The sequence below is a fragment of the Triticum aestivum genome, chromosome 5A (genome assembly GCF_018294505.1).
Source record: "Triticum aestivum cultivar Chinese Spring chromosome 5A, IWGSC CS RefSeq v2.1, whole genome shotgun sequence".
Classification (NCBI taxonomy): Eukaryota; Viridiplantae; Streptophyta; class Magnoliopsida; order Poales; family Poaceae; genus Triticum; species Triticum aestivum.
In genome coordinates, this window is record NC_057806.1 from 286,700,668 (window position 1) to 286,844,846 (window position 144,179).

The following is a 144,179-nucleotide window of genomic DNA, read 5'->3' on the forward strand; positions in this document are numbered from 1 at the left end:
TTTTACTACTACACGCCTTCTCCCTCGCCCATGCGCGCGGTGGCTATCCCTCTCGCACGCAGTGGACGGACATGCAGCAGTGGATTCGATACAGTAGAAGCAGCAGTAGTAACATCATTGTTCGTCTTCTCGAAGAGGCGAAGAGCCAAGCGGAACCCGAACATGGCAGTTTTGAACCTTGGAGCACGCATATAGCCAGGCTCTTGCATGGGACAAAATTGCTATATGAGCCCACTATTACTTGCCAGTATAGCCCTGTAAACCAAAAATGAGTATTTGCCTTTCTAGAGATTTCAACAAGTGACTTAGACTACACCGAGAAGGAGTACATATGGAGCAAAATGAGTGAATCTGCACCGTAAATAAATACATAGTTCTCTCATTTTCCTCTCCGCCTTGGTCGCGGTGCACAATAGGCACCATAGGCACCTCGTAGTCGACGGGAACGTCTCCTGACACGCGATAGATGCGAGTGGAAGTCGCCTCCATAGGTGCTTGAGGCCATGTTTGGTTCATAAGTCCTAGGACTTTTTCTAGTTCCAACTAAAAAGTCCCTAGTCCATAGTTTTTTAGCTGGGTTAGAGCAAACTAGATCAAACTAACCCCTCCTGTTTGGATAATTTGAGGCTATTTCAACCCAAACTAGCTCTAACTCAGGGATCCAAACAAAGAGGAGTAGTATTGTACATGCTACAGTCTGGACCGTAGCACATTGTTTTTTATGGCCATATCAGCACATTGTTTTCTACTGCTGATTCACTGGGCTACCGTGGTTCGCACTCCTCTGCCGTGGTTCGCACTCCTCCTACGTACTTCACTAACATATGGGAGAGCCAGCATCCGGGACGATGTGTCATGCACCAGATTAGAGTGCGGAACGGAAGGGGGGCATCACCCCGGTTGTACCACCAGTAATTCATGACTATAGTGAGTAGTCATATCACAAGTCTTTCCAGCAGTAACGCACCGTCAAATCGGACAGCCCGACCTTTCCAGCAGTAAGTAAGTTGAATCTGCTACTCCCTCACCCTCCTCGCCTCTCTGTCAAACCACCTACGCGAAAACTACTGCGCGTACTGCCCGGGAAAAGCCCCGCCCTCAACTTTTAACTACGTGAAAATAGTTCGAGCTTGTTCGTTCTATATAAATACTAGTACTGTATGTTTATTCACCCGTGGGGTTGGTCAATGAATGGAGATCCGGGGAGCACAAGTGAACAATAATACTACTACCTCCGTCCTAGTTTATTAGTCCCCATTGTATATTGTGTCAAATTTTGACTATAGATTGATCTAACAAAATGTTCATGCATGTTACCAAAAATTATATCATTGATAACTATGTTGAAATATGAATCCAATGATATAATTTTTGTTGACATGCATTAACATTTTGTTAGCTAAATATTTGGTCAAAATTTGGCACGAACTACAAAGGTGACCTATAAACCAGGACGGAGGTAGTAGTAGTAGTAAGTAGGAATCGTAAAGTTACTCACTGTCGGTGTCAAAACCGGTGGATCTCGGGTAGGGGGTCCCGAACTGTGCGTCTAGGAAGATGGTAATAGGAGGCAGGGGACACAATGTTTTACCTAGGTTCGGGCCCTCTTGATGGAGGTAATACCCTACGTCCTGCTTGATTGTTCTTGATAATATGAGTAGTACAAGAGTTGATCTACCACGAGATCGAAGAGGCTAAACCCTAGAAGCTAGCCTATGGTATGATTGCATGTTGTCCTACAGACTAAAACCCTTCGGTTTATATAGACACCGGAGGGGGCTAGGGTTACACAGAGTCGGTTACAAGGGAGGAGATATACATATCCGTATTGCCTAGCTTGCCTTCTATGCCAAGCAGAGTTCCATATGGACACGAGACGAAGTCTTCAATCTTGTATCTCCATAGTCCAGCAGTCCGGCCAAAGGATATAATCTGGCTGTCCGGATACCCCCTAATCCAGGACTCCCTCAGTAGCCCCTGAACCAGGCTTCAATGACGATGAGTCCGGCGTGTAGATTGTGTTCGGCATTGCAAGGCGGGTTCCTCCTCCGAATACTTCATAGAAGATTTTGGACACGAGGATCATGTACGGCTCTGCAAAACAAGTTCCACATACAACCGTAGAGAGAATAACATTTCCATAAATCTAATCTGCTGACGTACCCCATAGTGTGATATCACACCACAACCAGGTCTTTATTCAAATCATTTTTTACAACCAATCTCAGCATGTTTCGCGAGGAGGTTTCCTTGGCACGTCTTGTCGAAGCAGAGATCGTGTCCCCTTTATTACGGGATTCTCATCAATACAGACGTGGGTAACCCTACCGCGCCATCAATTACGGTGCTTGGGGGATAAACGAGTTTTACTAGGCTGGCGCGGGCGCATAGTTTCGTCCGCCTTTATAAAGGGATAAGGTTTCACCTTTTTCTACCCACGCCTTCTTCCTCCTTGCTCATCCATTCTTGCGCACTCGAGCTCCAGCACCCATGTCCACATCCTTCTCCTCAACTCTCTCCAAACATGTCCGGAGCGGCAGGCAAGTGGATGGTCTCCTCCGTCATGGAGGGACACATCAAAAAACTACGTGGGGCCGGATACTTAGCCGCAGATATCGCACACCGGCTGCCAGCCGCGGGGCAGATCGTCCCTACCCCAGAACCTTATGAAAGGGTGGTTTTCCTCCCCCACTTCGTCCGCGGATTGGGGTTTCCCCTCCATCCATTCGTCCGCGGCCTTATGTTCTATTATGGGTTGGACTTTCATGATCTGGCCCCGAATTTCATCCTCAAGATCTCGGCGTTCATCGTCGTGTGCGAGGCTTTCCTCCGCATCTGGCCCCGCTTCGGCCTGTGGCTGAAGACCTTAAATGTCAAGCCGAAGGTAGTAGGTGGCCAACAAGCGGAATGCGGCGGAGCCATGGTGGGCAAAATGCCCAACGTTACATGGCTCGAGGGCTCCTTCATGGAGACCATAAAGGGGTGGCAATCGGGGTGGTTCTACATCACCGAGTCGCGCGACACCAACTGGGTGGCGGCCCCCGAGTTTCGATCCGGAATCCCCATTCGGCTTACTTCCTGGAAGGAGAAGGGCCTGTCATGGGGCTCATCGGTGGAGCTGGACGGACTCCAGAAGTGTATCCGGAACATGATAAGCAAGAAACTCAAGTTTGTCAACATAGTCCAGGTCATGCTCTTCTGCCGGATCCTCCCGTGTCAACAACGGGCTTTCAACTTATGGGAGTTCGACCCGGCCCAGCACCAGACTCTACGCGAGCTCTTCGACATGACACATCAGGACGTCTGGAAGGTGCTGTTCAAGGGCGCCGAGGTCCCCCCCCCCCCACCTTACCGAGGACCGCGGGCTAAGCGTGACGCGCCCTGCGAATCCGGTAAGTTCTGTACATTTTGTAGGGTATTTATTTTCCATAGTTTAACCATGGGTGGGATCTGAGCTCCCATGCCTTTGACAGGACTGGGTGGAGACATCGGAGCAGATTGACTGCCTGGCCCCTCTGCCCGAAGACCCTGCAGACGCTCTCCTGGCGGAGATGCAGACTCCGGCTCCTTATGAGGTGTCAGAGAAGAATATCAAGAAGAAGGCCACGGGAACCCGAAAGAGTTCCTGGCGCCAGGTGGTATCGGACTCATCGTTGGATAACTCCAAGACGCACTCCTCCCGTGAAAACGAGGGGGAGGAAGATGAAGATTCTCCCCCTCCAGCTGGGGGAGACAAGAAAAGGAAGGCTGCCACAACCGGGGAGGCCGAAGGGTCCAAGAAGGGAAGGACTCTCCTTCCGGACTGTTCCACCACCACCGCCGACGGCGAAGACGAGTGGTTACTCAGGTCCAAGCCCCTAGCGAAGTTGTAAGTATTCGGATACCAGAGTAACTCATAGCATACTTTTATTGCACTACTTCTCCTAACGTCGAATATGATCATGGAGTCCGCCCCAAGCCTGTATCGACGTACCTTCGTCGGACGGTTCCTTGGACTCATCGGATATGAATAGTGAGTCACTTCCAACTGCCTCCTCTCCTCGCCCTACGGACAATGTCGAGGTATTGTCTCATGGGGCACCGAGCCGGGGGGAGATAGTCCTAGAGGTGCCTCAAGGCGACTTTCCGGACTCCAGGCGCGAAGGGAGCAAGACTCCCAAGGGCTCTAAGTTTGGCCCTCAGCTGAACTCCGCGCCGGAACCTCTAGTGGTTCCGGACTCCAGCAGGCGGCCCCCTTCCAAGAGGGGCAAGCCACCCGTGCCGGTGACCTCTGTCCATCCAGAGGCACCGGACAACCTGCTGGGAGTGCTTCGCGGCGCTTCCATCGACGAAGAGCACCACACTATTATGAGTCCGGTTATCAAGAAGGTTCAGTCCGCCAAGAGCGGACTGACTGAAGCCTGTGCCAGCCTTCTAACAGGCTTTGAGGTAAGTATTTAAAATATAGGAAAATATTACCGCATAGACAGTAGCCCCTAATGCTCTGTTTGGTGTTCACAAAGAAAAGCCAAATAGAGTGTAACATCCCACATTTCCAATTTGGAATGTTATACATTAGATCATCTATGCATATCATATTTTATTTTGCATTTTGGTTGATCCTAGAAATTCTACGCAACTCAATGACCCACGGAGAGAGTTGGGGATTTCGTTATTTTCATATTTGAGTTTTCTCAAATTTTGAGAATAGGATCAGTTGATTTTAATTATTTTATCATCAATTATTTCTATTACAAAAATATGAGAGAGGGAATAAAATGACTTTCCCAAAATAAAGAAATATTGAGGATTTAATAATAAAATCAAATAAGATTTTATTTCGGAGTTTTTTGGTGTTTTATTTGAGTTTAGGAAAAATGTGCGTTTTTCAAAATTGCATTTAGGTCCCAAATAAATGTTCACCTTGTGCGGCTTGATTTTCGAAGCCCGTGAAAATTTATTTCGGAATTTTTGGAGTCTGTTTAGTATTTCTTTTTATTTTTCTTCCGAGCGAAATAATTAAAAAAATTACGAACCGACCTACGGGCCGTGTCCGACTAGGACTCCGGCCCGAGGTGGCCTTTATAAGCCGGGGAGAGGCCCAGCCCCAGCCCCAGCAAACCCTAGCCGCCCCGTGGCCCACGCGGCGCCACCGCCGCCCGCCGCAGCCGGATTCCGTCGCCCGAGGTTCGCCGCGCCTCGACTTCCGTGCCATCAGTTTTTTTAAAAAAATAGATCAGTTTTCATCGGTTTTTCCGTCGGTTTTTTTAGATTTGGTTTTTTTAAATAGATCGGTTTTTCCGGTTTATTTAAATAGCGAGCGTTCATCCGTTCGTTCGTTCTAGCGAATGTTCGTCGTTTTTCTTTTTCTCGGATTAAATCCGCGATTTTTCTGATCGTGATTCCTGATCCGATTTTCGTTTTAGTATAACTTTTCGCTCGTTTATCGGAATCAGGCGATTCAAGCGCCTAGAGTTTCGTCTCGAAACCCTCTATCCGTTTAGTCAACTTAAACAAGATTTTGCTACTGTAAAATTTTCCCTAGATCCAGATTACTAGAACAAAGTTGTTTTCTTTCGCCGTTTGACTTTCGTTGCTTCGTTCGATTTGATTCTTTTTGCCAACCGGAGTTCTTAAGTTGAACCTTCTGGTTAGATCTCTTATTTGAGTTTTACCTGTGCATTAGATGAGTACTTATTGTATGCTTGTTTGTTTGTCTACCATAGAATACCCAGAGTGCGCCGCCTGTTACTTCGAATCGTTACGTTTCGCGGATCATCGGCAAGGCAAGTAACACTTTGATCATACCGTTTCTACTACCCAGTTTTATTGCATTAGATCAATCCTCACACATTGCATGATTAGGATTTAATCAAATTGTGGGATGGGAAGTAGTTGAGGTAGTACCTATTACCTATTTATTTTCAAACCTTTGGGAGTTACTTCTATGTTTGCTTATTATGCCATGCTATGCTAGTAGACGTGGATTGGGTGAGTGATATCCATGACATATGTGAGTTTTGTTAATTAATGGTTTATATAAGGTGGCAACTTAAACACACATCCGGGTGGATTGAGGCACCTGGGTATTCCAGGACTTGCCTGTTTTCTTTTGGACCGCCACCCAGGCTCAAAGGGATCATGAGACTGTTCATACTAGAAACTTCCGTGTGCAGCCACAAGCTATTATGGGCTCTAGCATAGTTGACTAAGTCGTGCGAACTCTTACAGTGGTAGACTAGCAGATGTAGGGGATGTAGGTGGTACGGTCTACCCGATCGTAAGGTGCTAGCGCTTCTGAAAGACTATGTCTCGGTCATCCGTCTTCTCAAACACCATGTAGTGCGAGAAACCAAACGGAGGCGATTGAGTCTTGTGGGGAAAAGTGCGCAAACCTCTACAGAGTGTAATAAACTAATCATGGTTAGCCGTGTCCCCGGTTATGGACATCTTGAGTATCTAGTACTTGGATTATCATGTGAATCTCAACATGTTACTCTAAATTAATTTTGTTGGGTTATGTTTAATGATGATGCTTAATTGGGATTGAGAATGCTGTCAACCATTCTCAATGTTTAACAACTACCATGATAGTTAAATGAAATTATTCCTTTGAAGTAGGGAAAAATTGTCTTTACGCAAAACTGTAACCATAGAGCTTTCCACTAGCCAAATATGCATGTAGTATAGCTGTTTCATTCCATTACTCTCTATGTGTTACCTTGCCAGCATATTCCATGTGCTGACCCATTTCGGGCTGCAACGTTAATGTTGCAGACTTTTCAGACGATGATTAAGGAGTTTTTAGGTCGTGGTTCTATACTCAGTGATGCCGTTGGAGTTGATGGACTCACTTATCTTCCAAGCCTTCCGCTGTTATCGTTATTAGATGGCCTTAAGCCATATTTATTGTAATAAGTTCTCTTTTGAGACACTTGATGTAATAAGTGTGTGATTGCTACTCTGCTATAAATCCTCCAAGTACTGTGTGGTGTCAGCATTACTGATCCAGGGATGACACCGGAGCATAGAGATCAGACTATTTGAGGTCTGGTTGCTACATAGAGGATCAAATAATATCTGCAGGAGTCTAATACAAGTATGTCTATATGCGTATGCAGGCTTCGCTGCTGACATCTGCCGCACTGACTGCGGAGGTCGCCGCACTGAAGTAGAACCTCGAGCGGTCCGAGAAAGAACTCGTCCTTGCCAAGAGGCAGCTTGAGGAGAACAAAGGTAAGTAATACCTTGTCTATATATATAAGATGTGGTTGCAAAATGACAGGATCATCATGGATGTGTCAGGGGCCACAACCGAAGTGGCGACCCTGAAGCGAGCGCTGTCTGAGGCCGAAAACAAAGCGGTCGAGGAGCGCACCGAGCGGGAGAAACAAGAGGCACGGGTGGGCGAGGTGCAGCAAGAGCTCCAGGCTCTCGTGAAGAAGCACGAGACTTTGGAGCTTGACTCGAAGACGCGAGAGTCCGAGCTTGCCGCGGCCCTCGAGAGCACAAAGCATGCCAAGGCTGAAGCCCAAAAGGCCCTCCAGGAAATTGAGGCGATGAGGAAGATAGCGGCGGGTAAGGCATTCAATATGCAAAGCAAGCATGTGAAAGTAAATTACTTGTTACTTACCCGAGTCCGGAGCTCTCCAGGAGCATTCACAGATTTGCCCCGTAGCATGTAGGATGTCGCGAAGTATTATCGGGCCAAGGAGGGAAGCTCGACGGAGAAGTTGTTCTGGTCTCAGTATACTGGGACCGAACACCCGATGCCTGTGAGCGACCAGCTGAAGCAACTGGTCGAGCTGCACAAGGCGGCCGAACAGGCCATGAGGGGCCTTATAGTCCGGATGTGGCCTGGTGACTCCCTTCCCAGCAGCTACTTCGGCCTGGTGAGGCGGCTTGTGGATGCCTGCCCACGGCTGGAAGTCATAAAGCGGTCCGTCTGCATCGAAGGTGCACGCCAGGCTTTTTCCCGTGCGAAGGTGCACTGAGCCAAGATGGACGCCGATAAGCTGGTGAAGGAGGGGCCGCCGCAGGGCAAGGAGCATCGCCACCCCAAAATGTATTATGAGGGTGTCCTGAAGGGTGTCCGTCTTGTGGTGGACGAGTGTGTGAAGGATGTAAATTTTGAATGAACTTGCTCGTGTGATCCTGTATTATGAAAACTTGTTCATATGCTCTATGCAACGCTTGTTTGAATTTAAAATATTACCTTCTCTGCGGCTGTTTATTAAATCTGAGAGATGGCCAGTCGTCGGCTTCTGCCCCCATGCCACGAGTGCTGGGGTGTCCGGGATAAATTTGAGCACTCTTTTTCCCATTGTTGGGTCCTTCGAGGGAGGTGCTCAGCACAACGAACAAGGCAATCAGACTATAATGCTTTATCACTCTCACTTAGCCATAGAAGTCTACAATTTTAAATGTTGGCAAAGCACCTAGTATTCGGAAGGCCGAATTCGGGGCGTTATACAAGCCTTAAGCCGGACAAAGCCGACTCCTCGCTCTAAGCGGCATAAGTCTTTAGGGACTCGAGACCTCTCGAACAGCGACCAGCTCTCGCCTTATCATGATAGTCAGTTTTAGCTTTCTCTAATGAGGTGCTTGCCCAGATGAACCGGGGCACAATCGCAGTAGTTCTCCCAGTGCTACCTTAGCCGATATAGCGGAACGTAAGGTACCAAAACATGGGAGCCGGGCAAACCCAACTATTGACCCAAGACATGATTCGAAGCTGATGCATATAATGCTATAAGTTCGGGGTGTCGCACTATCGAAAGTGCTCGGACTTCCCACATCGTATTATGGGGCACGCTTAAGCCCCTAGCGTATTGGCCGTACCAGAGTGTACGGGTGCTGAATGTCATGAATGAACATATATATATATATATATAAGAATAGATGAATGCGGTAATAGTCTAGTGCTATGCATTATTTATTCAAAAAGGTGCATCAAAGCAGAATGATACAAGTAGTGCGATAAGCAAAAAGCAGGACTATTTGACATGTCCCCTCCAAGGGCAAGCTGAGGAATGGTATTTAAAGCAAGTATTTCACTCGTTATCAGAGACCACATGGGAGTTCCATGGTGCGATGTAGCTTTCTGCCTCCTTGGTTGTTGTATCGTGTGTCCGGCAATCGTACTGCCGGACGGGGTTTCCGGAGAGTAAAGTCCTAAAAGAGAGAAAAGAGTAACAAAGCAGGGTTTCAATGCGTAATTATGTATGCGTGGCACGGATTTTGGGGCGTGCCGTACTCATGCCCCCCACCTATGCCCATGGTATTTTCAATGCGTAATTATGTATGCGTGGCACGGATTTTGCTGTTTGGCTGGGACTGGGGTGGGGGCCGCATTGCTATGCGAGCTCGAAACGTGCCAGGCGGTATTGTTGCAGATTACTCCGGGCGCGCTTGACGGTGTCCGGGTGTTTAATCACCGAACTGGTGGATTGCCTGAAGAGGCTGCTTTGTACTTCTGCTGCGAGGGCCGCAGAGTGCTCCTCCGTGCGGAGAGAGCGCTATGTGTTTCCATTGACTGTGATGACCCCCCGAGGTCCTGGCATCTTGAGCTTGAGGTAAGCATAATGCGGTACCGCATTGAATCTCGCAAATGTGGTTCGCCCGAGCAATGCATGATAGCCACTGCGGAACGGGACTATATCAAAGATTAACTCCTCGCTTCGGAAGTTATCTGGGGATCCGAAGACCACTTCCAGTGTGACTGAGCCTGTGCAATGGGCCTCTACACCTGGTATGACGCCTTTGAAGGTCGTTTTTGTGGGTTTGATCCTTGAGGGGTCTATACCCATTTTGCGCACTCTGTCCTGATAAAGCAGGTTCAGGCTGCTGCCGCCGTCCATAAGGACTTGAGTGAGGTTAAATCTGTCGATGATTGGGTCTAGGACCAGTGCGGCGAATCCGCCATGACAGATACTAGTGGGGTGGTCCTTGCGATCGAAGGTGATCGGATAGGAGGACCATGGGTTGAACTTTGGGGCGAATGGCTCCAACGCATATACGTCCCTTAGCGCACGCTTCCGCTCCCTCTTTGGGATGTGGGTTGCGTATATCATGTTCATCGTCCGCACTTGTGGGGGGAACCTCTTCTGTCCTCCGGTGTTCGGCAGCCGGGGCTCCTCTCGTCATCGCTATGTAACCCCTTATCTTTGTTTTCGGCATTTAACTTGCCGGCCTGCTTGAACACCCAACATTCCTTGTTGGTGTGGTTGGCTGGCTTGTCGGGGGTGCCGTGTATTTGACACGGGCGATCGAGTATACGGTCCAAACTGGACGGGCCCGGAGTGCTTCTTTTGAATAGCTTTTTCCACTGACCGGGTTTAGAGCCTCTGAATCCGGCATTGGCTGCCGTATCCTTGGTATTGTCGCTGTGGACGCGGCGCTTATGTTTGTTGCGACATGACCTGCCATTGCTATCCTTGGTATCTGAAGTACCATGGTTCTTTGATATGTTATTGCTGCGAGCCAGCAAGTTTTCCTCTCCCACACAAAAGCGGGTCATGAGTGTCGTGAGGGCTGCCATAGATTTCGGCTTTTCCTGGCCAAGGTGCCAGGTGAGCCACTCGTCACGGATGTTGTGCTTAAAAGCTGGTAGGGCCTCTGCATCCGGACAGTCGGCGATTTGATTTTTCTTTGTCAGGAACCGTGTCCAGAATTGCCTGGCCGATTCCTCTGGCTACTGAATTATGTGGCTTAAGTCATCGGCATCTGGTGGTCGCACATAAGTGCCCTGGAAGTTGTCGAGGAATGCGGCTTCCAGATCTTCCCAACAGCCAATGGATTCTGCTGGCAGGCTGTTGAGCCAATGCCGAGCTGGTCCTTTAAGTTTGAGTGGGAGGTATTTGATGGCGTGTAGATCGTCACCACGGGCCATATGGATGTGCAGGAGGAAGTCCTCGATCCATACCGTAGGATCTGTTGTACCGTTGTATGATTCGATATTTACGGGTTTGAAACCCTTTGGGATTTGGTGATCCATTACTTCGTCTGTGAAGCATAGGGGGTGTGCGGCGCCTCTGTACTGGGCTATATCGCGACGCATCTCAAATGAGTCTTGTCCGCTGTGTTCGGCCCGGACGGATTTGCTTTTACTGTGTCCGGCGTGACGGTTATCGTCTCGCGTAGTGGCGCGCCATCATGATCCGTAGATCGATCTTGTGTGTTTTGCTTTGTCCTCCAATACGTCTCACAGGTCTAGCGTGTTTCCCCGTGCCTTGACATTTTTATTTGAGTGGCGTCGGGGTGCGGGCTGAGCTTTTGCCTGAAATGCCTCTCCGTCGTGGCCATGAAGTGGCCAATCAGCCGCGTCATACACTGGAGATGTAGGTTTTAATGCTTCCTCCTCCTGTCGGGGTAGCAACCTGCACTTTGGGTAACTCTTGGAGGGGCGATCGAGTTCATATTCCTCGGCCGCAAGGACTTCAGTCCATCTGTCAGCTAGCTAGTCTTTATCAGCTTGAAGCTGTTGTTGCTTTTTCTTAAGGTTATTTGTCGTGGCTATAAGTCGGCGCTTGAAGCGCTCTTGCTCGACGGGATCCTCAGGCACGACAAATTCTTCATCGTCGAGGCTTTCCTCGTCTTCGGAGGGAGGCATGTAATTATCATCCTCCGCCTCTCCATCTGCCGCTCTCTCGGAAGGGCTGGCTTCTCCGTCCTCCTACTCTAAATCTTGCTGCAGGGGATTGTCGTTAACTTCGGCACTGTCCGGAGTGCTATTATCTCCTGTGCCGGTATCACCGCTTTTGCTTTGGCGAGACTTAGAGTGGCGCCGCTGTCGTCGGCGCTTGGGTTGCTTCTTGGAGGGGTCATCCTCCGCTGTCCCGTCGCCATTGCCTTCTTTGGGTGTATCCACCATGTATATATCATATGATGAGGTGGTTGTCCAGTGCCCTGTGGGCAGTGGTTCCTGTTTGTCTCCTGCATCGTCGTCCATACCGTCGATGTCTTCAAAGTCGAAGTCGAGCGTGTCGGTCAAATCTTCGACAGTGGCTACTAAGTGGGTGGTGGGTGGGTGGCGAATTTCTTTGTCATCCACATCCCAATCCTGCTGGACATAGTTCGGCCAGGACTCTCCTAACAAGCAGAGAGACCTTAATGAGTTCAGTATGTCGCCAAAGGGCGAGTGCTGAAAGATATCCACGGACATGAACTCCATGATAGGCGCCCAGTCGGATTCGATTGGCACAGGCGCATGCGGTTCAGAGTCCGTGGCCGGGGAAGAATCCGGCAGTTCGGCGTCACGGCTCCCGTGAAGGGTAAGGTCGATACTCGGCTCGATTGCCGCTGAGGATGCGACCTCCATGGCGGGGTCTATCCACCCGTCCATGGATGGCCCGATTGGCTCCGAATTGAGGGTCGGAGCGGTTGCCAGTGCGATCTCCTGAACACAGTCCGATGGTAGAGCTAAATCATGCTCATCGTGACTGTGTGGCGCACTCGGCAGGGGCTCGAATCCGTCGAAGATCAAGTCTCCGCGGATATCGGCCGTGTAGTTTAAGCTTCCAAACCTGACCTAGTGGCCAGGGGCGTAACTCTCGATCTTCTCCAGATGGCCAAGTGAGTTGGCCCGCAGTGCGAAGCCGCCGAATACAAAGATCTGTCAGGGGAGAAAAGTCTCACCCTGGACTGCATCACTATCGATGATTCAAGGAGTAATCAAGCCTAATGATGACGACACAGAGGAACTCTCAATGAAAGCACCAATGTCGGTGTCAAAACCGGCGGATCTCGAGTAGGGTATTACCTCCATCAAGAGGGCCCGAACCTGGGTAAAACATCGTGTCCCCTGCCTCCTGTTACCGTCCGCCTAGACACACAGTTCAGGACCCCCTACCTGAGATCCGCCGGTTTTGACACCGACACTCACCTTAAATAGAGAGTTTCTTTTCTTTAATGCCACGTACACAAATTGAAACGCTTGTTGTGGAGAGAAAAAGATAATCACTCCACTATATATGTACGCTGGGGCCTGAGCGCTTGCTTTACTAGGGTTCCTCTCTTTATTCTCTCATCCTCTCCAGATCTAAACAAGACAGTGGTAGCGACATTTTCTCTCTGCTCACCGCTGGTCACAGATCCAGCCAGATCCCTTTGGCTGGTGTGTGTAGAGGACTAGGTGCATCGTTCACGCGGTCATCGCCAGCGAGGGAGGAAACCCACAGTTGCCGGAGGGGCCTGATCCTCTGCCTGTGTCATTCTCTCCGACACAGTGCCGACTCGGGAGGTCCTCCGACCCTTCTTCCTCCCTGCCGTATTGTGCGTAGATCCGACATGCCGCTGCTGACATCCCGACAACCCTCAGGTATAAGTTCTTCGAAAGTGGCCTTGCTCTACTGCCCCAGCTCCCCAAGTGTCTGCATGTGCATCTTTTTCTACTCCCATCAGCTCTTCCAAAGCCACCTAAATTTTTAGTATCATTAGAGGTAAAGCTACTTCATGCATTCGAATCTAGGACTTGGTTCAAACAACAAAGAAAAGGGGGAAAGTTGTAGCATGAATCTAGGACTTGATTCAAAGAGGAAATAATATGGTGAAAGTAGTAGAGACCGGATACCCAACCTATCTCTTGGTTGAAAAGGGAAATAATAGGAAAATGCAGTAGATATGGAACATATCTATTATTGGTTGAAAAAAGGATAGAAAGTGGCGGCTGGTGGACAAGTCAACAGAGTATGTCCAGGATTAGATTTGTTGCCCTCACATAGTAAAAGGTCTCCAGGATTAGAATTGCTGCCCTCACATAGTAAAAGGTCTCCAGGATTATATTTGCTGCCCTCACATAGTAAAAGGTCTCTCGGATTAGAATTGATGCCCTCACATTGTAAAAGGTCTCCAAGATTAGATTTGCTACCCTCACATAGTAAAAGGTCTCTAGGATTAGATTTGCTGCCCTCACATTGTAAAAGGTCTCCAGGATTAGATTTGCTACCCTCACATAGTAAAAGGTCTCCAGGATTAGATTTGCTGCCCTCACATAGTAAAAGGTCTCCAGGATTAGTTTGCTGCCCTCACAGAGCATGAACAAACTTGGCATCACCACTTTATGTCTCCTTGTAGGTATATTGTGCTGATGCGTCCACTGTCGCATGTCCTTATACCAACCTTTTGCTGTTGTTAATGTAAGGGCGCATGTAAAATGAAGCGATCGCACTGTTACCTTAGGGACATGTCTAACCAGTGTTATTGTTAATCTAATGCCTCCAGTGATATGATGCAATTAAACTGTGTTAAAAATGGTACTCCTGCTGTTTTCCCTAGTATGATAAGTAAGTTGCCCCTTTACGCTGCTGAGTGTCCTGGTGTCCCCACGGTCCCATGCCCTTAAACCAACTCTTTAGCTGCTGTTGATTTACTGTATCTGATAAACAAGCAATGCCACCATTAAAGTAATCCCATATTTGACGAATGTCATTGTTGATCATAATGCTCCCGGTAACATGAAGCATTGCTAATGTTTTAAAATTTCTATTATCCTTGCGTGATTGCCATGAACATAATTAAGATGCTTCTTTTCATTTCATGTATGTTTCGTATATTCTTATTGACCAGCAACTGTTTACTTTCTATCTTTTTGTGCAGATAGGGATATCCATTTCACCTTATTGCTATTGTGACCTTTTGGTGAACTGCACAAAACACTCTTTTTTGGAATGAGTGTCTTGTGCAGTTCAACTAAAATGTCACGTGGGCAACATCTCTCAATTTTGGTTGAACTGCACAAAATGGTGATTGGAGTTTCCAATATCTTCGTCAAATTCTGTTGGTAATCTCGTGCCACATTTTATTATCCTTTGCAAGATGAGCTGTCACTGTCACCACAATGGCACTTTATTTTAGTGGGACTGCACAAAAGGATTAGCAAATTATAGTTGCACCTTACATGAGCAGGACAACCAACCTTAATGTTCCTCAATTTTAGTGCAACTACTAAAGAACCTGCCAGCTCATGAGAGCAAGTACTTCTTGCTAGCTGAATGATGCAATCTTTGCTTTATTTCAGGTGAACTGCAGAAAAAGTTGCATGAGTTGAATCATGGAAGTCCAGGCAGGCTTCATCCGAGTGGAGCTGCAGGTTGAGTTCAAGGAGTGCACAATTATAGTAATCAGACTCTTCTTATTTGTGTTGTGCAAACAGTAATACTCAACTACAGATGTTGTTACGGTCAAGAGCATTCACCAAGTTCTTCGGCTGTATGACACGGCTAGCCAAGATGGATTTAATCCCGATATTCACTTTATCAAAAGGCTCTAATGGGTTGGTTCTGAATCTTGCAAGCTGGGTATCAATGAGATGTGTAGGCATATTTGTTGTACTTATGATTTGAATCTTATTTGTTGGTTATGAATTTTGCAAGCTGGGAATCAATGAGATGTGCAGGCATCTTTGTTGTACTTATTATTTGGATCTTATTTGTTCGTTCTGAATCTTGCAAGCTGGGAAACACTGCATGATATGCAGAGGACAACAACCATAACAAATAGTTCAAACTTGGTAGTATTATCTGTGTGGAAGTGCAAATATAGAACCGCTCGTGAACCAACATGTGGCCGGAGTAGGTTTCTTAATGGAGACATTTGAATGCGCCGAGGGTGCATCTTCTGCCGGGCGTGCAACATGCGAGGGATGGGTAGTAATCGCCTATACACACTCAGTTTACTATTGAATCCAGTTCCCCAAGAGCTGAAAAACGAACTGCTGTCGCCGCCTAGTCACTCGTTCACTTGAAGAGACTCCAATGGCGATCTGAGGGGTGAGCCTGCTGGATATGGACTTCAGCAAGGAGTTCCCCTTTGAGTTCGCCATTCAGTCCTATGGCTGCACCAAGTTGAATGTGATGTACACCAACGAGCTGGACTCTATGAAGCTCTGCCTTAACGAGTTCAAGCAGTACCTACAGGATGAGAAAGCACAAGGTCGCAAGACTTAGACCTTGTGCCCATCCATTTGTCACCTGACAGGGACCATCGGATCGCCGTCACCCAAGTATGTGTGTGGGACGAGGTTCTCGTCTACCATTGCTATAGGGCCATCAGAGGTTCTGGAGCAGTCGCCTGTTTCATCGGCAACGCTGACTGCACCTTCACTACGGTGGAGAGAAGGAAGAACGCGATGATTCGGCCATCTAGTGCAACAAGCTTGTCAAGATCCAGAAGCAATACAAGATCATCGGCAATGGGCAGGAGAAGGACTCCGTGGGTGACCTTGCCGAGACCATCATCAACCCCTAATACACCAACATGAAAGAAAATGATACCAAGGACCTAAACACGTAGGAGGTACCTCGGAATCTAGCCTACATAACCTACGCGCCCAAGGACGCATACGCATGCTACGACATGTACATGCAGATCTTGGACACGAGGGCGTGTCTGCTTCCCGTAACCAACGAGTACATGGAAAGCCACATCGTCATCATGATCAAGCATGCAAGGAAGGTCTAGATGTTGTACTTTATTTGTTTATAAGCACCTTTATCATCTGAGTGTTTCATGCATTAGTCTATGTGTCGTAATTATCTATTTTGTCCGAAATATTTCTTTTAAGAACACATTAACATGTTTGCTTTTTTAGTGCCTATTTGCTTATGTATGTAACTAGTTCACTTGTCCATTTAAAAAAAACTATTTCACTCGGCTGCCGTGCTTTGAATCTCCTTGCTGCCAACATATCCCCCTTCTTAGTTGGACCCAGCAGGTCTCGTACACAGACATATGGGACGAACCACCTATCCATTTGTAGTTCTTTATTTTGTTCAATCTTTCGTCCTCTTCCTATACAGCGGCTGGCCATCCCTCTACTCCCACACATTGTCCGGTGGCGGCAGCTCCACCGGCCCACCCTGCACCCGAACAAGTCAGCCCTCATACTCCCCTCCGCCTGCGTCTTCCCCCGCTCCGGTTCGTTCAGTCCGAGGTCTCGACGTTGTCCTCCGCCTTGGTGCTCTCGCCGCGACGCCGCTATCTGTCGTTCCCAACATGGTCAGCAAAACAAGAGGAATCGGGAGACAACTGTTCATCGAGAGGCTAACAGTCCCGGGCCCACCAGGTCCATGGCCTAGGTATTGTTGTTTAACATGGGCAGCCCATGACATGTTTCAACATTTTTTGGATCCAACAGGTATCAAGCGGCCTCTAGGCCTCCCAACCTAGCTTGTCTATAACATCAGCAGCCCAAGTTATGTTTGTTTTTTCAAGACAACGCACAGCTCAGTTCTATTTTTCTATAAGAATGCAAAACTGAACCAATGTTTTCTATAAGAATGCAAAACTGAACCTATATTTATACCTTATTTTATTACACACATATATATATATATATATAATAGAAACAACATAAGGTTCCGTTAAACCTGTCATTCGTGCAACCATTTTATAGACCTTCCCACTTCTTTTATTTTTTGTTTTCATTAATCCTATATCTGAATTTTCTCCCACTTTATTTTTCGATGTAAACTGAGTTTTCTCCTAGTGCTTTTCCCTAAACCAACTCAACTATCCCACGTCTAGCCTAAAAATAATAATAATACACGTCCTATTAACTCATCAAATTAAAATGATATTTTCGTAAGTTGAAAATTCTTATAAAATAATAATAATAATAATTGTTTATATATAACTTGGCAAGTTAACTCCTAGTGATGTGTACATAAGCTTGCAAAGATTTTACAGACCAATGCAGTAATAGACGTGCAATCATGTGTTTATGTTTTTATAACATTTCTCCGTCCATCCCAGCATGATATTTTCACCCAGCCCAGCAAGTCCACGGATTTCGAGAAAAATGCAAATGGGCTTTAAATTCTACCATATATATAAACGGGCTGCATAGATGCTACATCATTGTTTCACCTAGCCCACTAAATGGACTAAAAAACAAATGGACTAGCTGACATGTGGGCCAGTAGGTCGAAGCCTAACAAGGTGTTGGATTTACATCCAATGGCCGGCATTCTTCTTCAATCTCTCGCCTTCTTCCCCTAGCGCTGCCAGGACCGCCTACTCCAGCCTCCGGCGTCCAGCGGCGTTGTTTTGCGCGCCTCAGCGAAACACTACCCCGCCGACGGCCAGGCCATCCCTCCACTCCGCACCTCCTGTTATCCTCTGCCGAGTGTAGGCCCACCCCGCACCCGAACCAGTCAAGTTTCCCACTCCTCTCTGTCTGCGACTCCACTGTCGCGTCTTCCCCATCTCCGGGTCGTTCTAGTCTGGGGCCTCGCCGTCGTCCATCGCCTCGCTGCGCTCGGCACGGCGTGGTGAACAAACGAGAGTCATCGGAAGAGGACTGTACTTGGATAGCATGATGGCTGGGACCCGCGAGGTCCATGGTCGCACACAAGGAAAGTTCCTCCTTATTAAGATGTTTCCTCCCCCTGACAGCTAGGACCCACCGGCTGTATCTCCGCATGGAATGAAGTGCCTCCTTGCTATGTGAAAACAATATTCCTCCCGTTGACAGCTGGGACCCGTCAGATTTGGTGGCTGACTTGTGGGCCTACTAAGCGGACGTGTACGAAGGGCTTTGTTAATGTAATCAACAAATGATTCTAGCAGCAGGACCGTTGGATGTTAATCCAACGGCCGTGCTCCTTCTGCAACCTCTGTTCTTGCTCCTGTCTCCCGTGGGCGGCATCGCGGCAGTGCTGCCGCGCACTCAGACCAGTCAAGTTTCCCACTCCTCTCCATCTGTGACTCCACTGCCGCGTCTTCCCCATCTCCGGGTCGTTCCAGTCTGGGGCCTCGCCGTCGTCCATCGGCCTTGGTGCGCTTGGCATGGTGTGGTCAACATGGTCAACAACCGAGAGTCATTGGAAGATGACTGTACGTGAGAGGCTGACAGTGAGGACGCACCACGCCCATGGACGCATGCATGCAACTGCATCCTTTTTACCCTGAAAAATAATGTTTTCTCCCCCTGACTGCAGGTACCCACCAGCTACATCTTCACACGCAAGGAAGTGCGTCCATATTACGGGAAAAAAATGATTCGCCCCCTGACTGCTGGGACCCACCAGCTACATCTCCGCACGCTAGGAAGTGCCTGACAGTTGGGACCCACCTGGTCAAAGCATACGTAGCGTTGTCATTCCAGTCACAAACGTGTACGTACATACGATCGACCTGTCTGTAGGCTGCAGCGATGAACCGTGGCCGTGCAAGGAAGGGCATGTGTCGTAGCAGAGGCGCGCACGTAGTATGTACACGTACGTACATCGGCCAGGGTGCAAGAAAGTAAATACGACCACGTATGTACATACGGGCGGGGTCTCGAACGCCTACTCGCGCATACGTACGGTCAGATCTCGTGTACATGGCTGTGGCTAGGTCAAAACGAAGAAACTGCGTCGTCGTTGTGTTCATGGGGAGGCAACAGAATGTGTCGTGTTCATCGGGAGGCAACGGAACGCGTGCTGTTCATCGGGAGCCAACCTGTGACACCCCAAGACCGGAGCTTCAGATGCCTTCCATGGTTTCCGAGATTCGTGGAGTGATTTGTTTTTTTTTTGCTTGTTGCTTTCATCATTGCATCATGTGCATTGCATCATGTCATCATGCCATCATTTTCTCAAAGCCAACTAAAACTCACTTAAATAAATTGCATGGGTCTTCGGTCCATTTAAACCGAGGGAAGGGTGACTTCTCTTTATAACATATCCTCTCGATATTAGGGAGCTATTATATAGTATTCCATGGATGTGGAATTACCGTGACACACTTGCAATTTAAACTCTCAAGTCTTTTCTGCTTCGAGTTGCTCCTCAAACTTTGCCATATATTTTTTCATCATTTTCTGGAGCTCCACCAAAAATCTGAACATTTTTGGACCTTCCTAACCCTCACTTCCTATTCGAACCATTTGATTTTAAATCAAATGATTTTGAATTTAAACTTTGAAAAATGCCCACTCCATTTTTCTTGGATCCTACACATTTTTTTGCGAGTCCGGGAATATTATTTGCGTGCGCTAATTCTTTCCCTAACCCCTCCCTCTTTCTTTTCTTCTCCACTTTTGTTCTCTGCTATAGAAATAAGAAGAGAGAGAGAGCTTGCGTCGCCGGCCTCCAGGGCCTTCCAACCTCCCGCGATGGCCCACCTAAGGCCATCCAGCCCCGCAGGCCCAACCATCCATCCTAACCCTTCTAACCCTAGCCCATCGATCCCCCTCCTCCTCCCGTCAGCGCCGCCAGGGAGAGCCTAGGCTCGATCCCATCCTTTTTCCCCGCACTCGTCCCCCATCTCTCATTCCCTCCTCCTGTTCGTTTTCCTCACGCGCCACCACCCACAGGAAGTCCATCCTGCGCTTGGTCCCTCCACAGCTCCGCCTCCCCTACCTCAGACCAAGGACGCCGCCGACAACGCCGTCGCCATCATCGTCACGCGCCTGCAGTGCTCGGCCTCCTGCCCGAGTCCAGGCTGCCGCTGCGCCTCCGCCCCTGCCATGGGCACCGCGAGTTCGTCCCCGCCACCTTGCACCCGCCTTGGTCGCGCCTCCCTCTCCTACCACCCAAGCCCCTCGCCTCATGCCTCTTCTTCTCCTCACGTTGCCCGAAGCACTCCCGCGCCTCAGTGGAGGCCAACTCCGGAGACTCCGCTGCTGCACCTCCAGTCGCTGCCGTCCAGGACGACCCCAAGCTCCAGCTGCAGTCGCTGCCCGAGCCATCCTCTCCGGCCAACTCTGCCGCGCCTCTCCCCCTTCCTCTGCTCCCTTTCGGCCTCCTCCTCGTCGCTTCCATAGCCACAAGCCGAGGCTTGCCTCGCCACCCCATCAACCGTCATGTGCCCGCGGTCGCGCAACACTATCTTTGCTACCTCTATGCGCCTGTGGCTCTTGTTGGACCGAACGCCTCCGGCCCCAATCCGTCAAGTACCCCGGAGCTCACTTGGACACCAAGTACAACGATGATCCGCGAAGACCCTAGCTACGCCAAGTTCCTCTTCGATGAACGTACAACTACCGGTGCATTCCTCAAGTCCGACTACAACGTGAACAACTACCGTCTCCGAAGAACCGTGTAACGGAACCGTCAAGTTCGACTATGACTCGTGTACGACTACGCGGGATTCCTCGGACGCTAAGTTCAACGATGCATCAAGTTCCTCGCCGTGACCCCGAACATCTATGGAAACTTGTGCAACAATAAACCTGTACTACTACCGTCGCTGAGATTGCGAGAACCTCTACCGTTGATCCTAGAGCATGCGAGAACGACTACTTCCACTACGAAAGTCGCGAGAACGTCTACTTCCCCTACACCGCATCGAACTTGATCCGTTCCGATAATGCACGCTCCGAAAGGTATAACCATCGAGACGACCCTTCGTGGACCGAATGCATGCGTGATGTATAAGATGCTCATGCTTGCACCGTGCTCGAATTATCGTTGCACGTTGCCCCTCTTTTGCCTTGTCACCGACATGTGGAAACCCGGTTACTGGGATCACCCCACCATCTTGCATGACACGCTCACGTCACTTTTCCTTTTGCACCGGTATTTCCATGAGCTACCGGAACCGATATGTTGCCCTGTCACCATTTTCGGATTCGTTGTTGTGGCACCCCTTTCGTTTCCGCCACGATGACTAATGCTTCATAAAATGCTCTTATCAACATTTTCATAAAAAATGCTTAAAACTTGCATATGGCATCTGCATCATGTTAACAACGTCAAGAATGGTTTAAATTGTTGTTTGCAGTAATTTGCTAAATGCATACAGGGATTTACCGGAATCGTTGCTTGTTCCGGCCTCATTTAAACTTGTTTAGATAGATGTTTTACTCATGCCTCACCTCTTGCCATGTTAATCAACATTGAATATTGTTGGGTACATAAACGAGTTCGAACTAAATAACTTGAATGTGGTGTTCTGTCAATATGCAACGGAGTTGCATATTGAGCTCCACTTAACTTGTAGTATTGCTTGTGCACTTTGCCATGCCATGCATAATTAAATCGGACATGCATCATACTTGGTTGTGCATCGTGCCATGTTTATGTGGTGGTTGTTTACCATGTTGTTTGCTTCTCTCCGGTGTTGCTTCTTTGGGTTAGTTCCGATAACGTCGCGTTTGTGAGGATCCGTTCGACTTCGTCCGTTTGTCTTCTTCATGGACTCGTTCTTCTTCCTTGCGGGATTTCAGGCAAGATGACCATACCCTCGAAATCACTTCTATCTTTGCTTGCTAGTTGTTCGCTCTATTGCTATGCTGCGATACCTACCACTTGCTATATCATGCCTCCCATATTGCCATGTCAAGCCTCTAACCCACCTTTCCTAGCAAACCATTGTTTGACTATGTTACCGCTTTGCTCAGCCCCTTTTATAGCATTGTTAGTTGCAGGTGAAGATGGAGTTTGTTCCTTGTTGGAACATGATTATTGTAGGGATATCATTATTATATCTTATTTACTTTAATGCATCTATATACTTGGTAAAGGGTGGAAGGCTCGGCCTTATGCCTGGTGTTTTGTTTAACTCTTGCCGCCCTAGTTTCTGTCATACCGGTGTTATGTTCCTTGATTTTGCGTTCCTTATGCGGTTGGGTTATAATGGGAACCCTTGACAGTTCGCTTTGAATAAAACTCCTCCAGCAAGGCCCAACCTTGGTTTTACCATTTGCCACCTAAGCCTTTTTCCCTTGGGTTCTGCAGACTCAAGGGTCATCTTTATTTTAAACCCCCAGGCCAGTGCTCCTCTGAGTGTTGGTCCAAACTAGAGTCCTTTGCAGCGCCACCTCGGGGAAACTCGAGGTTTGGTTTTAGTTGTACGGAACGCTCATCCGGTGTGCCCTGAGAACGAGATACGTGCGACTCCTATCGGGATTTGTCGGCACATCGGGCGGCTTTGGTGGTCTTGTTTTACCATTGTCGAAATGTCTTGTAACCGGGATTCCGAGACTGATCAGGTCTTCCCACTAGAAGAAATATCCTTCGTTAACCGTGAGAGCTTGTGATGGGCTAAGTTGGGACACCCCTGCAGGGTTTTAAACTTTTGAAAGCCGTGCCCGCGGTTATGGGCAGATGGGAATTTGTTAATATCCGGTTGTAGAAAACCTGACACTTAACTTAATTTAAAATGAATCAACCGTGTGTGTAGCCGTGATGGACTCTTTCTAGCGGAGTCCGGAAGTGAACACGGTTCTTGTGTTATGATTGAACGTAAGTAGTTTCAGGATCACTTCTTGGTCACTTCTAGTTCACGACCGTGCATTGCTTCTCTTCTCGCTCTTATTTGCGTATGTCTTGCCACCATATATGCTAGTGCTTGCTGCAGCTCCACCTCACTACCATTTCCTACCCATAAGCTTAAATAGTCTTGATCTCGCGGGTGTGAGATTGTTGAGTCCTTGTGACTCACAGATACTTCCAAAACAGTTGCAGGTGCCGACGATGCCCGTGCAGATGACGCAACTGAGCTCAAGTGGGAGCTCGATGAAGATCGTGTTCGTTGTGTTGTTTCGTTTTACTTTCGATCAGTAGTGGAGCCCAGTTGGGGTGATCGGGGATCTATTGCATTAGGGGTTGTCTTTCTTTATTTGGTTCCGTAGTCGGACCTTGATTGTATCTAGATGATGTAATGCTATATTTATGTATTGTGTAAAGTGGCGATTGTAAGCCAACTCTTTATCCCATTCTTATTCAGTACATGGGATGTGTAAAGATTACCCCTCTTGTGACATGCCTACTATGCGGTTATGCCTTTAAGTCGTGCTCCGACACGTGGGAGATATAGCCGCATCGTGGGTGTTACAAGTTGGTAATCAGAGCCTTCCCTGACTTTGGAGCCCCCTGCTTGATCGAATCGCTGATGTTGTTGAGTCTAGAACAAAATGTTTTGAGTCTTATAGGATTATATATATATATATATATATCGGAGAGTAGGATTCTTTTTACTCGTCAGTCCCTTCGTCGCTCTGGTGAGGCCTCCTGACGTAGAGTTTTGACTCTTCTCTCGGCAAATTTCACGAATTTTTTTTAGGATCACGCGGGTATGTGAATCGTTCCGATGGTTTTGTGACGAGAACATTGTTCTTGGTGCCTCCTAACATTTAGGGGTTGTGGCAGTGTCCCGGGGAGTTGAGCTCCGAGGTATTGTCGTCACAATTTTATCGTTGCAGTTCTGGAATACCTGAGTTCGCCGACATCAAAAATCTCTTTTATGCAGTTGTTGGTGAGATAACCTCGACGCCACCCAGTACTGGGGCGGGAGTTCGGGAGTATTGCCATAACTCGTATAACGGATGCTTTTCGAAGGTTGAGGTAAACGATTTCCGAAGGTTTCTTGGTTATGTGTTGAAGGATGGATACAGCTAGATGTAGGAATTGTTAGTTTGGGTGAGATATTATGCTTCTCCTGTATCCCCAACACCTGATTGCATAACCAGAAAGTTCCGGAGTTTATAAGTGGGAATTGAAGTAGCTCCTAGAATATCTTTCCAACAGACACATGATACGATATGGGATCTATCATATGTTTGTTTCCGGCTTATTCTGCAAGCCAATCTTTGTTTTGTTTTGAGTTGTGGTATTCGAGTTGCTTCAATGTCAAGTGTTGATTCCATACCTTCCCTAAGCGGTGTCCTCATACTCCTATGTGAATAAAAATCCTTCATGATAATCGAGATTGTCATGTCAATCCTTTTCAACTGGCGTGTTTCTCTTCAAGTGGATCCGATCATTTCAACATCCGCAAGATCACCTGTCGGTTTTTTTCCAATGTTGTTTGTTTCATCCGTCTCCAAGTTGTCTTTGTTTTTCCCGCCCTCCCACCCTTTTGTTTCTTCGACGACTAACATTTCTTAATCAAGTATCCATCTTATTGATGTCAAGTCTCTCCATTCATCCCGTCAATGTTCTTACCCGGTGGTTCTCATGAAGATGTTCTACTAGTTCATCATTCTTCATTCTTTTCTTCTCCCGTGGATTCAAGTCAAGTTTTCGGTGTTGATCATATCTCTTTCCTTGTTTCAAATGTTTTCTCATGCCGGTGCACCTCTTTATCATTCACCTCTCACTATTCATTTGTTCTGGAGTGCTGAATATATCTCGAGGATTCGTGTTTCCACTCTGCATTCGTTCAAGCTCTTTCGAGGTTGTAATCTCATTCAAGCCATTTAATTCAACCGGTGCAATCTCTCTTCAAATCTTTTCAACGGTGTTTCTCTTGAGTGGGCCCTAACCCATAGGTCTTTTCCCAGGATCTTACCTGACTCTTCAAATTCTCTCGGAGTTAAGATCCGCCAAGCTATACTCTCAAATAAACAAGGTGCTCAACATATGTTTGTTTTGAGGAGTTCAAGCTTTCTTCATCTTGCATTCCGGAGTGCGATTCTTTCTATCTTATCTTTTCAGGTGGTGTTATGTCATTTTGATAGTTTCCTTCATGTTTCATGATCGACAAGTTGTTCGAAATGACATATCTTAAATCCATCATTTTCAGTTCATTCAGGTCATCTTTTCAACCCATCAATCCCTTCATTGGAGTTATCTTGGGTTATATTTCACCTAAAGCTTCCCCTAAGGATTGTTGCTATTTATGGTGCTTATAAATGACCCAAGTTCTTCATTTATCCTCCTGGTGATATAAGCTTCTTGTCTCCTTGTTCATATCAATCCAATCTTTTGTTTTCCATTAGTGGCAGAATTTCACCTCATAATTTTGAGATGTTTTCCATAAGCCCACAACAAGCTTACTTTTTTCATTGTTGATGATCCAACAACTCCGTTCTAGCATTTGTTGTAAGGGTGCTCTCTCAAGATCTTGTTTCCCTATGTTCATTCCATTCCTTTCTTTCATTTCTTCCGGAGGCATTGTGATGTTTCTCTCTTCACCTGTCACCTCGTTGCGTCAAGATCATGTTCTTTCCTTTGCTTATCCATTTAACCGGAGTGTTGTGCCCTTTTCTCAAGTTCTTTTCGCCTTATAAAGTCTTGCATCTCTTTTCAACCAGAGTGCTACCCGAATTTGTTCTTCCTTGTTCCTCTTTTCTGACAGCGTGTTTTCAACTTTGCTCATCTCCGTTGTATTCTTTTCTTGAAGTTGTTCAACCTCTCAAGGTTCATGGTTTCACTCGTTTGTGGAGAAGCAACTTAGTTTTACCTCTTCTCTTACTCTTCCGCTTTCACTCCAGTGCCATCCTAGATCTCGGGACGAGATCCTCATGTAGTGGTGGAGTGTTGTGACGCCCCAAGACCGGAGCTTCAGATGCCTTCCATGGTTTCCGAGATTCGTGGAGTGATTTGTTTTTTTGCTTGTTGCTTTCATCATTGCATCATGTGCATTGCATCATGTCATCATGCCATCATTTTCTCAAAGCCAACTAAAACTCACTTAAATAAATTGCATGGATCTTCAGTCCATTTAAACCGAGGGAAGGGTGACTTCTCTTTATAACATATCCTCCCGATATTAGGGAGCTATTATATAGTATTCCATGGATGTGGAATTACCGTGACACACTTGCAATTTAAACTCTTAGTTCTTTTCTGCTTCGAGTTGGTCCTCAAACTTTGCCATATATTCTTTCATCATTTTCCGGAGCTCCACCAAAAATCCGAACATTTTTGGACCTTCCTAACCCTCACTTCCTATTCGAACCATTTGATTTTAAATCAAATGAGTATGAATTTAAACTATGAAAAATTCCCACTCCATTTTTCTTGGATCGTACACATTTTTTGCGAGTCCGGGAATATTATCTGTGTGCGCTAATTCTTTCCCTAACCCCTCCCTCCTTCTTTCCTTCTCCAGTTTTGTTTTCTGCTATAGAAATAAGAAGAGAGAGAGAGCTTGCGTCGCCGGCCTCCTGGGCCTTCCAACCTCCCGCAATGGCCCACCTAAGGCCATCCAGCCCCGCAGGCCCAACCATCCATCCTAACCCTTCTAACCCTAGCCCATCGACCCCCCTCCTCCTCCCGTCAGCGCCGCTAGGGAGAGCCTAGGCTCGATCCCATCCTTTTCCCCGCACTCATCCCCCATGTCTCGTTCCCTCCTCCCGTTCGTTTTCCTCACGCGCCGCCACCCACAGGAAGTCCATCTTGCGCTTGGTCCCCTCCACAACTCCGCCTCCCCTACCTCAGACCAAGGACACCACCGACAACGGCGTCGCCATCATCATCACGCGCCTGCAGCGCTCGGCCTCCTGCCCGAGTCCAGGCCGCCGCCGCGCCTCCGCCCCTGCCATGGGCACCGCGGGTTCGTCCCCGCCATCTTGCACCCGCCTTGGCCGCACCTCCCTCTGCTGCCACCCAAGCCCCTCGCCTCGCACCTCTACTTCTCCTCACGTCGCCCGAAGCACTCCCGTGCCACCAGTGGAGGCCAACTCCGGAGACTCCGCTGCTGCACCTCCGGTCGCTGCCGTCCAGGACGACCCCAAGCTCCTGCTGCAGTCGCTGCCCGAGCCGTCCTCTCCGGCCAACTCTGCCACGCCTCGCCCCCTTCCTCTGATCCCTTTCAGCCTCCTCCTCATTGCTGCCATAGCCACAAACCAAGGCTTGCCTCGCCACCCCATCACCCATCCTGTGCCCGCGGTCGCGCAGCACCATCTTTGCTACCTCTATGCGCCTGTGACCCTTATTGGACCAAACGCCTCCAGCCCCAATCCGTCAAGTACCCTGGAGCTCACTTGGACACCAAGTACAACGATGATCTGCGAAGACCCTAGCTGCGCCAAGTTCCTCTTCGACCAACGTACAACTACCGGTGCATTCCTCAAGTCGGACTACAACGTGAACAACTACCGTCTCCGAAGAACCGTGTAACGGAACCGTCAAGTTCGACTATGACTCGTGTATGACTACGCGGGATTCCTCGGACGCCAAGTTCAACGTTGCATCAAGTTCCTCGCCGTGACCCCGAATATCTACGGAAACTCATGCAACGATAAACATGTACCACTACCGTCGCCGAGATCGCGAGAACCTCTACCGTCGACCCTAGAGCATGCGAGAACGACTACTTCCACTACAAAAGTCCCGAGAACGTCCACTTCCCCTACATCGCATCGAACTTGATCCGTTCCGATAATGCATGCTCCGAAAGGTATAACCATCGAGATGACCCTCCATGGACCGAATGCATGTGTGATGTATGAGATGCTCGTGCTTGCACCGTGCTCGAATTGTCGGTGCACGTTGCCCCTCTTTTGCCTTGTCACCGACATGTGGAAACCCGGTTACCGTGATCACCCCACCGTCTTGCATGACACGCTCACGTCACTCTTCCTTTTGCACCGGTATCTCCATGAGCTACCGGAACCGATATGTTATCGTGGCACCATTTTCGGATTCGTTGCCGTGGTACCCCTTTCGTTTCTGCCACGATGACTAATGCTTCATAAAATGCTCTTATCAACATTTTCATTAAAATTACTTAAAACTTGAATATGGCATATGCATCATGTTAACAACATCAAGAATGGTTTAAATTGTTGTTTGCATTAATTTGCTAAATGCATACGGGGATTTACCGGAATCGTTGCTTGTTCCGGCCTCATTTAAACTTGTTTAGATAGATGTTTCACTCATGCCTCACCTCTTGCCATGTTAATCAACATTCAATATTGTTGGGTACATAAACGAGATCGAACTAAATAACTTGAATGTGGTGTTCCGTCAATATGCAACGGAGTTGCATATTGAGCTCCACTTAACTTGTAGTATTGCTTGTGCACTTTGCCATGCCATGCATAATTAAATCGGACATGCATCATACTTGGTTGTGCATCATGCCATGTTTATGTGATGGTTGTTTACCATGTTGTTTGCTTCTTTCCGGTGTTGCTTCTTCGGGTTAGTTCCGATAACGTCGCGTTTGTGAGGATCCGTTCGACTTTGTCCGTTTGTCTTCTTCATGGACTCGTTCTTCTTCCTTGCGGGATTTCAGGCAAGATGACCATACCCTCGAAATCACTTCTGTCTTTGTTTGCTAGTTGTTCGCTCTATTGCTATGCCACGATACCTACCACTTGCTATATCATGCCTCCCATATTGCCATGTCAAGCCTCTAACCCACCTTGCCTAGCAAACCGTTGTTTGGCTATGTTACCGCTTTGCTCAGCCCCTCTTATAGCGTTGTTAGTTGCAGGTGAAGATGGAGTTTGTTCCTTGTTGGAACATGATTATTGTTGGGATATCATTATTATATCTTATTTACTTTAATGCATCTATATACTTGGTAAAGGGTGGAAGGCTCGGCCTTATGCCTGGTGTTTTGTTCCACTCTTGCCGCCCTAGTTTCCGTCATTCCATTGTGATGTTCCTTGATTTTGCGTTCCTTATGCGGTTGGGTTATAATGGGAACCCCTTGACAGTTCGCTTTGAATAAAACTCCTCTAGCAAGGCCCAACCTTGGTTTTACCATTTGCCACCTAAGCCTTTTTCCCTTGGGTTCTGCAGACTCAAGGGTCATCCTTATTTTAAACCCCCGGGCCAGTGCTCCTCTGAGTGTTGGTCCAAACTAGAGTCCTTTGCAGCGCCACCTCGGAGAAACTCGAGGTTTGGTTTTAGTTGTACAGAGCGCTCATCCGGTGTGCCCAAAGAACGAGATACGTGCGACTCCTATCGGGATTTGTCAGCACATCGGGCGGCTTTGCTGATCTTGTTTTACCATTATCGAAATGTCTTGTAACCAGGATTCCGAGACTGGTCGGGTCATCCCGCTAGAAGGAATATCCGTCGTTGACCATGAGAGCTTGTGATGGGCTAAGTTGAGACACCCATACGGGGTTTTGAACTTTCGAAAGCCGTGCTCGCGGTTATGGGCAGATGGGAATTTGTTAATATCCGGTTGTAGAAAACCTGACACTTAACTTAATTTAAAATGAATCAACCGCGTGTGTAGCCGTGATGGTCTCTTTCCGGCGGAGTCCGGGAAGTGAAAACGGTTCTTGTGTTGTGCTTGAACGTAAGTAGTTTCAGGATCACTTCTTGATCACTTCTAGTTCACGACCGTGCATTTCTTCTCTTCTCGCTCTTATTTGCGTACGTTTAGCCACCGTATGCGCTAGTGCTTGCTGCAGCTCCACCTCACTAGCATTTCCTACCCATAAGCTTAAATAGTCTTGATCTCGCGGGTGTGAGATTGCTGAGTCCTTGTGACTCACAGATACTTCCAAAACAGTTGCAGGTGCCGACGATGCCTATGCAGATGACGCAACTGAGCTCAAGTGGGAGCTCGATGAAGATTGTGTTCGTTGTGTTGTTTCGTTTTCCTTTAGATCAGTAGTGGAGCCCAGTTGGGGCGATCGGGGATCTATTGCATTAGGGGTTGTCTTTCTTTATTTGGTTCTGTAGTCGGACCTTGATTGTATCTGGATGATGTAATGCTATATTTATGTATTGTGTATAGTGGCGATTGTAAGCCAACTCTTTATCCCATTCTTATTCAGTACATGGGATGTGTAAAGATTACCCCTCTTGCGACATGCCTACTATGTGGTTATGCCTCTAAGTCGTGCTCCGACAAGTGGGAGATATAGCCGCATCGTGGGTGTTGCACAACCGGCTTGGGCGGAACAGGCGATGGAAACGAGGCCTGGCGTACCACAGAATGGAGGAAACGGCCTTGTGTTCGACCAACCACGGTGGAAACATGATCCTGTTCATCGGGAGGGGTCTGGCGTACCGTAAAACAGAGGAAACAAACCTTCTATAGTTGAAACGGGGTCATGTTGATCGGGAGGGGTGTGGCGTACCGCAAAACGGAGGAAACAGACTTGTGTTGGAGCGCTACAGTCGAAACGGGGGTTTTGTTCATCGGGAGGGGTGTGGCGTACCGCAAAACGGGACTCCACGAGATGCTGTTCATCTCCACCGTCGACTGCCTCCACGGGCTACTGTTCATTCACCATCGACCTCCTCCAGCTTCCACCCGCGACTGTTCATCCACGGGCTCCTGTTCATCCGGCCTCCACCGCGCGCTCCTCCACCAGCTACTGTTCAACTAGCCCTCTCCACGGGGGTCCTGTTGAACCACCCCTCCACCGGCTACTGTTCAACCAGCCCTCCACCGACTACTGTTCAACCAGCCCTCCATGGGGTCCTGTTCATCCAGCCCTCCACAAGGTCATGTTCATCCACCGGCTCGATCGAATGGGGTACTGTTCATCCAGCGGCAACGGCCTCTACTACCACGGGTTCCTGTTCATCTAACCCCCCACCGGGAACTGTTAATCCAAACCCCCTCAACAACGCTCACTGTTATCCAAGGAAGGAGGCAGCAATGTTCGATCGGCTTTAATTAGCAGCAGTAGCGAAGGAATCACTCGGGTTCAGTTAACAGCAAGGGATCGATCGATTGCTCGGGTTCAGTAACGCATAGCCTGCAGTGCAATCGCTTCGGTTGAGTTAGAGCCCAACGCCTCGCTCGGGTTCAGTTAGAGCGCAACGCCTCGCACACACGCGCGTACATACAAGAGAAACGCGCATCGCTTGGCCTCCGACCACCCACCGTAACCGGGAACTCCCCCGATATTTTCCTCGCCCTCGCTTCTACCACGGTTTTCTCCGTCATGTACGGCCCAACGAATGTCATGCAGCTGCGTCTCCGGCCCGCCCAGGACGAAAAGCCCATTTTCTGTCATGATTTTTTGTCATAGAAGTAGGAGCCCACCACATCTATGATGATACCGGGTTTTGTCACAATTATCGTCATAGAAGTGTCATAAGTATGACATAATTTTTTTTCGTTCAGCCCAAAATGTCACGGATATGTCTTTTTTTGTAGTGTACATGGGCCTCGGCTCAACACATTGTGCACAAACATGCGTCGGTCGTCCGAACATTACCGGACGTTCAGTGGCTCGCGGGGGTCCAGTCGTCCGGTAGGGGTCGGACATCCGGCGTTTTGGCTATGGATGGGCGATGTAGGATTTCTGTCGTTTTCGTTCTGGACTGGTGGTACCGGATTTCCTAAGATGGTCGGACGTCCGGTCGCTGGAGATGGTCGGACTCCGGTACTTATCGGTCGTCCGGCCGCTATAGCTTCCGTCGACTGGCCCTTCTGGCTGGCTGAGTATTCAAGCGTCGGACGTTTGGCGTTGTCCGGTCATTCGGCAGCTGAAGCTTCCTGGCAGCTCTTCCTCTTGGTCTTCACACTCAGTGTCCTCACCATCTTGTCCATTGGGTGTGGTTGCTTCGTGGCTTCCCTCCAAGTAGCTGATCACACATAGGGTCTCCGCTTGAGGTAGTTGTCGGTGTCAAAACCGGCAGACGGTAGGGGGTCCCGAACTGTGCGTCTAGGATCAATGGTAACAGGAGACGGGGGACACGGTGTTTACCCAGGTTCGGTCCCTCTCTATGGAGGTAAAACCCTACGTCCTGCTTGATTGATATCGATGAATATGAGTGTTACAAGAGTGGATCTACCACGAGATCATAATGGCTAAACCCTAGAAGTCTTGCCTATGTGGGTATGGTAATGAGTATATGTGGTGTCCTTTCCAGACTATCCCCTTCGGTTTATATAGACACCGAGGGGATCTAGGGTTTACATGGAGTCGGTTACATAAGAAGGAATCTTCGATCACCAAGTTTGCCTTCCACGCCAAGTAGAGTCCAATCTGGCCATGGTACAGTCTTCGGCCTTCATGTCTTCACAGCCCATCAGTCCAGCCCAAAGGATAATAGGCCGGATGCCCGAGGACCCCTTAGTCCAGGACTCCCTCAGTAGCCCCTGAACCTGGCTTTCAATGACGAGGAGTCCGGCGTGTAGATTGTCTTCAGAATTGCAAGGCGGGTTCCCCTTTTCTCCGAACTTTGAGATAGTCTTCGGATGCAATGATAGTATCCTGACCCGTTACGCACACCATACACAACCGCAGAGAGAATATAATATTTGCACGAATCTATTCTGTTGACAGCTTTTTCCCAACATGACATCACGTCTGTCCGGTTATAATTTCGAACCGTTTTCTTCTGCCGTCCCATGCTTCGAGACGCGGTTGCTATTGGCACGTCTTGTCGAAACAGAGATCGTGCCCCCCCTTATTGCGGGATTCTCATCAATGTAGGTATGGGTAACTCAACCGTGCCATTTATACAGCCCTAGGGAACATGCGAATCCTAAGGTGAGTGAGGAGGCGTTTAATATTTGCTGCCTTTATAAGGGGATAAGGATTCCCTCTTCCTCTCCGCACCCTCTCTCTGTCTCTGCCTTTCCGATCTCAAGCTCCAACGCCCAAGTTCTCATCTCCTTTCCACTCAAGCAACCATGTACGGATCTGGTGGTCAGGGCAAGTGGATAGTCTCCTCCATCAAGGAGGAGGACATTACTAAGCTCTAGGCGGCCGGATATTTGGCGAAGGAGATCGCTCATCGTCTACCAGCCGAGGGACAAGTCATCCCCACGCCGGAGCCCACAGAGAGGGTGGTATTCATCCCCCATTTCTTTCGCAGGCTAGGGTTTCCACTCCACCCGTTCGTCCGCGGGCTGATGTACTACTACGGGATAGATTTCCGTGATCTGTCCCTGAATTCCTTCCTCAACATCTCGGCATTCATCATCGTGTGCGAGGCATTCCTCCGCGTCCATGCCCACTTCGGGTTGTGGCTCAGAGTCTTCAATGTGAAGCCGAAGGTGGTGGATGGCTAGCATGCGGAGTGTGGAGGGGCCATGGTGAGCAAGCTATCCAACGTCTCCTGGCCCAAAGGCACCTTTGTGGAGACAGTAAAGGAATGGCAGAATCAGTGGTTCTATATTACAGAACCCCACAACACCACCTGGGCCGCAGCTGCCGAATTCCGCTCCAGTGCTCCCATGCGACTTACCTCCTGGGTCGAGAAGAGTCCGGACTGGTGTTCACCTGAAGAGCTGATAGCGCTGCAGACGTGCGTTCAAAGCATGGTGACCAAGGACATCAAGCTCGTTGACGTTATCCAGGTGATGCTAATCTGCCGGATTCTTCCGTGTCAGCGCCGAAGCTGCCCTTTATGGGAGTTCAATTCGAAGAAGCACCAGACCCTGAAAAGGCTCTTCGATACTTCTCATGAAGGGGCCTGGAAGTTGCTCTTTAAGGGCAACGAGAAGCCACCGGCCATGGACTCAGACCGTGGTCACAATTGCAACCGCCCCGCCAGCGAGGTATGTTACTTTTGACGTACTCCCAACTTAAATGTGTCGAGGATGATGCCTGAGATCTTAGTATTGCTCTCTCAGGACTCAGTGGAGAGGGCGAAGCGGATCCAGTGTCCGGCTCCATTGCCCGAAGAACCAGTCATCCCATGCTTGGCGAAGATGCTGGTACCGGCGCCCTATACGGCGATGGAGAAGAAGGTCAGGAAGAAGGCCAAGGGGGCCAAGAGTGGCCCCCGTCGCAAGGGCACTTCAGACGTGACGTCCGAAGACAAGAGGCCCATTCTCTGTCCCTAAGGACAACGACGAGGAAGAGGAGGAGGAGGAAAACAACCCTCCTTCCGAGGAGAAGAAGAAGAAGAGGGTAGCCTCGGCACATCTGGAGGCGAAAGCGCCCAAAAAGGGGAAGGGCACCCCAGCGGTCGACACCGCATGGGACGTAGACAGTAGCCCGGAACGTCGCCCCGTACTAGGCCCCAGGCCGCATCGTACGTGACATGGCTTATTCATGTGCACATCCAGCCCTTTCGTTTTTATTATTCTAACATGGTTAATCCACATTATTGCTGTCCGACCCGTGACCTTATCCAGCGATCCTCATTTGGAGGTTCGTTGGCTCCGTCGGAGATGGCGAGCATGTCGCCACCGCCTGCTTACTCCCCTAGGGCCAGGGACGACACAGAAGTGTTATCCCGAAGGACCGCTCCAAGGGGAGGAGCCTAGGATGTTGTCCGGGAGGCACCACAAGGCGGGACCTCCACTTCTGGACACATGGGGGAGTCAATCCCCATGGAGACTAGCAAAGAGGGCCATGTCCAGTTCGGCCCTTAGACAAATACGATTCCGGAGACCAATATGGCTCCGGAGTCGGGCGAGCAGCCCCCTTTGAAGGAGGGGGGGTGCGTCGCCTCCACCGGTGGCTCCTATCCATCCAGGAGCGCCAGATGACCTGATGGGGGCGCTACGAAGCGCATCCGTCATGGACGAGCACCGTATCCATATGGGTGCAGTGATCGAGAAGGTTTAGTCCGCCAAGAGTGGACTGAATGAAGCCTGCAGCAGCCTGTTAACAGGTTTCGAGGTAAGAAAGAGAAAAACCCCGTATAGTCCGTAGCCCCTGAGACGTTGTTCGGTGTTCGGCGAGGAGAACCGGACAGGGGATTAATCCTTAATTATAATAGGCTGACTGAATATGTATTGATAAGAAGGCGTCCCTGTTGGCCGTGACCTCGCATGCTGCCGAAGTCTGCGAGCTGAAGCGGAGGCTGGAGCGGACCGGGAACGAGCTCGGCGAGGTTAAGGTTTGGCTCCAGTAGAAGCAAGGTGACGAACGACTTGTTAGATGTTCGGGAAGGGATAAACACTTTATATTGACAGCGGTATTGTGATATGTGCAGAAGCCGCGACTGAAGTCGAGGCCCTGAGGAAGGCCCAGGGCGAGGCCGAGGAGCAGGCTGTCCAGCAGCAAGCCACCCGTAAGAAGCTAAATTCCTGGGTCAAAGAAGTCCACTAGGAGCTCCAAGATGCGGTGAAAAAATGCGAGGCCTTGGAGCATGATGCGTCGGTTCGAGGGACTGAACTCACCAAGGCTCGTCAGAGCGCAGAGACCGCACGGAATGAGGCCCAGGCCACCCTCCAGGAGATCTAGTAGGCCAAGAAGATCACGGCGGGTAAGGCATTTAAGATGCAAAGCAAGTATGCGGAGAAGCGGTACCTTTTACTAACCCGGGTTTGGAGTTCCCCAGGTGCTTTTGCGGATTTGCCATGCAGTGTATCAGACGTTGTGGAGTTCTGTCGAGCCGAAGGAGGGGGTTCTTCGGAGAGGCTCTTCTGGTCGCAGTATGCGGCGCTAGAGCATCTCATATCCTTCACCGATCAGCTGAAACAGCTGGTGGAGCTGCATAGGCTGGCTGAACTAGCCATCAAGGATTTGATAATCTGGCTGTGGCCAGCCGAAGCTATGCCTAGCAGCTACTTCGAACTCGTGAGGCGGATGGTGAACGTCTGTCCTCGGCTGGACGTTATCAAGCGCTCCGTCTGTATTGAAGGTGCCCGTATGGCTTTCGCTCGCAGTAAGATGTGGTGGGCGAAGATGAACGTTGTTGAAGTCGCCAGCGGGCCGCCGGAGGGCAAGGAGCACCGCACACCCGAGCGATATTTCGAGGATGTCGTAGAAGGGTCTCGACTTGTGGCGGCACAATGTTCGCGAGACATTGTATTTGAATAAATGTATTCATGTTGCCTTTGTATCATGGGAACAAAGTCAGTTTTTGTGAAGTAATTTTGTTATGCTTTGAATTGTTTCCTCCTGTGCGGCCGTGTTGTGTGTAATCTGAGGGTTGGCCAGTCGTCGGCTTCTGCCCTCACGTAGATAGTACGGAGGTGCTCGGGATGGAATCTAAACAATCTTGATCCAATTACATGGTCCTTTGAAGGAGTTGTTTAGCACAACGAACAAGGCAATCAGACTTTATGGCTTTAACGCCCTCACTTAGCCATAGGAGTTTTATAATAAAGCATGGGCGCAGCCCCTGGTTTAAGCCAGAGTACTGTCAGCATCTGATCGGGAAGTGCCGGTCTCTCGCGTAACGCGTAAAAAATCTCCAACGATTTGTAACCCTCAAGTAGATGACCGGCTCTCGCCGCATCATGACAGTCAGTTTTCGGTTTTCTCTACTGAGGTGCTCGTCTGGTCAAAGCCAGGGCACACTCACAGTAGTTCTCCCTTTACTACCCTAGCCGATGGAGCGGAACGTAGGGTAGCAAGCACAGGAGCCGGGCAACCCAACTATTGACCAAAGACATGATTTAGAGCCAATGCATATAATGCTAAATTCGGGGTGCCGAACTTATATATAAGAAGTGTTCGGACTATGCTGCCGTATTGTGGGGCGATAGGTAGCCCCTGGCGATTATGAAACGTAAAAGAGTGTCGATGCAGCAAATAGGCAGATCGAAACAAAATGAGGTAAGAAGCGAAAACCACAGGAAGTGGGCCACGAACCATTTTTATTATAACTGGATGGATACGTCAAGGTGTATCTTGTACAGATGGTGCGAGAAGTGTCCGGCCATTTAATATGCCGGAATCAATAGGGCGCAGCGTGCGGGTCCTGAGAAATAAGTATGGATACCGTCAATAAGAACGTATAAAGGTTACCCTACACACATGTGTTGCCTGCCTCCGTTGTATTTCAGTCCTTCTAAAGGACTTGACGTCAGGCCCGCGGAAAAAGGTGCGTGAAACAAGAAAAAGAAGTAAAAGTATGTGTGTCTGGGATCGGTCTAGCCGAATTGTAGACCCCGGGTTATCTCGTGCCTCCGTCGATGTCCATGGAATTTTGAGTGCATAATTGTGTATGCGTGGTGCGAATGCCACTACCTCGATGGGGCTAGGACGGAGGCCGAATTGCTAATCGAGCTCTGACGGGCCGCGCTATCCTGTTGCAGTGTAGTCCGGACCCTCTTGATGGTGTCCAGGGGCTTGGCAGCTGGATTATGATGCTGCTTGAGAAGGCCGCTCTGTACTTCTGCTGCTAAGGTGGCGGTTTGCTCCTCCGTTCGGAGGGAGCGTTCCGTATTGCCAGTGACTGGTATGACACCGCGTGGACTGGGCATCTTGTGGTTGAGATAAGCATAGTGTGGCAGTGCGTTAAATCTAGCAAATGTGGTTCTTCCGAGCAGTGCGTGGTAGCTGCTGCGGAAGGGGACGATATCGAAGATTAACTCTTTGCTTCAGAAGTTGTTCGGAGAACCGAAGACCACCTCCAGCGTGATTGAGCCTGTACAATGGGCCTCTACACCTGGTATGACTCCTTTAAAGGTAGTCTTTGTTGGTTTGATTCGTGAGGAATTAATGCCCATCTTCCGTACTGTATCCTAATACAGCAGGTTGAGGCCGCTTCCGCCATCCATCAGGACTCGTGTTAGGTGGAATCCGTCGATGATTGGGTCCAGGACCAGTGCGGCCCAACCACCATGGCGAATACTAGTCGGATGATCTCGTCAATCGAAGGTGATCAGCAATGACGACCACGGATTGAACTTTGGGGCGACTGGCTCTACCGCATAGACGTCCCTGAGTGCTCGTTTGCGCTCCTTTCTGGGGATGTGCGTGGCATATATCATGTTCACCGTTTTTACTTGGGGGGTGATTTCTTCTATCCCCCGGTGTTCGGCTGCCGGGGCTCTTCATCCTCATCCTCACTTTGTGATCCCTTTTCTTTGTTTTCAGCATTTAACTTGTCGGCCTGCTTGAAGACCCAACAATCCCTATTGGTATGATTGGCTTGCTTATCCGGGGTGCCATGGATTTGGCATGGACGGTCGAGTATGCGGTCCAGGCTGGAAGGTCCTTCATTGTTTCTTTTGTAGGGTTTCTTCCGTTGGCCGGACTTGGAGCAACTGAATCCGACATTGACTGTGGTGTCTTCGGTGTTGTCGCCATTGCTTCTCTGTTTGTGTCTATTGCACCGGAGCTTGCCAGTGCTGTTCTTCGCCTCGGTGGGGCCTGCCTCACTGGTTGTATTTTTGCTACAAGCCAGCCAGTTGTCCTCACCTACGCAAAAGCGGGTCATGAGTGCCGTAAGGGTTGCCATTGACTTCAGCTTTTCTTGTCTGAGGTGGCATCCTAGCCATTCGTCATGGATGCTGTGTTTGAAGGCTGCTACGGCTTTGGCATCCGGACAGTCAACGATCTGGTTCTTTTTGGTTAGGAACCTAGTCCAGAATTTTCTGGCTGATTCTCCGTGTTGTTGAACTATGTGGCTTAGGTCATCGGCATCTGGTGGCCGGACATAAGTTCCTTGGAAGTTGCCGAGGAAAGCCTCTTCCAAGTCCTCCCAGCTGCTGATGGAGTTCTCGGGCAGGCTATTTAACCAGTGTCGAGCTGGTCCTTTGAGATTTAATGGGAGGTATTTGATGGCGTGGAGGTCGTCTCCTCGAGCCATGTGGATGTGGAGGATGAAATCCTCGATCCATACTGCAGGATCAGTTGTGTCGTCATATGATTCAATATTGACAGGCTTGAACCCCTCGGGGAATTCGTGATCCAGCACCTTGTCTGTGAAGCAGAGAGGGTGTGCGGCACCTCTATAGCGGGCTGAGTTACAGCGTATCTCTGACGGCATCCATCTATGGTTATCGGCCCAGGTGTGATTAAGTTTGTCGCGTCCGAATAGGTAGCTGTCGCGCCGAGTATGGAAACGTCCTCGCGATCGGTATATAGATCTGTTGTGTCCTTCTCTATTTTCCAATTCTTGCCAAAGATCGTATGTATGGTCCCGAGCTAGTCTGTCCCTGTTTTTGCAAGGAGGTGGGGCGGGCTACTGTTCGGCCTGAGTTGCCGCTTTATCCCGACCGCAGGGTGGATGTTCAGCCGCCATGTCCCGACCACGTGGTGGTCGGTCCGCATTACGCGAGGGAGATATGTGCTCCGGTGCCTCCTCATCAAATTGAGGTAGTAGTCTGCGTTTCGAGTAGCTCTTGGCTGGGCGGTTAAGGCCGTGTTCCTCGGCTGTCAGGACATCTGTCCATCTGTTGATGAGCAGGTCTTATTCAGCTTGAAGCTGCTGTTGTTTCTTTTTCAGGCTCCTTGCCGTGGCTATGAGATGAAGCTTAAAGTGCTCCTGCTCGAGAGGATCCTCAGGCACGATGAAGTCTTTGTTGCCAAGGCTTGTCTCCTCCTCGAAGGGTGGACGGTAACTATCATCTCCCGAGCCATCTTCTATGGCCTGTTCGTCAGGGTTGTCTTGCCTGCTGTCGTGTTCCTGTTCAGATGTAGCCCCGACAGGATCTTCATTGTTTTCGGCGTCTCCTGGAGTACTATTTTCTCCGGTACCAGTGTTGTCGTCCTTTCAGCAGCGGGGCTTGGGGTCTGCGTTTGGGCCGCCGACGCTTGGACTGTGTCTCGGAGGTTTTATTCGCATCTGGCTCTTCTTTCTCCTCACTAGATTCTTTAGGCGTATCAACCATGTACACGTCGTACGAAGAGGTAGCCGTCCAACGACCAGTGAATGGCAGGTCTTGGCCTTGCCCCTTGTCGGCATCGTCGTCCATACCGTCGATGTCTTCGGAGCCATAGTCAAGCACGTTGGTTAAGTCATCGATGGTGGCTATGAAGTGGGTGGCGGGTGGGAAGCAAAATTTCTCATCATCCGTCTCTAGCTGGAACCAGACATAGTTCGGCTGGGAGTCCTTCTCCATGGACAAATTCTTTAAAGATTTTAGCACGTCACCCAAAGGCGAGTGCTGGAAAACGTCAGCGGCGCTGAACTCAAAGATCGATAACCGATCTAGCTCGGTGTCCGCGGGCGTACACATTCCAGAACTTATAGCCGGAGACGAGTCCGAAGTTCTGTTAAAGAAAATATTGCAGGGCGCCGAGTCCATGTGCGGCTCGAACGCCGCGGACTTTGAGGCCTCGGATGGCTCGATCTGCTTCGGCTCTAAGGTCGTTGCAGCCCCAGGAACCATCTCCTGGGTGTGATCCGATGACAGATTTAAGTCACGCTCATCGAGATGAGGGGGAGCGATCGCCGCAGGCTCAAATCCCTCAAAGATCAGGACTTCACGGATGTTCGTGGCATAATTCAGGCTATCGAATCCGACCTGATGGCCAGGGGCGTAGCTGTCAATCTGCTCCAGATGGCCAAGCGAGTTGGCCTGCAGTACGAAGCCGTCGAATACGAAGATCTGTTTGGGGAGGAAGATTCCTCCCTGGACAGCGTCATTATTGACGATTGAAGGGGCCATCAAACCTTTTGTCGACGGCACAGTGGAACTCTCAATGAAAGCACCAATGTCGGTGTCAAAACCGACGGATCTCGGGTAGGGGGTCCCGAACTGTGCGTCTAGGATCGATGGTAACAGGAGATGGGGGACACGGTGTTTACCCAGGTTCGGGCCCTCTCTATGGAGGTAAAACCCTACGTCCTGGTTGATTGATATCGATGAATATGAGTGTTACAAGAGTGGATCTACCACGAGATCGTAATGGCTAAACACTAGAAGTCTAGCCTATCTGGGTATGGTAATGAGTATATGTGGTGTCCTTTCCGGACTATCCCCTTCGGTTTATATAGACACCGAGGGGATCTAGGGTTTACATGGAGTCGGTTACATAAGAAGGAATCTTCGACCACCAAGCTTGCCTTCCACGCCAAGTAGAGTCCAATCCGGACACGGTGTAGTCTTTGGCCTTCATGTCTTCACAGCCCATCAGTCCGGCCCAAAGGATAATAGGCCGGACGCCCGAGGACCCCTTGGTCCAGGACTCCCTCAGTAGTAGCCATGTCTCACATGTGGAATGTCTTAGTTTTGAGAGGAGTGAGTTCACCTTAGTTTCGATAGCCCTTGCTTGAGCTCTAGTGATTGGTCCATGTGGTGTTGTGGGAGAGGAAGGTAGGTCCACGGGAATGACTGTAGGATGCTCCACATCATCTCCCCTCCCCTTGGGAAAGATCTGACTTCGGATCGAAAGCCTCATCACCATGGTAGGGAGAGAGATCTTTGATGTTGAAGATGTCGCTCATGGAGTACTTGTCGCGTGGGATGTCAATCTTGTAGCATTGTTGTTGTAGCGTTCAAGCACCTTGAAGGTTTCATCAGCCCAAGGTAGAAGCTTGGACTTGCATTCATTGGGGAAGCGGTGCTTGCGAAGGTGTAGCCACACAAGATCTCCAATGTGGAATATCATGGGTTGCTTGTTGATGTTGAACTTGGTCCCGAGTCGTTGTACTTGGCGCTGTTGGAAATATGCCCTAGAGGCAATAATAAAAGCATTATTATTATATCTCCTTGTTCATGATAATTGTCTTTATTCATGCTATAATTGTGTTATCCGGAAATCGTAATACATGTGTGAATAACAGACACCAACATGTCCCTAGTAAGCCTCTAGTTGACTAGCTCGTTGATCAACAGATAGTCATTGTTTCCTGACTATGGACATTCGATGTCATTGATAACGATCACATCATTAGGAGAATGATGTGATGGACAAGACCCAATCCTAAACATAGCATAAGATCGTGTAGTTCGTTTGCTAGAGTTTTCCAATGTCAAGTATCTTTTCCTTAGACCATGAGATCGTGTAACTCCCGGATACCATATGAGTGCTTTGGGTGTACCAAATGTCACAACGTAACTGGGTGACTATAAAGGTATACTACGGGTATCTCCGAAAGTGTCTGTTGGGTTGACACGGATCAAGACTGGGATTTGTCACTCCGTATGACGGAGAGGTATCACTGGGCCCACTCGGTAATGCATCATCATAATGAGCTCAAAGTGACCAAGTGTCTGATCACGGGATCATGCATTACGGTACGAGTAAAGTGACTTGCCGGTAACAAGATTGAACGAGGTATTGGGATACCGACGATCGGATCTCGGGCAAGTAACATACCGATTGACGAAGGGAATTGTATGCGGGGTTGCTTGAATCCTCGACATCATGGTTCATCCGATGAGATCATCGAGGAGCATGTGGGAGCCAACATGGGTATCCAGATCCCTCTGTTGGTTATTGACCGGAGAGCGATCTCGGTCAGTCTACATGTCTCCCGAACCCGTAGGGTCTACACACTTAAGGTTCGGTGACGCTAGGGTTGTAGGGATATGTATATGCAGTAACCCGAATGTTGTTCGGAGTCCCGGATGAGATCCCGGACGTCACGAGGAGTTCCGGAATGGTCCGGAGGTAAAGATTTATATATGGGAAGTCCTATTTCAGCCATCGGGACAAGTTTCGGGGTCATCGGTATTGTACCGGGACCACCAGAAGGGTCTCGGGGGTCCACCGGGTGGGTCCACCTGCCCCGGGGGGCCACATGGGCTGTAGGGGGTGCGCCTTGGCCTACATGGGCCAAGGGCACCAGCCCCAAGAGGCCCATGCGCCTAGGGTTCACAAAAGGGAAGAGTCCCACTAGTGGAAGGCACCTCCTAGGTGCCTTGGGGGGGAGGGAAACCTCCCTTGGCCGCCACCCCCTAGGAGATTGTATCTCCTAGGGTCGGCGCCCCCCCCCCCTTGGCCCTCCTATATATAGTGGGGGAAGGAGGGCTTTTCATCCACGCCTTTGGTTGCCTCCTTCTCCCTCTCCAACACCTCCTCCTCCTCCATAGTGCTTGGCGAAGCCCTGCCGGAGTACTGCAGCTCCATCAACACCACGCCGTCGTGCTGCTGCTGGTGCCATCTCCCTCAACCTCTCCTTCCCCCTTGCTGGATCAAGAAGGAGGAGACATGGCTGTTCCGTACGTGTGTTGAACGCGGAGGTGCCGTCCGTTCGGTGCTAGGATCTCCGGTGATTTGGATCACGTCGTGTTCGACTACCTCATCCCCGTTCTTTGAACGCTTCCGCTCGCGATCTACAAAGGTATGTAGATGCATCCGATCACTCGTTGCTAGATGAACTCATAGATGGATCTTGGTGAAACCGTAGGAAAATTTTTGTTTTCTGCTACGTTCCCCAACAGTGGCATCATGAGCTAGGTCTATGCGTAGTTCTTCTTGCGCGAGTAGAACACAATTTGTTGTGGGCGTAGATGTTGTTAACTTTCTTGTCGTTACTAGTCTTATCTTGCTTCAACGGTATTGTGGGATGAAGCGGCCCGGACCAACCTTACACGTACGCTTACGTGAGACCGGTTCCACCGACTAACATGCACTAGTTGCATAAGGTGGCTGGCGGGTGTCTGTCTCTCCTACTTTAGTTGGAGCGGATTCGATGAAAAGGGTCCTTATGAAGGGTAAATAGAAGTTGACAAATCACGTTGTGGCTTTCACGTAGGTAAGAAAACGTTCTTGCTAGAACCCTACTTCAGCCACGTAAAACTTGCAACAACAATTAGAGGACGTCTAACTTGTTTTTGCAGCAAGTGCTTTGTGATATGATATGGCCAAAGTTGTGGTGTATGATGAATGATCTATATGTGATGTATGATATGTTCATGCTATTGTAATAGGAATCACGACTTGCATGTCGATGAGTATGACAACCGGCAGGAGCCATAGGAGTTGTCTTTATTTTTTGAATGACCTGCGTGTCATTGAGAAACGCCATGTAAATTACTTTACTTTATTGCTAAACGCGTTAGCCATAGTAGTAGAAGTAATAGTTGGCGAGCAACTTCATGGAGACACGATGATGGAGATCATGATGATGGAGATCATGGTGTCATGCCGGTGACAAGATGATCATGGAGCCCCAAGATGGAGATCAAAGGAGCTATGTGATATTGGCCATATCATGTCACTATTATTATTTGATTGCATTTGATGTTTATCATGTTTTGCATCTTGTTTACTTAGAACGACGGTAGTAAATAAGATGATCCCTCATAATAATTTCAAGAAAGTGTTCCCCCTAACTGTGCACCATTGCGACAGTTCGTTGTTTCAATGCACCACGTGATGATCGGGTGTTTGATTCTTACGTTCACATACAACGGGTGTAAGACAGATTTACACATGCAAAACACTTAGGTTGACTTTACGAGCCTAGCATGTGTATAGACATGGCCTCGGAACACAGAAGACCGAAAGGTCGAGCATGAGTCATATAGAAGATACGATCAACATGAAGATGTTCACCGACGTTGACTAGTCCGTCTCACGTGATGATCGGACACGGCCTAGTTGACTCGGATCATGTTATGCTTAGATGACTAGCAGAGGGATGTCTATCTAAGTGGGAGTTCATTGAATAATTTGATTAGATGAACTTTATTATCATGAACTTAGTCTAAAAATCTTTGCAATATGTCTTGTAGATCAAATGGCCAACGTAGTCCTCAACTTCAACGCGTTCCTAGAGAAAACGAAGCTGAAAGACGATGGCAGCAACTATACGGACTGGGTCCGGAACCTGAGGATCATCCTCATAGCTGCCAAGAAAGATTATGTCCTACAAGCACCGCTAGGTGATCCACCCGTCCCACCGAACCAAGACGTTATGAACGCTTGGCAGACACGTGCTGATGACTACTCCCTCGTTCAGTGCGGCATGCTTTACAACTTAGAGCCGGGGCTCCAAAAGCGTTTTGAGAGACATGGAGCATATGAGATGTTCGAAGAGCTGAAAATGGTTTTTCAAGCTCATGCCCGAATCGAGAGATATGAGGTCTCCGACAAGTTCTTCAGCTGTAAGATGGAGGAAAATAGTTCTGTCAGTGAGCACATACTCACTATGTCTGGGTTACATAACCGCTTGACTCAGCTGGGAGTTAATCTCCCGGATGACGCGGTCATTGACAGAATCCTCCAGTCGCTTCCACCGAGCTACAAGAGCTTTGTGATGAACTTCAATATGCAGGGGATGGAAAAGACCATTCCTGAAGTATTTGCTATGCTGAAATCAGCAGAGGTAGAAGGCAAGAAGGAACATCAAGTGTTGATGGTGAATAAAACCACTAAGTTCAAGAAGGGCAAGGGTAAAAAGAACTTCAAGAAGGATGGCAAAGGAGTTGCCGCGCCCGACAAGCAAGCTGCTGGGAAGAAGCCAAAGAATGGACCCAAGCCCGAGACTGAGTGCTTTTATTGCAAGGGAAGTGGTCACTGGAAGCGGAAATGCCCCAAATATTTAGCGGACAAGAAGGCCGGCAAAACAAAAGGTATATATGATATACACGTAATTGATGTGTACCTTACTAGTACCCGTAGTAGCTCCTGGGTATTTGATACCGGTGCAGTAGCTCACATTTGTAACTCAAAGCAGGGGCTGCGGAATAAGCGGAGACTGGCAAAGGACGAGGTGACGATGCGCGTCGGGAATGGTTCCAAGGTCAATGTGATCGCCGTCGGCACGCTACCTTTATATTTACCTTCGGGATTAGTTTTAAACCTTAATAATTGTTATTTAGTGCCAGCTTTGAGCATGAACATTGTATCGGGATCTCGTTTAATTCGAGATGGCTACTCATTTAAATCCGAGAATAATGGTTGTTCCATTTATATGAGAGATATGTTTTATGGTCATGCTCCTATGGTGAATGGTTTATTCTTAATGAATCTCGAGCGTAATGCTACACATATTCATAGTGTGAGTACCAAAAGATGTAAGGTTGATAATGATAGTCCCACATACTTGTGGCACTGCCGCCTTGGTCACATAGGTGTCAAACGCATGAAGAAGCTCCATGCAGATGGACTTTTAGAGTCTCTTGATTATGAATCATTTGACACATGTGAACCATGCCTCATGGGTAAAATTACCAAGACTCCGTTCTCAGGAACAATGGAGCGAGCAACCAACTTATTGGAAATCATACATACTGATGTGTGCGGTCCAATGAGTGTTGAGGCTCGCGGTGGCTATCGTTATGTTCTCACCCTCACTGATGACTTGAGTAGATATGGGTATATCTACTTAATGAAACACAAGTCTGAAACCTTTGAAAAGTTCAAGGAATTTCAGAGTGAGGTTGAGAATCAACGTGACAGGAAAATCAAGTTTCTACGATCAGATCATGGAGGAGAATACTTGAGTCACGAATTTGGCACACACTTAAGGAAATGTGGAATAGTTTCACAACTCACGCCGCCTGGAACACCTCAGCATAATGGTGTGTCCGAACGTTGTAATCGCACTCTATTAGATATGGTGCGATCTATGATGTCTCTTACCGATTTACCACTATCTTTTTGGGGCTATGCTTTAGAAACTGCCGCATTCACTTTAAATAGGGCTCCGTCGAAATCCGTTGAGACGACACCGTTTGAATTATGGTTTGGGAAGAAACCTAAGCTGTCGTTTCTAAAAGTTTGGGGGTGCGATGCTTATGTCAAGAAACTTCAACCTGAAAAGCTCGAACCCAAGTCGGAAAAATGCGTCTTCATAGGATACCCTAAAGAAACTGTTGGGTATACCTTCTACCTCAGATCCGAAGGCAAGATCTTTGTTGCCAAGAATGGATTCTTTCAAGAGAAAGAGTTTCTCTCGAAAGAAGTAAGTGGGAGGAAAGTAGAACTTGATGAAGTGTTACCTCTTGAACCGGAAAATGGCACAACTCAAGAAAATGTTCCTGAGGTGCCTGCACCAACTAGAGAGGAAGTTATTGATGATGATCAAGATACTTCTGATCAAGCTCCTACTGAAATTTGAAGGTCCACAAGGACACGTTCCGCACCAGAGTGGTACGGCAACCCTGTCTTGGAAATCATGTTGTTGGACAACGGTGAACCTTCGAACTATGAAGAAGCGATGGCGGGCCCGGATTCCGACAAATGGCTAGAAGCCATGAAATCCGAGATAGGATCCATGTATGAAAATGAAGTATGGACTTTGACTGACTTGCCCGTTGAACGGCGAGCCATAGAAAATAAATGGATCTTTAAGAAGAAGACAGACGCGGATGGTAATGTGACCATCTATAAAGCTCGGCTTGTCGCTAAGGGTTATCGACAAGTTCAAGGGGTTGACTACGATGATACTTTCTCACCGGTAGCGAAGCTGAAGTCCGTTCGAATCATGTTAGCAATTGCCGCATTCTACGATTATGAAATATGGCAAATGGACGTCAAAACGACATTCCTTAATGGTTTCCTTAAGGAAGAATTGTATATGATACAGCCGGAAGGTTTTGTCGATCCTAAGAATGCTAACAAGGTGTGCAAGCTCCAACGCTCGATTTATGGGCTGGTGCAAGCATCTCGGAGTTGGAACATTCGCTTTGATGAGATGATCAAAGCGTTTGGGTTTACGCAAACTTATGGAGAAGCCTGCGTTTACAAGAAAGTGAGTGGGAGCTCTGTAGCATTTCTCATACTATATGTAGATGACATACTTTTGATGGGAAATGATATAGAACTTTTGGACAGCATCAAGGCCTACTTGAATAAGAGTTTTTCAATGAAGGACCTTGGAGAAGCTGCTTATATATTAGGCATCAAGATCTATAGGGATAGATCGAGACGCCTCATAGGTCTTTCACAAAGCACATACCTTGATAAGATTTTGAAGAAGTTCAAAATGGATCAGTCCAAGAAAGGGTTCTTGCCTGTTTTGCAAGGTATGAAATTGAGCTCAGCTCAATGTCCGACCACGGCAAAAGATAAAGAAGAGATGAGTGTCATCCCCTATGCTTCAGCCATAGGATCTATTATGTATGCCATGCTGTGTACCAGACCTGATGTAAACCTTGCCGTAAGTTTGGTAGGAAGGTACCAAAGTAATCCCGGCAAGGAACACTAGACAGCGGTCAAGAATATCCTGAAGTACCTGAAAAGGACAAAGGACATGTTTCTCGTTTATGGAGGTGACAAAGAGCTCGTCGTAAAGGGTTACGTCGACGCTAGCTTTGACACAGATCTGGATGACTCTAAGTCACAAACCGGATACGTGTATATTTTGAATGGTGGGGCAGTAAGCTGGTGCAGTTGCAAGCAGAGCGTCGTGGCGGGATCTACATGTGAAGCGGAGTACATGGCAGCCTCGGAGGCAACACATGAAGCAATATGGGTGAAGGAGTTCATCACCAACCTAGGAGTCATACCCAATGCGTCGGGGCCAATCAAACTCTTCTGTGACAACACTGGAGCTATTGCACTTGCCAAGGAGCCCAGGTTTCACAAGAAGACAAGGCACATCAAGTGTCGCTTCAACTCCATTCGTGAAAATGTTCAAGATGGAGACATAGAGATTTGTAAAGTACATACGGACCTGAATGTAGCAGATCCGTTGACTAAACCTCTCCCTAGGGAAAAACATGATCAACACCAGAATTCCATGGGTGTTCGATTCATCGCAATGTACCTAGATTATTGACTCTAGTGCAAGTGGGAGACTATTGGAAATATGCCCTAGAGGCAATAATAAAAGCATTATTATTATATTTCCTTGTTCATGATAATTGTCTTTATTCATGCTATAAGTGTGTTATCCGGAAATCGTAATACATGTGTAAATAACAGACACCAACATGTCCCTAGTAAGCCTCTAGTTGACTAGCTCGTTGATCAACAGATAGTCATGGTTTCCTGACTATGGACATTTGATGTCATTGATAACGAGATCACATCATTAGGAGAATGATGTGATGGACAAGACCCAATCCTAAACATAGCATAAGATCGTGTAGTTCGTTTGCTAGAGTTTTCCAATGTCAAGTATCTTTTCCTTAGACCATGAGATCGTGTAACTCCCGGATACCGTAGGAGTGCTTTGGGTGTACCAAACGTCACAACGTAACTGGGTGACTATAAAGGTATACTACGGGTATCTCCGAAAGTGTCTATTGGGTTGACACGGATCAAGACTGGGATTTGTCACTCCGTATGACGGAGAGGTATCACTGGGCCCACTCGGTAATGCATCATCATAATGAGCTCAAAGTGACCAAGTGTCTGATCATGGGATCATGCATTACGGTACGAGTAAAGTGACTTGCCGGTAACGAGATTGAACGAGGTATTGGGATACCGACGATCGGATCTCGGGCAAGTAACATACCGATTGACGAAGGGAATTGTATGCGGGGTTGCTTGAATCCTCGACATCATGGTTCATCCGATGAGATCATCGAGGAGCATGTGGGAGCCAACATGGGTATCCAGATCCCTCTGTTGGTTATTGACCGGAGAGCGATCTCGGTCATGTCTACATGTCTCCCGAACCCGTAGGGTCTACACACTTAAGGTTCGGTGACGCTAGGGTTGTAGGGATATGTATATGCAGTAACCCGAATGTTGTTCGGAGTCCCGGATGAGATCCCGGATGTCACGAGGAGTTCCGGAATGGTCCGGAGGTAAAGATTTATATATGGGAAGTCCTATTTCAGCCATCGGGACAAGTTTCGGGGTCATCGGTATTGTACCGGGACCACCGGAAGGGTCCCGGGGGTCCACCGGGTGGGTCCACCTGCCCCGGGGGGCCACATGGGCTGTAGGGGGTGCGCCTTGGCCTACATGGGCCAAGGGCACCAGCCCCAAGAGGCCCATGCGCCTAGGGTTCACAAAAGGGAAGAGTCCCACTAGTGGAAGGCACCTCCTAGGTGCCTTGGGGGGGAGGGAAACCTCCCTTGGCCGCCACCCCCTAGGAGATTGGATCTCCTAGGGCCGGCGCCCCCCCCCCTTGGCCCTCCTATATATAGTGGGGGAAGGAGGGCTTTTCATCCACGCCTTTGGTTGCCTCCTTCTCCCTCTCCAACACCTCCTCCTCCTCCTCCATAGTGCTTGGCGAAGCCCTGCCGGAGTACTGCAGCTCCATCAACACCACGCCGTCATGCTGCTGCTGGTGCCATCTCCCTCAACCTCTCCTTCCCCCTTGCTGGATCAAGAAGGAGGAGACGTGGCTGTTCCGTACGCGTGTTGAACGCGGAGGTGCCGTCCGTTCGGTGCTAGGATCTCCAGTGATTTGGATCACGTCGTGTTCGACTACCTCATCCATGTTCTTTGAACGCTTCCGCTCGCGATCTACAAAGGTATGTAGATGCATCCGATCACTCGTTGCTAGATGAACTCATAGATGGATCTTGGTGAAACCATAGGAAATTTTTTGTTTTCTGCTACGTTCCCCAACAGGCGCTCTATTGTTTGTCTTGTATCTTCATGCACCTTCTTGAGATAGTTTGCATGCACTCACATCCATGTTGATGCGCTCTTGTAGTGGTAGCGGTAGAATGTCCAATGGTGACAACAGATTGAAACCATAGACGACCTCGAAGGGGGACTTGTCGGTAGTCGAATGTCTTGCTCGATTATAGGCGTACTGGCGATGGGTATGTACTCCTCCCACTCATTGATGTTCTTCTTAATCAACACACGTAGGAGAGTGGATAGCGTCCGATTCGTGACCTCCATTTGGCCGCCAGTTTGTGGGTGGCAGGCTAAAGAGAATAAGAGCTCGATTCCGAGCTTGGCGCATAGGGTCCTCCAAAAGTAACTTAGGAACTTGACATCGCGGTCCGAGAATATAGTCTTTGGCACTCCATGTAGACACAAAATATCCCTACAAAAGAGGTTAGCAACATGTGAAGCATCGTCTATCTAGTTTGGAATAAAATGTGCCATCTTAGAGAAATGCTCCACAACAATGATACTTCTCCAACGTATCTATAATTTTTGATTGTTCCATGCTATTATATCATCTGTTTTGGATGTTTTATATGCATTAGTATGTTATTTTTTATTATTTTTGGGAGTAAACTATTAACCTAGTGCCCAATGCCAGTTTCTATTTTTTCCTTGTTTTTTTAGCTTCACAAAAAATGAATCACTACTGGAATCAGGATCTTTGCCGTGTGCCAGCTCTTTGCGATCTGCTAGCTGATGGCAAAGAAGGTATTTTCCATCAGCTTACAGAAAACTAACGACAAAGAAAGAGTTGACGACAAAGATCATGTTTGCCGTCAGCCAGCTCTTTGCCGTCTGCTAGCAGACGCCATAGAAGCTTTGCCGTTTGCTAGTAGACGGCAAAGAGGGTGGGTGGACCACTAACGAGAACCACCTAACGGCCATATCTTTGCCATCTACTAGCAGACGACAAAGAGCGTAGCCAACCTAATGGCCATTCCCCAGCCCCACCCCACTAGCTACGCTCTTTGTCATCTGCTAGCAGACGACAAAGAGTTGTGACCTAATTAAAAAGTGGCCACCGCCCACGCCCCACCCGCTCTCTCTCTCCCCTCACCTCACCCGGGCCGCCGCCCCTGTGCCCGAGCCTCCCCCGACCCCAAGGCACCCCGGTGCCCTGCCCCGCCGCCTCCTCCACCACCGCCGGACCCAAGGTGAGTTTTTTTGTTATTTACTATTCTTTGCAGTTTAGGTTTAGGTGTTATTAATAGGTTTAGGTTAGTGGTAGGTTTAGGTTAGTGGTAAGTTTAGGTTAGTGCTAGGTTTAGGTTTAGATAATTCAAAGAAGAAGAAAGTACAAAAAAAGAGGAATAAGTAGAAGAAGAGGAAAAAGGAAAAAAGGAAGAGGGTCGTGGATAGCCGGCCGCTGAGGGGATAGATGGTGGAGCCAGTGGGTCCTGCTGGTCCCGACGCCGTCGCCCATGCCGAGAATCCCCCGGCCCGAGTGCTGACCCGTCGAACGTGCGCCGCCATACCAGAGGGCGCCCAGGGACGAGCGGGTTAGGGGGTTCCTCGATGTCGATGGAACCCTAAATAGAAAGTATCATCGGTGCGAGATACATGTGGCCGTCGATGTCGAACACTACATCCACGTCCCACAAGTGACACCGGCATCCAGCGTCCCGCTGCAACTGTTCTCGGGGTCGATGACAGTCGAACACCTTGGCGAATTTGTCTTGCAGCCTCTGCGATGACAATTAAAAGCCAAGTGTTGAAACTTGAAACACCCAAACTGACTCAAGTCGGTTTGGTTGTTTGAAGTTTCAAAACTTGGCTTTAATCCTCATCGCATAGGCTACCAGACAAATTCACCAAGGTGTTCGACCATCATCGGACCCCAGAACTATTGCTGCGGGACGCCGGCGCCGGCGTCACTTGTGGGACGTGGATCTGAAGGAAATATGCCCTAGAGGCAATAATAAAGTTGTTATTTATATTTCCTTATATCATGATAAATGTTTATTATTCATGCTAGAATTGTATTAACCGTAAACTTGATACATGTGTGAATACATATACAAAAGAAAGTGTCCCTACTATGCCTCTACTTGACTAGCTCGTTAATCAAAGATGGTTAAGTTTCCTGACCATATACATGTGTTGTCATTTGATGAACGATATCACATCATTAGGAGAATGATGTGATGGGCAAGACCCATCCGTTAGCTTAGCATAATGATCATTAAGTTTTATTGCTATTGCTTTCTTCATGACTTATACATATTCCTTTGACTATGAGATTACACAACTACCGAATACCGAAGAAACACCTTGTGTGCTATCAAACGTCACAACGTAACTGGGTGATTATAAAGATGCTCTACATGTGTCTCCGAAGGTGTTTGTTGGGTTGGCATAGATCGAGATTAGGATTTGTCACTCCGAGTATCAGAGAGGTATCTCTGGGCCCTCTCGGTAATGCACATCATGATAAGCATTGCACGAAATGTGACTAATGAGTTGGTTACGGGATAATGCATTATGGAACGAGTAAAGAGACTTGCCGGCAACGGAATTGAACTAGGTATGAGGATACCGATGATCGAATCTCGGGCAAGTAACATACCAATGACAAAGCGAATTACATATGTTGTCACTGCGATTTGACCGATAAAGATCTTCGTAGAATATGTAGCAACCAATATGAGCATCCAGGTTCCGCTATTGGTTATTGACCGGAGGTGTGTCTCGGTCATGTCAACATAGTTCTCGAACCCGTAGGGTCCGTACGCTTAACGTTTGATGACGATTTGTATTATGAGTTATGTGTTTTGGTGACCGAAGATTGTTCGGAGTCCCGGATGAGATCACGGACATGACGAGGAGTCTCGAAATTGTCGAGAATTAAAGATTGATATATTGGAAGATGGTATTCGGACACCGGAATGGTTTCGGAGTGGTTCAGGTATTTTTCAGAGCACCGAGGGGTTACCGGAACCCCCCGGGGAAGTAATGGGCCTACATGGACCATAGGGGAGAGAGGAGGCAGCCCACAAGGGGTGGCCGCGCCTCCTCCCATGGGGAGTCTGAATTGGACTAGGGGAGGGGGCACGCCCCCTTTCCTTCTCCTCCTCCCTCTCCCTTCCCCTTTCCCCCTCCATAAGAAAGGAAGGGGGAGAATAGGACTTGGAGTCCTATTCTGTTTCCCCCCATGGCGCCCCCTAGGGCCGGCTGCCTCCTCCCCTCCTTCTTTATATACGAGGGCAGGGGGCACCCCCAAACACAACAGTGGTTCTCTTAGCCGTGTGCGGTGCCCCCTCCACTGTTTACTCCCCTGGTCATAGCGTCGTAGTGCTTAGTCAAAGCCTTGCGCGGATCACATCACCATCATCGTCACCGCGCCATTGTGCTGACGAAACTATCCCTCGACCCTCTGCTGGATCAAGAGTTCGAGGGACGTCATCGAGTTGAACATGTGCTGACCTCGAAGGTGCCATACGTTCGGTACTAGATCAGTTGGATCGTGAAGACGTTCGACCACATCAACCGCGTTAACCTAACACTTCCGCTTTCGGTCTACGAGGGTACGTGGACACACTCTCCCCATCTCGTTGCTATGCATCTCCTATATAGATCTTGCGTGATCGTAGGATTTTTTTTAAACTAGATGCCACGTTCCCCAATAGTGGCATCTGAGCCAGGTCTATGCGTAGATGATATGCACGAGTAGAACACAAAGAGTTGTGGGCGATAATGGTCATACTGCACTCATCAATGGAAATTCTCATGGCTTTGAGAGACTCATTGATGTCATGATTAGGTGGAACAGATCTAAGTTTCAAAGAATCAACGTCAAGAGAAATTCTATCCACGTTCCTATCCAACTCATCAATCTTAGGCAATTTTTCTTCAACCAAAGCATTGAAATTCTTTTGCGAGCTCATGAATTCTTTAACAGTAGTCTCAAAATCATAGGGCATCTTATTAAAATTTCCATAAGATTTGTTGTAGGAATTACCATAATTATTAGAGTAATTATTAGGAAACGGTCTAGAATTAAAGTTTCCTCTATATGCGTTGTTCCCAAAATTGTTCCTACCAACAAAATTCACATCCATAGATTCATTTTTATTCTCAATTAAAGTGACAAAGTCATATCATTAGGATCAGAAGAAACACTCTTATTAGCAAATAATTTCATCAATTCATCCATCTTTCCACTCAAAACATTAATCTCTTCAATCGGATGAACTTTTTTACTAGTGGATCTTTCGATGTGCCATTGAGAATAATTAACCATAATATTATCTAGGAGTTTAGTAGCTTCTCCTAAAGTGATTTCCATAAAGTGCCTCCCGCAGCCGAATCTAAAAGATTTCTAGAAGCAAAATTCAATCCGGCATAATTTTTTTGTATAATCATCCATAAATTCAAACCATGTGTAGGGCAATTACGTATCATTAATTTCATCCTCTCCCAAGCTTGTGCAACATGCTCATGATCAAGTTGCTTAAAATGCATAATATCATTTCTAAGAGAGATGATCTTAGCGGGAGGAAAATACTTAGAGATAAAAGCATCTTTCGCACTTATTCCATGAATCAATACTATTTTTAGGCAAAGAAGAGAACCAAGTTTTAGCACGATCTCTAAGGGAAAACGGAAATAGCTTCAATTTAACAATTTTCATTATCCACATCTTTCTTCTTCTGCATATCACACAAATCAACAAAGTTGTTTAGATGGGTAACAACATCTTCACTAGGAAGGCCAGAAAATTGATCTTTCATGACAAGATTCAAGAAAACGGCATTAATTTCACAAGATTCAACATCCGTAATAGGAGCAATCAGAGTGCTAATAAAATCATTGTTGTTGGTATTGGAAAAGTCACATAATCTAGTATTATCTTGAGCCATCGTGACAAACAATCAATCCAACATACAATCACATGAGAATCAAGCGAAAGAAGGCAAACGAAAAAGGGGCAAATAAAATGGCAAAGGTGAAGTGGGGGAGAGGAAAACGAGAGGCGAATGGAAAATAATGTAATGCGAGGGAGAAGAGTTTATGATGGGTACTTGGTATGTCTTGACTTGAGCGTAGATCTTCCTTGAAGAGGAAAGGGTGATGCAGCAAAGTAGCGTAAGTATTTCCCTCAGTTTTTGAGAACCAAGGTATCAATCCAGTAGGAGATAACATGCAAGTCACCTAGTACCTGCACAAACAATCAAGAACCTCGCAACCAACGTGATAAAGGGGTTGTCAATCCTTTCACGGTCACTTGTGAAAGTGAGATCTGATAAAGATAGTAAGATAAATATTTTTTGTATTTTGTTGTATAGATTGGAAAGTAAAGATTGCAACACAGTAAACGAGATGCGAGTAAATAAAAAGAGATGTAATATAATAAGAAAGAGACCCGGGGGGCATAGGTTTCACTAGGGGCTTCTCTCATGATAGCATGTATTACGGCGGGTGAACAAATTACCGTCGAGCAATTGATAGAAGAGCGCATAGTTATGAGAATATCTAGGCAATAATTATGAATATAGGCATCACGTCCGTGTTAAGTAGACCGAAATGATTCTGCATCTACTACTATTACTCCACACATCGACCGCTATCCAGCATGCATCTAGAGTATTAAGTTCATAAGAACAGAGTAATGCTTTAAGCAAGATGACATGATGTAGAGGGATAAACTCAAGCAATATGATATAAACCACATCTTTTTATCCTCGATGGCAACAATACAATACGTGCCTTGCTGCACCTATTGTCACTGGGAAAGGACACCGCAAGATTGAACCCCAAAGCTAAGCACTTCTCCCATTGCAAGAAAGATCAATCTAGTAGGCCAAACTAAACCAATAATTCGAAGAGACTTGCAAAGATATCAAATCATGCATATAAGAATTTAGAGAAAAACCAAATATTATTCATAGATAAACTTGATCGTAAATCCAGAATTGATCGGATCTCGGCAAACACACCGCAAAAAGTATTACATCGAATAGATCTCCAAGAACATCGAGGAGAACTTTGTATTAAGAACCAAAGAGAGAGAAGAAGCCATCTAGCTAATAACTATGGACCCAAAGGTTTGTGGTAAACTTCTCGCACATCATCGGAGAGGCTATGGTGTTGATGTAGAAGCCCTCCGTGATCGAGTCCCCGTCCGGCAGATCACCGGAAAAGGCCCCAGATGGGATCTCATGGGTACAGAAGATTGTGGCGGTGGAAAAGTGGTTTCGTGGCTCCCCCTGATGTTTTTAGGGTATAATAGTATATATAGGCGAAAGAAGTACGTCAGTGGAGCTCCGTGGGGCCCATGAGGGTGGGGGGCGCGCCTACCCCCTGGGCGCGCCCTCCTATGTCGTGGACGCTTCACAGAGTTCCAGACTTCCACTCCAAGCCTCCTAGTTTTCGTTTGTTCCAAGAAAGATCCTCGTGAAGGTTTCATTCCGTTTGGATTCCGTTTGATATTCCTTTTCTACGAAACACTAAAATAGGCAAAAAAACAGAAACTGGCACTGGGCCTCCGGTTAATAGGTTAGTCCCAAAAATAATATAAAATAGTATATTAAAGCCCATTAAACATCCAAAACAGATAATATAATAGTATGGAACAATCAAAAAATTATAGATACGTTGGAGACGTATCAAGCATCCCCAAGCTTAATTCCTGCTCGTCCTCGAGTAGGTAAATGATAAAAGCGGAATTTTTGATGTGGAATGCTACCTAACATAATTATCAATGTAATTTTCTTTATTGTGGCATGAATGGTCAGATCCAAAAGATTCAAGACAAAAGTTTAATATTGACATAAAAATAATAATACTTCAAGCATACTAACCAAGCAATTATGTCTTCTCAAAATAACATAGCCAAAGAAATCTCATCCCTACAAAATCATATAGTTTGGCCATGCTTCATTTTCGTCACACAAAATGCTCCCATCATGCACTACCCCGATGACAAGCCAAGCAATTGTTTCATACTTTAGCATTCTCAAACTTTTTCAACTTTCACGCAATATATGAGCGCGAGCCATTGGTATAGCACTATAGGTGGAATAGAACGGTGGTTTTCGAGAAGACAAAAAGCAGGAAGATAGTCTCACATCAACTAGGCATATCAATGGGCTATGGAGGTGCCCATGGATAGATATCAATGTGAGTGAGTACGGATTGCCATGCAACGAATGCACTAGAGCTATAAGTGTATGAAAGCTCAACAAAAGTAACTAAGTGGGTGTGCATCCAACTTGCTTGCTCACGAAGACCTAGGGCAATTTGAGGAAGCCTATCATTGGAATATACAAGCGAAGTTCTATAATGAAAAATTCCCACTAGTATATGAAAGTGACAACATAAGAGACCCTCTATCATGAAGATCATGGTGCTACTTTGAAGCACAAGTGTGGAAAAAGGAAAGTAACATTGCCCCTTCTCTCTTTTTCTCTCATTTTTTTGTTTGGGCCTTTTTTATGGCCTCTTTTTTCGTCCGGAGTCTCATCCCGACTTGTGGGGGAATCATAGTCTCCATCATCCTTTCCTCACATGTGACAATGCTCTAATAATGAAGATCATCACACTTTTATTTACTTACAACTCAAGAATTACAACTCGATACTTAGAAGAAAATATGATTCTATGTGAATGCTTCCGGTGGTGTACCGGGATGTGCAATGAATCAAGAGTGACACGTATAAAAAATTATGAAAGGTGGCCATGCCACAAATACGATGTCAACTACATGATCATGCAAAGCAATATGACTATGATGAAGCGTGTCATAATAAACGAAACAGTGGAAAGTTGCATGGCAATATATTTCGGAATGGCTATGGAAATGCCATAATAGGTAGGTATGGTGGCTGTTTTGAGGAAGGTAAATGATGGATTTATGGTACCGGCGAAATTTGCGCGGCACAAGAGAGGCTAGCAATGGTGGAAGGGTGAGAGTGCGTATAATCCATGGACTCAACATTAGTCATAAAGAACTCACATACTTATTGCAAAATTCTACAAGTCATCAAAACCAAGCACTATGTGCATGCTCCTAGGGGGATAGATTGGTACGAAATGACCATCGCTCGTCCCCGGCCGCCACTCATAAGGAAGGCAATCAAAGAACACCTCATGCTTCAAATTTGTCACACAATGGTTACCATACGTGCATGCTACAAGACTTGCAAACCTCAACACAAGAATTTCTCAATTTCACAATTACTCAACTAACACGACTCTAATATCACCATCTTTATATCTCAAAACAATTATCAAGTATCAAACTTCTCATAATGCACTCTATATGAAAGTTTTTATTATACCCATCTTGGATGCCCATCATATTAGGACTAATTTTATAACCAAATAAAATTACCATGATGTTCTAAAAGAATCTCAAAATAATATAAGTGAATCATGAGAGATCAATAATTTCTATAAAATAAAACCACCACCGTGCTCTAAAAAGATATAAGTGAAGCACTAGAGTAAAATTATCTAGCTCAAAAGATATAAGTGAAGCACATAGAGTATTCTAATATATTACGATCACGTGTGTCTCTCCCAAAAGGTATGTACAACAAGGATGATTGTGGTAAACTAAAAAGCAAAGACTCAAATCATACAAGACGCTCCAAGCAAAACACATATCATGTGGTGAATAAAAATATAGCCTCAAGTAAAGTTACCCATAGACGAAGACGAAAGAGGGGATGCCTTCCGGGGCATACCCAAGCTTAGGCTTTTTTTGTACTTGAATTTTACCTTGGAGTGCCTTGGGCATGCACAAGCTTAGGCTCTTGCCACTCCTTGTTCCAAAATCCATCAAATCTTTACCCAAAAACTTGAAAACGTCACAACAGAAAACTTAACAAAAAAATCTCACGAGCTCCGTTAGTATAAGAAGTACTGTAATTAACTCATTATTTATTTATATTAGTGTTAACCTACTGTATTCCAACTTCTCTATGGTTCATACCCCCCGATACTAGCCATAGATTCATCAAAATAAGCAAACAACACACGTAAAACAGAATCTGTCAAAACAGAACAGTCTAAAGCAATCTGGAGGTTTCTAATACTTCTGTAACTCCAATTTTTTTGAAAAATTAGGACGACCTAAATAATTTATATATTGATCTACTTCAATTGGAATTGGTATTTTATCGCTCTCTGGTAAAAACAGGAAATTATTTTCGAGAGCGTATACTTTCTGTTTTTTCAGCAAGATCAAACAACAATCACCCAAGAAGATCCTGAATGCTTTACTTGGCACAAACACTAATTAAAACATAAAGAACACAATCATAACAAAGGCTATATAAATTATTTATTACTAAAGCGGAACAAAAAGTAAAGAACAAAAATAAAATTGGGTTGCCTCCCAACAAGCGCTATCGTTTAACGCCCCTAGCTAGGCATAAAAGCAAGAATAGATCTAGGTATTGTCATCTTTGGTATGCAATCCATAAGTGGCTCTAATAATTGATTCATAAGGCAATTTAATTTTCTTTCTAGGAATGTGTTCCGTGCCTTTCCTTAAAGGAAATTGAAATCTAATATTTCCTTCTTTCATGTCAATAATTGCACCAATCGTTCTAAGGAAAGGTCTACCAAGAATAATAGGACATGTAGGATTACAATCTATATCGAGAACAATGAAATCTACGGGCACATAATTCCTATTTGCAACAATAGGAACATCATTAATCCTTCCCATAAGTTTCTTAATGGTGTAATCAGCAAGGTGCAAATTTAAAGAACAATCATCAAATTCGCGGAAACCTAACACATCACACAAAGTTTTTGGGATCGTGGAAACACTAGCACCCAAATCACACAAAGCATATCATTAATAATATTTAATTTTAATTTTAATAGTAGGTTCCCACTCATCATAAATTTTTCTAGGAATAGAAACTTCTAATTCAAGCTTTTCTTTATAGGATTGCATTAAAGCATCAATGATATGTTTAGTAAAAGCTTTATTTTGATCATAAGCATGAGGAGAATTTAACACGGATTGCAACAAGGAAATACAATCTATCAAAGATCAATTATCACAATTAAATTTCTTGAAATCCAAAATAGTGGGTTCATTTTATGTAAAGTTTTGACCTCTTTAATCCCACTTTTATTGATTTTAGCATCAAGGTCTAAAAACTCCGAATCATTGGGACGCCTTTTAACTAAAGTTAACTCATCTCCAGTCCCATCTTTATCAACATTCATATTGGAAAACAAAGATTTAACAGGAGACACATCAATCACTTTTAGATCTTCATCATTATTATCATGAAAAAACTAGAAGAACACGCTTTTAGAAAGCAATCTTTTTTAGCACGTATCCTAGCGGTTCTTTCCTTGCACTCATCAATGGAAATTCTCATGGCTTTGAGGGACTCATTGATGTCATGCTTAGGTGGAATAGATCTAAGTTTCAAAGAATCAATATCAAGAGAAATTCTATCCACGTTCCTAGCCAACTCATCAATCTTACGCAATTTTTCTTCAACCAAAGCATTGAAATTCTTTTGCGAACTCATGAATTCTTTAACAGTAGTATCAAAATAAGAGGGCATCTTATTGAAATTTCCATAAGAGTTGTTGTAGGAATTACCATAATTATTAGAAGAATTATTAGGAAACGGCCTAGAATTAAAGTTTCCTCTATATGCGTTGTTTCCAAAATTGTTCCTACCAACAAAATTCACATCCATAGATTCATTTTTATTCTCAATCAAAGTGGACAAAGGCATATCATTAGGATCAGAAGAAACACTCTTATTAGCAAACAATTTCATAAGTTCATCCATGTTTCCACTCAAAACATTAATCTCTTCAATCGCATGAACTTTTTTACTAGTGGGTCTTTCGGTGTGCCATTGAGAATAATTACCCATAATATTATCTAGGAGTTTAGTAGCTTATGCTAAAGTGATTTCCATAAAAGTGCCTCCCACGGCCGAATCTAAAGGATTTCTAGAAGCAAAATTCAATCCGACATAATTGTTTTTGTATAATCATCCATAAATTCAAACCATGTGTAGGGTAATTACGTATCATTAATTTCATTCTCTCCCAAGCTTGTGCAACATGCTCATGAACAAGTTGCTTAAAATTCATAATATCATTTCTAAGAGAGATGATCTTAGCGGGAGGAAAATACTTAGAGATAAAATCATCTTTGCACTTATTCCATGAATCAATACTATTTTTAGGCAAAGACGAAAACCAAGTTTTAGCTCAATCTCTAAGAGAAAACGGAAATAGCTTCAGTTTAACAATATCATTGTCCACATCTTTCTTATTTTGCATATCACATAAATCAACAAAGTTATTTAGATGGGTAGCGGCATCTTGACTAGGAAGGCCAGAAGATTGATCTTTCCTGACAAGATTCAACAAAGCAGCATTAATTTCACAAGATTCAACACCGACAATAGGAGCAATCAGAGTGCTAATAAAATCATTGTTATTGGTATTGGAAGTCACATAATTTAGTATTATATTGAGCCATCATGACAAACAATCTATCCAACACACAATCACACGAGAAGCAAGCGAAAGAAGGCGAACGAAAAAGGGGCAAATAATGTGGCAAAGGTGAAGTGGGGAAGAGGAAAAGGAGAGGCGAATGGCAAATAATGTAATGCGAGGGAGAAGAGTTTACCATGGGTACTTGTTATGTCTTGACTTGAGCGTAGATCTCCCCGACAACGGCGCCAGAAATCCTTCTTGCTACCTCTTGGGCATGCATTGGTTTTCCCTTGAATAGGAAAGGGTGATGCAGTAAAGTAGCGTAAGTATTTCCCTTAGTTTTTGAGAACCAAGGTATCAATCCAGTAGGAGATCACACGCAAGTCACCTAGTACCTAAACAAACAATTAAGAACCTCGCAACCAACGTGATAAAGGTGTTGTCAATCCCTTCACGGTCACTTGCGAAATGAGATCTGACAAAGATAGTGTAACATCCCAAATTTTCAATTTGGAATGTTATATATTAGATCATCATTGCATATCATATTTTATTGCATTTTGGCTTGATCCTAGAAATTCTACGCAACTCAAGGACCTACGGAGAGAGTTGAGGATTTCATTATTTTCATATTCGAGTTTTCTTGAATTTTGAAAAAAGGATCATTTGATTTTTATTATTTTCTCTTCGAATATTTCTTTTATAAAAATAGAAGAGAGAGGATAAAATGACTTTCTCAAAATAGGGAAATATCGAAGATTTAATATTAAAATCAAATAAGATTTTTATTCGGAGTTTTATCGCTATTTTATTTGAATTAGGAAAAAAATGCATTTTTCAAAATTGCATTTTAGGCCCAAATAAATGTTCACCTTGTCTGGCACATTTTTAGAGGACTGGGAAAATTTATTTCGGGATTTTTGGAGTCCATTTAGTATTTCTTTTCTTTCTTTTTTTGCACGTCGGAATTATTTTAAAAAAAGTGAACCGACTCCGGGCCGTACCCGAGGGGGACTCCGCCCCGGGGGGGCGCTTTTTAAGCCGCGCCGCCGAGCCCACCGCAGCCCAAACCGCGCCGCCGCCCAAACCCTAACCCTAGCCGTGCCGACGCCGATCCGCGCCGCCGCCGCCTCGCCTCGCGCGCTGCCGCCGCCGCCCGCGCCACCGTGCCCCGCCGCTGCCGCCACCTCCCCGCCGTCGCTGGACCTCGCCGGACCCGAGGTAGCCGCCTTGGTTTTCATGAGAAAACCATTTGTTTTTTTCAAAACTCTAGATCCGTTTTTTCAGATCTGGCTCGGTTTATTTTTTTCGGTTTAGTTATTTAGCGAACGCCCGTTTTTACGTTCGTTTTAACGAACGATTTTCACCGTTTAGCCACAGACAGCGAACGTTCGTTCGCTAGCCTGGTCATCAGTTTTTCTTTTTTCTCGGATTTTCCGTGATTATTTTCGATTGCAATTTTTGATCCGATTTTCGTTCTAGTATAACTTTTCACTCGTTTATCGGAATCAGGCGATTCAAACGCCTAGAGTTTCGTCTCGAAACCCTCTTTCTGTTTAACCAACTTACACAAGTTTTTGATACTGTAAAATTTGACTTTAGTACAAGATTAGTAATCGGAGCTTGTTTTTTTTGCAGTTTTTTTCCACGGTTTGAGACGTGACCCCGGATTTACCCTTCCACCGGAGCTCACTCAATTGATCCAGCAGCAGAATACCCTGATACAGTTGTTAGTTCAGAACCAAGGCAACAACAACAACAACCCACCACCACCACCCCAGTTGACAATTTAGCCCGTTTTCTGAGGTTGTAGCCGCCGGTGTTTCCCAGTAGCACCGAGCCGATAGTGGCAGATGATTGGCTCCGTAGGATTGGAAGGGAGTTAACCAGTGCAGGATGCACAGATGCTGAGAGGGTGCATTTTGCCGCGCACCAATTGGATGGACCAGCAGCCTCATGGTGGGAGAATTACACTGTCACATATCCTATAGCCACTGTTACATGGGACCAGTTCCTGCAGGCTTTTCGCACTGTCCATGTATCAACAGGAGCTATGGCCATAAAGAAGCGCGAGTTTCGCAACTTACGCCAAGGAGGACGCACCGTTAGCTAGTATGTGGATGACTTTAGCAACCTAGCATGTTATGCTCCAGATGACGTTGCTACGGATGTAGCTAAGCAGGAGAAGTTTTTGGAAGGACTGAATGATGAGCTGAGCATGCAGTTGATGGTAGCAACCTTTAATAACTACCAACAGTTGGTAGATAGAACTCTCATGGTTGAAGGGAAGCAGCAGCAGATAGATAACCGCAAAAGGAAGTATGGACAAGGGAAATATAATTCTGGAGCTCAGCAGAGACCCCGTTTCACCCCGAACTCGGGAGGACTTGTGCATAAACATGGAGGCCACACTCACAATGGAGGAAGTTCTCACAACCATAGTGGCTCCAAGAATGGTAATGGAGGAAGCAACGAGAACCATTCCAACCCAGCAACGCCCGCCAAGAAAGATCTAAGCCACGTTACTTGCTACAAGTGCCAGAAGACCGGACATTACGCCAATGAATGTCCTGAAGATAAGAACGGAAACGACAATGGAAGCTCTGGGAAGAAGCCCAACCCTTTCAACAGGGGACAAGTGAACCACGTTAACATGGGGGAGATTGAAGCCCAGCCAGATGCAGTAATAGGTAAGTTTTTGGTTAAGTCTTTTACTACAGTCATACTTTTCTATACTGGTGCATCACATTCATACATATCAAGGGGATTTGTGGATAAGTATAAGCTGCCCACAAAGTTCTTAGTACACCTATGTTAGTGAGCTCGCCAGGAGCAGAGTATATGGCAAGCCAAGGATGTTTTCAGATACCATTGGCCATAGGTAGGCACGTTTTCCCCTCAGATCTGATAATTCTGGAGTCGCAATGTTTGGATGTGATTCTGGGTATGGATTGGCTATCGATGTATGGAGGAAACATCGATTGCGCTAGTAAGTCGATTTTGCTCACCACCCCACAAGGAAGAAGGATCAAGTATGTATCCCGGCATGTGTCGATTAGGACTCAAGTAAATTCCTTAACAGGAGTTGTACAGGAAGTACCAGTGGTAAAGGATTTCCTGGATGTATTTCCAGAAGAGTTGACAGGCATGCCATCGGATAGAGACATCGAGTTTTTGATTGAGCTTTTGCCAGGCACAGGGCCAATATCTAAGAGACCGTACAGGATGCCCGCACAGGGTTTAGAGGAAATTAAGAAGCAGATTAAGGAGTTACTGGATAAAGGATATATTTGCCCAAGTTCGTCACCTTGGGGATCACCAGTACTTCTAGTGGAGAAGAATGATGGATCGTTAAGGATGGTTGTTGATTATCGTGGATTGAATGAAGTAACGATCAAGAACAAGTACCCACTGCCGATGATAAATGATTTGTTTGATCAGCTTCAAGGAGCTAAGGTGTTTTCCAAGATCGATCTGCGATCCGGGTACCACCAGTTGAAGATTCAAGAGCAGGATATACCTAAGACAACTTTTACCACAAGGTACGGGCTATATGAGTATACCGTTATGTCATTTGGCCTGACTAATGCACCTGCTTATTTTATGAACATGATGAACAAGGTGTTTATGGAGTTCTTGGATAAGTTCGTTGTGGTGTTCATTGATGATATTCTGGTCTACTCGAAGAATGAAGAGGAGCATAACGAGCATTTGAGTTTAGTACTTGGGAAGCTCAGAGAACATCAGCTATACGCCAAGTTCAGCAAGTGTGAGTTTTGGTTGAAGGAAGTTGGATTCCTTGGACATGTTATATCCGGAGAAGGAATAGTAGTAGATCCCAACAAAGTCGTCACTGTGACAAATTGGGAGGCATCCACGTCCGTTGGAGAGATCCGGAGTTTTCTTGGACTCGCAGGATACTAGCGGAGGTTCATTGAGAATTTCTCGAAGATTGCAAAACCTATGACGGAGTTGTTAAAGAAGGACACCAAATTCAAATGGACTGAGGAATGTGAGGCTAGTTTTCAGGAATTGAAGAAACGTTTGGTTACATCACCAGTGTTGATTCTGCCAGATCAACGCAAGGATTATGAAGTGTATTGCGATGCCTCTCGTCGAGGACTTGGAGCAGTGCTTATGTAGGAAGGAAGAGTTGTTTCATATGCCTCACGACATCTTAAAACCCATGAGTTAAATTATGCTACGCATGATTTGGAGTTAGCAACCGTAGTACATGCGTTGAAGACTTGGAGACATTTTCTCATCGGAAACCATTGTGAGGTATACACGGATCACAAGAGTTTGAAGTAGATCTTCACACAGAAGGAGTTGAATCTCAGGCAGAGGAGATGGTTGGAACTCATAAAGGATTATGATATAAAGTTGCACTATCATCCTGGAAAGGCTAACGTAGTAGCCGATGCGTTGAGCCACAAGAGTCATGTCAATACACTCATGACAGGAGAGTTACCCAATGAGTTAGCAGAAGACCTTCGTGAGCTATGTTTGGAGATAGTTCCGAGAGGTTATGTAGCAGCTTTGGAGATTTAGTCTACTTTGATGGATAAGATCAGAGAAGCGCAGAAGACGGACAAGGAGAATGCCGAGATAAAGGAAAGGATGAGCAAAGGAAAAGCCAAGGGATTTCGGGAGGATGAACACGATACCCTATGGTTTGAGGACCGCGTATATGTACCAAATGATTAGGAGATCAGGAAGCTGATTTTGCAAGAGGCCCATGACTCACCATATTCGATTCACCCAGGAAATACCAAGATGTACCTGGATCTGAAGGATAGATTCTGGTGGACCGAAAGAAGGATATTGCGGAGTATGTAGAAGTTTGTGATGTATGTCAGAGAGTGAAGGCAGAGCATCATAAGCCAGCAGGATTGCTGCAACCATTGCCGATACCCGAATGGAAGTGGGATAAGCTAGGTATGGATTTTATCACGGGATTACCCAGAACTCGTTCAGGCTATGACTCGATATGGATCATAGTCGATCGCTTGACGAAAGTAGCTCATTTCATCCCAGTGAAGACCACTTACACCAGTGCTAAGTTGGCAAAGATATACATGACCAGGATCGTATGTTTGCATGGAGTTCCGAGAACAATTGTATCAGATAGAGGAACCCAATTTACCTCAAAGTTTTGGAATCAGTTGCATGAAAATTTGGGAACCAGGCTAGAGTTCAGTACAGCTTTTCACCCGCAAACGGATGGACAGACTGAGAGAGTCAATCAGATTCTGGAGGACATGTTGAGAGCTTGTGCGCTAGATTATGGATTTAGTTGGGATGAAAATTTCCTTACGTAGAGTTCTCATACAACAACAGTTACCAAGCCAGTTTGAAGATGGCCCCTTTCGAAGCATTGTACGGAAGGAGGTGCAGAACACCATTGTTCTGGGATGAAGTTGGAGACCGACAGTTGTTTGGACCAGATTTGATTAAAGAATCGGAAGAGAAGGTTAAACTGATTCATGATAGACTCAAGGTAGCCCAGTCCAGGCAGAAGAGCTATGCGGATTCTAAATGCAAGGAGACAGCTTACGAAGTTGGAGACAGAGTGTATCTTCGGGTATCACCACTCCGAGGAGTTAAGCACTTTGGAGTTAAGGGAAAGTTAGCACCATGATTTGTGGGACCATACAAAGTTTTGGAACGTATGGGGGAAGTTGCTTACAAGTTGGAATTACCCAAAGGATTGTCAGGAGTTCACGATGTGTTCCACGTTTCTCAGTTGAAGAAGTGCCACACAGAGATGGTTGATATCCCTCTGAGAGATACAGTGCCACTGGAAGCGATACAGTTGGATAGAGACTTGACTTACGAGGACAAGCCAGTCAAGATTCTCGAGTTTGCCAGCCGAGTTACACGCAGCAAAGTTATCAAGTTCTGTAAAGTTCAGTGGAGCCACCATACTAAGGATGAAGCCACCTGGGAACGAGAGGAAGACCTAGGCAAGGACCATCCTCACCTATTTTCTAGCCAACCCGAATCTCGAGGGCGAGATTCATCTTAAGGGGGGTAGGTTTGTAACATCCCAAATTTTCAATTTGGAATGTTATACATTAGATCATCATTGCATATCATATTTTATTGCATTTTGGCTTGATCCTAGAAATTCTACGCAACTCAAGGACCTACGGAGAGAGTTGGGGATTTCATTATTTTCATATTCGAGTTTTCTCAAATTTTGAAAAGAGGATCGTTTGATTTTAATTATTTTCTCTTCGAATATTTCTTTTATAAAAATAAAACACAGAGGATAAAATGACTTCCTCAAAATAGAGAAATATCAAAGATTTAATATTGAAATCAAATAAGATTTTTATTCGGAGTTTTATCGCTATTTTATTTAAATTAGGAAAACAAATGCATTTTTAAAAATTGCATTTTAGGCCCAAATAAATGTTCATCTTGTCCGGCCTAGTTTTAGAGGACGGGGAAAATTTATTTCAGGAATTTTCGAGTTTGTTTAGTATTTCTTTTCTTTCTTTTTCTGCACGTCGAAATTATTTAAAAAAAGTGAACCGACTCCGAGCCATACCCGAGCGGGACTACGCCCCGGGGCCTTTTTAAGCCGTCCCGCCGAGCCCACCGCAGCCCAAACCGCGCCGCCGCAGCCGATCCACGCCGTCACCGATCCGCCGCCGCCTCGCCTCGCGCGCTGCCGCCGCCGCCGTGCCCCGCAGCTGCCGCTGCTGCCGCCGTCCGCCGCCCCACGCTGCACCGGAGCCGCCCCACCGTCGCCGGACCCTGCCGGACCCGAGGTAGCTGCCTCGGTTTTTGTGAGAAAACCGTTTGTTTTTTTTTCAAAACTCTAGATCCGTTTTTTAGATCCGGTTCAGTTTTTTTTCCTTTTCGGTTTAGTTATTTAGCGAACGCCTGTTTTCACATTCGTTTTAACAAACGGTTTTGACCGTTTAGCCGTAGACAGCGAACGTTCGTTCGTTAGCCTGTTCATCAGTTTTTCTTTTTTCTCGGATTTTCCGTGATTATTTTCGATCGCGATTTGTGATCCGATTTTCATTCTAGTATAACTTTTCGCTCGTTTATCGGAATCAGGCAATTCAAGCGCCTAGAGTTTCGTCTCGAAACCCTTTTTATGTTTAACCAACTTACACAAGTTTTTGCTACTATAAAATTTGACTTTAGTCCAAGATTAGTAATCGGAACTTGTTTTTTCGCAGTTTGCGTTTCGTTGCTTCGCTTGAGTTGATTCTTTTTGCAAACCGGAGTTCTTAAGTTGAACTTTCTAGTTAGACTTCTTATTTGAGTTTTTTCCCGTGCCCTTGCTTGATTGCTTATTGTATGCTTGTTTGATTGCGATAGAGTACCCGGAGTGCGAAGCGTGCTACATCAAGTCTCTAGGTTTCACGGATCATCAGCAAGGCAAGTAACACTTTGATCATACCTCTTCACTACCCAGTTTTTATTGCATTAGATAAATCCTCAAACAATTGCATGGTTAGGATCTAAATTTAAATTGTGGGTTTGGGAAGTAGATGAGGTAGTACCTATTCACCTGTTTATTATCGAACCCTGGGAGTTACTTCTACGTTAAGCATATATTGCCATGCTATGCTCGTAGACGTGGATTGGGTTTGAGTGTATCCATGACATATGTGAGATTGTTAATTAATGGTTCAACTTAAGGTGGCAACTTAAATACACATCTGGGTGGATTGAGGCACCTGGGGTATCTAGTGATTGCCTGTTTTTTTGGAAATCTCGGGGTACCGTGTGATTTTCCTATGGACCGCCACCCAGGCTCAAAGGGATCATAAGATTATTCGTAGTGGAAACTTCCGTGTGCAGCCACATGCCATTATGGGCTATGGCATAGTTGAGTAAGTTGTGGGAAACCTTTCCATGATGGGCTAGTAGATGTAGGGGATTGTAGGTGTACCGGCCTATCTATCGGTTAAGGGGACCTCTTCGGAAAGACCGTGTCTCGGTCATCCGTTTCTCAAACATTATTTAGTGCGAGAAATCCAACGGAGGAGATCGAGTCTTGTGGGGAAAATTGCAAAAACCTCTGCAAAGTGTACAAACTAATCATGGTTAGCCGTGTCCCCGGTTATGGACATCTTGAGTATCTGGTTTTTGGATTATCATGTGGATCTCATCACTCTTTAATATAATTTGATTCGGTTAATGGTTACTTTTAATTGGGATTGAGAGGGGTTTACCTTCTCAATGTTTTCAACCAACTTTGTAGTTAAATAAAATATATTCCTTTGCAGTAGGGAAAAATTGGCCTTTCGCAAAACCTATTAACCATACAGCCTCCACCAACCATATATGCATGTAGTGATAGCTTTATTCTTTTCATTACTCTCTTGTGTTACATTGCCAGCATATTCCATGTGCTGACCCGTTTTCGGGCTGCAACGTATCATGTTGCAGACTTTTCAGACGACGAGTAAGGAGCCTTAGGTCGTGGTCTTTCACTCAGTGATGCCGTTGGAGTTGATGGACTCACTTTATCTTCCAAGCCTTCCGCTGTTATCATATTAGATGGCCTTAAGCCATATTTATTGTAATAAGTTCTCTTTTGAGACATTCGATGTAATAAGTGTGTGATTGCTACTCTGTTATAAATCCTCAAGTACTGTGCATGTCAGCATTACCGATCCAGGGATGACACTAATGCACAGAGATCAGACTGTTTGAGGTCTGGTCGCTACAGATAGTAAGATAAATATTTTTGGTATTTTGTTGTATAGATTGGAAAGTAAAGATTGCAAAATAGTAAACGAGATGCGATGTAAATAAAAAGAGATGTAATATTATAAGAAAGAGACCCGGGGGCCATAGGTTTCACTAGTGGCTTCTCTCATGATAGCATGTATTACGGTGGGTGAACAAATTACCGTCGAGCAATTGATAGAAGAGCGCATAGTTATGAGAATATCTAGGCAATGATTATGAATATAGGCATCACGTCCGTGTTAAGTAGACTGAAACAATTCTGCGTCTACTACTATTACTCTACACATTGACCGTTATCCAGCATGCATCTAGAGTATTAAGTTCATATGAACAGAGTAACGCTTTAAGCACGATGACATGATGTAGAGGGACAAACTCAAGCAATATGATATAAACCCCATCTTTTTATCCTCGATGGCAACAATACAATACGTGCCTTGCTGCCCCTACTGTCACTGGGAAAGGACACTGCAAGATTGAACCCTAAAGCTAAGCACTTCTCCCATTGCAAGAAAGATCAATCTAGTAGGCCAAACTAAACCGATAATTCGAAGAGACTTGCAAAGATATCAAACCATGCATATAAGCATTCAGAGAAAAAACAAATAGTATTCATAGATAAACTTGATCATAAATCCACAATTCATTGGATCTTGGCAAACACACCAAAAAAAAGTATTACATCGAATAGATCTCCAAGAACATCAAGCAGAACTTTGTATTGAGAACCAAAGAGAGAGAAGAAGCCATCTAGCTAATAACTATGGACCCGAAGGTCTGTGGTAAACTACTCACACATCATCGGAGAGGCTATGGTGTTGATGTAGAATCCCTCCATGATTGAATCCCCCTCCGGCAGATCGCCAGAAAAGGGCCTAGATGGGATCTCACGGGTACAAAAGGTTGCGGCGGTGGAAAAGTGGTTTCGTGGCTCCCCCTGATGTTTTTAGGGTATAAGAGTATATATAGGCGAAAGAAGTACGTAGGTGGAGCTCCATGGGGCCCACGAGGGTGGGGGCGTGCCTACCCCCCTAGGCGCGCCCTCCTATCTCATGGACGCCTCATGGAGTTCCAGACTTCCACTCCAGATCTCCTGGTTTGCGTTTGTTCCAAGAAAGATCCTCGGGAAGGTTTCATTCCGTTTGATATTCCTTTTCTGTGAAACACTAAAATAGGCAAAAAAAAACAGAAACTGGCACTGGGCCACCATTTAATAGGTTAGTCCCAAAAATAATATAAAAGAGTATATTAAAACCCATTAAACATCCAAAATAGATAACATAATAGCATGGAACAATAAAAAAAATATAGATACATTGGAGACGTATCAATGATCCCTCACTAAATTTCAAGGCATAAGTGTTCTCCCTGAGTATGCACCATTGCGACAGTTCGTCGTGCTGAGACACCACGTGATGACCGGGTGTGATAAGCTCTACGTTGACATACAACGGATGCAAGACAGTTTTGCACATGCAGAATACTCGGGTTAAACTTGACGAGCCTAGCATGTATAGACATGGCCTCGGAACACTGAGACCAAAAGGTCAAATGTGAATCATATAGTAGATATGATCAACATAGAGATGTTCACCATTGAAAACTACTCCATCTCACGTGATAATATGACATGGTATAGTTGATATGGATCACGTGATCATTTAGATGACTAGAAGGATGTCTATCTAAGTGGGAGTTCTTAAGTAATATGATTAATTGAACTTAAATTTATCATGAACTTAGTCCTGATAGTTTTTTGCATATCTATGTTGTTGTAGTTCAATGGCCCGTGCTATCGTTCCTTTGAATTTTAATGCGTTCCTAGAGAAAGCTAAGTTGAAAGATGATGGTAGCAACTACACGAACTTGGTCCATAACTTGATGATTATCCTCATTGCTGCATAGAAGAATTATGTCCTTGAAGCACCGCTGGGTGCAAGGCCTGCTGCAGGAGCAACACTACGTTATGAATGTCTGGCAAGCTAAATCTGATGACTACTCGATAGTTCAGTGTGCCATGCTTTACGGCTTAGAATCGGGACTTCAAAGACGTTTTGAACGTCATGGACCATATGAGATGTTTGAGGAGTTGAAGTTTATATTTCAAGCAAATGCTCAAGTTGAGAGATATGAAGTCTACAACAAGTTCTATAGCTGCAAGATGGAGGAGAATAGTTCTGTCAGTGAACACATACTCAGAATGTCTAGGTACCATAACCACTTGACTCAGCTGGGAGTTAATCTTCCAGATGATAGTGTCATTGACAGAGTTCTTCAATCACTGCCACCAAGCTATAGAGGCTTCGTGATGAACTATAATATGCAAGGGGTGGAAAATACAATTCCCGAGCTGATGGTCAACAAGACCACTAGTTTTTAGAAAAAAGGCAATGGTAAGAAGGGAAACTTCAAGAAGAATATCAAGCAAGTTGCTGCTCCAGGGAAGAAGTCCAAGTATGAACCTAAGCCTGAAACTGAGTGCTTCTAACGCAAAGGGACTGGTCACTGGAAGCAGAACTGCCCCAAGTATTTGGTGGATAAGAAGGATGTCAAAGTGAAAGGTATATTTGATATACATGTTATTGATGTGTACCTTACTAATGCACGTAGTAGCGCCTGGGTATTTGATACTGGTTATGTTCCTCATATTTCCAACTCGAAATAGGGGCTACAGATTAAACGAATATTGGCTAAGGACAAGCTGACGATGCGCGTAGGAAATGGTTCCAAGGTCGATGTGATCGCCGTCGGCACGCTACCTCTACATCTACCTTCGGGATTAGTTTTAGACCTGAATAATTGTTATTTGGTGCCAGCGTTGAGCATGAATATTATATCTGGATCTTGTTTGATGCGAGACGGTTATTCATTTAAATCAGAGAATAATGGTTGTTCTATTTATATGAGTAATATCTTTTATGGTCATGCACCCTTGATGAGTGGTCTATTTTTTTTGAATCTCGATCGTAGTGATACACATATTCATAATATTGAAGCCAAAAGATGCAAAGTTAATAATGATAGTGCAACTTATTTGTGGCACTGCCGTTTAGGTCATATTGGTGTAAAGTGCATGAAGAAACTCCATGCAGATGGGCTTTTGGAATCACTTGATTATGAATCACTTGATGCTTGCGAACCATGCCTCATGCGCAAGATGACTAAGACTCCGTTCTCCGGAACAATGGAGCGAGCCACTGACTTATTGGAAATAATACATACTGATGTATGCGGTCCGATGAGTGTTGAGGCTCACGGCGGGTATCATTATTTTCCGACTTCACAGATGATTTGAGCAGATATGGCTATATCTACTTAATGAAACATAAGTCTGAAATATTTGAAAAGTTCAAAGAATTTCAGAGTGAAGTGGAAAATCATCGTAACAAGAAAATAAAGTTTCTATGATCTAATCGCGGAGGAGAATATTTGAGTTACGAGTTTGGTCTTCATTTGAAACAATGTGGAATAGTTTTGCAACTCACGCCACTTGGAACATCTCAGCGTAATGGTGTGTCTGAACGTCGTCACCGTACTTTATTAGATATGGTGCGATCTATGATGTCTCTTACTGATTTACCACTATCGTTTTGGGGTTATGCTTTAGAGAGGCTGCATTCATGTTAAATAGGGCACCATCTAAATCCGTTGAGACGACACCATATGAATTGTGGTTTATCAAGAAACATAATTTGTCATTTCTTAAAGTTTGGGGTTGCGATGCTTATGTGAAAAAGCTTTAGCCTGATAAGCTCGAACCCAAATCAGAGAAATGTGTCTTCATAGGATACCCAAAAGAAACTATTGGGTACACCTTCTATCATAGATCCGAAGGCAAGATATTTGTTGCTAAAAATGGATCCTTTCTAGAGAAGGAGTTTCTCTCGAAAGAAGTGAGTGGGAGGAAAGTAGAACTTGACGAGGTAGTTGTACCTTCTCTTGAATTGGAAAGTAGTTCGTCATAGAAATCAGTTCCAGTGATGCCTACACCAATTAGTGAGGAAGTTAATGATGATGATAATGAAACTTTAGATCAAGTTACTACCGAACCTCGTAGGTCAACCAGAGTACATTCCGCACCAGAGTGGTACGGTAATCCTGTTCTGGAAGTCATGTTACTAGACCATGATGAACCTACGAACTATGAGGAAGTGATGATGAGCCCAGATTCAGCGAAATGGCTTGAGGCCATGAAATCTGAGATGGGATCCATGTATGAGAACAAAGTATGGACTTTGGTTGACTTGCCCAATGATCGACAAGCCATAGAGAATAAATGAATCTTCAAGAAGAAGACTGACGCTAATGGTAATTTTACTATCTACAAAGCTTGAATTGTTGCGAAAGGTTTTCGACAAGTTCAAGGAGTTGACTATGATGAGACCTTCTCACCCATAGCGATGCTTAAGTCTGTCTGAATCATGTTAGCAATTGCCGCATTTTATGAGTATGAAATTTTGCAAATGGATATCAAAACTGCATTCCTTAATGGATTTCTGAAAGAAGAGTTGTATATGATGCGACCAGAAGGTTTTGTCGATCCTAAAGGTGCTAACAAAGTGTGCAAGCTCCAGTAATCCATTTATGGACTGGTGCAAGCATCTTGGAGTTGGAATATACGCTTTGATAATGTGATCAAAGCATATGGTTTTATACAGACTTTTGGAGAAGCTTGTATTTACAAGAAAGTGAGTGGGAGCTCTGTAGCATTTCTAATATTATATATGGATGACATATTGTTGATTGGAAATGATATAGAATTTCTGGATAGCATAAAAGGATACTTGAATAAGAATTTTTCAATGAAAGACCTCGATGAAGCTCCTTATATATTGGGCATCAAGATCTGTAGAGATAGATCAAGACGCTTAATTGGACTTTCACAAAGCACATACCTTGATAAAGTTTTTAAGAAGTTCAAAATGGATCAGTCAAAGAAAGGGTTCTTGCCCGTGTTACAAGGTGTGAAGTTGAGTCAGACTCAATGCCCGATCACTTCAAAAAATAAAGAGAAAATGAAAGTCATTCCCTATGCTTCAGCCATAGGTTCTATCATGTATGCAATGCTGTGTACCAGACCTGATGTGTGCCTTGTTATAAGTTTAGCAGGAAGGTACCGAAGTAATCCAGGAGTGGATCACTGGACAGCGGTCAAGAACATCCTGAAATACCTAAAAAGGACTAAGGATATGTTTCTCGTTTATGGAGGTGAGAAAGAGCTTGTCGTAAATGGTTAAGTCGATGCTAGTTTTGACACTGATCCGGATGCCTCTAAGTCACAAACCGGATATGTACTTATATTGAGTGGTGGAGCTGTCAGCTAGTGCAGTTCCAAGAAGAGCGTCGTGGTCAGATCTACGTGTGAAGCGGAGTACATAGCTGCTTTGGAAGCAGCAAATGAAGGAGTCTGGATGAAGGAGTTCATATCCGATCTAGGTGTAATACCTAGTGCATTGGGTCCAAGGAAAATATTTTGTGACAATACTGGAGCAATTGTCTTAGCAAAGGAATCCAGATTTCACAAGAGAACCAAACACATCAAGAGACGCTTCAACTCCATCTGCGATCAAGTCAAGGAGGGAGACATAGAAATTTGAAAAATACAATACAGATCTGAATGTTGCAGACCCATTGACTAAGCCTCTTCCACGAGAAAAACATGATTAGCACCAAGACTCCATGGGTGTTAGAATCATCACAACGTAATCTAGATTATTGACTCTAGTGCAAGTGGGAGACTGAAGGAAATATGCCCTAGAGGCAATAATAAAGTTGTTATTTATATTTCCTTATATCATGATAAATGTTTATTATTCATGCTAGAATTGTATTAACCGGAAACTTGATACATGTGTGAATACATGGACAAAACAAAGTGTCCCTAGTATGCTTCTACTTGACTAGCTCGTTAATCAAAGATGGTCAAGTTTCCTGACCATAGACATGTGTTGTCATTTGATGAACAGGATCACATCATTAGGTGAATGATGTGATGTACAAGACCCATCTGTTACCTTAGCATAATGATCATTAAGTTTTATTGCTATTGCTTTCTTCATGACTTATACATATTCCTTTGACTATGAGATTATGCAAGTCCCGAATACCGAAGGAACACCTTGTGTGCTATCAAACGTCACAACGTAACTAGGTGATTATAAAGATGCTCTACATGTGTCTCCGAAGGTGTTTGTTGGGTTGGCATAGATCGAGATTAGGATTTGTAGCTCCAAGTATCGGAGAGGTATCTCTGGGCCCTCTCGATAATGCACATCATGATAATCCTTGCAAGCAATGTGACTAATGAGTTGGTTATGGGATGATGCATTGCGGAACGAGTAAAGAGACTTGCCGGTAATGAAATTGAACTAGGTATGAGGATACCAACGATCGAATCTCGGGCAAGTAACATACCAATGACAAAGGGAATTACGTATGTTGTCATTGCGGTTTGATCCATAAAGATCTTCATAGAATATGTAGGAACCAATATGAGCATCCAGGTTCCGCTATTAGTTATTGACCAGAGATGTGTCTCGGTCATGTCTACATAGTTCTCGAACCCGTAGGGTCCGCATGCTTAATGTTTGATGACGATTTTTATTATGAGTTATGTGTTTTGGTGACCGAAGATTGTTCGGAGTCCCGGATTAGATCACGGACATGACGAGGAGTCTCGAAATGGTCGAGAGGTAAATATTGATATATTGGAAGATGGTATTCAGACACCAGAATGGTTTCAGAGTGGTTCGGGTATTTTTCGGTGCACCGAGGGGTTACTGGAACCCCCCGGGGAAGTAATGGGCCTACATGGGGCATAGGGGAGAGAGGAGGCAGCCCACAAGGGGTGGCCACGCCCCCCTTCCATGGCGAGTCCGAATTGTACTAGGGGAGGGGGCGCTCCCCCGTTTCCTTCTCCTCCTCCGGTCTCCCTCTCCCTTCCCCTTTCCCCCTCCGTAAGAAAGGAAGGAGGGGCCGAATAGGACTTGGAGTCCTATTCGGTTTCCCCCCATGGTGCGCCCCTAGGGTCGGCCGCCTCCTCCCCTCCTCCTTTATATACGGGGACAGGGGGCACCTCAAGACACAATAGTTGTTCTCTTAGCCGTGTGCGATGCCCCCCTCCACAGTTTACTCCTCTGGTCATAGCGTCATAGTGCTTAGGCGAAGCCCTGCGCGGATCACATCACCATCACCGTCACCACGCTGTCATGCTGACGAAACTCTCCCTCGACCCTCTACTGGATAAAGAGTTCGAGGGACGTCATCGAGCTGAACGTCGTATGTTTGGTACTAGATTAGTTGGAACGTGAAGACGTTTGACTACATCAACCGCATTAACCTAACTCTTCCGCTTTCGGTCTACGAGGGTACGTGGACACACTCTTCCCCTCTCATTGCTATGCATCTCCTAGATAGATCTTGCGTGATCATATGATTTTTTTTGAAATTACATGCTACGTTCCCCAACAGGATCTAGTGTTCAACGCCGACCACCACATGTATCTCGCACCGATGATACTTGCTATTAAGGGTTCCATCCATGCCGAGGAACCGCCTAAGCCGCTCGTCCAGTTGTAAATATTTAGTTTGGTTGACGGAAAAAACAATATTGCTATGTTACTCATCTTTCGATTTAAATGTGCAGTTTTTTCGTCCCTGCGAGGGTCTAGTGTTCGACGAGCTCCGCCCCTGCGTTCGTGGGTGAGCACAAAATGACATCTCCTCCTCCCCCTTCATTTGCTTTGTTCTGGTCTTCGTGCCGATGAAACTTGCTAGCTATAGGTGTCTTCAATCATCAGTATGCGTGACCACTATGTGTCTCCCATTCGAAAGGGTTGCATCTATAAATATGCATGCATTTGCATATTTATAACCGTGATTCTTTCAAATTGTCAAATGTTATCCATGGACAGCCCGAGTATGTGTAGATTGGGTTCGTTTTCCCATATGCTCTGCTCCGGATCCGATGCAGAATTTCGTCAGTGCCTCCTTGTTGTTCTCCAAGTACACATCCTCTCTGCTTATTGCCGAGACGTGTATCAGGAGAACAGCGGGGAGGTGCTGTCAAAATTTTGCGTCGGATCTGGAGCAGTGCATGGGAAAATGAACCCGATCTACACATACTCGGGTGGGATTAGGACCTATCTTTACCTATTAGCATCTAGGTTGCATGGACGTAATGACAAACTCCATTAACTGATGAATATATACATGCTGATGCTCGGGACTCGGGCGATGAGATGGAGGAATCTGCAAAGGCCTTCAATGAAATGTTGGAGTCTTCAAAACATCCTCTCCACGAGCACACTGAGCTTTGTCGGCTGGATGCCATCTTACAAATAATGGCTCCGAAGGCTCAATTCAACTTGGGCAGAGAATGCTATGATGCGATGATGACAATATTTGGACGTTTTCTATCCAAAGGCCATGTACTACCTGCAAACCTGTACCAGTCAGACAAAATGCTCTGTGCTCTTAAGATGCCCTATGAGAAGATACATGCTTGTGAGAAAGGATGTGCCTTATTTAGGCTTCAGTATGCGGACTTGAACTATTGTCCCATTTGCATGTCATCCAGGTATGTTGTGGTACACAACGGTATGGGTGAGAACACTCAGACCAAAATCACGTTAATGTTCTTCGGTATATGCCAATCGTACTAAGACTTCAACGTATTTTCATGGTCGAAGAGACGGCCAGACAGATGACATGGCACAAAACGGGCAAAAGAACCCAGCTAGATGCAGATGGGAAGCTGATGATGGCGCACACATCGGATGGTGAAGCGTTCTTCTTCTTCTTCTAGCTAGTCTTCTTCTAGCTAGTCTTCTTCTTCTAGTCTTCTTCTTCTTCTTCTAACTTTCTTCTTTCCCAATTTGTAGATTTGCTTTAGATGAGGAAGCTTGCATTGATGGAGTCTACTCTTCTCCTTGTGCTTCCTTTTTGTTTTTGGAAACTTGTTGTTGGATGTGTATGTATGGATGAAACCATTGTATGTTGGATATGTTGCATCTGTTCCACTCTTCACGATTCATGTGTTGGTATGCTTGTTGAAAGTATTTTCAAATGTGTGTATATATATATATATCTATGAAATTCTGTGAAATTGAATGAATTTAAGAAAAACAGGGGCTATACAGGCTCTTTGCCGTCTTATGGCAGACGACAAAGAGCTTTGCCATCAGCCAGCAGATGGCAAAGCTGCCACGTGGCAGCTATGTGTGCAACCTGGGGGCACTAGGCTGGCCTATATGGTTGCTTTGTCATCTGCTGGCGGACGGCAAAGAACTTTGCATCTTTGCCGTCCGCCAGTAGACGAGATAGCATGCCATGTGGCAGCTACGTGGGGGGCTTTTGGGCTGGCCTATTTGGGCACTTTGTCGTCTGCTGGCAGATGGCAAAGATGTAAAGGTCTTTGCCTCCAGCCAGCAGACGGCAAAGCACGCCGTTAACCCCTTAACAGACCTAAGCTGCCATGTGTGCCGTCCAGGTCATTTGCCATCTGGCAGTGGATGGCAAAGGCGTTTGCATCTTTGTCATCCGCCAGCAGACAACAAAGAGCCCTTTGCCGTAGTTCATTCAGCCGGATGTGTTACCGTCTGCTGGCTGATGACAAAGTTCCTGATTCCTGTAGTGAATACTAAATGGAGTCCAAATGGAATAAAACTTTTGAGATGATTTTTCTTGGACCAGAAGACACCGAGGGGACTTGGAGTCCAAGTTAGAAGAGCCACGAGGCGGCGGCAAGCCGCAGGGGCACGCCCTGGGGGGTGCCCTCTGGCTCATGCCCCCCTCGAGAGTCCACCGACCTACTTCTTCCTCCTATATATTCACATATATTCCAGAACCACCACAAAGAGCCACGGAAATACTTTTCCGCTGCCGCAACCTTCTGTTCCCATGAGATCCCATCTTGGGGCCGTTTTTGGCATCCTGCCGGAGGGGGATTCGATCACAGAGGGCATCTACATCAACTCTATTGCCCTTCCGATGAAGCATGAGTTGTTTAACACAGACCTACAGGTCCATAGCTAGTATCTAGATAGCTTCACTCTCTTTGATTCTCAATACCATGTTCTCCTCGATGTTCTTGGAGATCTATCTGATGCAATCTTCTTTTGCGGGGTGTTTGTCGAGATCCGACGAATTGTGGATATATGATCAGCTTATCTGTGAATATTATTTGAATCTTCTTTGAATTCTTATATGCATTATTTGATATCTTTGTATTTCTCTTCGAATTATCGGTTTGGTTTGGCTAACTAGATTGGTTTTTCTTGCAATGGGAGAGGTGCTTAGCTTTGGGATCAATCTTGCGTGATTTCACCCAGTGACAAAGTACGGGTAGCGAGACTCATATTGAATTGTTGCCATCGAGGATAAAAAGATGGGGTTTTCATCATATTTCTTGAGTTTATTCCTCTACATCATGTCATCTTACTTAAGGCGTTACTCTGTTCTCTTGAACTTAATACTCTAGGAGCAGGCAGGAGTCGATCGATGTGTGGAGTAATAGTAGTAGATGCAAGCAGGAGTCGATCTACTTGACGAACGTGATGCCTATATTGCATAATAATTGCCTTATATATCATCATAACTTTGCACTTTTCTATCAATTGCTCAACAGTAATTTGTTCACCCATCGTATTATTTGCCTTCATGAGAGAAGCCTATAGTGAAACCTATGGCCCCTAGGTCTATTTTCCATCATATTAGTTTCCGATTTACTATTTTTGCAATCTTTTATTTTCCGATCTATAAACCAGAAAAACCCAAAAATATTTTATCTTTTATTTAGTTCTATTTATCTCTATCAGATCGCACCTTTGCACGTGACCGTCAAGGGATTGCCAACCCCTTTATCACATTGGGTGCAAGTGTTTGATTGTTTGTGTAGGTGCATCTATTGGGGACTTGCGCGTTTCTCCTACTGGATTGATACCTTGGTTCTTAACTGAGGGAAATACTTATCTCTACTATGCTGCATCACCCTTTCCTCTTCAAGGGAAAAACCAACGCAAGCTCAAGAAGTAGCAAACAACAAACACATAATCCTTTCCATTTTAATTTCTAGGTAAGCCAAGCACAAAGTCCATACTAAATCTTCCCATGGGTGATACGGAATAGGAAGTGGCATATAGAGACCATGGGATTGAGCTTGAGACTTAGCTTCGTGACATGTAGAGCATCGGTTGGAGTAGCGGGGGACATCATGAAATATCTTGGGCCAAAAGTAGTTCTTGGAGAGCGTAGTGAAGGTCTTGTCTCCTCCAAAGTGTCACATAAGTCCTCCTCCATGAGATTCTTGCAGAATTAACAAACGAAGAGAAGAATTAGGATCATGAACATACAAGTGTTTTATGTGCTCAAAGCCAATAACATTCAATTCAAGTTGAGTAGCAAGCATGCATTTGTGGGAGAGAGCATCTGCCACTATGTTTTCTTTAACCTTAATGTATTTGATGACATAATGAAAAGACTCTATGAATTCACTCCATTTGGCGTGCCTTCTATTCAATTTGGTTTGACCCTTAAGATACTTGAGAGTCTCGTGGTCGGTATGGATGACAAATTCATGAGGACGGAGATAATGCTCCCACACATCCAATACTTGAACCAAAGCATGCAATTCTTTGTCATAGATGGGATAGTTTAGTTGCGCTCCGGAAAGTTTTTCGCTAAAATAAGCAATGGGGCACTTCTCTTGCATTAACACACCTCCTATGCCATTAACACTAGTGTCACAATGCACCTCAAAAGTTTTATCGAAGTTGGGTAATGCAAGCAATGGGGCATGTGTAAGAAAATTCTTAAGCTCATGAAATGCGGTATCTTTGGATGGTCCCCAAACAAATGGTGCATTCCTCTTACTCAAGTCATGCAAAGTTGAGGGAATAGTGCTAAAGTCCTTAATGAATCTATGATAGAAATTGGCTAAGCCAGGGAAACTACACACTTGTTGCAAGTTGGTTGGTTGTGGCCAAGTTTTAATAGCTTCAATTTTAGCTTCATCTACATGAACACCCTTTGATGACATGACAAAACCCAAGAAAACAAACTTGTCAACACCAAATGTGCATTTCTCCATATTATCATAAAGGCACTTGTTTCTAAGAGTTTGTAGGATGGTTCTAAGATGGGTGACATGATCGTCTAGAGACTTGCTAAACACAAGAATATCGTCAAAGTAGACCACAACAAAGACATCAATGTAAGGTCGAAGAACATAATGCATCACACGCATAAAAGTACCAGGTGCTTCAGATAAGCCCATAGGCATGACCAACCATTCATACAAGCCAAACTTGGTTTTGGAAGCGGTTTTCCATTCATCACCCTCTTGGATGTGAATTTGGTAATAGCCACTCTTAAGATCAATCTTAGAGAAAATGGTGGCTCCGCTAAGCTCATCTAGCATATCGTCAAGGTGTGTGCTGGGATGCCTATATTGAACGGTGATAGCATTTATGGGACGACAATCAGAACACATGTGAAAACTACCATCTTTCTTAGGTGCAAGAATGACTGAAATGACACAAGGACTTAAGCTTTCATGTACATGTCCATTGTCAATGAGTTGTTGTACTTGCCTTTGTATTTCCTTGGTTTCTTCGGGGTTCATGCGATATGGTGCCTTGTTGGGTAATGGTGCACCGGGGATTTGGTCACTGCGGTGTTCGATGCCTCGTAGAGGAGGTATACCTGGAGGTAGCTCATCGGAAAAAACGTCCTCATATTCCTGCAATAATTGAGACAACACTAAAGGTAGATGGTGAGAGGTGTTAGTTCTTGTTGCCTCGTCCTTGCACACTAGGACATAGTGCATAAAACTAGATGGGTTCTCACACACTTCTGTCATCTCACTTTTGGTACTGAAAAGCACTAAGTTTTTCTTGCCTCTCAACGTGGTGGCACTCTTTTTTGGCTTGTGGCGCTCACTCTCTTTTTGGTGATTCACTCTCTCACTATTCTCTCCATGATGGGTGGTTGCTTGCTTGTCAGCGATTACTTGACTTGGTGACATAGGTTGTAGCACATACTCCTTTCCCTTCATCTTAAAGCTATAGTGATTGGTTCTCCCATTGTGGATGAAGACGCGGTCGAATTGCCAAGGTCGTCCAAGTAGGAGATGGCAAACGGACATGGGAACCACATCACACTCCAAAGTGTCTTCATATGCTCCAATCTTGAAGGAGACTTGCACGGTGTGCTCCACTTGAATGGTGCCGGTGTCTCTAAGCCATTGGACCTTGTAGCGACGAGGATGCTTCATCTTGACCAATTGTAGCTTGGAACATAGCTCTTCACTTGCAAAATTGTGGGAATTTCCTCCAACGATGATGACCTTCATAGAACGTCCATTGATGCCCGCTTTTGTGTGGAAGATGTGGCAACGTTGATCTTCGTCTTGTTGATGTTGAAGTGTCAAGACCTTGGGGACAACAAGTGCGGGTCTCGAATCATTATCACGACATACTTGGTCATCTTCATCTTCATTCACGCGTCGGTGCATGGCCATGTGCTCAAGGGGTTCCATTTCTTCCTCACTCATCGAGTCATAGGTGACGTTGTTGTTGGCAATCATGTGCATCGTGTGTGATAGAAATATGCCCTAGAGGCAATAATAGAGTGGTTATTATTATATTTCCTTAATCACCATAATGGTTTATTATTCATGCTAGAATTGTATTGACCAAAAACTTAAATACATGTGTGGATACATAAACAAATATTGTGTCCCTAGTAAGCCTCTACTAGACTAGCCCGTTGATCAAAAGATGGTTAAGGTTTCCTAACCACAGACATGTGTTGTCACATAATAACAGGGTCATGTCATTAGGAGAATGATGTGATGGACAAGACCCACCCGTTAGCTTAGCACATGATAGTTCGTTTTATTGCTATTGCTTTCTTAATGTCAAATACATATTCCTTCGACCATGAGATTATGCAACTCCCGGATACCGGAGGAATACCTTGTGTGCTATCAAATGTCACAACGTAACTGGGTGATCATAAAGATGATGGAAATATGCCCTAGAGGCAATAAGAAAATAGTTATTATTATATTTACTGAATCATGATAAAGGTTTATTATTCATGCTTAGGGATGGAAATGGGTCGTGTGGAGCTGGTCCAAATCCAACCCATGACCCATCTTCCTACCCTCTGCACATCCACCAAATTATCCATGGGCACAACTTGTGCCCATGCCCAAACCTGCTGGATACCCACATACCCATGGAGCTCCATGGGCATAGAAAAGTCAGCATGAAGCCTTCCCAAAGATCAAATCAACTCATCATCATTCACTCACAAATGACAACATAAGCTACATGCATAAGTAGGTAACACGTAATACGATGAGTCCTTAAGTGTGACATACCAGAGGTTGATTCTGTAGCATATAGCTCATGGCACAAGTTGCATATTTCCTGCCATCTCCCATTGATTCACTCTTTCTACTATCACTGGAATTTGGCCCCACATGTCATACGGGTATCCATTGGGTATCCATGGAGCAGAAACTATAACCATGCCCAACCCGTTTGTTCGTGGGTATCCATATCCACTGACCCATGGGCAGAAATGTGCTCCATACCCTTGCCCAACCGGGTCGGGTATCCATGGGTATCCAGATCCATGGATAAAATTGCCATCCCTATTCATGCTAGAATTGTATTGACCGGAAACTTAAATACATGTGTGGATACATAAACAAATACCATGTGCCTAGTGAGCCTCTACTAGACTAGCTTGTTGAACAAAAGATGGTTAAGGTTTCCTAACCGTAGACATGAGTTGTCATTTGATAACAGGATCACATCATTAGGAGAATGATGTGATGGACAAGACCCATCCATTAGCTTAGCACATGATCATTCAGTTTATTGCTATTGCTCTCTTAATGTCAAATACATATTCCTACGACTATGAGATCATGCAACTCCCAGATACTGGAGGAATACCTTATGTGCTATCAAACGTCACAGCGTAACTTGGTGATTATAAAAATGCTCTACATGTGTCTCCGAAGGTATTTGTTGAGTTGGCATGGATCGAGATCAGGATTTGTCACTCCATGTATCGGAGAGGTATCTCTGGGCCCTCTCAGTAATACATATCACAAGAAGCTTGCAAGAAAAGTGACTAAGGAGTTAGTCACAAGATGATGTATTACGAAACGAGTAAAGAGACTTGCCTGTAACGAGATTGAACTAGGTATGAAGATACCGATGATCGAATCTCGGGCAAGTAACATACCGATGGATAAAGGGAATTGTGTATGTTGTCATAAGGTTCCACCGATAAAGATCTTCTTGGAATATGTAGGAACCAATATGGGCATCTAGGTTCCGCTATTGGTTATTGAACGGAGAGATGTCTCGGTCATGTCTACATAGTTCTTGAACCCATAGGGTCCGCATGCTTAACGTTCATTGACGATATAGTGTTATCTGAGTTATATGGTATTGGTGACCGAATGTTGTTCGGAGTCTCAGATGAGATAATGGACATGATGAGGAGCTCTAGAATGGTCCGAAGGTAAATATTGATATATAGGACGATACTATTTGGACACCCAAAGAGTCTCGGGAAGTACCGGGTAGTCATTGATCACTGGAAGGGGTTCCGGAACCCCCGGGAGGACTATGGGCCTAATGGGCCAAGGGGAGGCATACACCAGCCCACAAGGGGCTGGTGCGCCCCTCTCCCTGGCCGTCCGTCCCTAGGAAAGGAAAGGGGGATTGGCCCCTCCTGCCTTTCCCTCCTTAGGAGAGAAAGGAAAGGGGGGGCGTCTCCTCCCCCTGCGTTCCTCCCGCGCTTATAAAAGGAAGGGGCGCAGCAAGGGGTAGGAGCCCAAGTGGGATTTGGCCCCATTTGGGGAGCCTCCTGGCTGCCTCCCCTCTCCCCCACCTATATATATGTGGGAGGGGGCTCCACACATAACCACGACAATCTCGTGTGTGGTGCCCCTTTCCTCAATTTTGTCCCTCCGTCATATTTTCGGAGTGCTTAGGCGAAGCCCTGCGGAGATAGCATCACCACCACCGTCACCACACTGTCGTCCTGCAGGAACTCATCCACTACTTTCTGTCTTGCTGGATCAAGAAGGCAAGGACGTCACTGCTACTTCTTGAGCTTGTGTTGTTTTTTCCCTTGAAGAGGAAAGGGTGATGCAGCACAGTAGAGATAAGTATTTCCCTCAGTTAAGAATCCAGGTATCAATCCAGTAGGAGAAGAACGTGAAAATAACTAATACCTGCACAAACAATCAAACACTTGCACCCAATACGATAAAGGGGTTGTCAATCCCTTCATGGTCACTTGCAAAGGTGAGATCTGATAGAGATAAATAAAACTAAACAAAAGATAACGAAGTATTTTTGGATTTTTTGGTTTATAAATCTGAAAATAAAAGATTGCTAAATAGTAGATCGGAAACTAATATGATGGAAAATAGACTCGGGGGGCATAGGTTTCACTAGAGGCTTCTCTCATGAAGGTAAATAATACGGTGGGTGAACAAATTATTGTCGAGCAATTGATAGAAAAGCGCAAAGTTATGACAATATCCGAAACAATGATTGTGTAATATAGGCATCACGTCCGTGTCAAGTAGACCGACTCCTGCCTGCATCTACTACTATTACTCCACACATCGACCGACTCCTGCCTGCATCTAGAGTTTTAAGTTCATAAAGAACAGAGTAACGCTTTAAGTAAGATGACATGATGTAGATGAATAAACTCAAGCAATATGATGTAAACCCCATCTTTTTATCCTCGATGGCAACAATACCGTATGTGCCTCACTACCCCTACTTTGTCACTGCGTGAGCACACCGCAAGATTGAACCCAAAGTTAAGCACTTCCCCCATTGCAAGAAAAACCAATCTAGTTGGCCAAACCAAACCGCTGGTTCGAAGAGAAATACAAAGATATCAAATCATGCATATAAGAATTCAGAGAAGATTCAAATAATATTCATAGATAATCTGAGCATAAATCCACGATTCATCGAATATCTACAAGCACATCGCAAAAGAAGATTACAACAGATAGATCTCCAAGAACATCGAGGAGAACATGGTATTGAGAATCAAAGAGATAGAAGAAGCCATCTAGCTACTGGCTATGGATCCGTAGGTCTGAGGTAAACTACTCATGCTTCATCGGAAGGGCAATGGAGTTGATGTAGATGCCCTCCGTGATCGAATCCCCCCTCCGGCAGGATGCTGGAAAAGGCCCCAAGATGGGATCTCACGGGAACAGAAGGTTGCGGCAGTGGAAAAGTGTTTTCGTGGATGCTTCTGGAGGTTCGAGAATAAATGTGAATATATAGGAGGAAGAACTAGGTCAGGGGGTCACCGAGGGGCCCACAAGGTAGGGGGACGCCATCTAGGGCGCGCCCTCCACCCTTGCCGCCACCTCGTGGCTCTTCTGACTTGCACTCCAAGTCTCCTGGGTGTCTTTTGGTCCAAGAAAAATCATCGTGAAAGTTTTATTCCGTTTGGACTCCGTTTGATATTCCTTTTATGTGAAGCTAAAAAACAAGGAAAAACAGAAAATGGCACTGGGCTCTAGGTTAATAGGTTAGCCCCAAAAATAATATAAAATAGCATATTAATGCATATAAAACATCCAAAACAGATAATATAATAGCATGGAACAATAAAAAATTATAGATACGTTGGAGACGTATCAGTTACCGAGTTGAACGTGTGCTGAATGCGGAGGTGCCGTACGTTCGGTACTCGATCGGTTAGAACTCGAAGAAGTTTGTCTACATCGACCGCGTTAATGAATACTTCTTCTTACGGTCTACGAGGGTACGTAGACACACTCTCCACTCTCATTGCTATGTGTCTTCATGGATAGGTCTTGCGTGTGCGTAGAATTTTTTTGTTTTCCATGCAACGTTCCCGAACAAAAGATGCTCTACAGGTATCTCCGAAGGTGTCTGTTGAGTTAGCATGGATCGGGATTGGGATTTTTCACTCCATGTGATGGAAAGGTATATCTGGGCCCTCTCGATAATAGACATCACAAGAAGCTTGCAAGCAAAGTGACTAAGGAGTTAGTTACAAGATGATGTATTACAGAACGAGTAAAGAGACTTGGCAGTAACGAGATTGAGCTAGGTATGGAGATACCGATGATCGAATCTCGAGCAAGTAACACACCTATAGACAAAGGGAACTACATATGTTTTCATAAAGGTTCGACCGATAAAGATCTTCATAGAATATGTAGGAATCAATATGGCATCCAGGTCCCACTATTGGTTATTGACCGGAAAGGCGTCTCGGTCATGTCTACATCATTCTCGAACCCATAGGGTTCACACGCTTAACGTTCGTTGATGATATAGTATTATATGAGTTGTGTGAGTTGGTGACCAAATGTTGTTCGGAGTCCCGGATGAGATCATGGACATGACGAGGATCTCCGGAATGGTCTAGAGGTAAAGATTGATATATAGGACGATGCTATTTGGTCACCGGAAAAGGTTTCGGAATGTACCGGGTAATCATCGGATCACCAGAAGGGGTTCCGGGAGGCCCCGGGAGGTTATTGGGCCATATAGGCCAAACGAGGAGAGCATACCAGCCCACAAGGGGATGGCGCTCCCCTCCTCTGGCCGCTGGCCTTGTGGAGAAAAGGAAGGAGGGGATTCGGTCTCCCCTTGCCTTCCCTCTCCTCCCCTTTCCTTCCCCCCGAGAGCAAATAAGGAGGGGGGACGCGCCTAAGCGCAGGCCCCCTAGGGTTAGCTGCCGTCCCCCTAGGGGTGCGCTTGGGCAGCCTCCTCCTCCCCCACCTATATATATGTGAGGAGGGAGAGGGGCAACAGACACCACGATCCCAAGCCGTGTGCAGCGCCCTGTCTCCCTCTAGTTCTAGTTCCTCCTCCGTCCATGTCCGTTGTGCTTGGCGAAGCCGTGCGGATAGTTTCACCACCTTTGTCACCATGTCATCGTGCTGCCGGAACTCATCTAATACTTTGCCTCTCTTGCTGGATTGAGAAGGCCAGGACGTCATTGAGTTGAACATGTGCTGAATGCGGAGGTGCCATATGTTTGGTACTTGATCGGGACAGATCATGAAGGTGTACGACTACATCAACCGCGTTGATGAATGCTTCTGCTTAGCGATCTACAAGGGTATGTAGATGCTCTCCCCCTCTTGTAGCTATGCATCTCCATGGATAGATCTTGCGTGTGCATAGAATTTTTTTTGTTTTCCATGGAACGTTCCCCAATAGTGGCATCATGAGCCAGGTCTATGCGTAGATGATATGCACGAGTAGAACACAAAAGAGTTGTGGGCGACGATGTTCATAATGCTTACCGCCAACGTCTTATTTTGACTCGACGACATTGTGGGGTGAAGCGGCCCAGACCAACCTTAAATGTCCACGCACATGAGACCGGTTCCACTGACTGACATGCAACTTGTTTTGCATAAAGGTGGCTCGCGGGCGTCTGTTTCTCCTACTTTAGTTGAATCGAATTTGACTACGTCCGGTCCTTGAATAAGGTTAAAAAACAAACTTGATAATCACCATTGTGGTTTGGTAACCCACAAGTATAGGGGATCGCAACAGTTTTCGAGGGTAGAGTATTCAACCCAAATTTATTGATTCGACACAAGGGGAGCCAAAGAATATTCTCAAGTATTAGCAGCTGAGTTGTCAATTCAACCACACCTGAAAGACTTAATATCTGCAGCAAAGTATTTAGTAGCAAAGTAATATGGAAGTAACGGTAACGGTGGAAAAATTAAGGGTAGCAATTTTCTAGCAATCGTAACAGTGGCAATGGAAAAGTAACGTAGCAAAGATCAATATGCGAACTCATAGGCAATGGATCAATGATGGATAATTATGTCAGATGGCATTCATCATGCAATAGTTATAACCTAGGGTGACACAGAACTAGCTCACATTCATCAATATAATGTAGGCATGTATTCCGAATATAGTCATGCATGCTTATGGAAAAGAACATGCATGACATCTTTTGTCCTACCCTCCCATGGCAGTGGGGTCCTATTGGAAACTAAGGGATATTAGGGCCTCCTTTTAATAGAGAACCATAATAAAGCACTAGCACTAAGTGAATGGATGAACTCCTCAGACTACGTTCATCACCGGGAAGTGTCCGGACTATTGTCACTCCGGGGTTGTCGGATCATAACACGTAGTAGGTGACTATAACTTGCAAGATAGGATCAAGAACACACATATATTCATGAAAACATAATAGGTTCAGATCTGAAATCATGGTAGTCGGGCCCTAGTGACAAGCATTAAGCATATCAAAGTCATAGCAACATCAATCTTAGAACATACTGGATACTAGGGATCAAACCCTAACAAAACTAACTCGATTACATGATAAATCTCCTCCAACCCATCACCGTCCAGCAAGCCTACGATGGAATCACTCATGCACAGCAGTGAGCATCATGAAATTGGTGATGGAGGAAGGTTGGTGATGATGATGGCGATGATTTCCCCTCTCTCGAGCCCTGAACAGACTCCAGACTTGGCCTCCAATGAAGAACATGGGTGACGGCGGCTCCGTATCGTAAAACGCGATGAATCCTTCTCTCTGATTGTTTTCTCCCCGAATGTGAATATATGGAGTTGGAGTTGAGGTCGGTGGAGGTCTAGGTGACCCACAAGGCAGGGTGCGTGCCCTCCACCCTTGTGGATAGCCGGTGGGTCCCCCTTTGTTGATTCTTTCACCAATATTTTTTATTTATTCCAAAAATATTCTCCGTGAAGTTTCAGGTCATTCCGAGAACTTTTATTTCTGCACAAAAATAACACGATGGCAATTCTTCTGAAAACAACTTTAGTCCGGGTTAGTTCCATTCAAATCATGCAAATTAGAGTCCAAAGCAAGGGCAAAAGAGTTTGGAAAAGTAGATATGATGGAGACTAGGTTTCCCTCTCGGAACCACGAACCTTCTAGTGAGTTGCTCCGGTTTGTGAGGGGTGTGTGTCCAAACTTTCGTCAAACAGGCCAATTTTTTTACCACATCATCTTGGTGGCATGACATTACATCAAGCAAGGTTTCATGTTTTTCTGATCATTTTTTTTTAATTTTTTGGAGTTAAAATCCCATGGCAGTCCATGCATGTGCCCATGCCGTGAGACCAATATGTTTGAAAACTCCTTCTATTTTACTACACATGGAATTAACTCGCACACAAGTACAAAAATATGATTTTTCAAACCGTTATGGTTAGCTGTTGCATGTAGATGTAGTTCAAATTTGAATTACGGTCATTAAATGGCTAGAAAATCACTTAACTATCTTTAAAATGTCAAATTACCGCTAGAATTTTCCAAATTTTCACAGTACAGTTGTAGTACTGCAAAGTTAAACATAGAAAAAATTTGAAGGCCATAAGAGGAAGCTATCTCTTGTTCGTCATCAGACATGCATTGTTCCCTCTTGGAACCACGAGCCTTCTAGTGAATTGCTCCGGTTTTTGAGGGGTGTGTGTCCAAACTTTCATCAAACATGCCAATTTTTTGCCACATCATCTTAGTGGAATGACATTACATCAAGCAAGGTTTCATATTTTTCTGATCATTTTTTTGGAATTAAAATGCCATGGCACTCCATGCATACATATGCATGTGTCCATGTCGTGAGACCAATATGTTTGAAAATTCCTTCTAACTTACTGCACATGGAATTAACTCGCACACAAGTACACAAATATGATTTTTCAAACCGTTATGGTTAGGCATTGCATGTAGATGTAGTTGAAATTTGAATTACGGACATTAAATGGCTAGAAAATCACTTAAATGTCTTTAAAAGGTCAAATGACCCCTAGAATTTTCCAAATTTTCACATTATACTTGTAGTAGTGCACGTTAAATGTAGAAAAAAATTAAAGGCCATAAGAGGAAGCTATCTCCCGTTCGTCATCAAACATGCATTGTTCCCTCTCGGAACCACGAGCCTTCTACTGAGTTGCTCCGGTTTGTGAGGGGTGTGTGTCCAAACTTTCCTCAAACATGCCAATTTTTTTACCACATCATCTTGGTGGCACGACATTACATCAAGGAAGGTTTCATGTATTTCTGATTTTTTTTAATTTTTTGGAATTAAAATGCCATGTCACTCCATGCATACATATGCACATGTCCATGTCGTGAGACAATTTTTTTTGAAAATTCCTTCTAATTTACTGCACATGGAATTAAGTCGCACACAAGTACACAAATATGATTTTTTTTCAAACCGTTATGGTTAGGCGTTGCATGTAGATGTAGTTCAAATTTGAATTATGGTCATTAAATGGCTAGAAAATCACTTAAATGTCTTTAAAAGGTCAAATGACCCTTAGAATTTTCCAAATTTTCACATTACAGTTGTAGTAGTGCATGTTAAACATAGAAAAAAATTTGAAGGCCGTAAGAGGAAGCTATCTCCCATTCGTCATCAAACATGCATTGTTCCCTCTCGCAACTACGAGCCTTCTAGTGAGTTTCTCCGGTTTGTGAGGGGTGTGTGTCCAAACTTTCGTCAAACATGCCAATTTTTTACCACAACATCTTGGTGGCATGACATTACATCAACCAAGGTTTCATGTGTTTCTGATTTTTTTTAATTTTTTGGAATTAAAATGCCATGGCACTCCATGCTTTATTGTGTCATAGCTGTTACACCAATATGTTTGAAAACTCCTTCCAATTTACTGCACATGGAATTCAATTGCACACAAGTACACAAAATATGACTTTTCAAACCGTTATGGTTAGCTGTTGCATGTAAATGTAGTTCAAATTTCAATTACGGTCATTAAATGGCTAGAAAATCACTTAAATGTCCTAAAAGGTCAAGTGACCCCTGAAATTTTCCAAAATTTGACATGAGAGTTCTATTAGCACTACAAAATTTCTCGTACATTTAAACACCATCCATTGCCACTTTACTCCAAATTCTTCTTTCACAGCTAATAAAAAATATCTACAACATCACACACAGTTGTTTTCTAGAAACCGTTTGCGATGCAAATATCTGCGTGTATTTAAGTGTCCCTCCTTAGGCTTCGCTGACTCGTCTGCTCCAGTGCCGGCAACCCCCGAATCCACTTATCCCGATCCCCATTCCCCCCCCCCCTTCTTGCAAAGATGATGTCGTGGAAATGCTTCGTGAAGGCCCGTACAATGGCCGCGTCCCCCCCCCCCGGAGCGCCGCCTCCTACGCCGAGAGTGCCACCGCATCCGCATTGAGCGCGGCCACTTCCACCGAGAGGGCGTCCACGATAGCCGACAGGACAGCAGAAGCAACTGAGACGGCGGCTGCAAATGCCGAGAGCGCTCGAGCTGTCGCCCTGGCCCGGGTCGAGGCCATCCACGCCAAGATCGAGGATGCACACGCCAAGATATTCCAGGCCACCTCAGACTCCAGCATGCAACCTGAGGGAGTCCTAGACTAAGGGGTCCTCGGGCGTTCGACCTATTAGACATGGGCCGGACTGATGGGCTGTGAAGATACAAAGGCTGAAGATTCTACCTGTGTCCGGATAGGACTCTCCTTGGCGTGGAAGGCAGGCTTGGGGACCAAATATGAAGATTCCTTTCTCTGTAACCGACCTTATGTAACCCTAGATCCCTCCGGTGTCTATATAAACCGGAGGGCTAGGTCCGTAGACATATATCCTCATAATCATAGTCAGACAGGCTAGACTTTTAGGGTCTAGCCATTACGATCTCATGGTAGATCAACTCTTGTAATACCCGTATTCATCAAGATCAATCAAGCAGGAATTAGGGTATTACCTCCATAGAGAGGGCCCGAACTTGGGTAAACATTATGTCCCCCATCTCTTGTTACCATCGACCTTAGACGCACAGTTCGGGACCCCCTACCCGAGATCCGCCGGTTTTGAAACTGACATTGGTGCTTTCATTGAGAGTTCCACTGTGCTGTCATCAAAAGGTTTGATGGCTCCTTCAATCATCTACAATGACGATGTCCAAGGGGAAGTCTTCCTCCCGGGACAGATCTTTGTGTTCGGCGGCTTCGCACTGCAGGCCAACTCGCTTGGCCATCTGGAGCAGATCGAAAGCTACGCCCTTGGCCACCAGGTCAGACTTGGAAGCTTGAACTACATTGCGGATATCTATGGAGACTTGACCTTCGACAGATTCGAAACCACGGCGGCCGCTCCTTGCCACCATGATGAACATGACGTAAATCTGTCATCGGCCCATACACAGGAGATAGTACCTGTTGCGGCTCTGGCCCTAGATCCGGAGCAGATCGTGCCATCCGAAGACGGAAAGCTCAACCCCGCCGCGGAAGCTACAGACTCAGTGGCATTGGAGCCGCACATAGACTTAACTTCAAGTGACATCTATGTCACCGGAACCATGGACTCGTCTCCGGCTACAGGTTCCAAACCTTGTGCGTCCGCGTATGTCGAGATTGATTGGTCATCGATCGTCGAATTCAGCTCCACGGACATCTTCCGACACTCGCCCTTGGGCGACATGTTAAACTCGTTAAGAGCACTATCCTTAGCGGGGGGGCCCACAGCCGAATTGTATCCGGTTCGAACCAGAGGCTAATGACGGAAAATTTTGCTTCCCACCCACCGCCCACTTCGTAGCCACTGTCGAAGACCTAAATGACATGCTCGATTACGGCTCCGACGACATCGACTGTTGGATGAGGATGCCAGAGTGGACGAGGCTCAAAACCCACCATTTACCGGACGCTGGACGGCCACTTCCTCGTATGATGTATACATGGTGGATGCACCAAAAGAGAATGGCGGCGATGACAAGGAAGATCCAGTTGAGGATACACCTCCCAAGATACAGTCAAAGCGCCAGCGTCAGCGGTGCTACTCTAAGTCACACCGCAACAAAGACAGCAACACCGGCACAGGAGAGGATAACACTCCGGAAGGTGCCGAAGACAACGAAGACCCTGTTGATGCAACTGCCAAACAAGATGAACAGGAAGATGGGCAAGTTAGCCCTGGTAAACAGGCCATGCATGAAGACTCGGAGGACAATAATTATCTTCTGATTTCCGAGGATGAGGCGATCCTCGGCACTGAGGATTTCATCGTGCCTGAGGAACCTCTTGAGTAGGAGCACTTCAAGCGCCATCTAATAGCCACTGCAAGGAGCCTGAAAAAGAAGCAGCAGCAGCTTCAAGCTGACCAAGATCTTCTCAACGATAAATGGACCAATGTCCTAGCAGCCGAAGAATATGGCCTCAAGCGCCCAACCAAAAGCTACCCAAAGAGCAAATTGCTACCTTAGTTCAACGATGAGGCGCGGGAGCACATACCACCATCGCGCAATGCGGATGACCGACCACCACGTGGTCGGGATAAAATGACAACTCAAGCCGAACACCAGCCCACCCCGCGTCATCGCAAATACAGAGGTAAAACAGCTCGCGGTCATACATATGACCTTCGGGGGGACCTGAACAATAGATCAGGACATACCAGATCGATCTACGGATCATGACGACGTGCCTCGACACGTGACGACGGCTATCTATTCAGACGTGACAAACCTAGTCATGCACGGGCCGAAAGCCGCAGACGGACTCCATCAGAGCTACGTCGTGATGCAGCCCGATATAGAGGCGCCATGCACCCCCTTTGCTTCACTGACGAAGTCATGGAACATGAATTCCCAGAAGGGTTTAAACCCGTAAACATCTAATCATACGATGGAACAACTGACCCCGCGGTATGGATCGAAGACTTCATTCTCCATATTCATATGGCCCGCGGCGACGACCTTCGTGCCATTAAATACCTCCCCTAAAACTCAAAGGACCGGCCCGGCACTGGCTGAACAGCCTGCCCAAAAATTCCACCGGCAGCTGGGAGGACTTGGAAGAAGCCTTCCTTGACAACTTCCAAGGTACATATGTTCGACCTCCGGACGCTGATGGCTTAAGCCATATAGTTCAACAGCCCGGAGAGTCTGCCAGGAAATTCTGGACTAGATTCTTAACTAAAAAGAACCAGATCATCGACTGTCCGGATGCCGAAGCCCTAGCGTCCTTTAAACACAGCATCCGCAACGAATGGCTTGCCCGCCACCTCAGCCAGAAAAGTCGAAGTCCATGGCAGCCCTCACGGCACTCATGACCCGCTTTTGTGCGGGTGAGGATAGTTGGCTGGCCCGTAGCAAAAACAATGCAAGTGACGCCGGCACCCCTAAAGCCAAAAATAGCAACGACAAGTCCCGACGCAACAGATACAAGCGTCGAAACAACAATGACAACACCGATGATACGGTGGTCAATGCCGAATTCAGTAGCTCTAAGAACAGTCAGCGGAAGAAGCCGTTCAAAAAGAACAATTCGGGCTCATCCAGCTTGGACCGCATACTCGATCATCCGTGCCAGATTCATGGCACCCCAGATAAACCACCCAATCACACCAACAGAGATTGTTGGGTTTTCAAACAGGCCAGCAAGTTAAATGTCGAAAGAAAGGAGAAGGGATCGCAGAGCGAGGACGACGATGAGGAGCCCTGGCCACCGAACGTAGGGGGGCATAAGAAGTTTCCCCCTCAAGTCAAAACGGTGAACATGATATATGCTACCCACATCCCCAAGAGGGAGCGCAAGTGCGCTCTCAGGGACATCTACGCGATAGAGCCAGTCGCCCCAAAATTTAATCCATGGTTGCCATGCCCGATCACCTTCGATTGTCGGGATCACCCAACCAGTATCCGTCACGGGGTTCAGCCGCACTGGTCCTGGACCCAATAATTGATGGGTTCCACCTGACACGAGTCCTCATGAACTGTGGCAGCAGCCTCAACCTGCTCTATCAGGATATAGTGCACAAAATGGGCATCAATCCATCACGGATCAAGCCCACAAAGACTACCTTTAAAGGAGTCATACCAGGTGTAGAGGCCCGCTGTACGAGCTCAATCACACTAGAGGTTGTCTTCTGATCTCCGGACAACTTCCGAAGCGAGGAGTTAATCTTCAATATCATCCCTTTTCGCAGTGGCTATCATGCACTACTCGGACGGACCGCATTTGCTCGATTCAACGCGGTGCCACACTATGCTTATCTCAAGCTCAAGATGCCCGGACCACGAGGCGTCATAACAATTAATGGAAACACGGAACGCTCCCTCCGTACTGAGGAGCACACCGCTGCCTTAGCAGCAGAAGTACATAGTGGCCTTTTCAAGCAGAACCTTAATTCGGCGGCCGATCCCCAGACACTGTTAAGAGAGTCTGGACTATTCTGCAGCAGGACAACCCGGCGCGTGAAGAGCTCGACTAGCAATTCGGCCTCCGTCCCAGTCCCGACCAAGTGGTGGCAATTGTACCGCGCGTACATAACTACGCACTAAAAATACCATGGGCACGGATGGAGGCATAATCAGCTTGTGATCCACAATACGGCTCGACCGCCCCGGACACACATACTTTCATTGTTTCCTTTTTTCCTCCTTTTTCAGGTCTCTTTTTCACAGGCCTTCCCTGACGGCTTGACCATCGGTTCTTTTTTGAAGGATAAATACACCAAGACGACAAGAAGCATGGACGTATGGAGGAAATTTTAGGTGGTTTCTTTAAAGATCCCTTTACCTGTTTTCAGGACCCACACGCAGCTCTCCTTGGTTAAGGCATATCAAATAGCTTTCTGCTTATTGCACTACTTGTATAAATGTGCTTTAACGCACTAATGAAATTATAATGGAAACAGTTTGCGGCCCAAATTTTACGGCTTTTAGCTTACTACTCTTTCTTCTTTTTATTTTTTATAACTTTATCAAATAGCACCCATACACTTTGGTATGTTTCAATTTTCCAGGGGCTCCATAGCGCCCCACAACACGGCAACAAAGTCCAAACACTTTCTACTGTTTGGCACCCCGAATTTAGCACTATATGCACTAGCTCCGAATCATGTCTTTGGTCAATAGTTGGGTTGCCCGGCTCCTGTGCGTGCTACCCTATGTTCCACTACATCGGCTAGGGTAGTAAAGGGAGAACTACTGCGACTGTGCCCTAGTTTACTCGGATGAGCACCTCAGTAGAGAAAGCCAAAAACTGACTATCATGATGCGGCGGGAGCCGGTCAGCTCTACGGAGGTCTCAAATTGTTAGAGATTTTTTCCGCGTTACGCGAGGGATTGGTACTTGCCCGATCAGATGTTCATAGCTTTCTAGTTCAGATACCAAGGGCTGCGCCTAAATTTTTATCGTCAAACTCCTATGTCTAAGTGAGGGTGTTCAAGCCGCATAGTCTGATTGTCTGGTTTGCTGCGCCAAACACCTCCTTCAAGGACCAAACAATTGGATCAAGAGTGTTTAGATTATATCCTGAACACCCCCGTACTTCCTACATGGGGGAAGAAGCCGACGACTGGCCAACTCTCAGATTTCACACAATACGGCCGCATAGGAGGTGAATTCTTTTAAACAAACCTTATATTAGATAACAAAATTTGTTTCATCATACAAGGCAGAGACAACATGAAGATATTCATTCGAAAATAATGTCTTGCGAACATTACGTTGCCACAATACGAGATCCCTCCAAGACATCGGCAAAATACCGCTCGGGTGTGTGGTGCTCCTTGCTCTCTGGTGGTCCCTCGGTCGTAAGCTGGACGGCGTCCATCTTCGCCCAACACACCTTGACACGGGCGAAGGCCATGCGCGCACCCTCAATGCAGGCCAATCGCTTGATGACGTCCAACCGAGGACAGGCGTTCACCAGCCGCTTCACGAGCCCAAAGTAGCTGCCGGGCATAGCTTCAGCAGGCCACAGCCGGATTATTAGATCCTTCATGGCTAGTTCGGCCACCCTATGTAGCTCGACCAGCTATTTTAGCTGATCTCTAAAGGGCATTGGATGTTTTGGCGCAAGATATTGCGACTAGAACAACTTCTCCGTTGAGCTCCCCTCTTCGGGTCGGAAGAACTCTGCAGCGTCGGATACACTGTGCGGTGATACATCTCCAACGTATCTATAATTTTTGATTGTTCCATGCTATTATATATTCTGTTTTGGATGTTTAATGGGCTTTATTATACACTTATATTATTTTTGGGACTAACCTATTAACCTGAGGCCCAGTGCAATTTGCTGTTTTTTGCCTATTTCAGTGTTTCACAGAAAAGGAATATCAAACGGAGTCCAAACGGAATGAAACCTTCGGGAGCGTGATTTTTTGGAGCAAACGTGGTCCCAAGGACTTGGACTGGACGTCAAGAAACAACCGAGGAGGCCATGAGGCGGAGGCGCGCCCGCCCCCTGGGTGCGCCCCCACCCTCGTGGGCCCCTCGTGGCTCTCCTGGCCGACTTCCTTCGCCTATATATACTCATATACCCTGAAAACATCCAGGAGCACCACAAAACCCTATTTCCACCGCTGCAACCTTCTGTACCCATGAGATCCCATCTTGGAGCCTATTCGGGCGCTCCGCCGAAGGGGGCATCGATCACGGCGGGCTTCTACATCAACGCCATAGCCTCTCCGACGATGTGTGACTAGTTTACCTCAGACCTTCGGGTCCATAGTTATTAGCTAGATGGCTTCTTCTCTCTCTTTGTATCTCAATCCAAAGTTCTCCTCGATCTTCTTGGAGATCTATTTGATGTAACTCTTTTTGTGATGTGTTTGTCGAGATCTGATGAATTGTGGGTTTACGATCAAGATTATCTATGAACAATATTTAAATCTCCTCTGAATTCTTTTATGTATGATTTGTTATCTTTGCAAGTCTCTTTGAATTATCAGTTTGGTTTGGTCTACTAGATTGATCTTAATTGCAATAGGAGAAGTGCTTAGCTTTGGGTTCAATATTGTGTTGCTTGATCCCAGTGACAGAAAGGGAAATGACATGTATTGTATTGTTGCCATAGAGGATAAAAAGATGGGGTTTATATCATATTGCTTGAGTTTATCCCTCTACATCATGTCATCTTACCTAATGTGTTACTCTGTTCTTATGAACTTAATACTCTAGATGCATGCTGGATAGCGGTCGATGTGTGGAGTAATAGTAGTAGATGCAGGCAGGAGTCGGTATACTTGTCACGGACGTGATGCCTATATACATAATCATGCCTAGATATTCTCATAATTATTCGCTTTTCTATCAATTGCTCGACAGTAATTTGTTCACCCACCGTAATACTTATGCTATCTTGAGAGAAGCCACTAGTGAAACCTATGGCCCCCGGGTCTATTCTCCATTATATTAATCTCCCGTCAACAAGTTATTTCTGGCACCATTTATTTTCCAATATTTACTTTTAATCTTTATCATAGAAATACCAAAAATATTATCTTGTCATCTCTATCAGATCTCACTTTTGCAAGTGGTCGTGAAGGGATTGACAACCCCTTTATCGTGTTGGTTGCAAGGTTCTTATTTGTTTGTGTAGGTACGAAGGACTTGCATGTGGCCTCCTACTGGATTGATACCATGGTTCTCAAAAACTGAGGGAAATACTTACGCTACTTTGCTGCACCACCCTTTCCTCTTCAAGGAAAAAACCAACGCATGCTCAAGAGGTAGCAAGAAGGATTTCTGGCGGCATTGCCGGGGAGTCTACGCACAAGTCAAGACATACCAAGTACCCATCACAAACTCTTATCCCTCGCATTACATTATTTGCCATTTGCCTCTCATTTTCCTCTCCCCCACTTCACCCTTGCTGTTTTATTCGCTCTCTTTTTCCGTCCACTTGCTTCTTGTTTGCTTGTGTGCTTGCTTGTCACGATGGCTCAAGATAATACTAAATTGTGTGACTTTTCCAATACCAACAACAATGATTTTCTTAGCACTCTGATTGCTCCTCTTACCGATGCTGAATCTTGTGGAGTTAATGCTTCTTTGCTGAATCTCGTCATGAAAGATCAATTCGCCAACCTTCCTAGTGAAGATGCCGCTACCCATCTAAATAACTTTGTTGATTTATGTGATATGCAAAATAAGAAAGATGTGGACAATGATATTGTTAAGCTGAAGCTATTTCTATTTTCTCTTAGAGGTTGTGCTAAAACTTGGTTTTCGTCTTTGCCTAAAAATAGTATTGATTCATGGAATAAGTGCAAAGATGCTTTTATCTCTAAATATTTTCCTCCCGCTAAGATCATCTCTCGTAGAAACGATATTATGAATTTTAAGCAACTTCATCATGAACATGTTGCACAAGCTTGGGAGAGGATGAAATTAATGATACGTAATTGCCCTACACATGGTTTGAATTTATGGATGATTATACAAAAAAAATATGCCGGATTGAATTTTGCTTCTAGAAATCTTTTAGATACGGCCGCGGGAGGCACTTTTATGGAAATCACTTTAGGAGAAGCTACTAAACTCCTATATAATATTATGGTTAATTATTCTCAATGGCACACTCAAAGATCTACTAGTAAAAAGGTGCATGCAATTGAAGAGATTAATGTTTTGAGTGGAAAGATGGATGAACTTATGAAATTGTTTGCTAATAAGAGTGTTTCTTCTGATCCTATTGATATGCATTTATCTACTTTGATTGAGAATAATAATGAATCTATGGATGTGAATTTTGTTGGTAGGAACAATTTTGGTAACAATGCTTATAGAGGAAATTTTAATCCTAGGTTGTATCCTAGTAATTCCTCTAATAATTATGGTAATTCCTACAACAACTATTACGGAAATTTTAATAAGATGCCCTCTAATTTTGAGACTAGTGTTAAGGAATTTATGATTTCTCAAAAGAATTTCAATGCTTTGCTTGAAGAAAAATTGCCCAAGATTGATGAGTTGGCTAGGAACGTGGATAGAATTTCTCTTGATGTTGATTCTTTGAAACTTGGATCTATTCCACCTAAGCATGATATCAATGAGTCTCTCAAGGCCATGAGAATTTCCATTGATGAGTGCAAAGAAAGAACCGCTAGGATGCGTGCTAAAAAAGATTGCTTTGTGAAAGCATGTTATTCTAGTTTCCATGATAATAATGATGAAGATCTAAAATTTATTGATGTGTCTCCTATTAAATCTTTGTTTTGCAATATGAATCTTGACAATTATGGGACTAGAGATGAGTCAACTTTAGTAAGAAGGCGTCCCAATGATTCGGTGTTTTTAGATCTTGATGCAAAATTTGGTAAAATTGGGATGGAAGAGGTCAAAACTTTAGATAGCAATGAACCCACTATCTTGGATTTCAAGGAATTTAATTATGATAATTGCTCTTTAATATATTTTATTTCCTTGTTACAATCCATGCTAAATTCTCCGCATGCTTATAGTCAAAATAAGGCTTTTACTAAACATATTGTTGATGCTTTAATGCAATCTTATGAAGAAAAACTTGAATTGGAAGTTTCTATCTGTAAGTGCATCTAGTGCCACCCCTAGTTGGTTTTGGAGTATTGACGACAAACCTAGTTGAGGGACTAATGTGTTTGTGAGAATTGCAGGATAACACAGGTAGAAGTCCCTCATTGATTCGGTTTTTCCTGCCAGAGATGACCCCTAAAAATGTATGAAGACATTGAAGTCAAAGGTGGTATATGAAGATATTCACATTGAAGACTATGACAAGAGAAGACACCACATGAAGCCTATGGAGCTCGAAGACTTAGATCTTTCGTAGTTCTTTTTCTTTTGTGTTGAGTCATAGGAACCACCGTACTGTTAAGTGGGGTCCAAGAGAACCAGTCAGAATGACTGAAGTGATGCCTAACCAAAAACCTATGTCTTCGAGTGAAGACTATGAGAGCGAATCTTGTCCAGAGTCGGACAAGTCAGCTTTGCTTGTAGCCCAAGTAAAGTTGCCGTGTGAGTTTGAAATCTGACCGTTGGAACATGTGTCAGTTCCTTAGTGACCCAGGGTCATTTCGGACAAATCAGGTCGGGTTGCCAAGTGGCTATAAATAGCCCACCCCCACAACCATAAACGGTTGGCTACTCAGATTGAGAGTACGGCTTTTGTCGTTTGAGAGCAACCCACCTCGAAGCCTTTGAGAGAAAATTCCTTGCGAGGATAAAGCCCTAACCACCCAGAGCCAGAGAGAATTGGGCATCACTTAAGTCTTCTTGTCTGTGTGATCTGAAGACTTATTACACTTGAGGACTGTGCATCCTCCAGCCGGTTAAGTGTCGCGTTCTGAGCATCCAAGAGACATTGTGGATTGCCGGTGAATGAAGTCTGTGAAGGTTTGGGAGTCTACCTTGAAGACTTACCAGAGTGATTGGGCGAGGTCTGTGTGACCTTAGCTCAAGGGGATTACGGTGAGGACTGTGTGTCCTGAGCTGCGTGTTCAGGACTGGGTGTCCGGGACTGTGTGTCCTAAGGTTTGAATACCTAGCCGCCCCAACCAGACGTACAGTTGTCACAGCAACTGGAACTGGTCCAACAAATCATTGTCTTCAACGAGTCACTGGTTTCATCTTCCCTTCCCTTTACTTACTATTGCTCCTTGTGAAGTCATTGTATGTTTGCACTATCTTTTGTCTTCACTGAGTGACTGCATGTTCTGTATGGCTTCATAATATCTTCCTACCTGATCCTTATTACATTGCTGCTATTAAGTCATTGTGCTTTCACTTCATTGAATACTTGACTATGGCTTGTCTAGTGTAGTCTACCTTCCGCTGCATGGTAATAGGTTTATTTCTATCATTTGTCTTCATAACTTCCACGTTTTGAAGACTTTCATAAAAATCGCCTATTCACCCCCCCTCTAGTCGATATAACGCACTTTCAATTGGTATCAGAGCAAGGTGCTCCCTTGTTCTGTGTGATTCGGTTTAACCACCTGGAGTTTTAGCTATGTCAACTGCAGGGATAATTAAAGTCTCCGCTGCGTGCCCCGTCTTCGATGGAACTGAATATCCCTACTGGAAGAATAAGATGCGCATGCATCTTGAAGCCATTGATGTCGACCTATGGTATGTTGTCGAAAACGGCGTTCCCAAGGCTGGAGAAGGTGTCACTGCTGCTGACGTCAAGAAATTTGTTCAACTAGACTCTACTACCAAGAATATCATCTGTGGTCACCTGACCAAAGGACAGTATGGCCGTGTGAGTGCTTTGAAGACATCTAAGCTGGTCTGGGACTGGCTCTCCAAGGTCAATGAAGGCATCTCAACCCAGAGAGATCAGAGAATCAGTGTCCTTCACAACCTTTTCAACCGCTTCAAGCGAAATGACAATGAGAATGTCCAGCACACTTTTGACCGACTCACTGACATCACAAATGAGCTTCAAGCCCTCGGCGCTACTGAGATCACCAAACATGAAGTCGTCAAGACACTACTGAGATCACTTGATAGTTCGTTTGACATCCTAGCCCTGATGATTCAAGAATGTCCTGATTTCAAGACACTCGATCCATCTGACATACTTGAGAGGCTCAACACACATGAGTTTCAGCTTTCTGAAAAAAGAGATATCTACGGTCCAAACTATGGGCAAACTCGTGCCTTGAAGGCAAAAGCTGTCTCCTCATCTGAAGAAGAATCTGACAGCAGTTCTGATGACCCTGAAGACATTGGAAGAGAACTTGCTATGCTTGTGAAGAAGTTCCAAAAATTCACCAAGAAGAAAGGCTTCAGAAAGTCTTCCCGATCAAGCTCAAGGAATGATGAAGCTTCTGCTCACGACTACAAGAAGAAAACATGTCACAAGTGCAAGAAACCTGGCCACTTCATCTCTGAGTGTCCACAGTGGGACAATGAGAAAAAACAGAAGAAGAAGAGCAAGGAATATGACTCTGACGACAAGAAGAAGAAGAAATACTCAAAGTCTTCGTCCAAGTCATCCTCAAAGTCTTCATCACACAAGAAGAGCTCATCTGGCAAGGCACGTGCGTTTGTTGGCAAGGAAATGGACCCAGAGGAGGAGTCCGCTTCTGAGGAGGCGGAGGTGGAGTCTGAGGAGGAGTCCGATTCAGGCGTCACAAGTCTGGCTACAGCATACGTTGCCAAGTCCATCTTCAATACTGAAGACAATGACCTCGTCACCGACACCGATGCAATTGACAAGGACTACTCCGCTTCTACCTACTGCTTCATGGCACGCAGTGCCAAGGTAAACACACGCACTACTCACTATCAAACATCTAGTGACGATGACTCTGATTGTAATTCAAAACCCAGCTACAAAACACTTGCTAAAATTGCAACTGAACAGCAGAAAGCTATGGAACACATTCAAAAACTATTAGACAGAAGCGATGATCTGTTAGGTGCTGAAATGACTCGATCTGAATCCTTAATTAAAGACATAAAAAATCTTCACGTTAAGTATCAGGAACTTGAAAGTCGTCATGAAACTCTCTCAACAACTCACGAAAAGCTTTCCTATGATTATCTTCAAAGGAAGCAAGATCTTGAGAAATTGAGAGCGGTTCATGAAGATCTTCAAAAGGAAAACGAGTCACTTCACTCCAAAAAGATCAGTCCCGCTCAGGAAGGATTTGAACCACCATGTCTTAAATGCATTGAGCGTGATAATGCTACTTCTGTTGCTGAATGTTCTATTGCTACTACTGTTGCAATATCTTCAACTGTTGATGTGGTAACTAACCCCTCTGCTGAGGATACCACTACTATTGCTGATGAGAATGCTAGGTTGAAGACATTGCTTGAAACAGGGATGTACAAAAGTCTTAAAGGGCATCAGACACTATGTGATGTCCTCAAAAAGCAGATACTGAACCGAAACCCAAGGAAAGAGGGTGTTGGGTTCGTAAGGAAAATGAATGCTGATGGCTCTTACTGGAAACCTGAGCAGTACCCCAAAACCATGTGGGTTGCTGCAAAGGAACCTTCAGCAGACCCATCCAATCTATCTGGCTTCACTTGTGCTAACCCCATTATCATTGATGAATCCTTTGATGCAAACTATATACTGTTTAAGAATCAGAATGGTGAAGTGTTTGCCAGGTACATTGGTACTAACTGCAGGAATGGACCGCCTACGAAGAAGATCTGGGTTCCGAAAAGGTGTCACATCACATTTGCTGACACTGTAGGGTATGACACCAACGTCTTCAGAATGGATTATTGATAGTGGGTGTACAAATCACATGACTGGCAAAAGAAGTCTTCTTATGGACTCAACCTTACGTCCATCCGACAAGAGCCACATCACATTTGCTGACACTGGTAAAAGTAAGGTATTGGGTCTAGGTAGAGTTGCAATCTCAAGGGATCAACACATGGACAAAGTCATGCTTGTTGAATCCCTTGGCTTCAACTTAATGTCTGTCTCAATGCTTTGCGATTTGAACATGATCGTAATATTTGGAAAATATCGTTGCCTTGTACTAATGGAATCTGACAAGTCTCTAGTGTTTGAAGGGTATCGAAAAGATGATCTGTACGTAGTAGATTTCTCAGTAGGACCACAACTTGCCGTATGTCTTCTAGCAAAAGCTTCAGAATGCTGGCTCTGGCATCGGAGGCTTGGGCATGCTGGCATGAGGAACCTCCACACCCTTGTGAAGAAGAAGCATGTCATAGGCATTGAGGGCGTCAAGTTCAAGAAAGACCACTTATGCGGTGCCTGTGAAGCAGGGAAGATGACGAGGGCCAAACATCCTTCGAAGACAATCATGACCACTACTCGACCCTTCGAACTGCTTCACATGGATCTTTTCGGTCCCACTCATTACTCAACTCTTACTACTACTGCATGCCTCTATGGCTTCGTTATTGTTGATGATTACTCTAGATACACTTGGGTGCACATAATCCTTTACAAGACTGAAGTGCAGGATGTCTTCAGACGCTTCGCCAATCGAGCTATGAACAATTATGGCGCCAAGATAAAGCACATCAGAAGTGACAATGGCACTGAATTCAAGAACACTGGCCTTGATACATATCTTGATACCTTGGGCATCACACATGAATTCTCAGCCCCGTACACGCCACAGCAGAATGGCATCGTCGAACGCAAGAACAGAACACTCATTGAGATGGCCAGAACGATGCTAGATGAATTCAAGACCCCAAGAAAATTCTGGCCTGAAGCCATTGATACTGCATGCCATACGATCAATCGTGTTTATCTTCACATGCTTCTGAACAAGACATCTTATGAGCTCCTTACTGGCAAGAAGCCAAATGTCAGTTACTTCAGAGTATTTGGCGCAAGGTGCTGGATCAAGGACCCACATCACACCTCAAAGTTTGCACCAAAAGCACATGAGGGTTTTATGCTTGGATATGGAAAGGATTCGCACTCCTACAGTCTTCAATCTCTTTCATTACAAAGTGGTTGAAACAGTGGATGTGCGGTTCGATGAGACCAATGGTTCACAAAGAGAGCAACTGGCAAATGGTTGGATGAAGTTCCATCCAGTGAATCAATCAAGCTAATGGGAACTGGAGAAATTATACCTTCTGAAGCTCATCCTGAAGAAGAACTTATCATCTCAGCACCTGATCAACATGAAGACAATGCTCAGCCTGAAGACATTCCTTCTAACAACGACAATGATTAGCAAGAGCAAAGTCTTCGCCCTGTACATCCTCGCGTTGCCAATGAAGTGCAGATTGAAAGAATAATTGATAGCATCAATGCACCCGGTCCACTCACTCGTTCAAGGGCAACTCAACTAGCAAATTTCTGTGGGCACTTCGCATTCGTCTCAATAACAGAACCCAAGAAAGTTGAAGAAGCCTTCATGGAACCTGAATGGATTCAAGCTATGCAAGAAGAGCTTCAATAGTTTGAGTTGAATAATGTATGGGAACTAGTTAAGCGTCCTGATCCACGGAAGCACAATATAATAGGCACCAAATGGATATACCGCAACAAGCAAGATGAGCATGGTCAAGTTGTCAGAAACAAAGCTCGTCTCGTTGCTCAAGGATATACTCAAGTGGAAGGCATTGACTTCGATGAAACATTTGCTCCTGTGGCTAGACTTGAAGCCATACGCATACTGCTGGCGTATGCAAATCATCACAACATACTTCTATATCAAATGGATGTGAAGAGTGCTTTTCTCAATGGCAAGGTTGAATAAGAAGTGTATGTTGCACAACCGCCTGGCTTTGAAGATCCAAAACATCCTGACATGGTATACAAGCTCAACAAGGCACTGTATGGCCTCAAACAAGCCCCTCGGGCCTGGTATGACACACTCAAATACTTCCTGAAGAGCAAAGGCTTCATACCTAGTTCCCTAGACCCCACTCTCTTCACGAAGACATATGATGGTGAACTGTTTGTGTGCCAAATATATGTGGATGACATTATCTTTGGCTGCACCAATCAGAAGTACAGCGAAGGGTTTGGATATATGATGCAAGAGCAATATCAGATGTCCATGATGGGAGAGCTGAAGTTCTTCCTCGGTCTTCAAATATGACAACAACGCAACGACATCTTCATATCTCAAGAGAAGTATCTCAAAGATTGCCTGAAGAAGTTCGGTATGCAAGACTGCAAAGGCTTCACAACACCAATGCCAGCCAAACATCATCTGGGTCCCGACGACAATGGTAAAGAGTTCGATCAAAAGGTATACCGCTCCATGATTGGTTCTTTACTTTATCTATGTGCATCTAGGCCAGATATTATGCTTAGTATTTGCATGTGTGCTCGATTTCAAGCGGCACCAAAGGAGTCACATCACTTAGCTGTGAAGCGAATTCTTCGATATTTGGCTCACACCCCAACTCTAGGATTATGGTATCCAAAGGGCTCAGAGTTTGATCTGGTTGGATTCTCGGATGCTGATTATGCTGGTGACAAAGTTGATCGCAAGTCTACATCAGGCACATGTCACTTTCTGGGACGATCACTTGTATGTTGGTCTTCAAAGAAGTAGAACTGTGTATCTCTCTCCACTACTGAATCTGAATACATTGCTGCTGGATCTTGCTGCGCTTAGCTTCTGTGGATGAAGCAAACACTCAAGGACTATGGCATTCATCTGAAGCAAGTGCCACTTTACTGCGACAACGAAAGCGCCATCAAGATCGCCAACAACCCAGTTCAGCACTCGAAGACAAAGCACATTGAAATTCGTCATCACTTTCTCAGAGATCATGTTATAAAGGAAGATATTGATATCATACACGTCAACACTGAAGAGCAATTGGCAGATATCTTCACCAAGCCCTTGGATGAGAAGAGATTTTGCAAGTTATGGTGTGAGCTAAATATCCTGGAATCCTCAAATGTCCTGTGATCAGGCACACATCCTAACCCTTATGCATATTGATGACTTAGATGTGCAACACACGAAGTAAAGTATATCTTCAATCAATGAATACATACATTCTAAGTGTGAATACATTAATGTGGAATTTGACTTTGGAGCGCCACGATAATTGTGCGTCGTGTCTGGGTTTAATACTTCCTATACGGTGGGTAACGCCACCACCAAATGTTCTATTTTGAAGTGTTCCACTCATGACGTTACCTTGCAATGTCTTCACATTTGGTTTGGCTTCGATCTCAACATATCTTCATGATTATCTTCACTATGTTGATTATATAGATATATATATATATTAGTGTTCTGTCCTCTACAGCATTCACTTATAGCTATGTCTTCATTGTTGAATCTTTTGAACTAAGTGAATGTGATCGGACCCTAACCTCTCTATGCTTCCTATCTCAAATTCTATCTCTCCAAATCATATGCATTCTATTGAAACTGTCGAATGTCTTCTCTGCGTCCTTGTCAGCAGAAGATACATAGACAACCATTAAGTCCATTTTCAATGCTCATTCCTCCACATGAAACCCGGAGAAGTAGGAACGACCACCCGACAATCAAGGCGTGCGTGGGACATGGAATAAACCCCAAAATTCCGCATAATGGCCACGTGTTCCTCATATGCGAATCACTAGGGGCACCTGTGTAATAGCGCAGTGCCGCCCATGTACCTATAAATACACACTTCACAGCGGTCATTATCTCTTCTTCCACTCTCGCACGAACCCTAGCGCCACCGCTAGCCCTCGATGACGCCGACAACGAAGCGCTTCGCTGCCGCAACCTCTCCGACCCCGTCTTCACGCCGACCGCGGACATCGTCCTCTCCGCCGTCGCCGTAGGTGTCCTCCGTCGCCAAGTTAGGGCACGGAAGATCGAACTGCTCGGCCTCATCTTCCACTTCGTCTAGCAGTTCTTAGTGTGGTAAATAAAACTTCCTTTTTACAGCACCGTTGATCCTATGGATTTGTCACTTTCTACCACAAGCAGTTTCTATTCACACAAGTTAGATCTCTCTCATACTGCATCTCATAACATGCCTAGTATATTCACTTATGCTTCACAAAGTAGTTAGATTCCTCACTTGTACTGATCTGTGGATTCGTTCAAATCTGGAACCAACTCCTTATCTATGAGTGAATGTCTTCGCAAAATGAGGTCAATGTCTTCTAAACTGATTTATCTTCAAAATCTTCTGAGAATGCATATGACCTCTTCCCCTTCCCTCGCACCTTAATGCTGTCACAGGTACATGTCCGTGGGAGAATCCTTTAGTTCTCATAGTCTGCATTCATTTGCAGAATTCTTACAGCATCACATTAATTCTCCCGAAGCCAGTTCCTATTGGTCCAGCAAGCGAAAACCTTTGACGCCTTTGAACGTGTTGAAGCCTTTCAAGTTAAAGTTTATGGCTTCAGAGAAAGCAGCAAGGAAGGGTGGCAGAAAGCATCGTGGAGAAACATCCAGAGATCTGCCAGATGAACTCTCAGAACTGTACAAGACAGATCCTAAAGAGGATTACAATCAGCGCAAGACCCGAATCCAATGGATTCGAAGATATTGGGCAGAACAATGGTTCAAATATCGATTTGTAACCCAAGAATATGCTGAGAAAAATGCCATCAAGATACCATGGGGAGACATCCAATACAAGAATCTTCTACCCAGGTCCAGAGATGAAGCCATTGCTCAAGGCTTCTATCCCTGCATGGTCCGTGGGCCACAGCCAGCTGATGCACACCCATCGTCACTACTATGGTGTCGTGACGACAATCTATTCAAGCGTAACTTCCAGTTTGCCCAGAACTCAGCGAAGCAGAACAAGAAGACTTTGGGGTTAGACTTCAACCCTGGTCCCTCAGCACCAAGGGCAAATGGCACACGAGATGCAGAACCCAATGTCATTGGTCCTTTCGACAACCTCGAAGGCCTCATCACCCGCATCTTAGTTCAAGGGACTGCAGTGAATGAGCCTGCAGCTGACGCTGTAGCAGAAGAAGCTCCTGCAGCGTCGAAGACAAAGAAGATGAAGAAGCCTAAAGCTTCAAAGCCTGCCCCCTCACCAAAAATCTCAAGGGCGAAGCCACTGGCAACTGCACCTCCTGAAGACAGTGTGCAGTCCGGAGACTTATCTCGCATCTCCAAGCCCCAGAAAGTCAAGATGCCTCTGCCTCACACCGGACAAGAGCTAACTGTTGCTGCCATTCTGCGCAATGACGACATTGATCTGTCAAGTGATGAAGATCTAGTAGATGACGCTCTTGAGCAACTCATCAAGAGCAAAGAAGAAGCAGAAATCTTCAATGATCTGCCTCTCTTTGATGTGACCATCATCCACAACTTCATTGACGAGTGGTTTGACACGCCAAACATCAGCTTTGAAGATCTGCAGCTACCAATTGGGCTCAGTGTCGCCTTCCAAGGCGCCATTCCTTCAGAACTCGCTATTGCCCAGCGCATTGTTGAACTGAAGCAAAAGATTGACTATGAAAAGGCTCAGTTCAAGAAGCATATGGCCAAGTTCAGCATGCAGGAAGTGAAGAACTTCAAGAGTATGATGCACGAGCTCAAGGAAGCCTTTGTGAAGAAGCATGCAGAAGCTCAGGGTTCGCGTGAGCACATGAAGACTCTGGCTGACAGATGTGTGCAAGCCTATAATGAGGCTGAGAAGCGCAAGGCCCTTGGGCGTCCTGGCATCGACCCCAGGATGGCCGCAAAGAAGAAGAAAAAGCCTGCTACGGCTGAACCTGACGCACCAAGGTAGGAAGCAGTTCCTATTGTCTTCCCAACTAAAATGACTGGCTCGAAGCCAAAAAGCCGGTCAAGAGCTTCAGAGCTCAAGAAGACAAGGACTGCTGAGGCTGAAGCCAGGAAGAGGAAACATTCTGAAGCCTCTCCAACTGCCCCCTCCAAGAAGAAGAGGAAGACCAAGAAAGATCGGCAGCTCCCACAGAGCCCTTGATAGTTGAACCCATTTCTATGGTCTATCCTGAAGCTGAACGCCATGAACGCCAACTGACTATCCATGAGCCTGCTTCCACAGAGGCTCATGAAGCTGAAGACTTTCCAGCAGCTGATCCCATCGTTGCTGAAGACATTGGTCAACATGACAATGTAGAAGATGGTGCAGTCCTTCCTCAGAACAGCGAACTCATCAGCATTGGTTGTCCACTGACGCCAATTGCACAGGATGCTTCATGGGAAGATCGCCCACAAGAGGAAGAAGACTATGAGGCCCAACCCACTCCAACACCACAGGCGTCGCCTGCGTTGCGCAGGCTTCGCAAAGGTCCAAGGCCTCAAGTCTCTGCTGAAGACAATCCAGCTGCATCAGCCACGGAAGATGAAGTCCCACAAGTTGCCACTCCATTGTGCCACCAAGAAGCAGTTCTCAATGAGAACGTGCTTGAAAATCTTGCGGCTGCCACAACCACCAATGAAGCTAATGTGGAGCCCTCCCCAACAGAAGAAGAAGACAGCGAAGCCACTGATCCCATCACTTCTGTTCCTGAGTCTGCTGCCGGTCCCCAGTTCGACTATCATGTTGAGCACAGGCCTCGGGTACAGAAGCCAATCCCAAGATTGCCAAGGTTCCCAGGTCCTGCATCGGCACCTGGCTCCTTCAATATCAATGGCTTCAGGGCAGACAACACGTTCTTCGATAGCTCCAGGAACCCCTACTCAAGGGAAAGGATATCATCTGATCGGTTCTGGAGATATCCTCAGCGAAGCTATTACTCATGCATTCTTTACAACCAAGGTCGCATCTTCCCACACAAGCGCCTTGACATTGAAGCCATAGCTGGTCTGCCCTGTCTGGAAGAAGCTTTGGATTGCTTCAAGGAAGTTGGACTGTTGCCGTTCGTTACTGACCAAGAGCATTGGAATGAAGAGCTGCTGCTCCAATTCTATGCCACACTTCACATCCGCGGGTACAGCAGAGATCCGAAGACTTGGGTCCTAGAGTGGATGACCGGAAATGTTCATCACGAAGCCAATGCATTTGACATCATTGAGCTCACTAGTTTGCCCACTCCTGGCGATCTCTACGAGCATGGCTGTCAGCTGCATAGTGAAGCTATTGAGAGCATCTTTAAGAGGCCGGAACTTGATATGAGTCAGATGCTCAGCATGATGAAGCCATTGCCCCAAGATGTTGCTTATCCAACAGAGTTCTTCATTGAAGACCTTGAGTATCTGCCACGAACCATCTATCACATCATCAGGCGAACTCTCTGGCCCATCAAAGGGCACTCTCCAAATGCCAAGCTTGAGGGTGCAATGAAGACTTTGGTCTTCTATATTCTTCATGGAAAATGCTTCAATGCACATGACTTATTCATGCGCCAACTTGCTGCATCGGGCTCTGATCTATTTGGCTTGATTTTCTATGCCCCATGGGTAATGCGGCTAATTAAACTTCACTCCAATATCTCATATCAGCCATCTGCTCGCAATCATCGGATTTTTCTGCCTGATGTGGATATCTCTACTGAAGCCATCTATCCTGAGCCTGCAAAGGAACCTCTAAGTCTTCAGAATGCAGAGCATCAGAGTTTCTCATAGAACATTGAAGGAGTTGAAGCAGTCACTCGGGTGTATCCTTTGGCTGGCACTACACGTGCACCACACCCTGCGTCTACTGAAGCCACTGATAGTACAACTGCTCCAAGACCCAAGAAGCGCACTCGTGTTTTCAACGACTGAGAGCTTCTTGTGGCTCTTCATCAGAAACAGGATAGGCATCATGACTGGCTGAAGCGTCAGATGAAAAGCCTCTTGGTGGAAGTTAATCGCATTCGCAATCTTGCCACCAAGAATGCTTTCGTTGCCCATGAAACCTGTCGCCGTACATGGAAAGGGCTAACGATGATGTGTTCTGAAGATGATCTGCAAGAGGATGGCTTCACTGAGCGATTCAAGTTTGACTCCACACCTCCTCGAAGAGCTGTGCTGCTAGGAACTCCATCCCTTGAAGACTCTGAGTTCTCTTCATCTGCTGCAACAGTGACTGCCAGAGTTATCGAGGATGAAGATGATGCTACTTCACCACCACCTCCTTCAGCACGCGTCAACTCTGCTCCAAGCTCTTCGGCACTGCCAAATACCACCAACGACCCTGCTACTTCACCTACTCCACATGGGAACGAGTAGATGCTCTATGTCTTCAAACCTTTTTGGTCCTTATTGACAAAAGGGGGAGAAGCATATGAGGTTGATAGTCTTCAAGCGGGTCCATATGGGCGGGTGCTTTATATTTTGCTTCGTGCTTACAACTCTCATTTTGCTACATTTGGTTCTTTGAGTTGTAACACTTAAACTCGATGGTCGTCTGCTGCTTATCTGCCACTTTGTTTTGCGATGATAAATTCCGCATGTGCGACGATAAATTCCGCACTTAGATCATTCTGCAGACGTCCATTTTCCATTATGCATGTCATTATCTTCATATACTTTCACATGCATAGTGGATTGTCATCATAAGTTGAAGTGGATCTCCACAAGTACAACCTGCCATGTGCATTTGCATTCCAAAAGCAAATTACCTATATGCACATCTTCAGGGGGAGCCCTTGCAACTTATGAAGACAATTCCTTATCCTTTACAATTTCACAGATTATATTCCCCGTTGAAAACTTCAACTAGTTTGTCATCAATCACCAAAAAGGGGGAGATTGTAAGTGCATCTAGTGCCACCCCTAGTTGGTTTTGGAGTATTGACGACAAACCTAGTTGAGGGACTAATGTGTTTGTGAGAATTGCAGGATAACACAGGTAGAAGTCCCTCATTGATTCGGTTTTTCCTACCAGAGATGACCCCTAAAAATGTATGAAGACATTAAAGTCAAAGGTGGTATATGAAGATATTCACATTAAAGACTATGACAAGAGAAGACACCACATGAAGCCTATGGAGCTCGAAGACTTAGATCTTTCGTAGTTCTTTTTCTTTTGTGTTGAGTCATAGGAACCACCGTACTGTTAAGTGGGGTCCAAGAGAACCAGTCAGAATGACTGAAGTACCTATGTCTTCGAGTGAAGACTATGAGAGCGAATCTTGTCCAGAGTCGGACAAGTCAGCTTTGCTTGTAGCCCAAGTAAAGTTGCCGTGTGAGTTTGAAATCTGACCGTTGGAACACGTGTCAGTTCCTTAGTGACCCAGGGTCATTTCGGAAAAATCAGGTCGGGTTGCCAAGTGGCTATAAATAGCCCACCCCCCACAACCATAAACGGTTGGCTGCTCAAATTGAGAGTACGGCTTTTGTCGTTTGAGAGCAACCCACCTCGAAGCCTTTGAGAAAAAATTCCTTGCGAGGATAAAGCCCTAACCACCCAGAGCCAGAGAGAATTGGGCATCACTTAAGTCTTCTTGTCTGTGTGATCTGAAGACTTATTACACTTGAGGACTGTGCATCCTCCAGCCGGTTAGGCGTCGCGTTCTGAGCATCCAAGAGACATTGTGGATTGCCGATGAACGAAGTCTGTGGTTTGGGAGTCTACCTTGAAGACTTACCAGAGTGATTGGGCGAGGTCTGTGTGACCTTAGCTCAAGGGGATTACGGTGAGGACTGGGTGTCCTGAGCTGCATGTTCAGGACTGGGTGTCCGGGACTGTGTGTCCTAAGGTTTGAATACCTAGCCGCCCCAACCAGACGTACAGTTGTCATAGCAACTGGAACTGGTCCAACAAATCATTGTCTTCAACGAGTCACTGGTTTCATCTTCCCTTCCCTTTACTTACTGTTGCTCCTTGTGAAGTCATTGTATGTTTGCAATATCTTTTGTCTTCACTGAGTGACTGCATGTTCTGTATGGCTTCATAATATCTTCCTACCTGATCCTTACTACATTGCTGCTATTAAGTCATTGTGCTTTCACTTCATTGAATACTTGACTATGGCTTGTCTAGTGTAGTCTACCTTCCGCTGCATGGTAATAGGTTTATTTCTATTGTTTGTCTTCATAACTTCCACGTTTTGAAGACTTTCATAAAAATCGCCTATTCACCCCCCCTCTAGTCGATATAACGCACTTTCACTATCCCTAGAAAACTTTATGATGAGTGGGAACCTACTATTAAAATTAAAGATAATGAATTCTATGCTTTGTGTGATTTGGGTGCTAGTGTTTCCATGATTCCTAAAACCTTGTGTGATTTGCTAGGTTTTCGTGAATTTGATGATTGTTCTTTAAACTTGCATCTTGTGGATTCCACCATTAAGAAACCTATGGGAATAATTAATGATGTTCTTATTATTTCAAATAGGAAATATGTGCCCGTAGATTTCATTGTCCTTGATATAGATTGCAATCCTTCATGTCCTATTATTTTTGGTAGATGTCACAACCTAGCTAGTCATGCATTAGAGTGTTGCATCATGTTTACTTTTTCATCAGAAACTTGAAATGGGGATGACAGAACCCCCAGTCCCCTCTGAAACCAACTAGGGTTACTGAAATAATTTTTCAATGAACCTGAAATGCCCTTCTAAAATGCCCATCATTTTTGCCTTGGTTCAGAACCTCTGCCAAAAATGGTGCACATTTTCCTAGGCCATCCTAGGGTTTTTGAATTAAATCATAAATATTTGAATTTGGGCATTTAAAATAATATAAAATATTTAAATGCTCAAATATCTCCAAACTAAAATGTTTCATGTTGGAAATAATCCAACTATGGGCCAGGAATAGTTTGGTGATTTTTGAAGTTGCCTAGGTATTTTATTTAATTCAACAAAGTTGCAGATATATTAAATAAAAACAGAAACAGAAAAGAAGGGAGAAAAACTTACCTGTGCGGCCCAGCCAGCTGGCCGGCCCAGCCAGCAGCCGACCCAGCCCAGCACTGTAGCCCTCCGTCGTCTTCCTCCCCACGCCCCGAAGCTGCTGCGTGCTCGCGCGCGCACGGCCGCGCGGCCACCTCCTGCTTGCCGACGAGCTCCTGGCCGCGTGGACGACGCCCGCAGCCCGTCCCGATCCCCCCTGCTCTCTCTCACTCTCCCCGGCTCTTTCCTTCCTCTCCCTCGCTCTCTCTCTCTCACGGCCGAACACCACCGTCGCCGCCGTTCGCCATAGCCACCGTCTCCGACCACCCCTCGCTCCCCCGATTAGCTCAGAAGCTCCGCCACAACTCCCTCTTCCTCCCCACCGCTCCACGGGTCCCCGGAAGCCCTGCATCGCCGCCACGTCGCCGTTCCCCTCTCGGCCTCCGACCACCGTCGCCGTCAAATTCGTCGTCTCCGGCACGTCCCCGAGCCCGCTTCGACGCCCACTGCAACCGCGGTGAGCCCCCGGAGCGTTTCCCCCTTCTTCCCGGGTCTCTCCCGACCTCTAGGCCCTAGCTCCACCTCGGCCGAGAGCTCCACGCCGCCGACGATGTCGCCGTCGTGGCCACGGTCGCCGTAGCGCCCAACCAAGCACACCATCGTGCTCCACACCTCACTAGGAGCACGTAGCACGCACCAACACCTCCCCTAACGCCCTGCAACACTGATCCCGACCGCACCCGAACTCCGGCCGCCACAGCCGAGCTCGCCGCCGTCAACTCCGGCCACCCCGAGCCCAACCATCACCACCAATAGTCGCGGCTCAACCTCAGCAACACGTAGATGCCTTCCGCCGTCCATTTGGTTGCCGGAATGGCAAAAAGCACTTTCGCCGCCGTCTCGGACCTCGCCGGCGTCATGTCGCCGGTGGGGTTTGACTTGTCCGACCTGGGGTTTGACCCCCCAGGGTCACTGACGCGTGGGCCCTGTCGGCCAGGTGGTTAGGTTAGCGCTAACTACTGTTAGTCAACCCCCCCTGACACTGACAGTGGGCCCCAGTGCCACTAATCCCTAAATTAGGATTAATTTAAACCTGTTTAACCCCCCCTGTCACTGACGTGTGGCCCCCACACGTCAGGTTTGACTTCAGCCAGCCGCAGTTGACCTGCTGACGTCACACTGACGTCAGGCTGACGCAGTAATTGAATTTCTGGATTTAAATTAAATCAGGAAATTCCAGAATATTATTTAAACTTCAAAAATTCATAACTTTTATTCTGTAACTCCAAATTGGACAAATTATATATGAAAAATGATCAGAAAAATCCAATCTATCCATCTGTACCATTTTCATGCATGATCAAACAAGTTAAATTGATGTTTAAAGCAGAATAAGGAAAAGCACTTAAAGAGGCCATATTTGAGTTTGAAATTTGAATCTTTGATTCAAATTTGTTCAAACCCTTCTGGTTTTAGTTGCATTAGCCCAACACACTCATATTGCCATGTTTCATGCATGCATCATATTGTTGCACATTGTTTGGTGATGCTTGTGTATCGGTGTCCTTTGCGACAGGATCTGTCTCCGAGGAGTACCGTGATTACCCTAACGAAGAATCATATCCGAGCATCGAACCATCAGGCAAGCAACCAACCATTTGATCATATCGATACAATCCCATGTTCTCGCTCCTGCTCTCTTTTACTGCATTAAGACAACGCGATTCAAACTGCTGTGTGCTACGGTAGTTGAACCCATTTCCTCTACATGACCTGTCATTGCCACAGTAACTAGATGAAACCCACTAGCATGTGTAGGAGTTGATTGAGCCATATGTATGTGTTGTTCCTACCCTGCTATGCCTGCTATGCTTAGAGTCGTGTCAGGTCTGGTTCATCTGGGTGATGGGCTGGAGTGAAATGTTATGTCGGTAAGGAGAGTGGTGTGGTGAACACGATTTGGTAAAGGTATCGATGAGAGGCCATGTAGGAGTACATGGTGGGTTGTTTCATTGAAGCCGACCTTAAGCACTGAGATCTGTATGTGTGATTTAAGATACAGCTACTACCATGCATTGGGCCCTGAAATATGACCCCGCTCGACTTCTTATTCACCCTAGCTCTCTGTCCAGGAGTTGCAAGTAGTTTCTGGTGTTTGTAGCCTACTGGAGGCCATGGACAGCGCTGACCGTAGGGGTGGGCTGTGATGCGGTAGGTACATGGCACAGTGTACCGAATACCCGTTAGGTATCTCGGGAACCCTATTCACATCGTTCGGGGCCGTATGGGAAACCTCGGCCGGACTCCCTGCGGATGGAACCTGAATAGGCGATAAACCTGGACTAGAGGCTTAAGTGTTTAGGTAGGTCGTGGTCTACACCCACGTCGGCTTTCGCTTGAAGTCTGCCGAGCACATGTCGTGTGCAGACGCTAAGTGGTGGAAACATGTATGAAGAAGTACACCCCTGCAGGGTTAACATGATCTATTCGAATAGCCGCGTCCGCGGTAAAGGACTACTTGGTTGCCTATACAGTTCATAGACAAGTAAATGGAAACTACTAAAAGCCTCAAGATAAGTGTGAGTGCCGAGGATGGCTCTTCCGTAGGATGACGGAGGCAGATCCTCGGTAGTGTATTGAAGTGGTGAGTAGTGGACTCGTGTGCGCAAAACATTTCAAGTTGGAGTATCGTAGGATAGCCTAGCCAAGAGTCAAAGCTGGCTTGCTGCAATAACTCCACCAACCCTTCTTGATACTATGCATGTATGTAGGGTCTGATGTAAGTCTTGCTGAGTACCTTTGTACTCATGTTGCTATAATTTACATTTTTACAGAAGACGCTGCAACCCCTTCTGATGGGTTCTATGTAGACGTTGACATCAACGAGTAGGCTAAAGACCCAGGTGGTGACCCTGAGCTTGTGATGGACCACGTAGTATAGCTAGGCTTTCCAAGCCTCTTTTATTTTGCCAGTTGTCTGTACCCAGACAATGTACCTCCGCTGCTGGCTTGTATGATTGTATGACTTGTATGTTGGGTCGTGAGACCCGTACCTTTGTGTATGATATGTATGGCTCCCTGAGCCTTAAATAAAGTACTTGTGTCATAGAGTCATGTTGTGATGCTTCGTTGTATTTGCACATATCGAGCATATTGTGTGTATGATTGAAATGCTTGGTATGTGTGGGATCTGACTATCTAGTTGTTTATCTTTAGTAGCCTCTCTTACCGGGAAATGTCTCCTAGTGTTACCGCTGAGCCATGGTAGCTTGCTACTGCTCTGGAACACTTAGGCTGGCCGGCATGTGTCCTTCTTCGTTCCTGTGTCTGTCCCTTCGGGGAAATGTCACGCTTTGAGTACCGGAGTCCTGTTAGCCCGCTGCAGCCCGGTTTACCGGAGTCCTGCTAGCCCAGTGCTACAGCCCGGACCCACTTGCTGATGACCGACACGTTCGAAGCTGGGTCATGGATGCCTGTCCCTGTAAGTCTGTGCCACTTTGGGTTTACGACTAGTCATGTCAGCCCGGGCTCCTTATCATATGGATGCTAGCGACACTATCATATACGTGAGCCAAAAGGCGCAAACGGTCCCGGGAAAAGGTAAGACGACACCCGTGGGAATACCGTGCGTGAGGCCGCAAAGTGATATGAGGTGTTACCAGCTAGATCGATGTGACATCGAGTCGGGGTCCTGACAGCGTTGGCATCAGAGCCGGACTGCCTGTAGGTTCTCCAAGCCAAACTGGTCGATGTTGAGTCTAGAAATTCTTTAGTTATATGTAGGGGAATTGTTTGTGGGATGGAACGTAAGGCTCTTTTTACTCCTTCATCTTATGACATTCTGATCTGAGTCAGTCCATTCTTCCACCGGGGGTTAAGGAATTAGGATCTATTCTCTCTATCAGGATCACGTGTTACTAATCAGTAGTACCTTATAAGTTTGATGGATACAAGCCTAGTTCAGTTCTACTACCACATTATGTTGCCAACATGGTTTCAGAACTTTGATATGATGATGTTGAGTATGTACGAAATCCTTTGTCAAATGTCTCAAAATCCTTTTTGAGCATTTACAGCTGTTATGCTGCCGAAATTTTGCTAGAAATTCTAATGCCTTTGCATTATGATTGTGCTTTCAGATGACCACTCGCGACCTCAATCAAGTGGTTCACCTGACTCGATGCCTAGATGTACCCGGCCATACTGCTAAGTTGGTCAGGGTAATGACTGAGGCTGGATACCGCTGGTATCCTGAGTACACGGTCGAAGAGCAATTTCGGGACTTCAATCAAAGCCAGTATCTCTGCACTGTCAGGATATTTCCATCTTATCCTGGATCCACCGAGCCTCTTCACTGTTCCTATGGACTCGGGGTTACTATTGAGATGGCTGTGCAGGATGCCGCCTACTCTATGATGACCATTATGCGAGTCAGATCTGGTTTATTTCGGGACTCTGATTTCCGATATATGCCAGGATCACTTCCGGGAGCACAAGGGTATCTCCAGGCTATCTATGCTGACTCCACTCAGGAGGATTCACGGACTCGCACCACTGCTGAGATGCTCGAGGATAAGGACCGTGAAAATCGGGCCTTAAGGTTAGAGCTCTTCAATACCCGTGCTGACCACTGGGCTACTTTGACTCGGTTCGCACCGGCAGTGCAAGCTGGATATTCGGATATGCGCGATCTCTATCCTGTGAGATCCGCTCTGCCAGACGTGATGGTTTGGCGTGATGTAGGAGGCATCACCCCACCTCGCGGTCCCCGCAGGCCACCGTTTGTTGGTCCAAGGCCTCATCCTAGCCCCTATGGCCCACAAGCTCCGCGAGACCGCCTGTTTCCGGATGATCATGTTGAGCTTCCAGGCTATGGAGGTGACTTCTACGAGGACTACTACGGATCGGTCTGAGTAGTGGTAGTATCACTAGTTCGCACTAGCCGTGTCGTCTATCGTCCTGCGTGACTCGTGGGATATGACCTAGTTGTACTCTTTCCAGAGGTGTAGAAAAATAATGTATAGGAGCTTGGAATGCCTCCGATGAGATGTAATCCTTTTCTCACCGTAATAGTACTTTGTTTGGTCTTGTACTAAACCTTGTATGGTGTGTATGACGATGGAATAAAAGAAGCAGTTTCTGTATCTACCATGTCATACGGATGATCATCTTGCATTCCGAGTTATTCCTTACCTTATGTATCCTATGTCGGAATTTTATCATTCTGACTAAATCATTGTCTTGTTTACCTAGGATGGTCAACACGCGCGCTAACCCTGCTTCCCAAGAGCAGGCCGAAGGCAGTGAAGCCAGGGATGCAAATCTGCCTCATCCTCCTTCACTAGCCGAGGTTATGATGGAAGCTGAGAGAAACAAGCGGGAGACAAACCGTTTGTTGGAGCGTATTGAACAGAATACATCACACCATCAGAGGGCTAACGTGGTGTCACTCAGTGATTTTATCAAATTGCATCCACCCACGTTCCACCACTCCGTCGAGCCTCTCGACGCTGATGACTGGCTTCGCAGTATCTCTCACAAACTGCGTTCCGCGCTGGTAGCGGAGGCTGACAAGGTCACCTTTGCTGCATATCATCTCGAAGGCCCCGCCAGTCTATGGTGGGAGAATTATGGAGCCATGCGCCCAGCGGGCCATGTCACCACTTGGGCTGAGTTCAGCGAGGCTTTCCGTGAACATCACATTCCGGAGGGTCTCATGGACCGTAAACGTGAAGAATTTTGCAATTTCACCCAAGGCCGACTTTCTGTGGATGTCTATAGCAGGGAGTTTGGTAATCTCGCCCGATATGCAACTGAGGAAGTGTCTACTGACGCCAAGAAGCAAGCAAGGTTCCGTAAGGGCCTTAGTCCTGAGCTTCGCCGTGACCTTCGTCTGCATGAGTGCACATCTTTTTCGAAACTTGTCAACAAAGCCATCAGTGCTGAAACCGGTCAGACTGACTATGACGCAACACGCAAACATGGACGTGACATGGGTTCCTCATCCGGTGCTGGTCCTCAGAAGCGCCGCGTGTGGGTACCCAACACCGCCCTGCCACCCAGGTTCACACCGAGGCCATCTTTCCAGGCGCCTCGCCCTGTTCAACAGTCTGCACCAACCAAGCCCTATGGAGGTCCAACCAACAATGCTCCTCCACGTACCAGTTCCGTGACTTGTTTCAAGTGTGGGGAATCTGGCCACTATATGCGTGAATGTCCCCAGACCAACCCCAATCAATCTGCTAAAGCTGTTGGCCGTGGCAAGCCGACAGGGAAAGTGTTCCACGCCAAACCGGTCACCGCTTCACGTGGCCATGTCAACTGTATCTCTGCCGAAGAAGCTCAAGAGGACCCCAACGTCGTTCTCGGTACGCTTCTTGTTAATTGCCACCCGGCATCTGTTCTTTTCGATACAGGAGCCTCTCATTCTTTTATATCTGAAAACTATGCTCGCTTGCATAACGTCGCATTCGGTGATATGCCAACCTCTATGGTAATTCAAACTCCGGGATCCAAATGGCAAACCTCTAGAGTAAGCCATGGAAATGAAATCCAAGTCGACAGACTTGTTTTTCTCGCATCTTTGATAGCCCTTAAATCTTCAGATATTAATATCATTTTGGGTATGGACTGGATGTCAGCTCATCAAGCCAAAATCGATTGTTTCTCTAGGACTATTCAACTCAGCCATCCTTCGGGGAAGATAGTCAATGTCTTAACCCGAATAGCCAAGCGACAAATATATTCTCTTAACGCCAGCCCTTTGCCAGACCTTGAGGACGTTCCGGTAGTCTGTGACTTCCTGGATGTTTTTCCAGAGGAATTGCCAGGTGTTCCACCTGACAGGGATGTTGAGTTCGTAATAGACCTCATTCCAGGAACCGTTCCGATTGCTAGAAGACCCTATAAGATGGCACCCCTAGAACTAGCCGAACTTAAGAAACAACTCGATGAATCCTTGAAAAAGGGTTTCATCCGCCCTAGTTCATCTCCGTGGGCTTGCCCCGTCCTATTTGTCAAGAAGAAGGATGGTACGGATCGGATGGTTGTAGATTACCGACCGGTCAATTTGGTCACAATCAAGAACAAATATCCACTTCCCAGGATCAACGATCTGTATGATCAGCTCGCTGGATCCTCAGTCTTCTCCAAGTTGGATTTGAGGTTGGGCTACCATCAAATCAAAATCAGAAATGGGGACATTCCTAAAACGGCCTTTGTTACTCGTTATGGCCAATACGAGTACACCGTCATGTCCTTCGGTTTAACCAACGCTCCAGCCACCTTTTCTCGGTTAATGAACTCAATCTTCATGGAGTATTTGGATAAGTTCATTGTAGTTTATCTCGATGATATACTCATCTACTCCAAGAACGAGGAAGAACATGCCGAACATTTAAGGCTAGTGTTGAAGAAACTTCGAGAGCATCGCCTTTATGCCAAATTTTCAAAATGTGAATTCTGGTTGCCAGAAGTGACCTATCTGGGTCATGTAATATCTGGTAAAGGTATTGCTGTTAACCCTGAGCGAGTTCAAGCCGTTCTTAATTGGACTCCACCTGAATCGGTCAAGCAAGTTCGGAGTTTTCTAGGCTTAGCGAGCTATTGCCGTTGCTTTGTCGAGAACTTTTCCAAAGTTGCCAAACCTCTAACCGAACTCCTCAAGAAAGATAAGAAGTTCGAATGGACTCCACAATGTGAGCATAGCTTTCAGGAACTGAAAAGACGCCTGACCTCTGCTCCCGTACTGGTACCGCCAGACTTCTCCAAGGACTTTGTTATCTACTGCGACGCCTCGCGACAAGGACTAGGTTGCATTCTCATGCAAGATCGACACGTAATTGCTTACGCTTCACGGCAATGGCACCCACATGAGGAGAATTATCCTACTCATGATCTAGAGCTTGCAGCCGTAGTCTATGCACTTAAGACCTGGCGACATTACCTCCTCGGTAATCGTTGCGAAATATTCACTGATCACCAAAGTCTGAAGTATATTTTCACCCAACCGGATTTGAATCTCAGGCAGAGACGTTGGGTTGAATTGATTACAGACTTCGACTTAGGAATAACCTACACCCCAGGGAAAGCCAACGTCATGGCTGATGCGCAAAGTCGTAAATCTTATTGTAACAACTTGACGTTACAACAAAGTCAACCGCTTCTCCATGAGGAATTTCGGAAGCTTAACCTTCACATTGTTCCTCAAGGTCTTCTTTCCACCTTGGTAGCAAAACCTACTCTTACGGATCAAATCATCGCTGCCCAAAAGCGAGATAAGGGAATATCTAAAATCAAAGAGAACATCGCTAGCGGAGGTGCTAGTTGTTTTCTCCACTAATGATCATGGTGATGTGTACTTTGAGAACCGTCTAGTGGTTCCCAAGAACCAGCATTTACGGCAGTTGATCCTTAAGGAAGCTCATGAATCTCCTCTCACCATTCATCCCGGTAGTACTAAAATGTATCAGGACCTACGCCAGAGGTTCTGGTGGACTAGGATGAAGAGAGAAATTGCTCAGTATATTGCAAATTGCGACGTCTGTCGACGTGTAAAAGCAGAGCATCAACGGCCTGCTGGCACCCTTCAACCCTTAGCTATTCCTGAATGGAAATGGGATAAAATTGGTATGGATTTCATTACCGGTTTTCCCAGGACCAAGAGAGGGAATAATGCTATCTTCGTCGTGGTCGATCGTCTTTCCAAAGTAGCTCATTTCTTACCTGTTCGTGACAGTATAACCGCTAGTCAGCTGGCAGACTTATACATCTCCTGAATAGTGTCTCTCCATGGTGTTCCTTTGGAAATTAACTCGGATCGAGGAAGTCTTTTCACCTCTCGATTTTGGGAAAGCTTCCAAAATGCTATGGGAACCCGTCTCTCCTTCAGCACCGCTTACCACCCTCAGTCGAGTGGTCAAGTGGAACGCGTCAACCAAATTCTAGAAGACATGCTTCGAGCCTCCGTTATCTCTTTCGGAATGGACTGGGAGAAGTGCCTTCCATTTGCCGAATTCGCTTACAACAACAGCTATCAATCTAGCTTGGGTAAAGCCCCTTTTGAAGTTCTCTATGGACGACGATGTCGAACACCCCTTAACTGGTCAGAGACCGGGGAAAGACAATTCTTTGGGCCGGACATGATTCAGGAAGCAGAAGATCAAGTTCGTATCGTTCGTGAAAAGTTGAAAACGGCCCAATCTCGTCAAAAGAGTCAATATGACCGAAAACATAAGGCTATGACTTTCGAGGTTGACGAGAAGGCTTATCTTCGGGTCACCCCTCTGAAGGGAACCCATCGTTTCGGTATCAAAGGCAAATTGGCTCCTCGTTACATTGGACCTTTTCGCATTCTTGCCAAACGAGGAGAAGTTGCCTACCAGTTGGAACTACCTCCGCATCTCTTCAGAGTTCACGATGTCTTCCACGTTTCTCAACTCAGGCGTTGCTTCTCGGATCCTATCCGTGAAGTGGACCACGAAACGCTTGATCTCCAAGATGATCTTACATATCGAGAGTACCCCATCCGTATCCTCGATCAAGCCGAACGTACTACGCGACGTCAAAATATCAAGTTTCTCAAGGTTCAATGGTCGCACCATTCTGAGGATGAAGCAACTTGGGAAAGGGAGGATCGTCTTCGACTTGAGTATCCCGCTTTCTTCCCGGAGGAACCCAAATCTCGGGACGAGATTCTTTTGAGTGGGGGTGAGTTGTCACAACCTAGCTAGTCATGCATTAGAGTGTTGCATCATGTTTACTTTTTCATCAGAAACTTGAAATGGGGATGACAGAACCCCCAGTCCCCTCTGAAACCAACTAGGGTTACTGAAATAATTTTTCAATGAACCTGAAATGCCCTTCTAAAATGCCCATCATTTTTGCCTTGGTTCAGAACCTCTGCCAAAAATGGTGCACATTTTCCTAGGCCATCCTAGGGTTTTTGAATTAAATCATAAATATTTGAATTTGGGCATTTAAAATAATATAAAATATTTAAATGCTCAAATATCTCCAAACTAAAATGTTTCATGTTGGAAATAATCCAACTATGGGCCAGGAATAGTTTGGTGATTTTTGAAGTTGCCTAGGTATTTTATTTAATTCAACAAAGTTGCAGATATATTAAATAAAAACAGAAACAGAAAAGAAGGGAGAAAAACTTACCTGTGCGGCCCAGCCAGCTGGCCGGCCCAGCCAGCAGCCGACCCAGCCCAGCACTGTAGCCCTCCGTCGTCTTCCTCCCCACGCCCCGAAGCTGCTGCGTGCTCGCGCGCGCACGGCCGCGCGGCCACCTCCTGCTTGCCGACGAGCTCCTGGCCGCGTGGACGACGCCCGTAGCCCGTCCCGATCCCCCTGCTCTCTCTCACTCTCCCCGGCTCTTTCCTTCCTCTCCCTCGCTCTCTCTCTCTCTCACGGCCGAACACCACCGTCGCCGCCGTTCGCCATAGCCACCGTCTCCGACCACCCCTCGCTCCCCCGATTAGCTCAGAAGCTCCGCCACAACTCCCTCTTCCTCCCCACCGCTCCACGGGTCCCCGGAAGCCCTGCATCGCCGCCACGTCGCCGTTCCCCTCTTCGGCCTCCGACCACCGTCGCCGTCAAATTCGTCGTCTCCGGCACGTCCCCGAGCCCGCTTCGACGCCCACTGCAACCGCGGTGAGCCCCCGGAGCGTTTCCCCCTTCTTCCCGGGTCTCTCCCGACCTCTAGGCCCTAGCTCCACCTCGGCCGAGAGCTCCACGCCGCCGACGATGTCGCCGTCGTGGCCACGGTCGCCGTAGCGCCCAACCAAGCACACCATCGTGCTCCACACCTCACTAGGAGCACGTAGCACGCACCAACACCTCCCCTAACGCCCTGCAACACTGATCCCGACCGCACCCGAACTCCGGCCGCCGCAGCCGAGCTTGCCGCCGTCAACTCCGGCCACCCCGAGCCCAACCACCACCACCAATAGTCGCGGCTCAACCTCAGCAACACGTAGATGCCTTCCGCCGTCCATTTGGTTGCCAGAATGGCAAAAAGCACTTTCGCCGCCGTCTCGGACCTCGCCGGCGTCATGTCGCCGGTGGGGTTTGACTTGTCCGACCTGGGGTTTGACCCCCCAGGGTCACTGACGCGTGGGCCCTGTCGGCCAGGTGGTTAGGTTAGCGCTAACTACTGTTAGTCAACCCCCCCTGACACTGACAGTGGGCCCCAGTGCCACTAATCCCTAAATTAGGATTAATTTAAACCTGTTTAACCCCCCCTGTCACTGACGTGTGGCCCCCACACGTCAGGTTTGACTTCAGCCAGCCGCAGTTGACCTGCTGACGTCACACCGACGTCAGGCTGACGCAGTAATTGAATTTCTGGATTTAAATTAAATCAGGAAATTCCAGAATATTATTTAAACTTCAAAAATTCATAACTTTTATTCTGTAACTCCAAATTGGACAAATTATATATGAAAAATGATCAGAAAAATCCAATCTATCCATTTGTACCATTTTCATGCATGATCAAACAAGTTAAATTGATGTTTAAAGCAGAATAAGGAAAAGCACTTAAAGAGGCCATATTTGAGTTTGAAATTTGAATCTTTGATTCAAATTTGTTCAAACCCTTCTGGTTTTAGTTGCATTAGCCCAACACACTCATATTGCCATGTTTCATGCATGCATCATATTGTTGCACATTGTTTGGTGATGCTTGTGTATCGGTGTCCTTTGCGACAGGATCTGTCTCCGAGGAGTACCGTGATTACCCTAACGAAGAATCATATCCGAGCATCGAACCATCAGGCAAGCAACCAACCATTTGATCATATCGATACAATCCCATGTTCTCGCTCCTGCTCTCTTTTACTGCATTAAGACAACGCGATTCAAACTGCTGTGTGCTACGGTAGTTGAACCCATTTCCTCTACATGACCTGTCATTGCCACAGTAACTAGATGAAACCCACTAGCATGTGTAGGAGTTGATTGAGCCATATGTATGTGTTGTTCCTACCCTGCTATGCCTGCTATGCTTAGAGTCGTGTCAGGTCTGGTTCATCTGGGTGATGGGCTGGAGTGAAATGTTATGTCGGTAAGGAGAGTGGTGTGGTGAACACGATTTGGTAAAGGTATCGATGAGAGGCCATGTAGGAGTACATGGTGGGTTGTTTCATTGAAGCCGACCTTAAGCACTGAGATCTGTATGTGTGATTTAAGATACAGCTACTACCATGCATTGGGCCCTGAAATATGACCCCGCTCGACTTCTTATTCACCCTAGCTCTCTGTCCAGGAGTTGCAAGTAGTTTCTGGTGTTTGTAGCCTACTGGAGGCCGTGGACAGCGCTGACCGTAGGGGTGGGCTGGGATGCGGTAGGTACGTGGCCGGGTGTACCGAATACCCGTTAGGTATCTCGGGAACCCTGTTCACATCGTTCGGGGCCGTATGGGAAACCTCGGCCGGACTCCCTGCGGATGGAACCTGAATAGGCGATAAACCTGGACTAGAGGCTTAAGTGTTTAGGTAGGTCGTGGTCTACACCCACGTCGGCTTTCGCTTGAAGTCTGCCGAGCACATGTCGTGTGCAGACGCTAAGTGGTGGAAACATGTATGAAGAAGTACACCCCTGCAGGGTTAACATCATCTATTCGAATAGCCGTGTCCGCGGAAAAGGACTTCTGGGTTGCTTATATCAGTTCATAGACAAGTGAAAGTGGATACTCTAAAATACGCAAGATAAGCGTGAGTGCTATGGATGGCGTTCTCGTAGGGAGACGGGAGCGGATCCATAGTGGTGTATTGATATGGTGAATATGTGGACTCGTGTGCGCCACCTCAAAAGTTATTTGCAGTCGTAGTTCAGGTTAGCCACTGAGTCAAAGCTGGCTTGCTGCAGTCAAACTCCACCATCCCCTTTGTTGAAGATGATGCATATGTAGTTAGTTCTGATGTAAGTCTTGCTGGGTACATTTGTACTCACGTTTGCCTATTTTACGTTTTGCAGAGAGACTTCAGTCTCGCTAGTAGTTCCGCGTGGACTTCGACGTTTAGCTTGATACCTCAGCTACGATCTTGTGCCCTCGGCAGGATCTGATAGATAGTCAGGCTTCTCAGCCTTTTTCATTTATAGATGTCTGTACTCAGACATGATAGCTTCCGCTTGTGCTTTGACTTGTATGCTTTGATTGTTGGGTCGTGAGACCCATGTTTGTAATATCTCGCTCCTCGGAGCCTATTGAATAAACTACTTGAGTCGTAGAGTCATTTTGTGATGCCATGTTGTATTGCACATATCGAGCATATTGTGTGTATGTTATTGAAATGCTTGGTATGTGTGGGATCTGACCATCTAGTGGTTTATCTTTAGTAGCCTCTCTTACCGGGAAATGTCTCCTAGTGTTTCCACTGAGCCATGGTAGCTTGCTACTGCTCCGGAACACTTAGGCTGGCCGGCATAGGCTACCAACGCTGTCAGGACCCCGACTCGATGTCACATCGATCTAGCCGGTAACACTTCATATCACTTTGCGGCCTCACGCACGGTGTTCCCACGGGTGTCGCCTTACCTTTGCCCGGGACCGTTTGCGCCTTTTGGCTCACGTATATGATAGTGTCGCTAGCATCCATATGATAAAGAGCCCGGGCTGACATGACTAGTCATAAACCCAAAGTGGCACAGACTTACAGGGACAGGCATCCATGACCCAGCTTCGAACGTGTCGGTCATCAGCAAGTGGGTCCGGGCTGTAGCACTGGGCTAGCAGGACTCCGGTAAACCGGGCTGTAGCGGGCTAACAGGACTCCGGTACTCAAAGCGTGACATTTCCCCGAAGGGACAGACACAGGAACGAAGAAGGACACATGCCGGCCAGCCTAAGTGTTCCAGAGCAGTAGCAAGCTACCATGGCTCAGCGGTAACACTAGGAGACATTTCCCGGTAAGAGAGGCTACTAAAGATAAACAACTAGATAGTCAGATCCCACACATACCAAGCATTTCAATCATACACACAATATGCTTGATATGTGCAATACAACGAAGCATCACAACATGACTCTATGACACAAGTACTTTATTTAAGGCTCAGGGAGCCATACATATCATACACAAAGGTACGGATCTCACGACCCAACATACAAGTCATACAGTCATACAAGCCAACAACGGAAGTACTTTGTCTGGGTACAGACAACTAGTAAAATAAAAGAGGCTTGGAAGCCTAACTATACTACGTGGTCCATCACAAGCTCAGGGTCACCACCTGGGTCTTTAGCCTACTCGTTGATGTCAACGTCTACATAGAACCCATCAGAAGGAGTTGCAGCGTCTTCTGTAAAAATGTAGATTATAGCAACATGAGTACAAAGGTACTCAGCAAGACTTACATCAGACCCTACATACATGCATAGTATCAAGAAGGGTTGGTGGAGTTATTGCAGCAAGCCAGCGTTGACTCTTGGCTAGACTATCCTACGATACTCCAACTTGAAATAGTTTTGCGCACACGAGTCCACTACTCACCACTTCAATACACTACCGAGGATCCACCTCCGTCTTCCTACGGAAGAGCCATCCTCAGCACTCACACTTATCTTGAGGCTTTTAACAGTTTCCATTTACTTGTCTATGAACTGTATAGGCAACCAAGTAGTCCTTTACCGCGGACGCGGCTATTCGAATAGATCATGATAACCCTGCAGGGGTGTACTTCTTCATACACGCTCTCACCTCTTACCGTCGCTTACACGACATGTACTCGGCAACCTTCAAGCGGAAGCCCAACGTGGGTGTCGGCCACGACCTACCTAATCACCTAAGCCTCCAGTCCAGGTTTATCGCCTATTCAGGTTCCATCCGCAGGGAGTCCGGCCGAGGTTTCCCATATGGCCCCGAACGATGTGAACAGGGTTCCCGAGATACCTAACGGGTATTCGGTACACCGTGCCACGTACCTACCGCATCACAGCCCACCCCTACGGTCAGCGCTGTCCACGGCCTCCAGTAGGCTACAAACACCAGAAACTACTTGCAACTCCTGGACGGAGAACTAGGGTGAATAAGAAGCCGAGAGGGTCCATTGGTTTCGGGCCCAATGCATGGTAGTAGCTGATTCTTAAATCACACATACAGATCTCAGTGCTTAAGGTCGGCTTCAATGAAACAACCCACCATGTACTCCTACATGGCCTCTCATCGATACCTTTACCAAATCGTGTTCACCACACCACTCTCATTACCGACATAATCATTTCACTCTAGCCCATCACCCAGATGAACCAGACCTGACACAACTCTAAGTTAAATCAGGAAATTCCAGAATATTAATTAAACTTCCAAAATTCATAACTTTTATTCTGTAACTCCAAATTGGACAAATTATATATGAAAAATGATCAGAAAAATCCAATCTATCCATCTGTACTATTTTCATGCATGATTAAACAAGTTAAATTGATGATTCAAGCAGAACAAGGAAAAGCACTTTAAAAGGCCATATTTGAATTTGAAATTTGAATCTTTGATTCAAATTTGTTCAAACACTTCTGGCTTTAGTTGCATTAGCCCAACACACTCATATTGCCATGTTTCATGCATGCATCATATTGTTGCACATTGTTTGGTGATGCTTGTGTATCGATGTCCTTTGCGACAGGATCTGTTCCCGAGGAGTACCGTGATTACCCTAACGAAGAACCATATCCGTGCATCGAACCATCAGGCAAGCAACCAACCATTTGATCATATCGATACAATCCCATGTTCTCGCTCCTGCTCTCTTTTACTGCATTAAGACAACGCGATTCAAACTGCTGTGTGCTACGGTAGTTGAACCCATTTCCTCTGCATGACCTGTCATTGCCACAGTAACTAGATGAAACCCACTAGCATGTGTAGGAGTTGATTGAGCCATATGTATGTGTTGTTCCTACCCTGCTATGCCTGCTATGCTTAGAGTCGTGTCAGGTCTGGTTCATCTGGGTGATGGGCTGGAGTGAAATGTTATGTCGGTAAGGAGAGTGGTGTGGTGAACACGATTTGGTAAAGGTATCGATGAGAGGCCATGTAGGAGTACATGGTGGGTTGTTTCATTGAAGCCGACCTTAAGCACTGAGATCTGTATGTGTGATTTAAGAATCAGCTACTACCATACATTGGGCCCTGAAATATGACCCCGCTCGACTTCTTATTCACCCTAGCTCTCTGTCCAGGAGTTGCAAGTAGTTTCTGGTGTTTGTAGCCTACTGGAGGCCGTGCACAGCGCTGACCGTAGGGGTGGGCTGTGATGCGGTAGGTACGTGGCACGGTGTACCGAATACCCGTTAGGTATCTCGGGAACCCTGTTCACATCGTTCGGGGCCGTATGGGAAACCTCGGCCGGACTCCCTGCGGATGGAACCTGAATAGGCGATAAACCTGGACTAGAGGCTTAAGTGTTTAGGTAGGTCGTGGTCTACACCCACGTCGGCTTTCGCTTGAAGTCTGCCGAGCACATGTCGTGTGCAGACGCTAAGTGGTGGAAACATGTATGAAGAAGTACACCCCTGCAGGGTTAACATGATCTATTCGAATAGCCGCGTCCGCGGTAAAGGACTACTTGGTTGCCTATACAGTTCATAGACAAGTAAATGGAAACTACTAAAAGCCTCAAGATAAGTGTGAGTGCCGAGGATGGCTCTTCCGTAGGATGACGGAGGCGGATCCTCGGTAGTGTATTGAAGTGGTGAGTAGTGGACTCGTGTGCGCAAAACATTTCAAGTTGGAGTATCGTAGGATAGCCTAGCCAAGAGTCAAAGCTGGCTTGCTGCAATAACTCCACCAACCCTTCTTGATACTATGCATGTATGTAGGGTCTGATGTAAGTCTTGCTGAGTACCTTTGTACTCATGTTGCTATAATTTACATTTTTACAGAAGACGCTGCAACCCCTTCTGATGGGTTCTATGTAGACGTTGACATCAATGAGTAGGCTAAAGACCCAGGTGGTGACCCTGAGCTTGTGATGGACCACGTAGTATAGCTAGGCTTTCCAAGCCTCTTTTATTTTACCAGTTGTCTGTACCCAGACAATGTACCTCCGCTGCTGGCTTGTATGATTGTATGACTTGTATGTTGGGTCGTGAGACCCGTACCTTTGTGTATGATATGTATGGCTCCCTGAGCCTTAAATAAAGTACTTGTGTCATAGAGTCATGTTGTGATGCTTCGTTGTATTTGCACATATCGAGCATATTGTGTGTATGATTGAAATGCTTGGTATGTGTGGGATCTGACTATCTAGTTGTTTATCTTTAGTAGCCTCTCTTACCGGGAAATGTCTCCTAGTGTTACCGCTGAGCCATGGTAGCTTGCTACTGCTCTGGAACACTTAGGCTGGCCGGCATGTGTCCTTCTTCGTTCCTGTGTCTGTCCCTTCGGGGAAATGTCACGCTTTGAGTACCGGAGTCCTGTTAGCCCGCTGCAGCCCGGTTTACCGGAGTCCTGCTAGCCCAGTGCTACAGCCCGGACCCACTTGCTGATGACCGACACGTTCGAAGCTGGGTCATGGATGCCTGTCCCTGTAAGTCTGTGCCACTTTGGGTTTACGACTAGTCATGTCAGCCCGGGCTCCTTATCATATGGATGCTAGCGACACTATCATATACGTGAGCCAAAAGGCGCAAACGGTCCCGGGAAAAGGTAAGACGACACCCGTGGGAATACCGTGCGTGAGGCCGCAAAGTGATATGAGGTGTTACCAGCTAGATCGATGTGACATCGAGTCGGGGTCCTGACAGTAGACCTTTCCTTAAAACGATTGGTGCAATTATTGATATGAAAGAAGGGAATATTAGATTCCAATTTCCGTTAAGGAAAGGCATGGAACACTTTCCTAGAAAGAAAATTAAATTACCTTATGACTCTATTATGAGAGCTACATATGGATTGCATACCAAAGATGGTAATACCTAGATATATCCTTGCCTTTATGCCTAGCTAGGGGCGTTAAATGATAGCGCTTGTTGGGAGGCAACCCAATTTTATTTTTGTTTCTTGCTTTTTGATTCTGTTTAGTAATAAATAATTCATCTAGCCTCTGTTTAGATGTGGTTTTATGCTTTTAATTAGGGGTTTTTATCATTTTTGCCACTAGTTGTGTCCCACTACTCAGTTTTGCCATTAGAAGTTACAACTACTCAAAAATGCCATCGATCCATGAGATGTTTGCTCAAAAATGCCATCGTTCCGTTAGATGTTTCCTCAAAAATGCCATTAGACATCGTTATTTTAACATCAAACTCATTGACCATGTTATATGACAAAAATAAGCCTAGACCCACATGTCAGTTCTCTCGATCTCATAATGATAAGTGTGGCCCCACTTGTCAGGAGTAACCAAGCGAATAATTTTATAAAAAAATAAGAACGTCGTTGGGATCAAGTGGGCCCCACACTTTATTGTAGTAAGATAGAAGGAGAGCTGGCATGCTAGTTCATAGGTATTTATGTCATTATAACATGGCAAAAGAGATTTGAGATCACAATAATGGTGCCCAGTGGCATTTTTGAACATGTGTCTAACACATCGATGGCATTTTTGAGCAGTTGAAATTCCTAGTGGCAAAAATGAGTAGTGGGACACAACCGATGGCATAAATGATAAAAACCCTAATTAGTGTTTGTGCCAAGTAGAACCATTGGGAAGACTTGGGGAAAGTCTTTGCGATCTTGCTGTAAACAACAGAAACTTTAGCGCTCACGAGATTTGCTGCCATTTTTTACTGGAGAGTGCGATTAGGTTGATTCTTTTTGCAGATGATTAATAGATAAATTACTAACTTCCAGAAATTTATTTTAGAATTGTTGGAGTTCCAGAAGTTTGTGTTTGATACAGATTACTACAGACTGTTATGTTTTTGACAGATTCTGTTTTTCGTGTGTTGTTTCTTATTTTGATGAATCTATGGCTAGTAATGGAGTTTGTGAACCATAGAAAATTTGGAATACAGTAGGTTTAACACCAATATAAATAAAGAATGAGTTCATTACAGTACCTTGAAGTGGTGTTTTGTTTTCTTCCGCTAACGGAGCTCACGAGATTTTCTGTTAAGTTTTGTGTTGTGAAGTTTTCAAGTTTTGGGTAAAGATTTGATGGATTATGGAACAAGGAGTGGCAAGAGCCTAAGCTTGGGGATGCCCAAGGCACCCCAAGGTAAAATCAAAGGACAACCAAAAGCCTATGCTTGGGGATGCCCCGGAAGGCATCCCCTCTTTCGTCTTCGTCCATCGGTAACTTTACTTGGAGCTATATTTTTATTCACCACATGATATGTGTTTTGCTAGGAGCGTCTTATATGATTTGAGTCTTTGTTTTTTAGTTTACCACAATCATCCTTGCTGTACACACATTTTGAGAGAGACACACATGAATCGGAACTCATTAGAATACTCTATATGCTTCACTTATATCTTTTGAGTTAGATAATTTTGCTCTAGTGCTTCGCTTATATATTTTAGAGCACGGCAGTGGTTCTATTTTATAGAAATAATTGATCTCTCATGCTTCACTTATATTATTTTTAGAGTCCTTTAGAACAGCATGGTAATTTTCTTTGGTTATAAAATTAGTCCTAATATGATAGGCATCTAGGATAAAAACCTGAAAGTGTATTAAATACTAAGAGAAGTTTGATACTTGATAGTTGTTTTGAGATATAAATGTGGTAATATTAGAGGTGTGATAGTTGAGAAATTGTGAAACTGAGAAATACTTGTGTTGTAGTTGGCAAGTCCCGTAGCATGCACGTATGGTAAACGTTGTGTGACAAATTTGAAGCATGAGGTGTTCTTTGATTGTTGTCCTTATGAGTGGCGGTCGGGGACGAGCGATGGTATTTTCCTACGAGTTTATCCCCCTAGGAGCATGCGTGTAGTGCTTGGTTTTGATGACTTGTAGATTTTGCAATAAGTATGTGAGTTCTTTATGACTAATGTTGAGTACATGGATTATACGCACTCTCACCCTTCCATCATTGCTAGCCTCTTCGGTACCGTGCATTGCCCTTTCTCACCTTGAGAGTTGGTGCAAACGTCGCTGGTGCATCCAAACCCCGTGATATGATACGCTCTATCACACATAAGCCTCCTTATATCCTCCTCAAAACAGCCACCATACCTACCTATTATGGCATTTCCATAGCCATTCCAAGATATATTGCCATGCAACTTTCCACCGTTCTGTTTATTATGACACGCATCATCATTGTCATATTGCCTTGCATGATCATGTAGTTGACATCGTATTTGTGGCAAAGCCACCATGCTTAATTTTTCATACATGCCACTCTTGATTCATCACATATCCCGGTACACCGCCGGAGGCATTCACATAGATTCATATTTTGTTCTAAGTATCGAGTTGTAATTCTTGAGTTGTAAGTAAATAAAAGTGTGATGATCATCATTAGAGCATTGTCCCATGTGAGTAAAGGATGATGGAGACTATGATTCCCCCACAAGTCGGGATGAGACTCCGGACGAAAAAAAGAAAAAAAAAAGAGGCCAAGAAAAAAAGAGAAAAAGGCCCAAATAAAAAAATGAGAGAAAAAGAGAGAAGGGACAATGTTACTATCCTTTTTCCACACTTGTGCTTCAAAGTAGCACCATGATCTTCATGATAGAGAGTCTCTTATTTTGTCACTTTCATATACTAGTGGGAATTTTTCATTATAGAACTTGGCTTGTATATTCCAATGATGGGCTTCCTAAAATGCCCTAGGCCTTCGTGAGCAAGCAAGTTGGATGCACACCCACTTAGTTTCTTTGATGAGCTTTCATATATTTATAGCTCTAGTGCATCCGTTGCATGGCAATCCCTACTCGTTGCATTGATATCAATCGGTGGGCATCTCCATAGCCCATTGATTAGCCTCGTCAATGTGAGACTTTCTCCTTTTCTGTCATCTCACACAACCTCAATCATTATATTCTATTCCACCCATAATGCTATGTCCATGGCTCGCGCTCATATATTGTGTAAAAGTTGAAAGAGTTTGAAAAGGCTAAGTATGGAACAATTGCTTGGCTTGTCATCGGCATTGTGCATGATGCGAGCATTTTGTGTGACTAAAATGAAGCATGGCCAAACTATATGATTTTGTAGGGATAAGCTTTCTTTGGCTATGTTATTTTGATAAGACATAATTGCTTGGTTAGCATGCTTGAAGTATTATTATTTTATGTCAACATTAAACTTTTATCTTGAATCTTTCAGATCTGAACATTCATGCCACAATAAAGAAAATTACATTGAAGAATATGCTACAAAGCATTCCACATCAAAAATTCTATTTTTTTATCAAGCTTGGAGATGCTTGATATGTCTCCAACATATCTATAATTTTTTATTGTTCCATGCTATTATATATTCTATTTTGGATGTTTAATGGGCTTTATTATACACTTTTATATTATTTTTGGGACTAACCTCTTAACCCGAGGCCCAGTACAAATTGATGTTTTTTGCCTATTTCAGTGTTTCGCAGAAAAGGAATATCAAGCGGAGTCCAAACGGAATGAAACCTTCGGGAGCGTGATTTTTGGAACAAACGTGATCCAGAGGACGTGGAGTGGGCGTCAAGAAACAACCGAGGAGGCCACGAGGCAGGGAGGCGCGCCCCCACCCTCGTGGGCCCCTCGTGGCTCTCCTGACCGACTTCCTTCGCCTATATATACTCATATACCCTGAAAACATCCAGGAGCACCACGAAACCCTATTTCCACCGCCGCAACCTTCTGTACCCATGAGATCCCATCTTGGGGCCTTTTTCGGCGCTCCGCCGGAGGGGGCATCGATCATTGAGGGCTTCTACATCAACACCATAGCCTCTCCGATGATGTGTGAGTAGTTTACCTCAGACCTTCTGGTCCATAGTTATTAGCTAGATGGCTTCTTCTCTCTTTGGATCTCAATACAAAGTTCTCCTCGATCTTCTTGGAGATCTATTCGATGTAACTTTTTTTGTGGTGTGTTTGTCAAGATCCGATGAATTGTGGGTTTATGATCAAGATTATCTATGCACAATATTTGAATCTCCTCTGAATTCTTTTATGTATTATTTTTTATCTTTGCAAGGCTCTTCGAATTATCAGTTTGGTTTGGCCTACTAGATTGATCTTTCTTGCAATAGGAGAAGTGCTTAGCTTTGGGTTCAATCTTGCGTTGCTCGATCCCAGTGACAAAAAGGGAAACGACACGTATTATATTGTTGCCATCGAGGATAAACAGATGGGGTTTATATCATATTGCTTGAGTTTATCCCTCTACATCATGTCAATTACCTAATGCATTACTCTGTTCTTATGAACTTAATACTCTAGATGCATGCTGGATAGCGGTCGATGTGTGGAGTAATAGTAGTATATGCAGGCAGGAGTCGGTCTACTTGTCACGGACGTGATGCCTATATACATAATCATGCCTAGATATTCTCATAATTATTCTCTTTTCTATCAATTGCTCGACAGTAATTTGCTCACCCACCATTATACTTATGCTATCTTGAGAGAAGCCACTAGTGAAACCTATGGCCCCCGGGTCTATTCTCCATTATATTAATATCTCGTCAACAAGTTATTTCTGGCACCATTTTTTACCCCTAGTTGGTTCCTACCCACGGGTTTTGCCCTTACTTTTCGAGCTTGCTCAGTTTTGCCCTTACTTTTTCTGCCGAGGTCCCTCGAATGCCCTTTGACCGTTTGACCAAAATTTGAAAATTCATAACTAATTCATATGAACTCAGAAAAATGCAAAGAAGATATCAAAATGTTCAGATAAACATTACCTTTATGTGCATATCATTTGCATTCAGGACAAAAGCACCCTTTAAACTACCTGAGGTAATTAATGTTATTAACATTATTAAAAATAAAAAGGTACAAACAATATTTTTTTCATGAATAAAAATTGCATGCAAATGTAGGTGATGTTTTCTGAATATCCTGATATCTTATTTGCATTTTTCAGAGTTCGTATCAATTTGTTATGAAGTTTCCAAATAATGGTCAAAGTCATTAGAACATTCATAACAAGATGATACGAACTCAGAAAAATGCAAATAAGATATCTGGATGTTCAGAAAACATCACCTACATTTGCATGTAATTTTTATTCATGAAAAAAAATATGGTTTATACCTTTTTATTTTAATAATGTTAATAACATTAATTACCTCAGGTAGTTTAAAGGGTGCTTTTGTCCTGAATGTAAATGATATGCACATAAAGGTAGTGTTTATCTAAACATTTTGATATCCTATTTGCATTTTTCTGAGTTCATATGAATTAGTTATGAATTTTCAAAGTTTTGGTCAAACGGTCAAAGGGCATTCGAGGGACCACGACGGAAAAAGTAAGGAGAACATTGAGCAAGCTCGAAAAGTAAGGGCAAAACCCGTGGGTAGGAACCAACTAGGGGTAAAAATTCAATTGTCCCATACTTTTAATCTTTATCATAAAATACCAAAAATATAATCTTATCATCTCTATCAGATCTCACTTTTGCAAATGGTCATGAAGGGATTAACTACCCTTTTATCGCATTGGTTGCAAGGTTCTTATTTGTTTGTGTAGGTACGAGGGACTTGCGTGTGGCCTCCTACTGGATTGATACCTTGGTTCTCAAAAACTGAGGGAAATACTTACGCTACTTTGTTGCATCACCCTTTCCTCTTCAAGGAAAAAACCAACGCATGCTCAAGCGGTAGCACGCGGCAGATCTGCAAACGCCCTGATACGTCTCCGTCGTATCTACTTTTCCAAACACTTTTGCCCTTGTTTTGGACTCTAACTTGTATGATTTGAATGGAACTAACCCGGACTGACGCTGTTTTTAGCAGAATTGCCATGATGTTGTTTTATGTGCAGAAAACAAAAGTTCTCTGAATGACCTGAAACTCCATGGAATATCTTACAATAAATAATAAAAATCCTCGCCAAAGATGAAGACCAGGGGGCCCACACCCTTTCCACGAGGGTGGGGCGCCCCACCCCTAGGGTCGCCCCTACCTCGTGGGCCCCTTGGAGACCTCCTGACTCCAACTCCAACTCTATATATCTGCTTTCAGGGAGAAAAAAATAGTAGAGAAGATTTCATCGCGTTTTACGATACGGAGCCGCCGCCAAGCCCTAAAACCTCTCGGGAGGGCTGATCTGGAGTCCGTTCGGGGCTCCGGAGAGGGGGATTCGTCGCCGTCGTCATCATCAACCATCCTCCATCACCAATTTCATGATGCTCGCCGCCGTGCGTGAGTAATTCCATCGTAGGCTTGCTGGACAGTGATGGGTTGGATGAGATTTATCATGTAATCGAGTTAGTTTTGTTAGGGTTTGATCCCTAGTATCCACTATGTTCTGAGATTGATGTTGCTATGACTTTGCTATGCTTAATGCTTGTCACTAGGGCCCGAGTGCCATGATTTCAGATCTGAACCTATTATGTTTTTATCAATATATGAGAGTTCTTGATCCTATCTTGCAAGTCTATAGTCACCTATTATGTGTTATGATCCATTAACCCCGAAGTGACAATAATCGGGATACTTACCGGTGATGACCGTAGTTTGAGGAGTTCATGTATTCACTATGTGCTAATGCTTTGTTCCGGTTCTCTATTAAAAGGAGGCCTTAATATTCCTTAGTTTCCATTAGGACCCCGCTGCCACGGGAGGGTAGGACAAAAGATGTCATGCAAGTTCTTTTCCATAAGCACGTATGACTATATTCAGAATACATGCCTACATTACATTGATGAACTGGAGCTAGTTCTGTGTCACCCTATGTTATGACTGTTACATGATGAACCACATCCGGCATAATTATCCATCATTGATCCAATGCCTACGAGCTTTCCATATACTGGTTTACGCTTATTTACTTTCTCGTTGCTATTGTTACAGTCACTACAAAATACCAAAAACATTACTTTGCTTTCGTTACTCTTTTGTTACCGTTACCATCACTATCATATTACTTTGCTACTAAACACTTTGTTGCAGATACTAAGTTTCCAGGTGTGGTTGAATTGACAACTCAGCTGCTAATACTTGAGAATATTCTTTGGCTCCCCTTGTGTCGAATCAATAAATTTGGGTTTAATACTCTACCCTCGAAAGCTGTTGCGGTCCCCTATACTTGTGGGTTATCACGCCCCTGGAGAACTCCGAATCCAGGTTACTAAGAAATACTTCTTCTTCACTTACTTGCTTTGCATACTAAATGCCTTACCCACCGTGATCTTCTTGGCGTCCTGGATCTCCTGGAGGGCACCCTGGGCTTCAACCCGGGCCACGTCCGCGCTTTGGCGGAACCTTGGCGAGTTCGGTCTACCGAGCCGAAACATTGCACTCCAAGGTCTTGCACTTCTTCACAGCGTCCTGGAGCTCTTGCTGGATCTCGTTCAGCCTGGCCTTTAGCTTCTTACGAGCGGCCTGCTCCTTGACAGCCTTCCCCTCGGCTTCGGCCAGGGCCTTTTTAAGGGCCTCGACCTCGGTCGTCGCTCCTACACATATCATGACACTACGGTCAATATACATCATTTATTCTTTCCGAATATATAGTGAGTCATTACATACCTTGCTGGTCTTCCAGCTACTTCCTCGCTTGGCCGAGCTCCTCCTCGGCCCGCTCCAGTCTCTACTTTAGTCCGGAGACTTCGGCAGTATGTGAGGTCGCGTCCAGCAACGGCGCCTGCTTATTCATATAAGACCTATTTAGTTAGTCTCCTGCGAAAATAAATTGATCCTCTGCCCGGCTTTTCTTTTCGAACACCGGACAGTGTCTCAGGGGCTACTGTCTATATGGGGATTTTCTCTTTTGTGTCGCTTACCTCAAAACCTGTTGGCAGGCTGCAGCATGCCTCGGTTAGTACGCTCTTGACAGACTGAACTCTCTCAATCACCGTACCGATAAGGATACAATGTTCATACACAATGGAAGCACCTGGTTGGACAGAGGTCATCGGCGGAACGGGCACACCCCCTTCTTTCGAAGGAGGTTGCTCGCCGGATTCTGGATTCGTATAGGTCTCCGGACTTGTATTCGGCAGGGGGCCGAATTGAGCAAGGCCCCCATCCCCAGTCGCCATGGGGGTCTGCTCCCCCATGTGTACGGCAGCCGAGGATCCGCCCTCTGGAGCCACATGGGCGGCCTCCTGAACCTCTCCCTGGCCGGGGAAGGTCCTTTGGGACAACACCTCGTCGTCGCCCTTGGCCGTGGGAGAGTGAGCGTCCGGCGGTGACTCACTGGCCATCGCCTTCGAATCCAATGAACCCCTTGATGAGGATCGCTGGGAGCTGTCATAGGCCGGACTGCAACGACATCATTTAAACATATTAATATCATGAAGCAAGAGAGGCCGGATG